At 43.1% G+C, this 111,418-nt stretch overlaps 5 protein-coding genes across 6 annotated transcripts; 2 read left to right on the top strand and 3 right to left on the bottom strand.

Annotated features, from left to right (window-relative positions):
- Positions 1-1,912: 1,912 nt before the first annotated feature.
- On the bottom strand, positions 1,913-4,839 carry LOC106565389 (transmembrane protein 233). Its single transcript, XM_014132448.2, has 3 exons — positions 4,213-4,839; positions 2,554-2,688; positions 1,913-2,291 (listed from the first exon to the last, which is right to left on the bottom strand). Exons 1-3 carry the CDS (start codon positions 4,417-4,419, stop codon positions 2,280-2,282), a joined length of 354 nt encoding a protein of 117 aa, XP_013987923.1. The 5' UTR covers positions 4,420-4,839; the 3' UTR covers positions 1,913-2,279.
- Positions 4,840-7,027: 2,188 nt separating this feature from the next.
- Positions 7,028-31,070, bottom strand: LOC106565386 (RNA-binding protein Musashi homolog 1). The gene is made up of 14 exons (XM_014132445.2): positions 30,928-31,070; positions 30,396-30,436; positions 29,339-29,420; positions 29,101-29,185; positions 20,197-20,238; positions 19,425-19,517; positions 13,526-13,574; positions 12,402-12,484; positions 12,168-12,285; positions 11,657-11,737; positions 10,978-11,034; positions 10,178-10,234; positions 9,901-10,055; positions 7,028-9,567 (listed from the first exon to the last, which is right to left on the bottom strand). Exons 1-14 carry the CDS (start codon positions 30,987-30,989, stop codon positions 9,526-9,528), a joined length of 1,047 nt encoding a protein of 348 aa, XP_013987920.1. The 5' UTR covers positions 30,990-31,070; the 3' UTR covers positions 7,028-9,525.
- A 16,533-nt stretch (positions 31,071-47,603) lies between these two features.
- On the bottom strand, positions 47,604-55,332 carry LOC106565385 (protein unc-119 homolog B). The gene is made up of 5 exons (XM_014132443.2): positions 54,922-55,332; positions 54,537-54,650; positions 54,269-54,368; positions 50,382-50,554; positions 47,604-48,538 (listed from the first exon to the last, which is right to left on the bottom strand). The coding sequence occupies exons 1-5, from the start codon at positions 55,154-55,156 to the stop codon at positions 48,423-48,425; spliced, it is 738 nt and encodes a 245-aa protein (XP_013987918.1). The 5' UTR covers positions 55,157-55,332; the 3' UTR covers positions 47,604-48,422.
- Positions 55,333-65,242: 9,910 nt separating this feature from the next.
- On the top strand, positions 65,243-103,482 carry LOC106565491 (uncharacterized protein KIAA1671). 2 transcript variants are annotated; one of them, XM_045691583.1, is made up of 7 exons: positions 65,243-65,898; positions 98,285-98,400; positions 99,277-99,376; positions 99,478-99,634; positions 100,132-100,265; positions 100,628-100,794; positions 101,045-103,482. In XM_045691583.1, exons 1-7 carry the CDS (start codon positions 65,575-65,577, stop codon positions 101,118-101,120), a joined length of 1,074 nt encoding a protein of 357 aa, XP_045547539.1. In that variant the 5' UTR covers positions 65,243-65,574; the 3' UTR covers positions 101,121-103,482. The 2 variants fall into 2 exon arrangements, with proteins under 2 accessions (XP_045547539.1, XP_045547540.1); XM_045691584.1 differs by lacking the exon at positions 65,243-65,898 and adding an exon at positions 93,690-95,324.
- A 2,457-nt stretch (positions 103,483-105,939) lies between these two features.
- LOC106565490 (beta-crystallin B3) lies at positions 105,940-110,977 on the top strand. Its single transcript, XM_045691585.1, has 6 exons — positions 105,940-106,187; positions 106,716-106,797; positions 107,531-107,649; positions 109,607-109,739; positions 110,248-110,390; positions 110,547-110,977. Exons 1-6 carry the CDS (start codon positions 106,048-106,050, stop codon positions 110,788-110,790), a joined length of 861 nt encoding a protein of 286 aa, XP_045547541.1. The 5' UTR covers positions 105,940-106,047; the 3' UTR covers positions 110,791-110,977.
- The last annotated feature ends 441 nt before the right edge of the window (positions 110,978-111,418 follow it).

Raw genomic sequence — 111,418 nt, 5'->3', positions numbered from 1 at the left:
CACTCGTCCAACAGCCCACGTTATCAATCAACGCACACAGGAATGGGCAGGTGTTTCTTCCTCGTGTGTGTGTGTGTGTGTGTGTGTGTGTGTGTGTGTGTGTGTGTGTGTGTGTGTGTGTGTGTTGTTTAACTATCCTTGTGGGTACCAGAAGTCCTCACAAGGATAGTAAAACAAGGAAAATTCAGACAAGTGGGAACATTTTGCCCGTCCCCACGAGGAAAAACGCTATTGTAGGCTTAGGGGTTAGGTTTAGCTTTGGGGTTAAGGTTAGGCTTAGGGTTAAGGTTAGGCTTAGGGTTAGGATTATATTTAGAAGTTAGGGAAAATAGGATTTTGGATGGGAATCAATTACACTGCTCAAAAAAATAAAGGGAACACTTAAACAACACAATGTAACTCCAAGTCAATCACACTTCTGTGAAATCAAACTGTCCACTTAGGAAGCAACACTGATTGACAATAAATTTCACATGCTGTTGTGCAAATGGAATAGACAACAGGTGGAAATTATAGGCAATTAGCAAGACACCCCCAATAAAGGAGTGGTTCTGCAGTGGTGACCACAGACCACTTCTCAGTTCCTATGCTTCCTGGCTGATGTTTTGGTCACTTTTGAATGCTGGCGGTGCTTTCACTCTAGTGGTAGCATGAGACAGAGTCTACAACCCACACAAGTGGCTCAGGTAGTGCAGATCATCCAGGATGGCACATCAATGCGAGCTGTGGCAAGAAGGTTTGCTGTGTCTGTCAGCGTAGTGTCCAGAGCATGGAGGCGCTACCAGGAGACAGGCCAGTACATCAGGAGACGTGGAGGAGGCCGTAGGAGGGCAACAACCCAGCAGCAGGACCGCTACCTCCGCCTTTGTGCAAAGAGGAGCAGGAGGAGCACTGCCAGAGCCCTGCAAAATGACCTCCAGCAGGCCACAAATTTGCATGTGTCTGCTCAAACGGTCAGAAACAGACTCCATGAGGGTGGTATGAGGGCCCGACGTCCACAGGTGGGGGTTGTGCTTACAGCCCAACACCGTGCAGGACGTTTGGCATTTGCCAGAGAACACCAAGATTGTCAAATTCGCCACTGGCGCCCTGTGCCCTTCACAGATGAAGCAGGTTCACACTGAGCACGTGACAGACGTGACAGAGTCTGGAGACGCTGTGGAGAACGTTCTGCTGCCTGCAACATCCTCCAGCATGACCGGTTTGGCGGTGGGTCAGTCATGGTGTGGGGTGGCATTTCTTTGGGGGGCCGCACAGCCCTCTATGTGCTCGCCAGAGGTAGCCTGACTGCCATTAGGTTCCGAGATGAGATCCTCAGACCCCTTGTGAGACCATATGCTGGTGCGGTTGGCCCTGGGTTCCTCCTAATGCAAGACAATGCTAGACCTCATGTGGCTGGAGTGTGTCAGCAGTTCCTGCAAGAGGAAGGCATTGATGCTATGGACTGGCCCGCCCGTTCCCCAGACCTGAATCCAATTGAGCACATCTGGGACATCATGTCTCGCTCCATCCACCAACGCCACGTTGCACCACAGACTGTCCAGGAGTTGGCGGATGCTTTAGTCCAGGTCTGGGAGGAGATCCCTCAGGAGACCATCCGCCACCTCATCAGGAGCATGCCGAGGCGTTGTAGGGAGGTCATACAGGAACGTGGAGGCCACACACACTACTGAGCCTCATTTTGACTTGTTTTAAGGACATTACATCAAAGTTGGATCAGCCTGTAGTGTGGTTTTCCACTTTAATTTTGAGTGTGACTCCAAATCCAGACCTCCATGGGTTGATAAATTGGATTTCCATTGATTATTTTTGTGTGATTTTGTTGTCAGCACATTCAACTATGTAAAGAAAAAAGTATTTAATAAGATTATTTCATTCATTCAGATCTAGGATGTGTTATTTTAGTGTTCCCTTTATTTTTTTGAGCAGTATATTTGGTCCCCACAAAGATAGCAATACAAAACTGTGTGTGTGTCTGTGTGCGTGCGTGCTGTGGGTATCATGTGATCCAGAGGTCAGTGTTCCATACAGTCTTTCAAAAGCAGAGTCTTGCTTCTTAAGTGCTTCTCCCAGATAGAAGAGTAGGAAGGCTGGGTGTGGAGGACGTGTGACGGAGAGAAAAGATGGACACCACACCTGGGGTGGAGTCCCGTTCTTGAGGATGGAGATCCGGCACCCCAGAACCCTTGTCATAGTCCATTCAGAGGTGTCCATAGTCCATGTCTTTGAGAGCGACATTTACTTTGTTTCGCTTTCTCAAGGCATACTGCGCAACTCTTCTAAAATTTATACTAGAATAGAGAGAAAGATAAACACACAGATGAGACATAGGCATAGAAGTATGCAAATTATATTTATATATGGTTGAATGCCTGTTTGAATGTTTGTCTCTGTTTAATATTTGCATGTACTTTATGTCTGTTCAAATAGTTGTTGTTTTCTTTTAAATACTTTGAGCTTTTGATTGAGCCTGCCTGGAGTGGCAGATGAGCGGTGTTAGCACTTTATGGGATATCCCATTGGTTACATTGTGGGGAAAGGCTGCTGCATTACCGTGGTGAAGTGAACGATGATAAATATGGCGATGATGAGGAGGCCGATGATGATGGAGGCGATGGCCACTTGGAGAGCTTTCTGACCCAGTCGTCGCGAGCCGTCATAGTCTTGCAACTCATAACTTTTCCTGGACTGCATGGGGACAAGAGGGAAAACACTTCACTAAGACAGCGTTCAACTTCACCAGCAGCCATGGACTAAAATGTGTTGCTTTACCATGATCCTTTAAGGAGAAACATGTTCATGCCACATACCTACCTCATACTGAAGTAGACCTGTATTTGGAAAATAATTTGGAGTAAAAGAAACGTGTCATATTTACATGTGATACTCACATGTGAAAGCGGTACGGTACACGTAACACCACACATGGGTTCAAATAGTATCCGTTTTCTTTCTAATATTTTGAGTGTTTGATTGAGCCTGGCTTGAGTGCCAGATGGGTGGGATTTGCACTTTTTACTATTCCATTGATTACATTGCACCAGACAAGCTCAATCACGGGCTGTTTAGAAAAAATACTATATGAACCCAGGTCTGCATGACATTGTGTGATTGTGTGTTCGAGAGTGAGAAAAGAAAGGTGGGAAAGAAAGTAAAGGGAGTCCAAACCCTTTGGATGGGAAAGTGTGTCAGTGACGTGGTGTTTTGAGAGGTGAGAGGAGCGAGCGCGTTAGGAGGGCACATCGAGCACGTCAGAGGGCACTTCGATGAAACCCTTCCCTACCACAGACACATCTGTTCCTCTCATCAGACACATTTGGCCATTTTTTTCTTCCTCAAACACAGACACGTACACAGACAGACAGACCGACAAGCCATGCACATACACGCACGGCCACACGCAGATATTAAAGTAAATACGGGATTACCGGTAGACTCCTTCCCATATTACCAACACCACTTCTCTTTCTTGGTCCCACAAAAACACACACACATCGTGAGAAAGTTGGGGCAGAGATCCTAGTGTGATCAGCCAGGTCTCAACACCATATCTTATGACCTGACATGTAGCTTAAGAACATGTGAGAATTGCAACGGAGAACTGTTGTCCTGGCAAGCATTCAAAGCTGGTGCACCAGATATTTTTTTTACTGCTTGTTGCTAGAATCCCAGAATAGGATTTTTGTCCTTTAGAGAGGCAGCCAAAAGCTAGAGCAGAGCTGCCTTCCGCTCTCCTCCACTTTCCCAATGCTTTTGAATAACCGCTAACGGACACAATCAGTTTCCACTAGCATTGCTATATTTCATAAAATGCTAGCCAGATTATTCTGGACATTGCTAAATAATTAGCTAATGATTTTAAAAAATGGTTTGGAGGAAACAACATCCTAGGGAAGTTGAAAATCAGGTCAACTTCAAAAATGCGTACTGTCCCTTTATTACTACATCAACAGAACGTGATTAGGATTATTAGGATTATTTTATAATTGCAAAAATGGTGAAATACAACTGGCCGTATGTTTACAATGTATTCATCTTGCAACATTTCACTCAGCATTGGCTTTTTCCTTCATGGAAATTGACCTGAGGTACTTTTCACACAATTTTCTATATATTTTTCATTCAGTATTCTATACATTTATATCAGCTTTAAGACATATATTAGTCAGTGAGTAAACCGTTTCCCATATGCCTGTGATGTCCCTTACTCACCAGTACTGAAAAGACCAGAGCTACAATGTTGACTGGGTACGCGGGGCAGAAGCAGGTGAGGATTGTTAGCCACAGGTAACTGTGAAGGGGAGGTGGAGGATGCTGTTCCCCCATAAAACTAAGTCTGTCAAAGTCTGCACTCCCATTTAGGGAACTCTTAACACCCAAATGCCCTCTTATCGGCTCCAGAGCCAGAGGACGGGCCATGGTGTGGGTAACAGACGACAAGAGCGAAAACACAGCCAACGAGAAGAAAAGAGAGACGAGCCACAAAACAACCAATGGAGAAAAAGGGAAAGTTAAAACGGATGGAGATGAAGAAATCTCAGGCCAAAAGAAAACAGAAAGAAAAAATAATGGCCAAATGACAGAAATTCAGCCAATTGTAGGAATGGTACACAGCACAGGAAGAACCCCACTCAGAAGAGGAAAAAAAGGGGCGAAAATCTGACTTGGAAAAAGGAAGGATGGAGTAGCCAGTGAAGAAGTAGAGTTGAGCAAGCTTTCCGGAACTGTCCAGAACTGATTGAGGGGTCTGAAGAAGGGAGGCTGGTGTGGAATGGGGACGTCGAGAACTGTACCCTCGCGTAGAGCTGACCTCATTTTCTTTAGGGTGCGCAACATGACCACCCCGTCTCACACACCCCTCCCCAGGCAAGAGAAAGGAGGGAGACGAGAGAGACCAGGATCTGACCTCATATGCTGTGGCTAACATTAATCTCCCCCCTTCACACACACACACACACACTGGCAGCCAGTCCTGGCCAACACTGAGCAAAGTGTGTGTGTTAGTGGTGGGGGTCACTGTTTACCACTGGGACTTTGAACATTCCCAAATGAGTTTGTTAAGTGTATAACACTGTATTTCCCACGCTCACAAACAACATTTACTCACACTGCAATCAATTCATCAATAAGACAAGGGTGACTAGCCAACCCTACTGCTTCTGTTTGAGCAACACCCTGAGCACACCTGGGTGGTGTTCAGTAGGCATGAAGTGGGACAAAATGTACTGTACCTAGGAAAATAAAGGTGACGTATTAATATGTGCTTTGTCCTGCCGAGGTCAGGAACGGTGCTAGAGTCCTTCCAAAATATGTGTTGATGCTTCCCCTACATTTAAGTGTCCCCCACTATAATAGGGCTTTCCAGAGGCTAGTCCAAATGACATCAGTCACTGGGAGTGACGACACCGTAGCTAAGCACATGATGACATGTCATCGCATCGGGTGGAAGTACCTGTCCTGTGGGATTAAGTTTACATCAAATCTCAAGACATACAAAAAAAACTGAGGTAACACTGTGGCCTAATAATGCATTGTATGACTTGCTATAAGGCATAAGTAGGGCTATTATAAGACAAATAGGCCAAATAGGCCAGTAACCCTCAAAATACATAAAGGGTATAAAAGCTTATACAAACAGATAAATCAAGAATGTTTATAATTTAATGTATTTCTGTTATACCTCAATTTATGGAAGTAGATTCATGCCCCAAAAATATTGTATTTGATTTGGCATGAATCTGCTTCCAAGTCATCTCTCAACCCTCTAGACTAGAGTCTAAACCGGAAGGGGGGGGGGTCTAAGCTAACATGTAGAATTGTTTTAAGAAGGTCATACCATTTAGCTATGAATTTTAAGACCCCTTAAGGTATTAAAAAAATATATAAAAAATTATTGGCTAAAACATTGAATTTGGCATTACTGCTATTAGCCAATAGAAAAACATTGAATAACAGATTCACTACATGAAACAACAGATAGTCCCAAAAAATTGTAAGGAAGTTTGTTCTGAAGTGTCTGTCCTATATCTGAGTTAAGAAGCTTCTTAAGAAAAAAAATAACAATATCTTATGATTTTCTTACGAACTTCTCAAATATCTTTAAAAAACTTCTTAAGATGTTTGTTGCTAGGCAGACGTTTTAGCTATCTTTCTATATTATTATCTATCTAGCTAACAATGGCAATCAAGTTCACATATTTTTTACTAAGATTACAGTTCTAAAACATGTTCTTGGGTTTAAAATAATAAATACTGAAACTTTCAGATGTTTGTGAGTGAATTAAACATGTTCCATTGCTTTCATGAGCTTTTTCTGATTTTTATTTTTTTTAGTTTAAGACAAGGGTTTAGCTGTCTTATAATTAAGAACATTTCAATAACTTTATTTTCAAGAATCTAATTTCTTAACTTTTTGCTTAAGGAGAAACATAAGAAGTAGTGCAATACAATTTCCAATAACCTTTTAGAGGAATAGCAACGTTGCTTATCTTTCTTGTTAAGTCTATAGTTAAGATATCAGTTAAGAATACATTTCTTAAGAAGTTTTTGTGAATCTGTGCCCAGGAAACCATTTTTATTTAATCCTTTAATGTATTTATCCCCTTATTTTAGGCACTAAACTATCTCCATATATATACTTCCATTATTTTTTAAATGGTACCGGGACCTTCAGAAGAGTCTTGTGAGGCTTGTGGGCGTCCTAGAGCAAAACGGAGCATGCCATCATGTTTGAGTGTCTCATCTTTCAATATAGAGGTAGGCCAAACCGTTCGGACGCTACAGACGTTTTTGTGAGAAAACCAATTTTCAGGATGTCTCATGGTCTGACAAACACTGCTCTAGCCCTGCCACCTTTGACCAGAGATGCGGAAGGGCTAAAACGGCAGATGTGGTGGATTGAGACGCAGCCCAGATATCTCTAGCTTAAACAGACTGATTTTAATTGGGATTTTTGTATTATGTTAATTCGATTTCCGCTGGGCCTAAGAAATTGTAGGAGTAAAAAAAAAAAAACAGAACCACAATCTCAGTGGAATGCTTTAAAATAATTTATTAGGAATTTTAAAATGGACATTTCCAGAGGAGAAAAAAAAGAAAGAAAAAAAAGAAATACAATAAGATAAAGCGGGTGGGGAACAGTCCAAATAAAAGTTTAGTTACAGTGTTGGTCAAGACCTTGGAGTTGGAGCTTTAACAACCAAGGCCTTGCCCCTTTTCCGACCCTGAAGAAAGCGTCAACATAAACAAACAAAAAACACCAGCATCTTAAAAATCACTGAATCATTATTGTGCACCGGGAACGATATCGGACAAGAGAAAAATATAATTTCCTTTTTGTTCTGAAAAAAAGTCTTAATGCCATGGAATTATCCATACTCCCATTGCCATTAATAGCAGTATTAATATTCCTAAAATAAAAATTACGTATTGCTTTTTGTAAGTTAAAAAGTTACAGTGTTCGTGTCCAGCAGTAGTTTTGTGTAGTGCCCCAGCCAGTTTGAGAAGGGCAGTGCTAGCCAGTATAAAATGCGAGATTCCTGTTCATGTTTAGTGGAAGACTTTGTGGAACATCAACAAAATTCATTTGATTTTCATTGAAATAGCTCTGTCAAAAGAAAGGGGACAATTCAACTATGTCTCCTCCTCCATTCCAGCTACTGGTCTGTGTATACCTCTTTTCTGCACTGACTGGGACAGAGGCTGCATTCCATTTCAGTTTACCTAGCCCCTAGTCCCTAGATGTGAAAGGACACATAGGATACGTGGTGTCAGACCAAAATGGAACCAGCCAAACATATCAGTACCAAAATGGCAGTCAAAAAATGCATGTCATGTCAACTTTCGAATCTAGCTAATTCCATACGTCAGCTCACTATTGTGCGCGCACACATCACACACAAACAAACACACCTTCACACATAATGACACAATCACCTTCTAAGGTCATCAGAGGACAAATACAACCATGATGTAACCGTTTTTTTAAGAGTCAATTGCTTTGTTAAATATGTCCTTCATTTGTTTCTACGGTCCGTATGACCGTACATATAACAGCAAGAAAGAAACAAGAAACAAAATAAAACATAATGAAGGAAAATAGAGCAAAAATATATATACTTTCCCCCCCAAAACGTTGTATTAAATCCCACCCAATCCCCCTTAACCCCGACCATGCACCCTCACCATAGCCAATTAAAAATCCCCAGGGCCTCACTTCAGTTTTTCCTTATCTGTCAGGGATACATGGATGTCATGTCCATAGAAATAAAATGACTAGAACAGGTACACCCATTCAAGTAACTATATTTCTATGGTTATGTCACGTGGTAAGACCGTGCCTTTAAGGGGTCCAATTCAGCAGAAATCAGTTACTGGCATGTTCACAGTAAGAAACCAAATGAAAGGGAAAAGGACTCAACTGTGTGAGAATTCAAGCATGTTCTCTTTTTGATACCAATTTCTAATGAAAAGGGTCTTATCATTTCGTCTTATTTACAAATATCATCTAGTCTTCAACCCTGCTAATGCATGTTGTTGGCCTAAACACCAAACAAATGCTGAGGGGATAGCCACTTTCAAATAGAACATGACCTGCCACTGTACAACAGGTTTGTTGTAGTAGTTAAGCAGACTTCCAGTTAAATTGGCGCCGAACGATTAATAGTAACCCCGCCTGCCGATCAAAGTTCAACACCCCCTCCCTCCTCCCCTACACCACCCTCCCCTCAAAATCTATATACAATATTTTACAGGAAGAAAATAAAACATTCCTTTCAAAACCAATTACGGAAGAAAAGATCTAACCGATTTATCATCATTATTATCATTGCGTTCAATATTAATAACAATATTACAAATGTTTTGTTTTAAAAACTATCAAAATATACATTTTAGTTTTCTTTTCATGTTTTCTGTGACACGTTTGTTAAAAATGGAAATGACATCATTTCTTTGTTCTTCCTCTGTTTAAAGGGGTTAGGTACCCCTTTTTGACAAGGAGACCCATCCCACACACCAGTTCATCTCTCTCTAATCCTCCCTCCTCCTCCATCTCACCTCAGCAACACATTAAAGGGAGGTCAACGGAACAGACAATACATCAAAACATTGCGATTAAATAAAAAAAATCCTCAAATATAAAGCAAAACAAATCTGACAGAATCTGTGTGTTTGCCTTGAGCGTAACCCACAAATGTTATTTTCTCACTTATTTTTCTGCCACAGCGATATAAAAAAAAAAGAAACAGCATTGGGATCTAATTAAATAAACCTACGTGAAGGTAAAGGGTAGGGGAAACAAGGGATTGAGAAGAGGGAGTGATATTAATACAGGAAAACAGGATACAGAAGTAAAAAAAAAAAAAAAAGATCTTCAGTCAGTGGGTGGAGTCAGGGGGAGCCAGGGGGTGGGGGGTTTGAACTGTGGCCGCCAATCGGATTGTGCCATGGGTAGGCACACAGCAGTTTGATTGGCTTGTCAGCAGAAGGGACCTCCTCCCGTGCCTGGTGATTTTCTAAATCTGCTCAGTGGTAACCGTTGGTGAAGGCAGTAGCGATAAGAGGACCCTGGGATAAAAAAGACACACTGACTATTAGAGACAGAGCAGCTGGTAGATAGTTTGAAATGAAGAAAGGATATGGTTTACAAAATTGCCAACATTTTATTGATTTGTCATTATATAATTTACACTTCCATATTAAAAACTGGTAAGCAAATCCCTGGTTTCCCCTAGCATCAGATACATGCCACATAGCGGGCTCCTTTAGCTGTCTCTTATAGATCCCTCTTCACGATATTCCAACCATGGGTCATATTCATTAGGCACCAAAAGGAAGACAACAGACTAAAGCTGGGAGAGACTACTCAAATTTCCGTTGTGAAACATGATAGTGACGTACCCCGAGACCGTGGCCGAATCCTGAGTTGGGGCCAGGACTGGCTGCGCTGAGATAGCTGCTGAGTGCTGAGTCCTGACTGGCTGCCGCATACAGGTCAGCCATTGGCCCAGGGCTGCTGGTGCCCAGGTAGCCTGCGTTACGTGACTGGGTGGAACCTGAGAGCGAGAAAGATGGAGAGAGACAGAGCGAGAGAGTTGAGAGAGAGAGAGACAGTCAATCAGTCAGTCACATACACATAGACAACTGACAGACAGAATGATGAAGGAGAATGATCTACCTCTCATAGCCGCCGCTGCTGCCGCTGCCATTGGTCCGTAGGCTGACAGTGGAATGGCTAAGGGACAGAGGAGAGAGGGACAATTTCAGATGTCTTCTTTTACTTATACCAGTACGTCACCTTACAAAACAGTGTTTGCCAGTGTGTAAATTAAGTTCGGCAAACATTTCATTGGCAGGTAATTTCTCGTTTTTTTCTTCCCAATTTCAATCTTGACTCATCACTGCAACTCCCAAATGGGCTCGGGAGGTTAAGGTCAAGTCATGCGTCTTCCGAAACATGATCTGCCTAACCATGCATTTTAACACACGCCCGCTTAAGCCAGAAGCCAGCCTGCAGACGTCAGCCTGCAGGCGCCCGGCCTGCCTCAAGGAGTCGCTAAAGCGCGATGAGCCGAGTAAGGCCCTCACAACCAAACCCTCCCCCAACCCGTACGACACTGGGCCAATTGCACGCCACCCTACTGGACTCGGTTGTGATACAGCCCGGGATCAAACCCAGGTCTGTAGTGACACCTCTAGCACTGCGATGCAGTGCCTTAGACCGTTCTGCCACTCGGGAGGCCGGTAGTTTACAGTTTTAAAGATGGTGAAACCGTGCCCAAAATATCCAATCGTAACATTGTTCGGGTCAATTCCATGATTCATCAATTTTATTTTATTTTTTAAATCAAAGTTAGGGTTGAACCCTTCCAGATTGGAAAAAGGAGGGCCATTACACCATTCTGCCACAGGTTGGCGATGTTGCCTAATAAAGGCAGAGATTGTGAGCGACCTGTAGATCTTAGAGGAGTGACTGACCTGTGAGCTCAGATGGGTGGGATGATGTCAGAAGGGTGGTCCTCTCTAAATGGAATTCTAGAACAGAAATGTCAAGAAAGCGCTTTTTTAATACCAACACCATCCACGTGCCAATCGACTCACACACACACATACACACACACACACACACACACACACACACACACACACACACACACACACACACACACATACATACATGAACATGTGCACACACAAGCAAGCAATTTAGAATGGGTATGAGAGACTACAGGGGAGAAGGGTGGTAGGGGGAAAGGAGAGAAAGGAGGAGCAGTGAGGTCAGAGTCGAAGAAAGAGAAAACGGGGAGATAAAAGTGCAGCAGAGATTATTTCTCACGTGAGAGAGGAGGGGAAGTAGAGAAAAGGACTGGGGAGAGGAGCAGGACGTCAAAACCAAAATACAACTCTCTGAACTCTACAAGCAGCCAGACTCTGCCATATGCGTTTATACATGGAGTAAAAAGTGTAGGCATGTCTGTGTGTTTGGCACCTAACGTAAAACTAACGTCAGTATGTATCTGACATGATCACTAGGCCAATGCATTGTTTCTGTTGTCAGACCTAGTCAGTTCTTTGGATAATTAACAGACTCAAGTCGCCTGTACGTCTGTAACTCATACTCTACATAAGTGTGACAGAGAGAGCGATGCTCATATACCAGGGAACTGGTAGGTGTATCCAGGCGTGATGCTAGGGTAGCCACGGCTAGCATACGTAGCTGCTTGGAAGCCTGGGTAGCCTGTGAAGAGAGACAAATAAATACCCATCGGGATACGGCTGAACACGGTTGAAGGAGATGATGCTATTGCATTCATATTAAACCTCATGTAGCATGTAGCAACTAGCACCATAACTCAGTACCATGCTGTTGCCATAACTGACCTGTAGGTGGAGCAAGATACTATGACTTCACTGCGGGCCATAGCCTACTTGAATCCCACTGAAGCACATCCCCCTCTACATCTCCTCCCATCTCTTTAGCCCTGCTCTCCAGTACTGGCCACGAATTCATAAAGCGTCTCTGAGTAGGTCTCCCTGTTATATACTGTAGATCATAGTCATTGTTAAAAAGGCAAAACTGATCCTAGATCAGCACCCTTACTCTGAGAGGCTTTATTATGGTTCCAGAGTGTTTAGAGGCAGCTAAATGACAGTGTTATTGTTCTTACCAAGCATGCCGATCCCCAGCATGAAGGCGTCCATGCCATAGGGCATCACCCTGGCACGACCTCGAGCCGTACCCGTCGGTGACATCACTTCCTTGGGCTGGGCTTTCTTGCACTCCACCTGGAGTGGAATGCAATTGGTTTGAAATATTCTGCACATAGACACACACACTCCTCACTAACAACACTGACACACACATTCGCACATACATATGCACACACTGCCTGCCTACATACCATTTTGTTGTTGATTTCGTGGAAATGGATCTCACACACTTTCTCCACCATGTCTTCATTCTCGAAGGTCACAAAGCCGAAACCTGAGGGACAGAGGAACACAGACTGCTTTACCTTCCACTACGGCCCTTTGTTTCCATTTTCTATTAAACTGAACGCAATCATGACTTCACATGTCCAGTCCTTCCAGGTTAGGGGTCACCAAGGAAGAAAAGGAGATGAGGGAAGGAGGCGAGGAACGAAACAAATGATTGGGACACAGCCCACGTTTAATACTCACTTTGTCCTCTTTCCTATCCTCATATCCTGTACACTTCTTTCCCCCATCCTTCTCTCCCTCAAATCATATTATTAAAAAAAAATAGCTTACATCTATTCAATCCCTTTCAGATGACAGAAGATAAAGGTAGCAGAGACTCCATCAAAGTATTGAGACTCACCTGGTCTCTCCCCCTTTCTCCCCCTACTCCATTACATGTTCCGTCTCCCTTCCCTCCCCCACACCTCAAAAGGCTGTGAGGGGATTTAGCCGGGTTTGCGTGCCCTAACTGTCAATCTGTCGTCGTGGTAAAGGGGGATGGGGTAGAGTATTAGCTAAGGTTTTAGCCTGAGCCCTGATTAAACGAGCTGACCAATTAACCCTTCTCGCCTTCCTTTACTCGTTCCTCCCTGACTGATTCACACTATAGGGCCGACATGAACTGTACTCCGTTGGCTCAGATACTTTGTTTTCACATTGTCCTTTCCAGCATGGTTCCAACAACTACCAGGTCAGCCCAGTACAGCTCCTGCACATTAAAATACTGTGCATCAGCATGAGTGTGTGTTTATCTAAACAATGTGTGAGAGTCTGATAATGTGTGTTAATGTGTGTGTTATTTGTTTCCGCATAACATTACTTACACTACAAATCAATGTGTGCTATGCTGCCATTCCATGCGTGGCTGAACCAAGGATCAGGCTCTTCAAGACCTTCACAATGCAAGAGGTTTACTTTTGCACCAACAAACCAGCTAGTGTGGTCTGCCAACTGATCTGAGAGAAGATTATCACAATGAATTTTGTTTCTGTGAGTGTGTGTGTGTGTGTGTGAGTGTGTGTCGGCTGGTGTTTCGAGGCAATACCTCTGTGTCTGTTGGTGGTTTTGTCGAACATGAGCATGGCGTCATCGACCTATGAGAGAGAGAGAGAGAGATCGAGAGAGGTAGAGAGAGAGACAGAGAGAGATGAGCTTGGACAAACACACACAGGCCATTACACAGCATGGGGCTTCATTGTCCCTCCTTCAGGTCCTGTGCTTTGGAGCAAGAGAGGAGAGGGGGCTAACAGATGGAGAAAGAGGAAGGGAACGAGGGGGGTGACAGGTGACAAAGGAGGAGGAGAGAAAGAAGGGGGTACAGGGGAGAGGAAAAGAGCGTGGGAGAGAAAAGGGGAGAAAGAAGAGGTAGTCGTTCTAACTCTGGAAAGTTAACAGTGTCTCACTCCCCAAGTTCTAGGAGGGAATATTTTCTCTCTCTCTCTCGCACTCTCTATGTAAATATATATATATATATATAACACAGAGAGAGAGTGAGAGTAATATATATATATATACACTGACTGTACAAAACATGAGGAACACCTTCCTAATATTGAGTTGCACCCCCTTTTGCCCTCAGAACAGCCTCAATTTGTCGGGGAATGGACTCTACAAGGTGTCGAAAGTGTTCCATAGAGATGCTGGCCCATGTTGACTCCAATGCTGTATCAAGTTGGCTGGATGTCCTTAGGGTGGTGGACCATTCTTGATACACACGGGAACTGTGAAGTGAAAAAAAAACCAGCAGCGTTGCAGTTCTTGACACAAACCTGGCAGCTACTACCATACCCCGTTCAAAGGCACTTAAATCTTTTGTCTTGCCCATTCACCCTCTGAATGGCACACATACACAATCCATGTCTCAATTGTCTCAAGGCTTAAAAATCAGTCTTTAACCTGTCTCCTCCCCTTAATCTACACTGATTGAAGTGGATTTAACAAGTGACATAAATAAGTGATCGTAGCTTTCACCTGGATTCACCTGGTCAGTCTATGTCATGGAAAGAGCAGGTGTTCCTAATGTTTTGTGCCCTGTATGTTTGGTGGGGGGGGGTAAGCTTTTGTGTCCTGTTCTCTAGCTCTTTGTTCTCCTCTCCACAAAGTTTACTATTCCCATGGAGACCCTGGAAATAATTTCAATTAGGAGAATTTACCCTCCTCTCACTACTCTCACTATGAATAGAACTACAGAGAGAAAGAACTGTGTGAGAAAGAGAGAGAGAGAAAGGGTGAAAGGGGGAATTGAGAGAGAGGGACAAAGTTGAAAAAGGGCTTACTAGAGGGAGAGAAAATGAATTTTGCGTGGCGACGCAGAAAAGAGAGGAGGCGAGAGATAGTTCAGGACAGAATAAGGATGGGAGGGGGATTGGTGCATACGAAAGAGTGGGTCGAGAGTGAAAAGGATAAAAGAGTTTGGGGGAGAGAGAGAGTGAGGGTTGGATGGACAGAAAGACAGACAGAAGGAGAGGCAGGGAGAGAGAGAGAGAGAGAGAGAGAGAACAAAGAGAAGTGGGGGCTTTGTCAACACGCACCCCTTTCATTCTTCCTTTCCCTCCGCTTTTTTTTCTTTTTCTCCCACTCTTCTCCCTGCAGCCCTATTCATGCTGACCCCATCCTCTCATTACTCTCCTTTGCTGGTAAGAAAGTTAGCACAAACTCCTCTAATAGAGGAACTGGGAAACTACTCCATGTTCTGCCAGTGAGAGACATCATCAGTATAACTATTGCTTAAGACACACAGCATGACTGCATTCCTATTTTCATTACCTATCGGTGTAATGAAACTTAACACAGGGTGAAATGTGAGTGGAGGAAAGCTCTGGACTCCAGCTTGATGTTTAACCTTTGAGATCATCTGATGGTGTCATAATGAAAGCAGTACATATAACTAAAGTACTAAAGTACTTAAGAAAAAATACTTGAAAGTACTACTTAAGTCATTTTTGGGGGTATCTGTACTTTACTTTACTATTTCTATTTTCACTGACACCCATAAGTACTTGTTACATTTTGAATGCTTAGCAGGACAGGAAAATGGTCTAATTCATGCACTTATCAAGAGAACATCCCTGGTCTTCCCTACTGCCTCTGATCTGGAGGACTCCCGAAACAGTGAGAGTGTTGGAGTGTGCCCCTGGCTAGCCGTAAATAAAATAAAAACCAGAAAATGGTGTCGTCTGGTTTGCTGATTATAAGGAATTAGAAATTATTTAAACTTTTACTTTTGATACTTAAGTATATTTTAGCAATTACATCTACTTTTGATACTTAATTATATTTAAAACCAAATACTTTTAGACTTTTACTCAAGTAGTATTTTACTGGGTGACTTTCACTTTTACTTGTCATTTTCTATTAAGGTATCCTTACTTTTCCTCAAATATGACAGTTGGGTACTTTTTCCACCACTGGCAATATATTTTGTTTATTTGAATGATCTAAAAAACAAAGTTTACACAAGCTGTGCTAGTGAGTGTGTGTGTCACTGCGTGTGTGCATGGAATATATAAAAGGTCAGGGTTGGAGACCCGTTAGTCCAACAGAGCTATGATCTCGCTATGATCTCTCTCTCTCTCTCGCTCTCTCTCTCACACACACACACAAACACACAGCCCACCCCCCCACTCAGTCTACCCTCTGTCCTTCATTCAGTTTTTATCTCCCCCCCCTCCCACTCTTCACCCTTCCGGTCCTCCAAGCCAATGACACAGCAAAGTCGGGACAGGGAGAGTAAGTGGACAGCTGCAGCACCAAAGACATGTTATCATAAGTGTTGTGTTACATGGTCAAGTAGGCAAGTAGACTCCAGTTAGCATTAGCGCTACTTATTCTAGACGCTAACTATTCGTTAGTATTAGACTGACACATGAAGGTGTGAACACAAAACAGTCACCTTTAGCCGTATTCAGTGAGGGTGGCTAACTGTGATTTATTCTAATTCACTTGCTAGCTAACATCTTGAAGTACGTGAGCTTTATTGTCTTCAGTGCTTAAAAACAAAAACTACCGGGCACAAACGTCAAATCAACGTCTATTCCACGTTGGTTCAACATAATTGAATTGCCACGCTGTGGAAACAACTTTGATTCAACCAGTGTGTGCCCAGTGGGAAGTGTTAGACCTACTGTTACAGAGCCTCCTCGACACAATCAGCAGGGAAACAACCTGTTGTCCACTGTGTCCAGAGAAGTGTAATACAATCTGGCTGAACTATAGCGTCTTGTATTTACCTCAGCACGGCTCACACTCACTGCCCAGCACCTTTACAGGACGTCACATAACAGTCTCATTTCGTAAAAATTGACAGGGAGCTTTTCAGGAACATTCTGAGAACATTTTCAGTCACAGAACTTTCTGGGAATGGTTTCAGAGAGCTGCTGGAAATGTACAGACAGACAACTTTTTCCACACAGAATGTTCTGTATCCGGGAATGTTCTCTTACCGTCAATTTCAAAGAAACTGGACAAACCAATAATATTTTTGCCGCCCTTTGTAAACATCCAGAGAAGAAAACTCTGTTCACTGTTTGCTGCTACGTTGGCTACGAGACAGTAGAAACCGTGACCTATTTGCAATGAACATGTGGGCTTCAATCCCTCAGTTCAAACACCCAAACACAGTCAGTGTCTAATTCACCTCAACCGTCTTCCTCTCTCACCTCTGTTTAACTCTTCCTTCGCTCTCTTTCCCTCCCTCTCTCCACCCATCTCTCCAAACAGGCCGGCAGACAAAGTGTCCAGTGAAGCCCTCTAATCGCCAACTCACATGGCTGACTGGAGCCCAACTTGTTCCTTTCTGTCCTATCCACCCCCCTCTATCTCTCCCTCCCCATCCCTCTTTTCATCCATTTTGGAAGGATGAAGATAGGCCTATAGTTTGTTGACTCTTCGAAGTGAAGCACCACTGCTGTGTTTTTACACTGTACTTTGAGGCAGGGTGTTATCCAATGGCTTCCCAGTACTGTTTGGGAGAGCAGGGCTGGGAAAAGGATAGTGGGAACATCGGGATAGAGTGCAGGGGAGCACAGCGGACCTCTGGCCGGGCACGGCGGGGGCGTAAATCGAGACTTGTCTCTGTGGGATACTGACCTGCTTCCCAGACAAACATGGCCGCCGGTGAGCGGTGGGATCAGCTCGTTTGGGGAACCCGTGTACGGTTACATCCGGTTGGTCAATCACACCAAAGAAAAAAAGGCTATCGTTTTGCACTAGACTGACATTGATGCCCATTTAAGCCCAAATGCTCACAGAATGCTAATCTGATTTTGAAGTGAACAAAACAAAATGGTAAGAAATCGTCAGTTCTCTGTGTGTGTGTGTGTGTGTGTGTGTGTGTGTGTGTGTGTGTGTGTGTGTGTGTGTGTGTGTGTGTGTGTGTGTGTGTGTGTGTGTGTGTGTGTGTGTGTGTGTGTGTGCCGGATGATTTCACGAGACTGCCCATTTCTAAATCAAGTGACAAACTCTCTCCAAGACACTCTGCTGTGGAAATCAAATGCTGGAAGCGCAATGTGGAAATCTGCAATGATATAATTTGGCCCAAGCATCTCCTATGTTGGGGGGTTGATACTTCACAAGATCCAAGCCTCCATCAGAACGCTTTCCTCTAACCCTTTTCCTCTCCTTCTCTTACACCCAACGGTTTCTTCCTCTCTCCGCCCTCAAAGTGACATCATCAAGTCCCATTAAGGGGATGGTGATTCTGTCTTTCTAGAACGTTCTCTGTCCACTGCTGCTCAAGACAGTCAGGAATGTCGGTGAATGTTAGACCTGTGCGACTGCCCGACCAGTATGTGCGTTTGTGTTTATGTGTATAAGCCTCACACACATTATATATTATTATTTTTTGGGACGTAGATTGCTAAATTACCAAGGGACAAAGGCTAAAAGCAGGTCACCAAGGCAACAGGCTGAGAAGGATGCAGTGGATAAGAGTGTGTTTTGGGATGGGGGGGGGACAACGAACTGAGGTTGGTTGTGTGTGTGCAGGGGGGGATCTTGTGGCAAGAGCAGCTGTTGCATTAGATTAGTTCAGAATTACAGACCCCCCTCCTCCTCCTCCTCCTCCCCTTCGCCAAGGTCCTCCCTCCCTAACTACACCTCTCTTCTAGGTCAAACTTCTTCACTCGTTCTCTCCCTAATACCTCTCCCTTGAAGAAGAAAAACCTCCTATTTTCCTTTTCCCATTGATTCCAGACAGTTTGTCAACTTTTTGGGGGGTCAGTTCAGATCTTCATCCCGTTACAATACTTTTTCTTCTGCCATCACATTTCCCCCCCTCCCTTCGCAGTTCTACGAGTTGGTTCTTCTCATTCTCATGCATTCCTCTCCTCTCCTGCAGTTTGAAAACACTTCCCTTCCGAGTACACCTCTCTCTCTCTCTCTCTCTCTCCCCAGGAGGTGCCTCTTCACTCTCTTCACCCCTCTTTCTCCCCCCTTCCCTCTTTCTCTCTTTTAAGCCATCCCTCTGTCATCCCAGCATGCGTTTGCCTTTCACTGCATTTCATTCAAATAGGCTTAACTGGCTTGAAGAAAAATGGAACAGACGAAGCAACTCAAACAACAGCAACGGGAGCAAAATGGAAGACAGAAATGCTAATATCGATTACAACTAACGCTGTTGTGTTCCCTCGCTCTTTCCCTCTTCTCCTTCACCCCTTTCAACTCTTCCCTGAAATTAGCCACGCTTACTGTGTCTCTTACCCAAATGTGGAATGAGAGAAACAGAAAGAGAAAAAAGAGAGAGAGAGAAACAGGGAGACAAATAGGCTGAGAAAACATGAGGGGACATTGAATGAAAAAACACAGAGGGCACTTAGAGAAACTTTGTCTGAAGTTGATCGTGGCAAAATGGAGAACAGCTCCCGATTCGAGATATAGAGTACATGTAATGTCATTTGCAGCAACAGCATGTCAACAAACGTGTCTGAACACAGTGCATCGTTTACCTTTCCAAACTGGTCAAAGTACTGCTTGACGTCTTCGATGGTTGTGTTCACTGAGAGGCCTCCCACAAAGATCTTCTTTGTCCTGGTCACCAACTAACAACACAGAGGAAGAGTACACACTATCATTAACAGCACATTGAAAAGGCTAGATGACTTAAGATAGTACTGTTAAGCAGTACAAATATATATATTATTTTTTATTTAACCTTTATTTAACTAGGCAAGTCAGTTAAGAACAAATTATTATTTACAATGATGGCCTACTTGTAAAGCCCACCCGGCCAAACCCTCCCCTAACCTGGGCCAATTGTGCGGCGTCCTATGGGACTCAAAATCATGGGCAGTTGTAATACAGCCCGGGATCAAACCTGGGTCTGTAGTGACACCTCTAGCACTGCGATGCAGTGCCTTAGACCCCTGCACCACTAGGGAGCTAGGGAGGGGGTTGCCAGACACTCGGAACCACATAGTACAGAAATAAGATAATTTATTTCAATGCAAATACAAAATGTGACTCTGCAGGAAGACTTAATATTAAGACTGTGTGCGTCTGTCTATATGCGTGTATGTGTGTCTTTAGGCTGGCAGAGCCCCCCCCTCCCTTTCTTATGTATAGGGGTCGTATAGAAGTCGGCTGAGTGTGGGGTGGGGGGGATTGCTGCCCTTGTTGCCCTAAATCTGGTGCGGCAGGCGGGCCTCCCGTGATAGGACATGACGGCTGTGACGTCACCTTGGCCTCCAGGGGTAAACCCCATTAAGGATGAGAACTCACCTTGGGTTGGGCTCTACGAGGAAATGCCACCTTGGGATCAATCTGGAGAGAGGGGGGAGAGAGAGAGAGAGAGAGAGAGAGAGTTAGAAACTGGTGGACAAAAACATTTGGAGACCATACTACCACTGACGAGTAATAGTGACTCACAGTTCAAGGCAACGGACCACAAACTTTAAGGATACAAACTTTTCCGGTATTTGAGAGTTATTACATTCCATTTCTATGACAGCCCCCAAACCTGTGATACACTGGAGACATATTACTTTCTCCAATGCAGTGGCAGACTACACACCACTAGCCTGGTCCCAGATCTGTTTGTTCTGTCTTGCCAAGTCCTATGGTCAGGCTATATGAGTTAAAAAGACAGCATAAACAGATCTGGGACCAAGCTAGCATACCGCTGTATAATTGCAACACAACAACACTTTAAATTCATACAGTATATCAATGAATAGACTCATGTGGACACTGATATTCACAGGCGCTGTAATTCTGACTGGAGAAAAAAGCTTCTGTGCACAGCATCGTAAGCCATGGAGGATTTGCATAAAGGCTCAGGTTTCTCACGTGTCTTTCTAGTCAAATCATGGTCCGCGGTCTTGGAGGCTCAGTTGGTATGAGCATGGCTCAAGCAACGCCTGGGTTGTGGGTTTGATTTCTGCTGGGGTTACATAGTGTATACTAAAATCGATGTACTCACTGTACTGTAAGTCGCTTTGGATAAAAGTATCTGCTAAATGACATATATTATTTATTCGATATTATGGTGACAAGCTGAGGAGCAGCAATGGCTGCCGTTTGAGTGAGACGGAAGAGACTCCTCCTCACCCCGCGGTGTTAGACGGAGAGGAGGACTGTCCTCTCCAGCTGGCTTCAGACTTGACGAAGGAAGGTGACTACAGAGAGCGGCACAACAGCTCGATTGTGAAGCACCCAGCACCTTTCAAATTCTGTTCCCGTGTTTACTCCAAACACTGGGACGAAACCATGAACTCAACTGATTATCTCATCCTTGTCATGCAATACATATGTCTATAATGAGACTTATTGGGTCAAACAAGAGCCCGAGCATCCCAATAGTTAAGTGGCATTTTATTTTCAAAATATTCCTGTGTATGCACGCTCATGTCCCCTCTACTGCTCAGAAATCAGTAAAACAAAGATAGAAAAATACAACAAAGAGCCAAGGACCAACACCCCTAAATAGGTATATTTTGAACAAAGTGTTGACTACTACAGTAGAGCGCTATAGGCTACATCATGCAATGCTGTTTAGTATCATCACATTATAAAGTAACGACGGGGTACAGATCTACAGCACTTAGAACAGACGATAGTCCAATGAAGAAGAGCACAGGTATAGATAGTACAGTGAACGTAGGCCTACACTATGGTCTCTATAGAAGACTCAGCATGCTACTCTTTTACTTCAGCCCAAATGGGCGTATTCCACAAACCAGGAGCAATGAGCCAGCTGACGTTCATAAATATTCAGAAACAACTCTGCATGTCCTTGATCGCGAAGAACGACAATGGTACAACTGACTTTTAATAGCTCATATTGAACGTTCTTTCTTCATAATAACTGATGTTAATATCGTTACAATGGAGTGTTTATAAATGTTAGCCGGCTGGATTGTTACATCCTGCTTTGTGACATACAACCCTGATGGGTTTCAGAGAGCAGAGAAGGATCCCATCAAGCCAGAGCCTATTGGTTTAGTTGTCCCATCAAGCCAGAGCCTATTGGTTTAGTTGTTTATGTTTAAGACAAGACCAGACTACATCCGATAGTCACCTCAAACTGCCAAACCCATCCAGACATGTTTAAAACTGAAACAAACAAGCAAAGTGAAGGCATTACAAATCATCATTAGCACATGGTCGCCAACACGTCGCGTCGCAAAGCAGAGAACCAGGGAAAAAAATGGTAATCTTACAACATTCACATTATACTCTCACAGCACTTCTGTTAGGCTACACTTTTGGTTTCCTTCGTTTAAAAAAAAAGTATTTTCATTGTGTGTATGTGCGGTTTTTAAGGAAAAGGGATGGGGGAAGAGATTGAATGAGCAAGAAAGGAAGAATGAGCTAAATAAAGACATAGTGAAGACGTAACTAAATCAAAGAGAGGAGTTTGATTAAGTGAAGGAGAGGGCGAAAAAGAAGCAAAGAGAGAAGGAGCTAGGCCTAGACCGAGGGAGACGGGGAAAGACAGAGTGAGAGAGGAGAGAGAGAGTGGCTATTCATTTTAAAACAAAAACTCCACATGAGAAAGTGGGCCGCCCATTTGTGAGCAGGGAGTCCTGGCCCAGCGGGCAGCCCCTCTGATTTCATTAATTAACAGGACAAAAGGGGACAAAACAGATGGACCCGCCGAGGAACAGGGGCTCGGCCAACTACTCCCCACTCACACACCCTCATCGTGCGGTTAAACACATAAAACACACACACACACACAACATGCACTGCTTTTACACACACAACACATTCACTCAATGAAAATAATGTGGCCAGGAAAACACAAACGCACACAAATAGTTAACGAAAGTGTGCTATTCTATCCTATCCTAATTCAAAACTTTATAAAATACACCTGTTTAGAAGCAACCGTACTAAGAAGTTTGGAAGGTAAGCTAGGCTAGCATGTCACTTTGTGGATGGCAATTTGATTTGGGTCTGGGCCATTGGGGTCAATCTGCACAGCTGAACAATTGCAGAGTAATTAGTTAACGAAGTCCACTAATGAGGCCCCCTACTCGACACAAAGTCTTGGCTAGGACAACCAATGTGTGTGTGCACGTACGTGTGTGCGACTTATCACTTCCTTCAGGAAGGCAGGTACACACTCAGGGATGAGGCTATACTTCGGAATCGCAATCCAGTTTGTTTCCTTCAATCCGATTAGGTGCCTTTGAGATCCATACTAATTACAGATGTAGTTTCTTAATTTGATCACCCCGTTGAAGGGGAACCTTCCTGCTGCAATGCAGGAAATGTAAAACTTGTACTATATTTGAGGTTTAAAAATACTTTTTTTTCTCTTACGAAAAATGTATCAACCTCTACAAAAATGTCCATTAATTAGAATTAACATGACAGGTTTTTTGAATCTGCAGGATTATTTTCCTGCTGTAGCAAACTGGCTCAAATTAAGATCCTACACCTGTACAGACCAGGGTTGGGACTCTCTCTTGCTTTTCCTTTCCATCTTCTCCTCCACCCCCCTCTCATCTCCTCTGCCCGTCAGCACCAGAGAGCTAATCTCCATAGAGCCATGACCTGGGACAGCGCTAACCGCTAATGCTAACCTAGTTCCCAACCCATACGGAGTCCAATCAATATTCAGTCCGTGAACAGACAAACAGTCAAATTCAATGATCAGATTTGAATCGTTGCAAAGTGTGGGTTTTGTTGACGTGCTAAATCTCTATTCTTGCTCTGAGTCTGGTGATGAGTTTTCCGTTGTGAAAAAAAAAAGAATTATTCTCGGTGAGCCATTTAGCATTGCTGCTAACTAACTTTAAACAGGCAAGGCACTGTTAACAAGGCCTGTGGTTTCACTAAACTGGTCTATAATTGCTAACCATCAGTAAACTACCTATTCATGTACAGTACCAGACAAAAGTTTGGACACACCTACTCATTCAAGGGTTTTTCTTTATTTTTACTATTTTCTACATTGTAGAATAATAGTGAAAACATCAGAACTATGAAATAACACATGTGGAATCATGTAGAAACCAATAAATTGTTAAACAAACTTTTTTTGTTTATATTTCAGATTCTTCAAAGTAGCCACCCTTTGCCTTGATGACAGCTTTGCACACTCTTGGCATTCTCTCAACCAGCTTCATGAGGTAATCACCTGGAATGCATTTAAATTAACAGGTGTGCCTTGTTAAAAGTTAATTAGCGGAATTTCTTTCCTGCTTAATGCGTTTAAGCCAATCAATTGTGTTATGACAAGGTAGGGGTGATATACAGAAGAGAGCCCAATTTGGTAAAAGACCAAGTCCATATTATGGCAAGAACAGCTCAAATAAGCAAAGAGAAACAACAGTCCATCATTACTTTAAGACATGAAGGTCAGTCAATATGTAACATTTCAAGAACTTCGAAAGTTTCTTCAATTGCAGTCGCAAAAACCATCAAGCGCTATGATGAAACTGGCTCTCATGAGGACCGCCACAGGAAAGGAAGAACCAGAGTTACCTCTGCTACAGAGGATAAGTTTATTCGAGTTACCAGCCTCAGAAATTGCAGCCCAAATAAATGCTTCATACAGTTCAAGTAACAGACACATCTCAACATCAACTGTTCAGAGGAGACTGCGTGAATCAGGCCTTCATGGTCGAATTGCTGCAAAGAAACCACTACTAAAGGATAACAATAATAAGAAGAGACTTGCTTTGACCAAGAAACACAAACAATTGACATTAGACCGGTGGAAATCTGTCCTTTGGTCTGATGAGTTCAAAATTTTTATTTTTGGTTCCAACCGCCGTGTCTTTGTGAGATGCAGAGTAGAGTAGGTGAACGGATGATCTCCGCATGTGTGGTTCCCACCGTGAAGCATGGAGGAGGAGGTGTGGTGGTGCTTTGCTGGTGACACTGTCTGTGATTTATTCAGAATTCAAGGCACACTAAAGCAACATGGCTACCACAACATTCTGCAGTGATACGCCATTCCATCTGGTTTGCATTTAGTGTGACTATCATTTGTTTTCAATAGGACAATGACCCAACACACCTCCAGGCTGTGTAAGGGCTATTTGACCAAGGAGATTGATGGAGTGCTGCATCAGATGACCTGGCCGCCACAATCACACGACCTCAACCCAATTTAGATGGTTTTGGATGAGTTGGATCACAGAGCGATGGAAAAGCAGTCAACAAGTGCTCAGCATATGTGGGAATTTCTTCAAGACTGTTAGAAAAGCATTCCCTGTGGCTCAATTGGTAGAGCATGGTGTTTGCAATGGTGTTTGCAACGCCAGGGTTGTGGGTTCGATTCCCACAGGGGGCCAGTACGGAAGAAAAAAAAAACGTATGAAATGTATTCATTCACTACTGTAAGTCGCTCTGGATAAGAGCGTCTGCTAAATGACAAAAAAAAAAATGTAAATGTAAAAATTCCAGGTGAAGCTGGTTGAGAGAATTCCAAGAGTATGCAAAGCTGTCACCAAAGCAAAGGGTGGCTACTTTGAGGAATCTAAAAGCAAAATATTTTGATTTTTTAAAACACTTTTTTGGTTACTACATGATTCCATATGTGTTATTTCGTAGTTTTGATGTCTTCACTATTATTCTACAAAATAGTAAAAATAAAGAAAACCCCTTGAATGAGTAGGTGTGTCCAAACTTTTGACTGGTACTTTCTGTATGAAAATAAGTAAATACATGTATGTATAAAGCAATATTACACAGGCCAGTAATCTGCCTCAAGCATAACCAACATTATTATGTATTAATCTAATGCAATGGTTAACTATGTACATGTAATAACATTCATGAGCAGGTTATGACCAGACCTTCAAACAAAATAATAAGTGTAACCAAAGATCTTTCTCACACTCTTCGTGAGGTATATTCAATGCAGCAACACGAACATACCCAATCAGCTGATTGGTAGAATTGGCTATGTTGGGCTAGAACAAAAAATATGATCAATTCTAAATAATTTGTGTATGCTTGGAATGTGACTACGTGGATAGGAAATCCATTCAATCCAAACTCACTTTGTACTAGTGACGCTGATTTGATGTGATAAAGTCTATTAGTAATAGACTAGTTTTGTTTTGCATAGTCAAAATGGAACCAGGGCCGTGTTCATTAGGAACCAAATGGAAGAAAACTGACTGAAACAGGGAGGGACTACCTGGACTATTCCAATAAGAAATACAAATGTTCCATTGCAAAATATTTAAAAACATTTTCCGCCGCGTGCCCTAATGAACACGACCCTGGATTGTTCTAGACCAGACGAAGCACCACATCACACTGCTGCCATATTCACTACATCACACTGCTGCCATGTGGTGAAGGCCTCTGAGGCAGCCAAACAAGTAGAACTCTGTCTTCATGCTCAAACAACATTACCAATCTGCCCCGCTCATAAAAAAAGCATACATTGGTCAATACTGGCATTGTCAATAACAACATGAAAGTTGTCTAGATGTTGGCTTCTGAGATCTCTAACTTGAGATATGGGCGAGTAACTCACATTTTCCCGCAAATCTCCCCTTGGCATCCCTGTATATTTTATTTAATCAAATATGATTTATCCGCAGACATCCTGGCCTTATATATGATTAGACAGTGCTATATTTTCCATCCTCATTACAAACAGTAACACAGACTTTCATAATCATGTAGTTGGTCAAAATAAAGCACCCCTCTTCTGTTTGTCCCTAGCTCTTTGTATTTACTGTGTCAAGCATTTTGTCGCCGCTTTTCAGAGTGCTTACACTTGGCCCAAATTCCTACTGCCAAAACCTCTCATTTACCTTGTCCTTTCTCTCGCTCTCCGTTTCTTTCTCACCCTCCATGGGGTGAGCATGAAATTAATTCCAGAAAGGAATTTCACTCTCCTTCTCATCTCATGCTGGTCAAACAATAGCCATCGACAAGGGAGAGAGAGAGAGAGAGAGAGAGAGAGAAACGGTTTGGAGGGAGACTGTTGGAAAGGTAAAGGTTAATGAAAAAAGGAGAAGAGACGGTACAAGGGGACAGACTGAAAGATGTGAATAGTCTGTGAGAGAGAAGGTGAGAGTCATTGAGAAATGGAAAAAAATGTAAGAGAAAAAAGTGAGAGATAGAAAGGGATTTGGGAACAATGAAATGGAGTACACAGTGCCATAACTTATCAATTGACGTATTATATGTTATGCTTTTCCAATACTTAAAAAAAAAAGCAGCACACTGGACTATTTCAGCACACCAAACATAACGCTGTGAGCTGCAGCAAAATACTGTAATCTATCAAAAAACAATGGTATTTATCAAAAACGATGTCCCTGCCTAGTTGACCATTCAACCCTTAACACGGCCACAAAAATCTTGTTTCAAGATGTCCCATGCTGTGATTCCAGAGGCGTGGCCTCCTCCCACCCACCTACAGCCTAGCATTAGCATCAGACGCCCCGCTCATTCTCAAACATTACACTCTGCATCATCCAGACACATTAACACACTTATTGACCATCACACCTTTACACATGCATGCGTACACACACATCGACATAGTGGAGGCCAGGTCCTCAAAGCTCACCTACCTCATAAGATATTCAAGAATCAGACTTCTGACAATACAAGACCTACTGTAACTAGGATCCACAGATATATTGCCACGACACCCTACTTCTGCTGATTTCAAACCAGCTCTGAAGTGTAAAATACTAAAGGGTTACACAAAAAACACATTGCCACCTTGGTAAAGTGTACAAGAAAATATAAATGGTGCGATCTATTTATAGGATATTTAACTTAATAGTATTTGTCTTGAACAGGTGATACATTTGGAGTAGTGGTTTAGTCGTAGGAATCAACCTCAATGTCTTCACAAACATACTTCTATGTTCTGACAATATGTTCACTGTAAAACTAATTTTACTGTAATTACTCTAGAATCCAGATTGTAGCTATAACATCAGTGCATTTGCTCCTTTCTGAAACATCCTCCTAGGGGTTTTATTAGATCATAAAACGGGAACAACATTTAAGAGACTAATTGTAACTGAAAAACTCAAGTCCAATGCTATATAATGAAGGACCTGTAAAACAACGTACTACAACCACTGCTCTAAGTTATCGCCCTAGTTGCTATTGTCCATGGGTTGACTTTGCATTGTTGGTGGCAGTACATTCTGCATTCATCTTCAAATGCTAGAAGAGAGTTGTTATGGAGACATAAGTCCCACAAGGCTGTGGAGTCACCATAATATCCCCTGTGACTGATTTCACCCAGGGCAACAGACCTGCTTCGTGTAACCAAACTAGCCTTCCATGCTACATCCTCCCCCACTCGCTCTCACCTTTCACTGTCAAATGTTGTCCCTTTAGGGCCAGGCAGTGTGTGTGTATAACAGTACTGTGTGCGCACATATGAGAGTGTGTATTGAGGGGATTGGGGGATGGAGACACACCCACATGGCTGACAAAGCTGTATGCTGTAAGCTTCATCAACGATTATGTTACTCTATGTAGCATCACCAGTATGCTTCAGAGACTACAGTGTTATGCGTTGAATTAGAATGACATTACCATTCAAATCAACATTCTAATTATACGTTTTTCTTTTTTTTCTTCTTAAGTTATTCCATGCCCGGGACTGAACTCAGGGACTAGTTTACACCAATCTTCAGGTTCAACTTTTTTGTTGTTGAATTAACTTCATCTAAACAGTTCTTTACTTTTGATGACCCCCTCAAAACTTAATTTAACAGTTTTACAAGCGCACAACTCCAACTTCTTTAATATGTTTCACAGCCCTAACGTTTTTTCACTCTTCTTTCTTTTTGGTGTGAGAGAGAGCCCAGGCCTCTTCCTCCCCGTCTCGGTCCCCAGGTAATCATGGCGATGAACAGCAAGAAAGAACGCTTTCATGTCACGCACCCTAAACCAGGATTTGGTGGGAGGGGAGGAGAGGGAGGCGGCCATAGACTCTCCTAAACTTTCCTACCAGGCCCAACCTTTTCATACATCACATGGTGTATAACATTATGGCATAACATGGCAGAAGAAAAAAGACTTACCAAGAAAAACTGCATCCATATCAAATATTGACAATGTTATAGATGTATGCCATAACAAAATTATTTAGGACTATTATATATAGCATGTGAACAATTTCCCCATATGCAATAATAGTTCTTGTGCATTTAGGTGCAAGCATAAACTTACTGTTTTAGAATCCAGCTCATGTCTGTTTTGTGCCAAAACTTTATCCACACCAGCCTGGTCTATGTATGTTACAAACCCGAATCCCCTGGGGGGGGGAAAGCACAATGCATTGAATTATAATAACAGTCCGAGACAACAAAACTCAACCTCTGACGGCAAAATCATGTTATTTTTAAAGAAAATAAACCCGTGAGTGCGCGCCTATGATAGAGATGCTGAGGCGCGCACGCCTCCTTACCTCGATCTCTTCGTAACGGGATCTCGCATCACCATACACTCCTTCACCTCGCCGAATTTACAGAAGTATTCATTCAATCCCTCTATAAAAAAAAAATATGGTCAAACACTTTTCCAAAGACGAAATGTCCTTTGAATGTATACTATAACAACTGATTTAGATAAACGAAAACAGACAACGCAAATGAGCAAGACCGCGATGTTGTTGGTCTGCCGCGACGTCATTCATTGAAAACAGGATAAGGTGGTCTTTTGCCTGCTAATGCCTGCAATGCAGTGAATAAAACGATATGACAACAATAACGTCTAAGGTAACTGGCCCCTCTAACAGTACAACTGGCCCCAGCTTGGCCCCCCCAGTTGAAATGGTCTAGAACCGCCACTGAAGGGTAGATTCAACTCTGCCTAGGTTGATAGTCCGTGCCTATAATATGATGAGACGACAATGTTTACTTTACAATTGCGATAACTTAGGGTATACAAATAAGATGAATATAGCCTATAATTTTACATCAACCTATAGGCAACACAGTTAACAAACACTGTGTTTTAGACAAACTGTATTCTTTTGAATGAATGGCGTTATTAACGCTGTAACAAGCATGACACCGCGATATCTCACACAAAAAAACCCGAAAGAATTGCAAAAGCAACGAAGTTCTGCTTCAATCAAATATCAAAATTTAAAAAAGTTGTTACATCGGGTAACAGACCCCCCAAATAACATACTATGATTTCAAAATAAAGCTAAATGATTTTATACTAATTTAGAACGTTAATCGCATATTGTCTAGGATCTCTGTTTGAGCATACAGTCTAAATCATGCGTAGGCCAGGCCTACTGATCCTCGTTGAATGAAAGCTTTGATTTCGGCAGCATATAGGCTAAACTATCAACTGTCTTTTTTTTAACAAACTTCCGGAAGCTTCACATAGTAAACAATGGGATTACTGACTGTATAAATAGAATATAAGCGAGTAATAATAACACTATACGTCTATGTAGGTATTATAATTGCATCCAGGGACTTTGAAAAGTCGCTCGCGGGACAGCTCACCTTGTGTTGTCTGCCAACTGAGACCCCCGATGAACATTTTGCTGAATAGGAGATAGAGGCGAGAGTAAGTGGTGTAGAACAACATATTCCCGTAAAACAGGCATCAGAGATTAAATGCAAACTACAATTAATAGATATATATAGGCCTACAAAATAACATAAATAAAGTAAAAAGAAAATCGGCCATGTTGTGAAGGCACGAGTGGTCAAATTGGGCCGTTATAATTCCTACGAGAAGATACTGAAACCAGCCGGTGCTCTCCAAATGGAAAGGAAAAGTTGTTGCAATCGTAGCCATCTCCTTACTCAAAAGAAAATCGGAGAAATAAACAAGAGATAGATCCTGCGCGGTTGAGCGGCAGTAATACACGGTTGAGCGGACCGCATTGGAGAGGTAGAGCACATCAGAACAAGCATGCTTGTCTTTTGTCTCCGCGCTCGGGTGGGCTCCACACAAACCAAACTCCACGGTTATCTCACATATGGAAGCAAGTAAGGCCGAGACGCAGGTGAGACGGTGTGGGAGCTTTACCAGGGGTCGTGGGGGGAGTTGTCCACGGAGGACAGGCTGATTTGGCTCCCTTCTGTATCCATTCCGTTCCTCTGTTCCCGACTGTGAGGTGAGGAAAGGCAGTGAGAGTTGCAGACTCAGTGGCTGAGGGGGGTGGTTTGTCTAGAGGAGGAGGGGCGAGAGAGCGCCCTGTGCGCGCACGCACGAACACACACGAACACACACACACACACACGCCCCCCCCACACACACACACACACACACGCACACAGAAAAGCAGGCCCCGCCTCTCCCTCGCTTTTCCGGTACTCCCGCCCCTCACTACACCGTCTTCTTGGCGCTCTCTTGTAGCGTTTCCCCGCTTTAGGACAATGATGTGTATAGCGGACGTTTTCTGGAAGTCTATTCAATAGGAATAAATTATTAGTAGACAGCATAGGCCTACTAAAATAAGGTCCCTGTCTTTCCTTATAATTAAGTAATTATAAAGTACATTCAATACCTAATTCGGAGAGTAGGGTGAATAGCCTACAGTGGAACATGGAAGGTATATTCTGATGCTTGGGAGAGAGGATGGAGGGGTATCATGGCAATTCTATGGATGTGATATGGGGAAATTCCTAGGGATTCATGACAACACCTTACAGACAAAGATACATATTTGTTTACACTATTGCGTTTACACTGCTGGCACATATAGTACCAGTCAAAAGTTTGGACACACCTACTCGTTCAAGGGTTTTTCATTATTTTTAGTATTTACTACATTGTAGAATAATAATGAAGACATCAAAACTATGAAATAACACATAACCAAATAAGTAACCAAAAAAGTGACCAAAAAAGTGTTAAACAAATCAAATTATATTTTAGAATTTAGATTCTTCAAAGTAGCCCCCCTTTGCCTTGATGAAAGCTTTGCACACTCTTGGCATTCTCTCAACCAGCTTCATGAGGAATTATTTTCCAAGTGCCTTGAAGGAGTTCCCACATATGCTGAGCACTTGTTGGATGCTTTTCCTTCTCTCTGCAGTCCAAATCATCCCAAACCATCTCAACTGGGTTGAGGTTGGGTGATTGTGGAGGCCAGGTTTTCTGATGCAGCTCTCCGTCACTCTCGTTCTTGGTCAAATAGCTCTTACACAGCCTGAAGGTGTGTTTTTGGTCAGTGTCCTGTTGAAAACAAATTATAGTCCCACTAAGTGCAACCCAGAAGGGATGGCGTATCGCTGCAGAATGCTGTGGTAGCTATGGTGGTTAAGTGTGCCTTGTATTCTAAATAAATCACAGACAGTGTCACCAGCAAAGCACCCCCACACCGTCACGCCTCCTCCTCCATGCTTCACGGTGGGAACCGCACATACGGAGATCATCCATTCACCTATTCTACCTCTCACAAAGACACAGCGGTTGGAACCAAAAATCTCAAATTTGGACTCATCAGACCAAATGACAGCTTTCCACCGGTCTAATGACCATTGCTTGTGTTTCTTGGCAAAAGCAAGCCTCTTCTTATTATTTGTGTCCTTTAGTAGTGGTTTCTTTACAGAAATTCGACCATGAAGGCCTGATTAACGCAGTCTCCTCTGAACAGTTGATGTTGAGATGTGTCTGTTACTTGAACTCTGTGATGAATTTATTTGGGCTGCAATCTAAGGTGCAGTTAACTCTAATAAACTCGTCCTCTGCAGCAGAGGTAACTCTGGGTATTCCTTTCCTGTGGCGGTCCTCATGAGAGCAAGTTTCATCATAGCACTTGATGGTTTAATGGACTGCTCTTGAAGAAACTTTCAAAGTTCTTGAAATTTTCCATATTGACTGACCTTCAAATCAAATCAAATGTTATTCGTCATATGCGCCGAATACAACAGGTGTAGACCTGACAGTGAAATGCTTACTTACGAGCCCCTAACCAACAATGCAGTTAAACATATATACAGTGGGGGGGAAAGGTATTTGATCCCCTGATGATTTTGTACGTTTGCCCACTAATAAAGAAAGGATCAGTCTATTATTTTAATGGTAGGTTTATTTGAACAGTGAGAGACAGAAGAACAACAAAAATATCCAGAAAAATGCATGTCTAAAATGTTATAAATTGATTTGCATTTTAATGAGGGAAATTAGTATTTGACCCCCTCTCAATCAGAAAGATTTCTGGCTCCCAGGTGTCTTTTATACAGGTAACGAGCTGAGATTAGGAGCACACTCTTAAAGGGAGTGCTCCTAACCGCAGCTTGTTACCTGTAAAAAAGACACATGTCCACAGAAGCAATCAATCAATCAGATTCTAAACTCTCCACCATGGCCAAGACCAAAGAGCTCTCCAAGGATGTCAGGGACAAGATTGTAGACCTACACAAGGCTGGAATGGGCTACAAAACCATCGCCAAGCAGCTTGGTGAGAAGGTGACAACATTTGGTGCGATTATTCGCAAATGGAAGAAACACAAAAGAACTGTCAATATCCCTCGGCCTGGGGCTCCATGCAAGATCTCACCTCGTGGGGTTGCAATGATCATGAGAACGGTGAGGAATCAGCCCAGAACTACATGGGAGGATCTTGTCAATGATCTCAAGGCAGCTGGGACCATTGTCACCAAGAAAACAATTGGTAACACACTACGCCGTGAAGGACTGAAATCTTGCAGCGCCCGCAAGGTCCCCCTGCTTAAGAATACATATACATGCCTGTCTGAAGTTTGCCAATGAACATCTGAATGATTCAGAGGACAACTGGTGAAAGTGTTGTGGTTAGATGAGACCAAAATGGAGCTCTTTGGCATCAACTCAACTCGCCGTGTTTGGAGGAGGAGGAATGCTGCCTATGACCCCAAGAACACCATCTCCACCGTCAAACATGGAGGTGGAAACATTGTGCTTTGGGTTTTTTTTCTGCTAAGGGGACAGGACAACTTCACTGCATCATTTGACGGGGCCATGTACTGTCAAATCTTGGGTGAGAACCTCCTTCCCTCAGCCAGGGCATTGAAAATGGGTCGTGGATGGGTATTCCAGCATGACAATGACCCAAAACACACGGCCAAGACAACAAAGGAGTAGCTCAAGAAGAAGCACATTAAGGTCCTGGAGTGGCCTAGCCAGTCTCCAGACCTTAATCCCATAGAAAATCTCTGGAGGGAGCTGAAGGTTCGAGTTGCCAAACGTCAGCCTCGAAACCTTAATGACTTGGAGAAGATCTGCAAAGAGGAGTGGGACAAAATCCCTCCTGAGATGTGTTCAAACCTGGTGGCCAACTATAAGAAACGTCTGACCCTTGTGATTGCCAACAAGGGTTTTGCCACCAAGTACTAAGTCATGTTTTGCAGAGGGGTCAAATCCTTATTTCCCTCATTAAAATGGAAATCATTTTATAACATTTTTGACATGCGTTTTTCAGGATTTTTTTGTTGTTATTCTGTCTCTCACTGTTCATATAAACCTACCATTAAAATTATAGACTGATCATTTCTTTGTAAGTGGGCAAACGTACAAAATCAGCAGGGGATCAAATATTTCCCCCCCCCACTGTATATGAATAAGAATAAGAAATAGAAGTAACAAGTAATTAAAGAGCAGTAGTAAAATAACAATAGCGAGACTATATACAGGGGGGTACCGGTACAGAGTCAATGTGCGGGGGCACCGGTTAGTTGAGGTAATATGTACATGTAGGTAGAGTTATTAAAGTGACTATGTATAGATGATATCAACAGAGAGTAGCAGCAGTGTAAAGGGGGACACTGCAAATAGTCTGGGTAGCCATTTGATTAGGTGTTCAGGAGTGTTATGACTTGGGGGTAGAAGCTGTTTAGAGGCCTTTTAGACCTAGACTTGGCGCGCCGGTACTCTGCGGTAGCAGAGAGAACAGTCTATGACTAGGGTGGCTGTAGTCTTTGACAATTTTTAGGGCCTTCCTCTGACACCGCCTGGTATAGAGGTCCTGGATGGCAGGAAGGTTGGCCCCAGTGATGTACTGGGCCATTCGTACTACCCTCTGTAGTGCCTTGCGGTTGGAGGTCGAGCAGTTGCCATACCAGGCAGTGATGCAACCAGTCAGGATGCTCTCGATGGTGCAGCTGTAGAACCTTTTGAGGATCTGAGGACCCATGCCAAATCTTTCAGTCTCCTGAGGGGGAATAGGTTTTGTCGTGCCCTATTCACGACTGTCATGGTGTGCTTGGACCATGTTAGTTTGTTGTTGGTGGTTTGTTCATGTCTTAAAGTAATGAGATGGATTGTCGTTTCTCTTTGCTTATTTGAGCTGTTCTTGCCATAATATGGACTTGGTCTTTTACCAAATATGACTATCTTCTGTATACCACACCTACCTTGTCATAACACAATTGATTGACTAAAAGGCATTATGAAAAAAAGAAATTCCACAAATTCACTTTTAACAAGGCAGACCTGTAAATTGAAATGCATTCCAGGTAACTACCTCATGAAGTTGGTTGAGATAATACAAAAAGTGTGCAAAACTGTCAAAGGCAAGTGGTGGCTACTTTGAAGAATCTCAAATATAAAATATATTTTTATTTGTTTAACACTTTTTTTGGTTACTACATGATTCCATATGTGTTATTATAAAATGTAGAAAATAAAGAAAAACCCTTGAATGAGTAGGTGTGTCCAAACTTTTAACTGGTGCTGTATACTTTCTTTTCACATCACAGTTCCAGCAACTTATGGATGTCTAACCAGGCCAGCGCAGTACAACTTGGATTGGCTCAACTCAGTACACTCCCCTTAGAACTCTTCCTCCTTGCAGAGACCCATCTAGGTCATGGCACCAATGGTACTGACTGGGTTCGAAACCTTCAACCCGGGACTCTTGCACACCACAAGACTGTGTTACCCTGCTGAGCTAAAGCCTATAGTAGGCATTCACTTTAGGAACCTCTGTGCTTGCGGGGTGCCAGAGGCTGGGATGTAAGCTACACAGTACTCTGCCTCTGCTCATTTTGAACTGTTTGAACTGTACATGCCTGTACTCAGTCGCAGAAGCAGCAGTTTGCTGTGTCTCTCTCTCTCTCTCTCTCTCTCTCTCTCTCTCTCTCTCTCTCTCTCTCACTCTCGCTCTCTCTTGTCAGAATTACAGCGCCTGTAAATATCAGTGTCGACATGAGTCTATTCATTGATATACTGTATGAATTTAAAGTGTTGTTGTGTTGCAATTATACAGCGGTATGCTAGCCTGGTCCCAGATCTGTTTATGCTGTCTTTTTAACTCATATAGCCTGACCATAGGACTTGGCAAGACAGAACAAACAGATCTGGGACCAGGCTAGTGGTGTGTAGTCTGCCACTGCATTGGAGAAAGTAATATGTCTCCAGTGTATCACAGGTTTGGGGGCTGTCATAGAAATGGAATGTAATACCTCTCAAATACCGGAAAAGTTTGTATCCTTAAAGTTTGTGGTCCATTGAACTGTGAGTCACCATTACTCGTGAGTGGTAGTATGGTCTCCAAATGTTTTTGTCCACCAGTTTCTACTCTCACTCACACTCACTCACTCACTCACTCACTCACTCACTCACTCACTCACTCACTCACTCACTCACTCACTCACTCACTCACTCACTCACTCACTCACTCACTCACTCACTCACTCACTCACTCACTCACTCACTCACTCACTCACTCACTCACTCACTCACTCTGCAAATGGCTGGGGGTTTAATTCTCCCAGAATGCATCCCAAAAGGTACCCTATTCCCTATATAGTGTACAATTTTTTACCAGGGCCCGTAGGGCTCTGGTAAAAAGCAGTGCACTGTGCAGGTAATAGCGTGCCATTTGGGATGCTGAACTTGCTTAGTCCTTATATCCTCCAGCCCTAGTCCTGTCCATGCCCCACACTCCATGCCCATGTGACTGCCTTAACCAACTAAGTGGAAGATTACCAGCTTTTCCCCTAAGTAGGCTACCCTCTTGGCTGGGCCAAGATGGTCACCTGAGGGCTTTAAACACATTGGTTGAACTGCTCCTATGGTAGAGTGAGGTGCACAATAAGCATGTACTACCCTACCAGCTATGTTTAATGTATTAACTGAACCTTTAAAAGTTTACTGGTCAGAACTGCAGTTTGTTTACTGCTAGTTACTGAGCAGTAATACTAGGTGCAGTTTACAGATGGCATCTATATCAATTGCAGAACACAAAGGAGGTGGGGTAACTACAAGTATGAAATAAGTTGTGCCACAGTATGTCCAGCTTGTCACTGTGAAATGAATTTGAAAGGTGGACCTTGAGCTGTAGCCTACAATATGTGCATTATGGAGACAAGTCATGGCAAGCTACCTTTTGCCTTTGAAATAGGCAACATCTAATGCATCAAAACACTAAATGGGCGAGAGAGAGGGAGCGAGCGAGAGAGAGAAAAAGGACAGCGAGAAAGAGATGGGGCTCCAACAACTAAACATTCTAGTCCAGACTCTCTCCTTTTCCACACACAAACGTGTGTGTTTACAATACCCTCAATGCGTCGAACTGCACTGAATACACACACACACACAATAATGAGTGGTGGCTGTTTGTGTGCAGCCTCACGAGATGTGCTGTGGGGCGTATGTGTGTCAAATGGTTGCGAGAGGGACTGAGTGGCGGGCCCGGGAGTGGGGGAAGGGGGGCAGACGGGGGGAGTGGTGGACCATGGCGAGACAACAGTATGTAGGACAGAGCCTAGCTAGTGCCCTTCCTATTCTGACTGACTGGAGCCATGGGCCTGCTGAATTTCTGCATGCATGATCAATGGGGCTGAATAAAAAGAGAGAGCAAGATGGAGGGAGAGGGGGAGGGGGAGGAATTTCGTTTTTTGGCCTTGGAGACTTAGAACAGTTGAATCAGCTACTTTAGTGATATGTGTGATTCAGTAATTTGGACATTTCGACGTACTCTGGTTTGTTAACCTCAACAACCCAAAATGGCTTCAGCTTTGATTAAAGAAGCTACGATCTCTCTCTCTCTCTCTCCCTCTCTCTCCCTCTCTCTCCCTCTCTCTCCCTCTCAGGAATAGTTTGTCCAATTTGACTTTTCTTTCTCTTTGTTTCCTTGACCACAACTGACCCAGAGTGGGAAGCCTATTGTTCAACCATGACCTTTGACCCTTTAGGTCCTGGGACCTGCTCAGAGAGAGCCTCAAGGGAGTTTGGGGTTGCTACAGTGGCAACTTTTGGCCATCTGAAAAGATTCACTGGGAGTGGTAGTGGCTAGGCCACAGGTTTTATAAGTTATACGGCTTTGGGTGCATCTTCAATTCAAATGTTACGCAGGCCAGAACAGATTGCAAGATCATTTGATCATATTATAGAGAATTTGGGGGGTATCCCTGACCGGGACTTGAACCTGGGTCCCGGCGACTGTCAAGCCAACACCTTAATCGTTACACCAAGAGGTTTGCATCTCTTGACGAGGTTGCTAGGTGTTGTGTTAACGTCGCGACATTAACCATATTGATGTGGTTGAACTGAGATGTTCCAAACTTCTCAAATCAAATCAAATGTTATTAGTCACGTACACATATTTTGCAGATATTATCACAGGTGTAGCAACATTCTTGTGATCTTCAAATCCACAAAATAAAAAGAAAGGAAAAATATAAATATATACAGTGCATCCGGAAAGTATTCAGACCCCTTCACTTTTTTCCACATTTTGTTACGTTACAGCCTTATTCTAAAATGTATTTTTTTTAAAATCCCTCATCAATCTACACACAATACCCCATAATGACAAAGCAAAAAGTGATTTTTAGATTTTTTTTGCAAATGTATTAAAAAACAAAACAAGGAAATGTTACATTTACTTAAGTATTCAAATCAAATCAAATTGTATTATTATTATTATATTCAGAATGTTTTCTCAGTACTTTGTTGAAGTACCTTAGTCAGCGATTACAGCCTCATGTCTTCTTGGGTATGACGCTACAAACTTGGCACATCTGTATTTGGGAAGTTTCTCCCATTCTTCTCTGCAGATCCTCTCAAGCTCTGTCAGGTTGGATGGGGAGTGTCGCTGCACAGCTATTTTCAGGTCTCTCCAGAGATCGGGTTCAAGTCTGGGCTCTGGTTGGGCCACTTAAGGACATTCAGAGACCTGTCCCGAAGCCACTCTCCTGTGTTGTCTTGCTGTGTTCTTAGAGTTGTTGTCCTGTTGGAAGGTGAACCTTCACCCCAGTCTGATGTTCTGAGCGCTCTGGAACAAGTTTTCATCAATGATCTCTCTATACTTTGCTCCATTCATCTTTTCCCTCAATCCTGACTAGTCTCCCAGTCCCTGCCACAGAAAGGCATCCCCACAGCATGATGCTGCCACCACCATGTTTCACCGTACGGAAGGTATTGGCCAGGTGATGAGCGGTGCCTGATTTCCTTCAGACGTGATGCTTGGCTTTCAGGCCAAAGAGTTCAATCTTGGTTTCATCAGACCAGAGAATCTTGTTTCTCATGGTCTAACAGTCCTTTAGGTACCTTTTGGCAAACTCCTTTCACTGAGTAGTGGCTTCCGTAAAGGCCAGATTGGTGGAGTGCTGCAGACATGGTTGTCCTTCTGGAAGGTTCTCCCATCTCCAAAGAGGAACCCTGGAGCTCTGTCAGAGTGACCATCGGGTTCTTGGTCACCTCCCTGACCAAGGTCCTTCTCCCCCGATTGTTCAGTTAGATCTAAACACAATCATACCACAAAGCGACTTTTGTGCGTCTAGACCCGTCTTTTCAGTTCAATCTTGATATTCTGACAGCAGAAGTTGCATGTAAGTGTCAAGTTTAGACACGACCTCAGTCTCTCGGTCCCAGCTTCGATGCACCTGTTCTGTCTCTGCCTACTAGATGGTAGCGGGGTGAAGAGGCCCTGGCTCGTCGGCTGGCTGAGTTCCTTGATGATCTTCTTGGACTTCCTGTGACACCGGGTGCTGTAGATGTCCTTGAGGGCAAGCAGTGTGCCCCTGGTGATGCGTTGGGCTTACCGCACCACCCTCTGGAGAGCCCTGCGGTTGCGGACGGTGCAATTGCCATAAAAGGTGGTGATACAGCCCGACAGGATGCTCTCAATGGTGCATCTATAGAAGTTTGTGAGGGTCTTAGGGGCCAAGACAAATTTCTTCAGCTTCCTGAGGTTGAAGAGGCATCTCTCCAGGTGTTACAAAGATCTGGGCCCGGTTTCCCGATAGCGATGGAACTTAGGCTTATGATGCATCTTTCCTACAAAGGCCGGAGATGTAATGTTTCCCAAAACACCGCGCAGTGTGAACAGTCACTAAGTGCGTCGTTGGAGCATGTGTTATACATGATAGAATCGAAAGAAAGGGAGTGCTGCTCTCGGATCTTTCCTTAACATTAGAATTATTTCACAATACTGACGACAGATCAGCTTCTCGAGAGATATTACCACATACGGCTGCAAATATTGAGGTGGCTTATTACAGTATAATGTTTACCCAATGAAATGCACTAACTCATGAAAATATATATTTCACATCATGAAATATATTGAGACAAATTACAGACAATAACCTACAAGTAGCAACATAGAACTCAATTGATTGAACATGAAATGTGATTGAAATAGGCCTATAGCCCACGGTTTATATTTTAATGCAGTCATCTCGGTTTTCATTTCATGTTTGTATCTATTGCAAAGACATTGGCAACTTTGTATTTGTAGTCAACTGTCTTCTGAAGTTATCGGCAGTCACAGAGACGGATAAACCATGTAATTCTATGTTTAGCGGGGATTTTCTGTGTATAAAGTGACGCGGGAGGGCAAAAAAGCATTGAACGACGCACTTAGCTGTTCTACGAGTGGTCTGAGGCAAGCATTATTTTACGAGTGATTTCAAGTGCAGCTTGGGAAACAGCTCAGAGATTTATCGATGTTCTTACGAAGGTTCTAACAATGAACTTAGCCTTGAAGATGCTTTTGGGAAACCGGCCCTGATATTCTGTGCAAGCCTTTCTCAGGATTTTGTACCTTTTGCCGTTTAAATAAACAGAAGCAGGGAAATGCACATTTTTTTCTGAGTGAGCGATTTCCCTCCCAAATCACTTGGCTAATTCCACTGTGTTGTACGTTCACCGCACGTCAGGAAGTCTCTGCCTGCTTTGGGTACCTGGGAGGAAGCCAATAGACCAGGGTTACCCAAACTAGGTCCTCGGGTCCCCAAGGGCTGCACGTTTTAGTTTTAGCCCTAGCACTAGCACTACACAGCTGATTCAAATAATAACATAATCATCAAGCTTTGATCACATGAATCAGCTGTGTAGTGTTAGAGCAAAAACCAACATGTGCACCCCAAGGACTGAGGACTGAGTCCCAAGGACTGAGTTTGGGAAATGCTGCAATAGACCAAGAAGACAACAAGAGGAAACAAGCCATTCCCTTTGCTCAGGGTATTTTCACCTGGCAGGTGGCAAGAGGAGGAACTGAAGAGTAGGCTTTAGGAGAAGGAGTGAAGTAAACAAGCACACCTGTGCTGCTAGCGCAAAGAGCTCCACCTCTGTTCTCCTGCTATCACAATCCCTCCATCCACAGGGGAAGGTGTGGCAAGGGAACGAGACAAAGGGAGGAGAGAAAGACAGAGGAAGGGTGAGATTAAGAGGAAGGCTTCAGACAGCTTCAACGGTTGGTAAAGGTTTAATCTCACCAGTACAATATTTATAAACTGGATTGATATGGGGAGGGAAAGAAAGGGGTTGTTCGCACATTATTTTACAACTAGGTGGTTATTTTAGTTGCCCATTCTTTCAAAATAAGAGACTGGGAGTAACACACACAAACACACACTCCCACACAACCACACACACAACAGAGGCTTCCAGTTACAATGCAGCACAGCCCTAACATTTACCTTGAATATATACCACAAAGACAATGGTTATGGGAAACAAGGCACCATTAGGGAAACGTTGTATCCATCATTGTCTTACTTATTGCATTATAGTCACTCCCAACCAACCAACCAACCAACCAATAATGTAATTTCTATACATTGACCAACCTCATTTGCACTATTAGCTGTCCTAGGAGCATGTTGCACTTGAGCAATAGGCTTGCTATCAGCTACATTATCTTTGGAAAAGAAGACAATGTCAATAGAATGTGTTTGCTTGTTGAAAAAGGATTTGACATATCCTTAGTTGTGTGGTTCATGATAACTTTCAGGCCTGGGCACGTATCTACCACTAAGGCACCGGCATCTTCAGGTTAAGCAAACATTATACATCAGACCATTTACCTTTGGTTAACCATTGTACTAGAGCAGGAAATTCCCGTTTTCTTGACATAGTAATAACCATGTGCAATGTTGCTTAGATGTTAGCCCATCATTATGTACTTGACATTACAACAATGTCTTTGGTCATTGGTCACATGGTCAATGCAGTCTCGAAATGAGAATATTGGGAAGTATTGGTCTTGACCAATGAACAAGTGACAGATCAACCACCAAACAATGTTAATAATCGGTCAGATCAGAAACTCCACCCATAGGGACCTTCAGAGGAAAGACTTTGCCCAGTGGCAAAATCCACACTGCTCATCTACAAAGCACCTTTGCCAAAGACACACACACACACACACACACACACACACACACACACACACACACACACACACACACACACACACACACACACACACACACACACACACACACACACACACACACACACACACACACACACACACACGTGAAGTCGGAATAGGGCCCTGTATCTCTTTTAATCCTTTTTCCACTCCCCCCCCCACTTCCATCCACAGGGCCCATCAACGCCATTCCTCCCTTCTATTTATAGGATACGACTGTCCCCTCGTCCGCTTCACTGCAAAAGCAAAGACATGGGGGTGTATCTCAATAATCAACAGTGGCTACCTCTCCTTGTCTCCTCTCCTTTATCTGCACTGATCCCAACCAGAAGGAATAGGGTTGAAAGCAATGGCGGATGCCTATCAGGAACCATAATAAACAAACCCTGCATAGAAGCCCATGGTTATTGATTTATGGAGAAAGGGCAGATTGAGCTATCTGATTCAGAAGCCTACAGTTTGACTGTGTCCTGCTTTGTTGTTTGATTGATTGTGTGTGTGTGTGTGTGTGTGTGTGTGTGTGTGTGTGTGTGTATACAGTATGAGAGCGAGAGAGAGAGAGAGATGGCATTTAGAAGAGAGCAAGAGAGGTAACAAATGCTGTAAATGTTGTGTATTCCAACATGTAGCATGAGCTTGTATATTTACATCTAACCCCTCTTACCTTTCACCATGGTAATGTGGCCCTCAGGCAAAGCCTTTTGTGTGACCTCACCAGTCAGGAAATATCAGATGGCAAAATCAAACAGGAACAGAAATTGTCTGGTAATATCACTGACGATTGCAGAAACTCTTCTGCAGTTTAGGTTTTGGTCACTCATTTGGCAAAATGCAGTAATCATATCTATGACCACATTTCAATATTAACAGGGGCAGTTCAGCTGGAGGGGCCATCTTGTGGACCGAACCGGAAGTGCAACATGAAGTTTAATAACTTATCAAACAGACAGAACGAATGTGTGACAATTCACACACACATACTAAAATGAAAATAAAACCATTCAACAGAAAGTGACATGGGAGAGAGTGAAAGAGAGATGCAGAAGAGAGAGAGCTGACAGAGGGAGGTAAAGAGACTAGGGAGAGCTCCATTGTGGGGATTTTGTGAGGCTCAGATTGTCTTCTCTGGGAAAGTGGAAACTCAACACTCCTCTCCAGAGGTCTGGTTACCAGGTGAGAGAGGAAGAAAGAAAGGAAAAACAGAGCGAGAGAGAGAGGAGGAGGGAGGGAGGAGCAAAGAGGTGTGGAGAGAGGGCTGGGAGATGAGGGAAGAGAACGAATGAGATTTGGACATGAGTTAGTGAAGTGGAAAGAGATACAAAGAAAGAGAGAGGGGAACGGAGAAAGGGGAAGATGTAGAGCCGTACATACAGATAAGAAAATAAAGAGTGAGAAAAAGGGAGGTTTTGTTTAAAGTCCCAGAGGACTAACATAGCTGGGGGTAACTGTTCCACAAAATCACAGAATAGGATACTCTGTTTTGTATTCCAAAATGTGTCACTTTACGAAATCCTCCTGTAACACAATCTGTATTTGCCATCTTATAATAATAATAAGCTACATCTAAATAAAATGTGTACAACCATACAGTTTGAGTTATGATAGAATCTCGCCGGAGGGGATGGCTGCTGTTTTACAGGGCTGCTGATCACCAGCTGTTCCGGACAACTGTGTGATTACGTCTCCGTAGCCGATGTAAGACTTTTAAACAGGTTAACATTCGCAAGGCCGCAGGGCCAGATGGATTACCAGGACGCGTACTCAGAGCATGCGCTGAACCAGCTTCACTGACATTTTCAAGCTCTCCCTGACCCAGTCTGTAATACCTACATGTTTCAAGCAGACCACCATAGTCCCTGTGTCCAACAATGCCAAGGTAACCTGCCTATATGACTACTGCCCAGTAGCAGTCCCATATGTAGGCCATGAAATGCTTTGGACCTAAGGACCTATCATGGTCGAAACACACCAACTGAGTCGTGAAGCGCGCACGACAACGCCTATTCCTCAGGAGGCTGAAAAGATTTGTCATGGAACCTCAAATCCTCAAAAAATTATACAGCTGCACCATCGAGAGCATCCTGATTGGTTGCATCACCGCTTGGTATGGCAATTGCTCGGCATCCGACCGCAAGGTGCTACAGAGCGTAGTGCGTTCAGCCCAGTACATCACTGAAGCCAAGCTTCCTGCCATCCAGGACCTCTATACCAGGCAGTGTCAGAGGAAGGCCCTAAACATTGTCAGACTCAAGCCACCCAAGTCTAGACTGTTATCTGTGCTATTGCAAGCCGTACCGGAGCGCCAAGTCTGGGACAAAAAGGCGCCTTAACAGCTTCTACCCCCGAGCCATAAGACAGCTGAACAGTTAATCAAATGGCTACCCAGACTATTTGCATTGACCCCCTCATTTTTTGCACTAACTCTCTTGCACAGGCTTGATGTACATGCACTGGACTCTAACCACACACTCACACATACTAGACTGACACTCCAACACACACATTCCTTCACAGACGCTGCTGCTACTGTTTATTTTTTACGCATAGTCACTACCTACATGTGCATATTACCTCAACTAAACCGTACCCCTGAATATTGACCGGTACACCTTGTATATAGCCTTTTTATTGTTATTTTATTGTGTTACTATTTTTTCTCTAGTTTATTTAGCAAATGTTTCTTAATGACTTTTTAAAAACTCTGCATTGTTGGTTATGTGCTCGTAAGTAAGCTTTTCATGGTAAGGAATACCTGTTGTATTCAGTGCATGTGGAAAATACAATTTGATTTGATGGTTATCAATGGTTATGTTTCATTCATTTAAATGACATTTCAACAGATTGTGCCTTTAGTAATTGTTCTTGTAGTACAGTATGTTTCCATTCGCCAAAACAGACGTCTCCCTTGTTTCTTTCTTGTCCCATGACTCCCCCTCGTGGCCAACACCAGCCGTTACACTACTCTCTCCCTAGAAAAGGGTGCTTACACAATCTGGTAACACACATCTTACAGGTTGAAGGAATGAATGGCATTGCTGAAGCACTGCTGCACCTCATCAAATACATTTGAAAATGCACATACAGTATATTTGTTTATTTATTTTTGACAACATTTTTATTTCATACAACTACACACTTTATCCTGGACACCAGTAGTTAACAAAATACACAATAATACACCATTTGATTTCTATCTAACAAAGATCAATCACCAATTCCTTTAAATTTCCACATATTTCACACATTTTTATGCCACATGTGCTTTTGGTGTTTCTAGAGGAAACAATCCAAAACACTACAACATTTTACTTTAAAACATGATAAAAGTATTAACCTGACATATTAATACAATCAAGAGTTGAGTAATACACTGTATCCTACATGACTGCATATCTAATTATTGACTGTGAAAAAGATTTTTGATCAGAGCTGTCTTCTCAGTTTATATAAATAAAATAAAGGCTATGGATTTTTTAAGTCCCTTTCAAAACAACCAAAGACACAAAAAATAAAGGACATATTTGTGTACATAAAAATGTAAGTTCTAGTTATTTTACAACCTGTGACTTTCACTGCTTTAGATTTTTTTTCTTGATTTGAATGTAAACGTACGAGTACACATTCTGATCACCTTGTTGTGAAGCAGGGGTTGGAACCAAAATAATTTTCCAATGGTTTCGTTCTGAACAGAATCCACATTTTTTGGGGGTCCGTTCCACTATTCCGACCAGCAAAATAAAGTTTGAACCGGTTCGAACCCCAAAAAAGCACCGGGTTATATAGTTCCTTTCTGATCTTTTATTTCGACATCAAATTACTTCACCAATCAGTGTGGATAGAGCAGCTTGCAATGGGGCGGATAAGCTATTTCATCTTTATAGGAAAGTCGTTAAAAGCAAATTGTCTTTTGTCGTAACAGCATGGTTTAATCATAATGAAAGACAAACACACACACTGTGCTGCCAGTCACTATGGACAAGTGTAGGAGGCCTGGCTTGAAGGGCATCTTGTCATGACATGCATTATCTGAATTAGGCCCACAGAATTATACCTACGCAGGAGGTATAATTATACCTACGGAGGGGAACTTTGAATGACTTTGAACTTCAGAGAGTTGGCTTAATGTTGGACCAGAAATAACATTAGCTAACAAGCTTGTGTGTGCAGAGCAGCACTAGAATTAAAAACACGTCTTATCTTTTGTAATTAATAAATCCAATGTGAAACGGTATAACTATAGTATCCTTAACCAGCATTGAAAAGGTTAATCCATTCTTCTCTAATAAAAAAATCTCTCTCCCTAATTTCTGAATCACGCTTATAACGTCGTAAGTAGGCTACAGTAACATATGCTTCGGTTGGGAAGGGGCAGGTAGCCTAAACATGCACACAAACTGGCAAAGATTTCCAGCTGGCAGGCAGACTCTGGAATACGTTTCTGAGTAACAGAGTGAGGGCTTTGCATAGGCGCTTTGTTGCAATTTTTGTAGGAATGGAAAAAAATGCCCGGAACAAAGAAGAATGTTATTAACCAGTTCCCATGCGTTTCAATTAATGGTTCTATTCCGGAACACTATAGATCACTTTCGTTCCTGGTTCTGATTCTGTTCCTCGAATAATTACAGTTGAAGACGGAAGTTTACAATAACGTTAGCCAAATACATTTGAACTCAGTTTTTCACAATTCCTGACATTTAATCCTAGTACAAATTCCCTGTCTTAGGTCAGTTAGGATACCACTTTATTTTAAGAATGTGAAATGTCAAAATAATAGTATAGAGAATGATTTATTTCAGCTTTTATTTATTTTATCACATTCCCAGGGGGTCAGAAGTTTACATACACTCAATTAGTATTTGGTAGTATTGCCTTTCAATTGTTGAACTTGGGTCAAACGTTTTGGGTAGCTTTCCACAAGCTTCCCACAATAAGTTGGGTGAATTTTGGCTCATTCCTCCTGACAGAGCTGGTGTAACTGAGTCAGGTTTGTAGGCCTCCTTGCTTACACACGCTTTTCAGTTCTGCCCACACATTTTCGATGGGATTGAGGTCAGGGCTTTGTGATGGCCACTCCAATACCTTGACTTTGTTGTCCTTAAGCCATTTTGCCACAACTTTGGAAATACGCTTGGGGTCATTGTCCATTTGGAAGACCCATTTGCGACCAAGCTTTAACTTCCTGACTGATGTCTTGAGATTTTGCTTCAATATATCCACATAATTTTCTTTCCTCATGATGCCATCTATTTTGTGACGTGCATCAGTCCCTCCTGCAGCAAAGCAACCCCACAACATGTGTATTTGACAGTGAGTGTGTGAGTGTGTGGATGTCTTCCCCATTCTCATCTTAATTATATTTCCAGAGTGGAGTGTGGGCCTGAGCACAGCAGGTTACGATAGAGAGAAATAGAAATAGGGAGAGAAAGAGAGAAAGATTGTTTGTCTGCCTGCCTGTGTGTGTGGTCATTGTTGGGTCCTTTACGGGTATGACTCACTCCTAAAAAGCTGAATTTGGTGGGAAACTAGTGCTTCTCATGGTTCAACAAAAGTGGGGAATATGCTTTCCCCTAAAAGCCAAGGAGGGCACAGTACATCAACTGTTCAACTACACACTAAAATCAACCATTTGGTTCGTTGAGACACATCATTGGGGTTCAACCTGCTTCCTTTTGGTGGTACAGAGAAAGCACTATTGGCAGAGTTTTGCCATACTACTGCCAGTAGTCTATGTGGCTCTATGCGGCTCTGTCCTGCTGTTTTTAAACTTTTCCATACTATACAGCTATACCATGACAATAACGGCTTTTTAACTTACAGTAATCAACACTCGGGGGAGAGTCTGTTTGTGTGAGTATAGGCTTGGGCACAGCATGCATGCACGCACACACACACACACACACACACACACACACACACACACACACAAACACACTCAATGCCTGCCCCCGTTATAAGCGTAGTCTGCCTTGTTGTGCATGACCAGTCTGTTGTCGACAAAGTAGAAGCTGTCCGATCTCGTCTCGTAGGGATGTTCCACCATCTGACGAACTGGAAGGGAACATTTATTATTCTGTATTTCACATGTTATTCCAATGTCTGGATAATGTATTCAAAAGGTGATGTGCATTTCCTTCAGTAAATGATTGCATTTCCACATACAGTTGAAGTCGGAAGTTTAAATACACGTTAGCCAAATACATTTAAACTCAGTTATTCACAATTCCTGACATTTAATCCTAGTAAAAATTCCCTGTCTTAGGTCAGTTAGGATCACCACTTTATTTTAAGAATGTGAAATGTCAGAATAATAGTAGAGAGAATTATTTATTTCAGCTGTTATTTCTTTTATCACATTTCAAGTGGGTCAGAAGTTTACATACACTCAATTAGTATTTGTTAGCATTGCCTTTCAATTGTTGAACTTGGGTCAAATGTTTCGGGTAGCCTACCACAAGCTTCCCACAATAAGTTGGGTAAATTTTGGCCCATTCCTCCTGACAGAGCTGGTGTAACTGAGTCAGGTTTGTAGGCCTCCTTGTCGCACACGCTTTTTCCAGTTCTGCCCACACATTTTCTATAGGATTGAGGTCAGAGCTTTGTGATGGCCACTCCAGTATCTTGACTTTGTTGTCCTTAAGCCATTTTAACACAACTTTGGAAGTATGCTTGAGGTCATTGTCCATTTGGAAGACCCATTTGCGACCAAGCTTTAATTTCCTGACTTGAGATGTTGCTTCAATATATCCACATAATTTTCCTCCCTCATGATGCCATTTATTTTGTGAAGTGCACCAGTCCCCCTACAGCAAAGCACCCCCACAACATGATGCTGCCACCCCCGTGCTTCAAGGTTGGGATGGTGTTCTTTGGCTTGCAAGCCTCCCCCTTTTCCTCCAAACATAACGATGGTCATTATGGCCAGTTATATTTTTGTCTCATCAGACCAGAGGACATTTCTCCTAAAAATTACGATCTTTGTCCCCATGTGCAGTTACAAACCGTTTTATGGCTTTTTTATGACGGTTTTGGAGCAGTGGCTTCTTCCTTGCTGAGCGGCCTTTCAGGTTATGTCGATATAGGACTCGTTTGACTGTGGATATAGATACTTTTGTACCTGTTTCCTCCAGCATCTTCACAAGGTCTTTTGCTGTTGTTCTGGGATTTATTTGCACTTTTCGCACCAAAGTACGTTCATCTCTAGGAGACAGAATGCATCTCCTTCCTGAATGGTATGACGGCTGTGTAGTCCCATGGTGTTTATACTTGCGTACTATTGTTTGTACAGATGAGCGTGGTACCTTCAGGCATTTGGTAATTGCTCCCAAAGATGAACCAGACTTGTGGAGGTCTACAATTATTTTTCTGAGGTCTTGGCTGATTTCTTTTGATTTTCCCATGATGCCAAGCAAAGAGGCACTGTGTTTGAAGGTCGGCCTTGAAATACATCCACAGGTACACCTCCAATTGACTCAAATTATGTCAATTAGCCTATCAGAAGCTTCTAAAGTCATGACATAATTTTCTGGAATTTTCCAAGCTGTTTAAAGGCACAGTCAACTTAATGTATGTAAACTTCTGACCCACTGGAATTGTGATATGGTGAATTATAAGTGAAATAATCTGTCTGTAAACAATTGTTGGAAAAATTACTTGTGTCATGCACAAACTAGATGTCCTAACCGACTCTTGTTAACAAGAAATATGTGGAGTGGTTGTAAAACCAAGTTTTAATGACTCCAACCTAAGTGTATGTAAACTTCCGACTTCAACTGTCAATGTAATGTACACATTCTACTTATTTACTTCTACATTATTTCATTATGTAGCACTTTTCAAAAAAACATCAGTAACAAAGTGCTTAATTGACTAATGGTTGGGATGTAAAACTCACCCAAGCTCTCGGACAACTGAGGGAACTCGTAGATGTGTTCGCAGGTATTGCGGCTGTTTGGGATACAGAAGCCGAAGTCAAAGTCAAAGCTCTTCAGGAGGTGATCCCTGAAGTAGTGCCTCTCAATCATCCTGAAGCTGTTCAGAGGCCGGGTGCCAACTGTAAACTCCACTCTGACACACAGACAGAGAGAGAGAGAGACAGACAGACCGACAGAAAGGGGGTAAACATGCAGTAGGTACTGTACGTGAGTAAACGTGTGGATAGAAAAACTATGCTGTCTGTGCTGTGTGTGTGTGTGTGTCTTACAAGAAACATGGTATAGAGGAGATGGACCCACTGGTTGCCCTCTAGGTTACAGAGAGCTGGTAGTCCCATCCAGCAAACTACCAGGTGTGAAACAGGGAAGGGACTCAGGGGTTATGCTAATTTGGTTTAGAGCAGACCTAACTCACTCTATGAAATTAATCAACTGAGGAACATTTTATATTTGGCTAGAAATTCGAAAGTAAGTTATCTCAACAGAGAAAAATGTTCTCCTGTGTGCTACCTATATCGCCCCACTAGAATAACCATACTTTAATGAAGACAGCTTCTCCATCCTGGAGGGGGTAAATCAATAATTTCCAGGCCCAGGGACATATACTAGTCTGTGGCGACCTAAATGCCAGAACTGGACAAGAACCTGACACCCTCAGCACACAGAAAGACAAACACATACCTGGAGGTGACAGCAAATTCAAACAGAAAACTGAAGAAAATTAACAAAAATTACAAATGGTTTGATGAAGAATGCAAAAACCTAAGAATGAAATAGAGAAACCTATCCAACCAAAAACATAGGGTGGGTTGCACCAACATGGATTAACTCTTAAACTGGGTTAAATCAAGGTTTATCTATTAATCATGTGGTACCAAATTCTAAACCTAGTTTTAAATTAAATCCTTCCTCTAATCTTAAATTTAGTTTTCACTTTAAACCTAGATTAATTTTAAGCATGATTAAAATGTAATGACAATATATATACATGACAATATATATAAACTTAGATTGGAGATTAATTCTAAACTGCCACTTGAGGTTGTTTAACTGATAAAATGGCAGACCAAAACAAGTTCCTCCGAGAATAATTAGAGACAGGTTGAATCCTGTTGAGTTTTATGATAATTAACTAATTATTAGCAGGCTATTTACATGCCCATTTTGTACAACAATTGAATGGGGGCTTATGATATGTCCAGCCTTGGTACGAATGATGATGTTATGCAACATGCTGTAACGGGCCTGATAACGGTAACATTGTAGTGAAGTAGCATTAACATTAGTTTTAACGTGCATTATAGGCATTGATATTTCAAGTTGTCCGTCGTTATCATAGGGGTTATGGAGAGAGGCAAACTGCTGGGGAATCATCTCGCATATCTTCTGGGTGATAGGATCAATTCCCTTGGACGGAGGCCCCCCTCCGGCTCCGGTCTGAAATAGCCCCCGACTCTCCTCTGCCGCATCCTTTTTGGCTTTCGCTTTTACCTTTTTTTCCAGCACGCTTTCATCCGACTTGGGTCCCTCTTCTCTTTAATCCGTGTCGATCCATTACATTTGTCACATAAAATGGCCCAGGTGTCTTCCTTGTTTTTGACAGTCGTGTTGTCTGACTTTTTATCCTCCAGTACGTTACTAAATTCCTCCATCAGCTCCGGCAATATATATATATATATATTTTTAATTTTAAGTTCTTTGACGTGCCATGATCAGGTGGCTAGCGGACAAATAATTAATGGCTAAATAACGTTAAGTAATGACAATAATGAATAATATTGTATGCTAGCTAGCTTGTTTTATAAACTTGCTAGCTACAGTAGCTAACAAACTAGTTTTCTTTTCTAGTACTGGCAAATAACGGATTTTATTTCAAATCAGCCAACCCATGAGAACCTTTCACGATGGAGTTGCAGTAGTTCTAACGTTGTTATTATTTTATCAAGGAACAGCAACTTTGTGGCCTCATTTGTCAAGTAGGCTAGCTACTTCGTTTCAACTCACGAAATACCCCATATATTGGTGTAACATGTCACTAATCATAGTTTAATTCCGGTAATCATAGATTTACTGATCCAGATTTAAAATGAAGTGGTGCAACACATCTCTGATTAATTATAAACCTAGATTTACAATACATAGATTTGCTCTAATCCTAGGTTAATTTAAACCATGTTGGTGCAACCCACCCATAGAGACCCAGAAAACCTGAGCCTACGCCTTCACTATGGTGAATCACTAAAACAATACAGAAATACACCACGGAAAAAGAAGGAACAGCAGTAATTGAAGAATCCATAGACTCTAACCACTTCTGGGAAAATTGGAAAACACTAAACAAACAACATGAAGAGTAATCTATCCCAAATTGAGATGTATGGGTAAACCACTTCTCTATAACAAAGAACAAACAGCAAAAACATATACATGATCAAATACAAATCTTAGAATCAACTATTAAAAGACTACCAGAACCCACTGGATTCTCTAATTACATTAAATTAACTACAGGACAAAATACAAACCCTCCAACCCAAAAAGGCCTGTGGTGTTGATAGTATCCTCAATGAAATTATAAAATATACAGACCACAAATTTCAATTGGCTATACTTAAACTCTTTAACATCATCCTTAGCTCTGGCATCTTTCCCAATATTTGGAACCAAGGACTGATCACCCCAATCCACGAAAGTGGAGACAAATTTGACCCCAACAGTGGGATATGCGTCAACAGCCACCTTGGGAAAATCCTCTGCATTTTCATTAACAGCAGACTGGTACATTTCCTCAGTGAAAACAATGTATTGAGCAAATGTCAAATTGGCTTTTTACTAAATTACTGTACGACAGACTACATATTCACCCTGCACACCCTAATTGACAAACAAACAAACCAAAACAAAGACAAAGTCTTCTGATGCTTTGTTGATTTCAAAAAATACATTTTTTTTTTTTTTTTAAGCCCGGACATAACGAGAATGCTATTTGGCCCTAAAGAGAGAGTACACAGTGGCAGAATACCTGACCATTGTGAATGATCCAAACTTAAGGAAAGCTTTGACTCTGTACAGACTCAGTGAGCAAAGCCTTGCTATTGAGAAAGGCCACCGTAGGCAGACCTGGCTCTCAAGAGAAGACAGGCTATGTGCACACTGCCCACAAAATTAGGTGAAAACTGAGCTGCACTTCCTAACCTCCTGCCAAATGTATGACCATATTAGAGACACATATTTCCATCAGATTACACAGACCCACAAAGAATGTGAAAACAAACTCAATTTTGATAAACTCCCATATTTATTTATTTGACCTTTATTTAACTAGGCAAGTAAGTTAAGAACAAATTCTTATTTACAATGACGGCCTACCGGGGAACAGTGAGTTAACTGCCTAGTTCAGGGGCAGAACGACAGATTTTACCTTGTCAGCTTGGGAATTTGACCCAGCAACCTTTCGGTTACTGGCCCAACGCTCTAATCACTAGGCTACCTGCCACCCCATTTGAGTGAAATACAAGTGTGCCATCACAGCAGCAAGATTTGTGACCTGTTGCCACAAGAAAAGGGCAAAAGTGAAGAACAAACAGTATTGTAAATACAACCCATATTTATATTTATTTATCTTCCCTTTTGTACCTTAACTATTTGCACATAATATGACATTTGAAATGTCTTTATTCTTTTGGAACTTTTGTGAGTGTAATGTTTACTGCACTTATTTTTTTTTTTCTTCTCACTTTTGTTTATTATCTACTTCACTTGCTTTGACACAATGTTAACATACGTTTCCCATGCCAATAAAGCCCTTAAATTGAAACTGAATTGAAAGAGAGAGAGAGTAACGCACGTGGCTCCCACTGTCCTCAGTTGTAGGAATGCTGCTGTGAACTGGTAGCGTACGAAACGTCCGGCACTCATGTCTCCCTCTCCATTCTCCTCGTCTTCCTCTGAGGTCAACAGACACAACACACACCAGTTGTTTTTACACCAATGGCACGGTGATGATTTCCAGTACATACAACAAACACAAACACATGATCATATTAGTCAGACATACTACAGTGGTAATACACAGACACACACACACACAAACTGAGAGAGAATATGGACTGTACCCGTATGAGGTGGTTTGGCGATTTCAAACAACACAGTCCCTGTCTCCAGGTCTCTGATTTTAAAGCGAATGAAATCTATGTTGAAGATGTTGTCCTCTGGTTTACACAGGTACCCTGGGATGGACATACAGATTATGGGTGTTCAGTGGCTGTTTTACAAGATCTAGAGTGCAATAAAATGATCTATCTTCTGATCTATCCATCTATCATAGCGACTAGGCAGGTAAATAGACAGACATTCGTGTACCAGTTTTACTCAACGCCACACTCAATGCTCAACGCCACACTCAATTACTCAATGCCACACTCAATTACTCAATGCCACACTCAATTACTCAATGCCACTGTATATAAATGCATCGTTCAGAAAATAGATGTAGCCTACCCCGTGTAGCAACCCGCAATCCTAGGACCTCTTCAGGGGTGATGTGGCCAACTTGTGTCCGCAGATCGTCTTCTGTGACGGGCCTACTATCAACCTGGCTTCGCCGAGACTTGAGTCTCTTCAGAACCCCTCCATTTGTTTTGCGCTCCCGCGCAGGAGCCGCGGAACTGTGCCCGGCGCTCGAGACATTCTCAGCAGCAACAGGCGGGTCGATGCGGGCTTTAGCTCCGCTCATAATTCCCAGCTATGATGGCAACCTTGTCTATCTGTCTCTGTCTCTCTCTACCTTAAAGCAATAAGATGGCGTCGTAGTTGTCGACTGACGAACCTCCGCTTCTCGTTGATGGGTCAAGCACTTGTTTTTTTAGGCACATGCTGTACAGTTGTCATGACAACTGTTCAGAGCGCAAGTGCAGGTGAAAGGGGGACTTTCAAAGGAATAACACTAGGTGGCAGGATGTTTACCACACCTGGCATAGGTTACACATGCGTGCTTAAACGCGCACTCCGATTTTTATGCGCAAAGGTCTTTTGGAGAGATTGCGCCAAAATGTATTTACGCATGTGGTGGGCAAAGGCACTCAACCAAGGCGACTACAGGTGTTGTTTTTAACCACCACTGATTCACAGTCCCTCAATATTTTAAAGTTACAATCAGTATGATGTATTGCTGTACCAGCATTGATTCAGGCAGATCGAGCCTCAAAGCGAATGTATGCTTTATCTGCCTATGTGGTCAGAGGCTCCGTATGGAGGGGTATGGGGTGTGTGACGCAATTGCGGAGCCTCCAGAGGCATGCAGAGGACAAAATCAGAACTCATCACCCATGTGCCTCCCAAATTTTGTAACAATGCAGAGGGATCCTTATAGCGCAGTATAGCTCCGCATTGACATGATTGGTTGACGGTAGGTGGGGACAGGAGGTCCAGTATAAGCACAAACCCACTTCCTTGACAACTTCAATCACAACAGGTTTGTTCAACAGCGCTGCGCTGCTCCTGGAGGCGCACAAATTCTGATGCCATATGTCCACCAAATTCTTATAGTTTTGCTGTATGTTGTTTTTGCCAGATGTCTAGTCCACATTTTCCGTACTTGACACAAGGCTGCAGAAAGGTTTGCAGCATGGAGAAGGTAATGCTCGCTGTCTCTGGGTTCCCTGCAGTGTTTGACCAACGCGCTGATTGCTACCTGGACCTACGTGCTAAAAATGTTGCATGGAGACATTGCCTATACGATTGGATTACCTGGTCAGTTGAATTAGCTGGAAAGTGGAAGCTAGGTGCTGGCAATGTCTTAGCTAAGCTATCTAGCAAAGTGGTTCACTTCATAGTTAGATAGCTAGCTAACTGGCTTGACTGTTTATGAACTTATGTTTGTACCACCGCAATATAAAGCAATGCACGACTTGAAAATATTGAACGTATGCGGTACACAGAACGCACCGCAGTCTAGTGTGGCATTCCCAACGCAGCGCTGCGGACTGCTCCATTGAAAATGATTGACTTCTGTCGGAAGACAGAGTTCATCTGGTGGACATAAGGCTTGAAAGCCCTGACTTCTGCAAAGGCCATATCACCGTAAATGCTGCACGGCCAATGCAAATGCCAGATGGACCATGCAGCTTGCCTTTTCTGATTTTTAGGATGCTGTACTGTTTACATTAGCCAAAAATCGAAGGTTTTAGGCTATTAGCCTACTTGGCTAAGTTTTTTTTGCCTAGGCATAGGCCTACCAATTAGAGTTTCAAAACCGCAGCTACTAGCCTTCTTAATAGCAAATTGTGGTCAGAGGCAGAGGAAGTATACCAAAATCACCATCAACCCAGAGGGATTTGAGCGTCTTGAATTGTGAAATGAACCCTTTCCCTAAGTAGACTCAGAGGACTAATTTCCTGAGCCATTTCAGAAACTTTAGTGCCAAGGAATGTGTTTCTGCTCATATGGGAGTACTAATGCCCAGTTCACTGATAATATATATATATATATATATATATATATATACATACATACACACAGTACCAGTCAAAAGTTTGGACATACCTACACATTCAAGGGTTTTCTTTATTTTTACTATTTTCAACATAATAGTAATAATAGTGAAGACATCAAAACTATGAAATAACACATATGGAATCATGTAGTGACCAAAAAAGTGTTAAACAAATAAAAATATATTTTAGATTCTTCAAAGTAGCCACCCTTTGCCTTGATGACAGTTTGCACACTCTTGGCATTCTCTCAACCAGCTTCACCTGGAATGCTTTTTTGAAGGAGTTCCCACATATGCTGAGTACTTGTTGGCTGCTTTTCCTTCACTCTGGGGTTCAACTCATCCCAAACCATCTCAATTGGGTTGAGGTCGGGTGATTGTGGAGGTCAGGTCATCTGAGGCAGCACTCCATCACTCTCCTTGTTAAAATAGCCCTTACACAGCCTGGAGGTGTGTTGGGTCATTGTCCTGTTGAAAAACAAATTATAGTCCCACTAAGCGCAAACCAGATGGGATGGCATATCACTGCAGAATGCTGTGGTAGCCATGCTGGTTAAGTGTGCCTTGAATTCTAAATAAATAACTGACAGTGTCACCAGCAAAGCACTCCCACACCATCCACCTCTTCCTCCATGCTTCACGGTGGAAACCACACATGCAGAGATCATTCGTTCACCTACTCTCCGTCTCACAAAGACATGGCAGTTAGAACCAAAAATCTCAAATTTGGACTCATCAGACCAAAGGACAGATTTCCACTCGTCTAATGTCCATTGCTTGTGTTTCTTGGCCCAAGCAAGTCTCTTCTTATTATTGGTGTCCTTTAGTAGTGGTTTCTTTGCAGAAATTCAACCATTAAGGCCTGATTCACACAATCTGCTCTGAGCAGTTGATGCTGAGATGTGTCTGTTACTTGAACTCTGTGAAGCATTTATTTGGCCTGCAATTTCTGAGGCTGATAACTCTAATGAACTCATCCTCTGCAGCAGAGGTAACTTTGGGTCTTCCTTTCCTGTGGCGGTCGTCATGAGAGCCAGTTTCATCATAGCGCTTGATGGCATTTGCGACTGCACTTGAAGAAACGTTCAAAGTTCTTGACATTTTCAGGATTGACTGACCTTCATGTCTTAAAGTAATGATGGACTGTCGTTTCTCTTTGCTTATTTGAGCTGTTCTTGCCATAATATGGACTTGGTCTTTTACCAAATAGGACTACCTTCTGTATACCACCCCTCCATGTCACAACACAACTGATTGGCTGAAACACATTAAGAAGGAAAGCAATTCCACAAACTAACTTTTAACAAGGCACACCTGTTAATTGAAATGCATTTCATATGACTACCCCATGAAGCTGGTTGAGAGAATGCCAACACTTTTTTGGTTACTACATGATTCCATATGTGTTATTTCATAGTTTTGATGTCTTCACTATTATTCTACAATGTAGAACATAGTAAAAATAAAGAAAAACCCTTGAATGAGTAGGTGTTCTGAAACTTTTGACCGGTAGTGTATGTATGTATAAAGGAGAGCTAGAGAGAATGGCGGAAACGGATACCGAGTTAGCTAAAACGAGATTGAGAAGGAAGGTGCTGAGAATACTGGATAGACTAGAGTTGCTAAAAGATGAATAAAGACTGCTAAAATCACATTTAAAACGCTGTCTAGTAATCCTACTGCTCATGGCCCAACTACTTCACAGTTTGTATTAGGAGTGGGGTTTGAGGATAAGAAGATGTACTTGGGAGATTTGTTTGATGTTGCCAAGATGGTGAAGAAAGTGTTGGGTACTGTGGAATCTGTGAGGGTGACCAGAAGTGTAATTTTGTAGAATTGTTCTGTGTTGGGAGAAAAGGAGAGCACGTTCGCCTCACTAGAATCAAGGAGACAGATTTTCGTAGCAGTGCACCAATCAAGGGCGTGATTCTGGAGTCTCTGAGAAGACCAAGATACAAATTCCTGGAGTATTTGGGGGCATGACGATTGAGGTGTATGTTCAATGGAAAGATGATATAGACTACGTCTGTGTTGGTATTTTTGGATGAGTCATCTCCACACATGTCAAGATGGGATATGTGAGTTAGCCTGGGAGGGCATTTGTCCCCAGGTTACTGCAGTGTTCCAACTGAAAAGCATTTGGACATGTGTAAAATGTTTGCAAAGATAATGACTTGAGTGATTATTTTGCTCCGGAAGATGATGGTGTTGAATGTCGTAATTGTGGTGGGAAACATGCACATGAGTTCCCTGAATGTCCTGTAAGGGTGAAGGAGGCTGAGATTGCTAAGATAAGAGCTGTTCAGTGTGTCTCCTATGCCGCGACTGCAAGAAAAGGTAAAGAATGTTCTAGTGGTTCTGTTGGAGTCACCGCAGTCCAGTGCAGGGGCTGCTGTTCGCAAGGTGCAGGATCCAGATACCCTTGTCGTGAAGAAAGTAGATTTGTTTTGGCATTTATTGCTATGGTGATAAACTGCCCTGCAGGAGTGGATAAGCACTCAATATCAATATCATCGTATCTGCAGATGAACGCTTCTTGGGAATGCAGGATGTAATGGGTGAGGAGCTGCATGGTGTACTGTGGTTCCGTCATCTCAGGTCAACCAGATCTGAGTAGGGCTCTGAGTGTATTTAGGGCAAAGTAAAAAAAAAAAAACCAGATGTTTTAGTGGATTAAATGTTTTAGTTGATTTCCCTTTTTGGATTTCTCATTTTTTTTATTTCCCGCATCCAGTAGTGGGTGGCGATACTGTAACGTGCGTCGTATAGAGGGGACCAAGGCGCGGCGTGTTGAGTGCTCATGATTATTCTTTAATGAAAAAACTTAAACAAAGAAAACAAAACGACAGCAAACAGTTCCGTCAGGCAACAGACAACAAAACGGAAAACAACTACCCACAAAACACAATAGAAAACCCCCCAACTTAAATATGATCTCCAATTAGAGACAACACGAACCAGCTGCCTCTAATTGGAGATCATTCCAAAACTCCAACATAGAAATAGAAAAACAAGAACTAAACATACAAACAGAAAACATAGAATGCCCACCCATATCACATCCTGACCTAACTAAACAGAGAAAAAACAGCTCTCTTAGGTCAGAGCGTGACAGATACACTGTTTCCAGTGAAGTCTGCCCTAAAACATCACTGAAGAAGAAGACGAAACACACACAGTTTGGCACAGTTGGTGTGCACGAGGCTTGACTGTCCGGACTGCCGCTCTAGGGACTGTCGAGGACCATCGTTCGCTGTGGCACAATAGTGTTCTTGTGTGGGATCTGTGTTGAATGACTTTGGAGAGAGACAAATTTGTCAAACAGTCTCTGTTCCACACATGCTGTAATCTGGAGATCCTGAAGTTTAAAGTCTATTCATATAAAACATCTGACTTGTCAGTTGGTCACAGCTATAAGTAACAGCAGCGTTGTCATTAAGCGGGGTAGAATGGTCCTTTTGGTTGAAATGTTTTCAAAGTGAAAGACTTATAGTCATTATCAAAACAGGTAGATTCTAAGTATATGATCCTAAAACGCTTTTCCTTTGTCACTATAGGCTAGGGATATGCAACAAGGAAAAGGGCTATTTCACTACCAGGAGTCCACATAGCAGGAAGTCATTCCAGGACTTTTATAATATGATTGTTATTATAGCGCCTTTATGGTTTTGATATGCCTCTATTTATCCGCTCTCTACCTGCTGTGAAGGAGAGATTAGACTACGTGAGTTCAACCACAGTGAGGTCATTGTGTGCTGCATTTATTGGTCACATATTAACACCAACTGAAGGTTACAGAGTCGAACAAGGGGTTTGTTTCGTTGGTTTTTCTTACAGCCAACCGTTAATTTCCAAAAGGTTTAGCACGTTGCTAAACTTTGTCATATGTTCTGTATAAAATAACACGTCTTCAACATCAGTCTGCAAAGGATAGACTCGGGCAGGTAAAGTGTGTTTTTTTGTATTTTCTTTTGTGGACTGACTGCAAACACATAATACACTATGTATTATACTAGGGGACGCTGAGTTGCAGGTGTTTTTGGAATTGCAAATACAGCAAGTATAAACAACATTTGACACAGGCATATTTTGGGATCTATTACACGGGGTGGAAGAGACCACTAGAACATTAGAGGCTGCTGCCTATATACATAGACTTCACTGGCCTCTTTAATAAATGGGACACTAGTAACTTTAATAATGTTTACATATTTTGGATTACTCATCTCATGTATGTACTGTATTCTATACTATTCTACTGTATCTTAGTCGATGCCGCTCTGACATTGCTCGTCCATATATTTATATATTCTTAATTCCATTCCTTTACTTAGATTTGTGTGTATTGGGTACATGTTGTGAAACTGTTAGATGTTACTGCACTGTCGGAGCTAGAAACACAAGCATTTCGCTACACCCGCGATAACATCTGCTAAACACGTGTATGTGACCAACACAATTTGATTTGATTTGATCATAGATAATGGCAATATCAGAATTGGCTGCTAGGTATTTGTCAGAAAGTGGTGACAGTCACCATTTGTTTGCAACAACAAGTGATTATGTTGCAAACATTTACCAATAGATCGTATCTAACTATGTGACATGCCTCCCAGTCAGACCTTGGGGCTCCTCACATGATTTTAAAGTGCTTCCTATATGGAGCAGTGGTATGTGGTTGGACTGGTTTATACTACACTCTGACAGCTGACAGGAAAAACCAGACAGGATGTACAACATGCAACTGGGACACATTTGTGTTTTGTTCCATTCAAATTTAGATGACATCACTCACAAATCAACCAAACAACCTGGCTTGACTCACTAGTGTCAATCTAAGTATGGTTAGAAATAAGAACAGCTTCCTGTAAACAACTCAAACAACTTTATAGTATAGAGATTTTGCGCAATCAGCTATCGTAGTATCAATCAGAGATAAAAAAAGCTATTTGGATTTGAGATTAAGGGCTCTATTAAATCCGTATCATGGAAGTTCAGCATTACGGCGTGATTTAAATTTAAAGGCAAAGTTCTTGAGTTAGCGAAGACTGCATTCACTGTAAACGCTGCATATGTCAGCTCAATCGGAAATCAATCTGTAATTCTTTAGTTCACAGATTGAATAGAGCCCTAGATCATGAATATCAGGCCAAGGAACAGTATCTCACTGGGCAAAGATGTCAGTTCAACGTCTAGTTTTGATTTACATTTGGTTGAGTTGTCAACTAATGTGAATTCAACGTGAAATCAACAAAAAATGACCATGACATTGTATTTAGGCTAAAAGTTGGGTGAGAAAAAAATACTAAATTCCCTTACATTGATAACTTTTAGCAAATACAATCAGTTTTCAACATTGATTCAATGTCATTACATTGATTTTTATGTTGTTGAAATGACGTGGAAACAACGTTGATTCAGCCTGTTTTTGCCCAATGGGATGTCACTGTTTATTTGAGCATAAGCAACAGCACTTTTTGTAGACAATCCCCGTATTTTAAGGGATGATAAGTATAGGATGTATCATCTTTAAGTGAATATAGTGCTAAAGGTTTGCATTTGGTGGCAAATCCCTCGCAGAAATAAGTGAGTTGTTCTACATAATGTAGAATTGGATGTCAAACAAAATGCAAACAACAGTCAGTCCGTTGACATTTATTTGACTGACATAACAATAATACTGTACAGTTGCGGTGTAAGAGGTAGCTTGTAGTATGTCTCACTTTGTTTAGTTTTAGAGGTAGGTATTTTTCCTCTGTAAAAATCTAATCCAACCAGCCTCTTCTAGCTTGGCCTTAGAGAGCCAAACCGACTGGCTTTTAACCCAGAGTATCACCAGAATATGTGAAAGTGATACGTTATGGTGAAAGTATTTGTCAGAGAGCAGAGTGACAGCTAAATGTGAAGTAAAGGAAATGATTTGTTTTCTACCTGGCTTCATGTAGCACCAGTAGCCTAAAATAGCCTTTCTTCTTCTCGCCTCTCTGTTCACTTCTTCCTCTCCCTCCCCTTCTGTCCCTTCTCCTCCCCTGCTTACCTCTCCCTTTTTCCCCGCCATTCACATTTTCCAGCCATTCTCCACTCCTCCCTTCGGTTTTTCTCTTCTCAAGAACGAAGTGAGGGCATGGCAGCTCGTATGGACATGGCCTCTGGTGAGGTGGGCCAAGCAAGAGGGGCTGGCGTCAAGCCTGCGCCCGGCCCCAAACCTCGCCTGCCTCCCAAACCCTTCTCACTGCAGAGGAACACCACCCTACGCTCCATCCTAGCCCCAAAGACACTCACAAGGACTCCACAGCCGTCTCAGACCCCACCCACTACACCCACTACCTCCAGCAAACCGGAGCCTAATCAGCCTATTAGTGGCCCTGTGTCTGACTCAAGCGGAGCTGTGAAACGCGATACAGTGAGCACCATGACACCTGAACCGACCAATGCTCTCAAAGCTCCTTCAACCATAACACCCCACACTGACTCAACCCACACCACTGAACAAAACCAAGCTGCTCTTTCCACATCCAGCTCCCTTACTGCCCCAACATCTGAGCCACCGGCTAGTACCATATCTGACCCCACTGGAACCTCGGAGGCAAATCAAGTCAGTGAATCTGAACTGGATGAACATGGCGACTCTGATTCAGGCCACTCCGCTACTGGAACTGAGGCTATACCATTACCATCGGTCACCTCGGCTCCCCTTCAACCCCAGTCTGAAGACACTGTGAGCGAGCCCACCTCTGCAATCGTCAGATGTCACGCTGGGGAGGATCAGGCAGCCCGCTGGGGAGGATGCAGGAAGCGGCTGTCCATGGAGCTCACCTCCAGGTTTGAGTCGGCCGGCCTCTCGCGCCCCTCACAGCCACCAGCCAAAGACAACAACCAGAAGCAGAAACCGGCGACCAAGAGAGAGACTGCAGTCCTCAAAGTGTCTGTCCTCAGGACCAAGGAGGAAGAGAAGATAACAGATTCACCAGAGACACCATCTGACCCAGAGTGCAGACTCAAGCACTCAGCACCGCTGAAGGAAGAGAGGGTTGGAGAAGGGGTAAAGGAGGCAGGAGAAGAGAAAGTGTGCAGCATACAACGGAGGATCAGTTTGCTGCTGGACTCCTCCTCGAGGCCAGAGCCTCTGACCAAGAGGGAGGAAGTACCTGGTCCAATTAAACAAGCAGACGGTTCTGGGGGTGTGAAACAGCGAATTAAAGACTGGGCATTAGACACACCTCCTGTTCAGGCATCCAATCAGAGGGTGGATGTTGCCCCTCAACCAATCCCTGGCAGAGTTCACCCTGCGTTGGGTGTCACTGGGGGGTCATTGGCGACGAGCGAAAGCGTTCAGCTAGCTCCCCGAGAGGACAAGGCTTCCACCCTATGTCGCTCAGGATGTTCTGGGATAAAGGTTAGTAGTGAGGAGATAGAAGATGAGGAAGAGGAGGGAGAAGAGGAGGGAGAGGAGAAGGGGGCCCAGGTGCCACTCTACAAACCAGTAGGAAGACTTCTTCGGATGGAAGATGGAGGGAAAAAACAAGAGCTAGTGATTGATCAAATAGAGAAAGATATGGAGACCAAGGTGCAACAGGAGGAAAAACTTAAACAGCTGGTGCTAGAAGAGAGACAAGCAGAGAAGGAGAGGGAGAAAGAGAGGCAACGAGACGTTGAGTTAGAGATAGAAAAACAAAAAAAAGTGCAGAAAGAAGAGGAAAGGGAGAGACAGAATGAGGAAGAATGGGAGAGGGAGAGACAAAAAGTTGTGGAGAGGGAAAGGGAGAGACAGAGCGAGGAAGAAGAGAGAAAGATGAAAGAAGAGGGGAGAGAAACACAAAGTGAAATAGAGAGGGAATGGGATAGACAGAGACAGATGGAGGAGGAAGAGAGGGAGAGAAAGAGGAAGGAAGAGGATAGGGAGAGAGAAAGACAAAGAGAGGAGGAGCGGGATAGGGAGAGACAGAGAGAGGAAGAAGAGAGGGAGAACATGAGGAAAGAAGTAGAGAAGGAGAGAGAAAGACAGATAGAACTTGAGAGGGAAAAAGAGATACTGAGAAAGGAGGAAGAGAGGGAGAGGAGGGAAGAAGAGGAGAGGGAGACAGAAAGACAGATAGAAGTGAAGAGGGAAAGGGAGAGAAAGAGGAAGGAAGAGGATAGGGAGAGAGAAAGACAAAGAGGGGAGGAGTGGGATAGGGAGAGACAGAGAGAGGAAGAAGAGAGGGAGAACATGAGGAAAGAAGTAGAGAAGGAGAGAGAAAGACAGATAGAACTTGAGAGGGAAAAGGAGATACTGAAAAAGGAGGAAGAGGAGGAGAGGAGGAAAGAAGAGAGGGAGACAGAGAGACAGATAGAAGTGAAGAGGGAAAGGGAGAGACAGAGAGAGGAAGAAGAGAGGGAGATGTTTAGAGTGGAAGAGGAGAGATTGAGAGAGGAGGACAGGGAGAAAGTCATAGAAGAGGAGAGGGAAAGGGAAAGAAAGAGAGAGGTGGAAAAGATGAAGGAAGATGAGAGACAGAGAGAAAAAGAGCAGGCAAGAGAAAGACAAAGAGCGGAAGAGAGGGAGAAAGAACAAGCGGAGTCCCCAGTCCAATTGATCACTCTTGAACCTGACCAATCTTCCAAGCCAGAGCTTCCTTCTCGTTCCCCTACCATCCCCATCAAAGAACCCATACTGAAAGATGAGGAGCAGCCTCACATCAAGGTGGTCTACAGCTTTTCTAACAAAGAGGAGAAACCTCTTCTCGAGGTGGTCAATGATAATTTCTCCATCAAGCTCGGGAGGTGGGGGTCTCAGGCCAGGCTCCTCGCCGACTGTGCCCAGGATGAGACATCTTACCCCTGGGAGGTTACTGGACCTCCAGAGAACCATTGTTAACACCCAGGAAGCACTCAACGTCAAATCTCACCCAGCCGAGGGGAATATAGAGTGGGTAGTCCCCACCCCAGAGAATAGGATGGAGAAGGTGGATGAAGAAGAGGAAGCAAATGTGGACACAGAGGAGGTAAGCAAAGGGAAGGTGGGAGGGAGAGAACTTGAAAATTATCTCCACAAAAAATGTTATTTCATGGCCCTTTTCCTTTGCAACACTAGTATGGGCAGACTTACCATGGGCTTAAAACCTGGTGTTATACTAGGGAAATTGTGTTTCCATAGCTAGGGCTGACACCATGGACAAGCAGAAACCACAAGCTCTGAATATTCAAACAGTTGCTTCTGAGGATTAAGCTCGTTTATGGGGGTAATATAGCCTCAAGCCATGGAGATACAGTGGCAAGAAAAAGTATGTGAACCCTTTGGAAATACCTAGATTTCTGCATAAATTGTTTATAAAATTTCATCTGATCTTCATCTAGGTCATGACAATAGACAAGCACAGTCTGCGTAAACTAATAACACACAAACAATTATACGTTTTCATGTCTTTATTGTTCACACCGTTTAAACACGGTTCACACCGAAAAAGTATGTGAATCCTTGGATTTAATAACTGGTTGACCCTCCTTTGGCAGCAATAACCTCAACCAATTGTTTTCTGTAGTTGCGTATGAGATCTGCACAACCATCAGGAGGAATTTTGGGCCATTCCTCTTTACAAAACTGTTTAGGATCAGCAATATTATTGGGATGTCTGGTGCGAACTGATCTCAAGGTCATGCCACAGCATCTCAATCGGGTTGAGGTCAGGACTTTGATTGGGCCATTCAGAAAGGCATATTTTCTTCTATTAAGCCCTTCTGTTGTTGATTTACTTCTGTGTTTTGGGTTGTTGTCCTGTTACATCACCCAACTTCTGTCGAGCTTCAATTAGGCGGACAGATAGCCTAACATTCTCCTACAAAATGTCTTGATAAACTTGGGAATTCATTTTTCCGTCGATGATAGCAAGCTGTCCAGGCCCTGAGGCAGCAAAGCAGCCCCAAACCATGATGCTCCCTCCACCATAATTTACAGTTGGGATGAGGTTTTTATGTTGGTGTGCTGTGCCTTTTTTTGTCCACACATAGTGTTGTGTGTTCCTTCCAAACAACTGAACTGTAGTTTCATCTGTCCACAGAATATTTTGCCAGTAGCGATGTGGAATATCCAGGTGCACTTTTGCAAACTTCAGACGTGCAGCTTTGTTTTTTTTGGACAGCAGTGGCTTCTTCTGTGGTGTCCTCCCATGAACACCACTCTTGTTTAGTGTTTTACGTATCGTAGACTCGTCACTAGAGATGTTAACATGTTCCAGAGATTTCTGTAAGTCTTTAGCTGACACTCTAGGATTCTTCTTAACCTCGTTGAGCATTCTGCATCGTGCTCTTGCAGTCATCTTGGCAAGACGGCCACTCCTAGGAAGAGTAGCAACAGTGCTGAACTTTTTCCATTTATAAACAATTTTTATCGTGGACAGATGAACATCAAGGCTTTTAGAGATACTTTTGTAAGCCTTTCCAGCTTCATGCAAGTCAACAATTCTTAATCTTTGGTCTTCTGAGATCTCTTTTGTTCGAGGCATGGTTCACATCAGGCAATGCTTCTTGTGAATAGCAAACTCAAATTTTGTGAGGTTTTTTTTATAGGGCAAGGCAGCTCTAACCAACATCTCCATTCTCGTCTTATTGATTGGACTCCAGTTTAGCTGACTCCTGACTCCAATTAGCTTTTGGAGAAGTCATTAGCCTAGGGGTTCTTTTTCCAACCTACACTGAATGTTTAAACTATATATTCAATATAGACAAGAAAAAAACTATGTGTGTTATTAGTTTAAGCACACTATGTTTGTTTATTGTTGTGACTTAGATGAAGATCAGATCAAATCTGATGACCAATTTATGCAGAAATCCAGGTAATTCCAAAGGGTTCACATATTTTTTCTTGCCTCTGTATATTGTTTTATTTAATTATGCCATACAAGCTATTATGAGATCTCAAGGCAGCCCACATAAAAAACACTAGTCTAAATACTGTAGTACTAGATTTATATACTATAGGGTTCACTGCAGTATTTTTGTGGACATGACTATAGTTTACTATAGCATTCACTGTTGTGTTTTTGCTGACTTTACTGTAGTGTTCACTGTAGTGGTTTTGCAGACTTCACTAGTTTTTTGCAGACATGACTGTAGTATACTGTTTTTGCAGACTTGACTAGTATACACTAGTGTTTGTGGTCATGACTAGTATACTGTAGTGTTTCTACAGACATGACTGTAGTAAACTATAGTATTCACGAGTGTTTTTGCAGACTTTATTGTAGTATTCACTATAGTGTTTCAGTATTTAATGTTTCCGTTTCTGGGTACATGACTGTGGTATTCTGCAGACATGACTTTAGTACATTGTAGTAACACTCGCCATCTAGCGTTAGCTAAAATGGCAGAACTACCGGACTACGCCAGTTACGGTTTAATGAGGGGAACGCCTCAACTAGAACATAAGACACAGGTTCGTGACAGGACACCTGTTGAGTTGGGTCAACAGCTCTGAGCAATGCACCATACAACACCTTAGCAACAATATATTATTTATTACAATTGTAACATCTAAACATTAGACAGGTTCTAGGCCCATTAAAGAGAAACAGTGCAGAGGCAGATAAAGAACAAACAAAGTTTGAAGCTTAGAGGATTAGGTTTGCTTGTTCGACACAGAAATAATACATTAAGAGTACACCAAAATGACTTAAATCTGTTACTTCCACTAGATAGCTTGCTGAAACATAACAGTGCTTTCACAGAGATTCAGCTGACCAAGTTCACAAGATGACCAAAAACAGTGACAAACACTAATTCGGATGGTAGAAAAGAAACGGCATTTACATAAATATTTTAGAGATACAAACGACCTCAAAGACAGTCGCCTTATTGCAGGGCACTGCCAATAAACTGCTTGGACCACAAACCAGCAAACCATCTGAAATGAAAGTATATTATTGCAGTTGCTTTACATAATGAACCTCTTGAATATTGTCACAGGTGAATAAACTCACTGATGGTCAAACTCAACACATACCATTCAGAACAATCAACCACACAAACATTTCTTCAAGACAGTATGGTCATAAAATGGTTTCGCACAGAAAAACCAGCAACATTGCACAGCCTATACAAACAAAGAACTTTCCAGGAACAATGCACTCACCTGAACATGACCAATGGGTGCTTTTATACATTTCCTGCATGTCTCCCTAATAAGCGTGCCTAGAGAAACACTGACCAAAACTTTAGTTCCTAGCCTGTCACAATATTCTTCAGTTACAAGATCATAACGGATTGAGGTGTAGGTGAGGGTTATGGTGATGCCCCTCTACTGTGGGATTCCAGTTAAAGAGCAGGCGGAGGCAGAGATGCAGTCCAGTTTAAGAGTCTATAGATTCAGGTAATGGAGACGATACATGGTAGGGAATGATTGAAAGTTGTTAACATGACTCTTGACTTGAGACTTGGTTGACTTTGTATGGAGCATGGTTGATCTAAAAGGAGACAAAGGTGCAAACAATAACGAGCAATAATAGCAATGAAAATACAATTAATCAATGAATCAATTACAATATGCAAATAAATTGGTAACGTTATGCATGAATGGCCAGAAAGGGGGTGCAATAGCATGAGGCATAGTAGGCCGAAGCTATTGCAGGCTGATTTATTAATGGCTACATAGCATAGCATTGCAAGCAAACAGACAATATAAAGCTAACAAAAGTAGCAAGCATAGCCATTAAGCAAGCCTAGTTAAATTAACAAAAGGCAATGCACAAAAACAGCAACAATTATTCATGTCTCCATTAACACAAGTAGCAGGAAGAACTGATCAATAGACTCAAAATGGCTGTTTGACTGACCCGTTAGCATTTCGCAGCCATTAGCGGCCAATGTCAACTATACAAAACTAACAATGGTACGGGAGTCCTCTTCTTATCCTCTACTATAAGATAAAGGATTGTACTCACATTTCAATGATGCATACTAGTTGTTCGTCGTGCTCAACTACCCAGCCCTGTCTGGGTGAAGGACACGGATTGAAAGGAGGCACCCTCAAACCTGACCGTATAAATACCTTGCCACAGAGTTATATAGAGGGCACACCTGCCACGAATGTCCTCCATCCTCGCTAGGGTTGAACATTTTCCCGGTATTTTACAAATGTTTTTATACCGAGAATTGTCATTCGGAAGTGTCATTCAAAAGCATTATAAAGTTTAGGCCTAAATCTGGATTAGATTACAGCTTTGATTGAAAATTCAAGCCTGATGCTACCTGAGCCTGATGAGCCACATTATGGACCCTAAATTAAAGACATTTTATGAGCCCATGTTCAAAAAAGCCGAAATGATTGTGCCTTTATCAAATACATACAGCGCATTCGAAAAGTATTCAGACCCATTGACTTTTTCCACATTTTGTTATTCTAAAATGGATTAAATAGTTTTTTCCCCTCATCAATTTACACAAAATACCCCATAATGACAAAGCAAAAACAGATTTTTGACATTTTTGCAAATGTATTTAAAATGGAAATATTATATTTATACATAAGTATTCAGACCCTTTGCTCAGTACTTTGTTGAAGCACCATTGGCAGCGATTACAGCCTTGTGTCTTCTTGGGTATGACGCTACAAGCTTGGCACACCTGTATTTGGGGCGTTTCTCCCGTTCTTCGCTGCATATCCTCTCAAGCTCTGTCAGGTTGGATGGGGAGCGTCTCTCCAGAGATGTTCGATCAGGTTGCAGTCCGGGCTTTGGCTGGGGCATTCAAGGACATTCAGAGACTTGTCTTGAAGCCACTCCAGCATTGTCTTGGCTGTGTGCTTAGGGTCATTGTCCTGTTAGAAGTTGAACCTTCACCCCAGTCTGAGGTCTGAGCGATCTGGACCATGTGTTTATCAAGGATCTCTCTGTACTTTGCTCCGTTCATCTTTCTCTTGATCCTGACTAGTCTCCCAGTCCCTGCTGCTGAAAAACATCCCCACAGCATGATGCTGCCACCACCATGCTTTCCCGTACGCATGGTGCCAGGTTTCCTCCAGACATGATGCTTGGCATTCATGCCAAAGAGTTCAACCTTGGTTTCGTCGGACCAGAGAATCTTGTTACTTATGGTCTGAGAGGCTTTAGGTGCCCTTTGGCAAACTCCAAGCGGGCTGTCATGTGCCTTTTACTGAGGAGTGGCTTCCGTCTGGCCACTCTAGCATAAAAGCCTGATTGTTGGAGTGCTGCAGAGATGGTTGTCCTTCTGGAAGGCTCTCCCATCTCCACAGAGGAAATCTGGAGCTCTGTCAGATTGACCATTTGGTTCTTGGTCACCTCCCTGACCAAGGCCCTTCTCCCCTGAGTGCTCAGTTTGGCTGGGCGGCCAGCTCTAGGAAGAGTCTTGGTGGTTCCAAACTTTTTCCATTTAAGAATGATGGAGGCCACTGTGATCTTGGGGACCTTCAATGCTGCAGACATTGTTTGGTACCCTTCCCCAGATCTGTGCCTCAAAACAATCCTGTCTCGGAGCTCTACGGACAAATTCCTTCGTCCTCAATGCTTGGGACCTTATATAGACAGGTATGTGCCTTTCCAAATCATGTCCAATAAATTGAATTTACCACAGGTGGACTCCAATCAAGTTGTAGAAACATCTCACGGATGATCAATGGGAACAGGATACACCTCAGCTCAGTTTTGAGTCTCATAGCAAAAGGTCTGAATACTTATGTAAATAAGATATCTGTTTTTATATTTAATAAATGTGCAAACATTTCTAAAAACCTGTTTTCGCTTTGTTATTATGAGTTATTGTGTGTAGATCGATGATAACATTGTTTTATTTAATCCATTGTAGAATAAGACCGTAATGTAACAAAATGTGGAAAACGTCAAGGGGAATACTTTCCGAATGCACTGTATGTTGCTCTAAGAGTTTGGCAAGGTTGGTAGAATGTTATCCAGAATGATTCACAGCTGTAATGGCTGCCGAAGGTGTTTCTACCAAGTATTAACTCTGGGGTATGAACAATGCTTAATTTGAGCCGGATCCATACCTCTCTCAGCATGTTTTTACAAAAAGATAGATTTAGAGATAGATAAACTTTGATTTTTCTGCAAGGACATATACAGGATACTACCCTCCACAACATAACCACTCCAAATCAAAACTCCAAACCTACAACCTGATTTTTTTTTTAATTACCTGGTAGGATTCCTACTACCAAATATTTTTATTTCCAAGGACTATACAGCAAATGCTCTGGCAAACCAACGACCAGCAAAAGAGGCACAACAGAAACCTGAAACCACCATTCAACCTGGAACTGAGTTTAGTCTGTTTTGTCTGAAGCTACTTTTTAAGCCAAGAAGAAAAATAAATTACAATGATATGTTACTTTATAAGGACTGAATACTCAGTTAAGGCTACCAAGCTTGCTAGCATAGAACAGATCCGGCTGCAACTTCATTTAGCACTGAGATGTGAAGTGAGAGGTGTCAAAGCTGTTGAGCCCAACAATGGCAATAGAGTTTCACAGCCTCCCCCACCCAAATGCAGAGGCTTTTGAAGCCCCCTCCCTCTGTGCAGAGGTCATTACAATACAGGAGCCCCTGGATTCATCTCTATTTTGAACTGATATGCAGCCAAGATACTTTAATTGTAAATTAACTCAATAATAAACAATATTGTTACTTGATCAGGAAGCGGCGCAAGTCCTAATCCAGGCACTTGTCATCTCCCGTCTGGATAACTGCAACTCCCTGTTGGCGGGGCTCCCTGCCTGTGCCATTAAACCCCTACAACTCATCCAGAACGCCACAGCCCGTCTGGTGTTCAACCTTCCCAAGTTCTCTCACGTCACCCCGCTCCTCCGTACACTCCACTGGCTTCCAGTTGAAGCTCGCATCTGCTACAAGACCATGGTGCTTGCCTACGGAGCTGTGAGGGGAACGGCACCTCTGTACCTTCAGGCTCTGATCAGGCCCTACACCCAAACAAGGGCACTGCGTTCATCCACCTCTGGCCTGCTGGCCCCCCTACCTCTGCGGAAGCACAGTTCCCGCTCAGCCCAGTCAAAACTGTTCGCTGCCCTGGCACCCCAATGGTGGAACAAGCTCCCTCACGACGCCAGGACAGCGGAGTCAATCACCACCTTCCGTAGACACCTGAAACCCCACCTCTTTAAGTAATACCTGGGATAGGATATAGTAATCCTTCTACCCCCCCCAAAAAAAAGATATAGATGTACTATTGTAAAGTGGTTGTTCCACTGGATATCATAAGGTGAATGCACCAATTTGTAAGTCGCTCTGGATAAGAGCGTCTGCTAAATGATGTAAATGATCACATCAGAAGATATCCTCCTCGCAATCTCCAAAATACAACAGCTACAGGACAACTTTGTTTGGATGTCGTAAAGTACCATTCGCCGAAACTGAAGAGATAGAGCTAGCTTACGACCTGCTTTTCCACATGGAAAAAAAATGGTGGACAGAGACTTGCTAGCTATGTTAGCTAGCTAGCTGGGATTTTCTACAAGGAATCTGCCTCCCAAAAACAGCTTCTCCCAAGCGGGTGTGACACCTACTCCCGTTGCCTAATGCACTGCTGCTTGGATTCCACTTGGCGATCTGTTCACCATCTGCCCTGGCCTGTCTCCCCCTGTCTAGTACAGGTACCCCGGCACAGTCCCCCCTCGCCTCCAGCACACACACACACACACACACACACACACACACACACACACACACACACACACACACACACACACACACACACACACACACACACACACACACACACACACACCTCAGACTTTGGACTGATTGGAATTTTAGGTAGGGTAATTAACTTGTGAAGCTTATTATGTGAGCTTACTCAGAAACACTTTAATTAACTAGTATAAGACTACTATTTATTTATTGTATCTCATACTTTTCAAGCCTACTGGACTCATAGAGAGCTTCTCTCTCAAGTTACCTTGTTGAGGCGAGTGACTCTTTGAACTTACAATGGCTAGTCCCAAGTCGTTATATATTTTTCTTGTGCTTTATGCTATTTGCCTCGTGTGCTTTGTTGACTATGAGCTTGCTTGTTTACCCAACCGTGGCACAGACTATGTTTATTCCCACGCTCGGGACTCTGACTCTCTATTGGTTACACAGACTCTTGGCCTCCCATCCTATTCTAACCACCTCTTGCCGGCTTTGTATTCATGTTACCTGATGAAATTGCTGTACAATATGATCTTGTTGCCATCTGATGCACATTCAAATGTCATTAAAAAGAATAACTGCAGAGCTCTCCCTGTCCTCTGCCGTGCCCTAATTGTATTACTGATGATGATATCTGAAAATGAATATGTACACCCTGGCCCATCTACTGTTGCTAGCCCCAATTCGGACTTGTGTTCTGATATTTGCTTCACTGATTTCTGCTCTCATAAAAGCCTGGGTTTTCTGCACTTTAACACTAGAAGCTTATTACCTAAAATATATCAATTGAAAGTGTGGGTTCACAGCTCCAATCCAGATGTGTTGGTCATTACTGAGACATGGTTAAGAAAGAGTGTTTTGAACACTGATGTTAACCTTTCTGGTTACAACCTTTTTCAGGAAGACAGATCTTCCAAAGGTGGTGGAGTCGCAATCTTTACCAAGGAACACATTCAGTGCTTGGTTGTCTCCACCAAGTCTGTCCCCAAACAATTTGATTTGCTTGTTTTAACTTCTTAGGGCTAGGCCCCTTTTTTCTCCACTTCCTGTCTGAATGACGTGCCCAAAGTAAACTGCCTGTAGCTCAGGCCCTGAATCCAGGATATGCATATAATTGGTACCATTGGAAAGAAAATACTTTGAAGTTTGTAGAAATTGTAAAATAATGTAGGAGAATATAACACAATAGATATGGTAGTAAAAATCCAAAGAAAAACCAACCGGAAATCATTTTTTTGAGAAACCATTATTTTAGAAAGATTGAAAATTAGATTCCCTGCATGCAATTCCTATGGCTTCCACAGGGTGTCAGCAGTCTATGTTCAAGGTTTCAGGCTTGTTACTTCAATTACAAATAAGAAATATCAGTTTAAGTAGAAAGACAGTCTTTGAAATTCGTGTTTGCGCGCGCTATGAAGACATTACGCACCTGCTAAAATCGGTTTCCTATTGAACATTCTTCTTTCCGTAAGTAATATTATAGTTTGATTACATTTTAGGGTATCTGAGGAGTAAATAGAAATGTATTTTGATCTGTTGAAACAAAGTTTAGGGGTAGATTTTTGGATTCCTTTCTCTGCAAGTTGAATGAGTGGATTACTCAAATCGATGACGCCAATTAAACAGACTTTTTGGGTTATAACGAAGGATTTTATCTAACAAAACAACACTACATGTTATAGGTGGGACCCTTTGGCTGACAAATCAGAGGAAGATTTTCAAAAAGTAAGTGAATATTTAATCGTTATTTGTGAATGTATGAAACCTGTGCCGGTGGAAAAATATTTTGATGTGGGGTGCCATCCTCAAACAATCGCATGGCATGTTTTCGCTGTAAATCGGACAGTGCAGTTAGATTAACAAGAATTTAAGCTTTCAGCCGATGTAAGACACTTATATGTACATAAATGTTTAAAATCCATATTATTTATGATTATTTATTTGAATTGTGCGCCCTCCTGTTTCACAGGAAGTTAGCCCTAAGAAGTGCATTAAACTTTCAAATAGCTCTTTGTTGACTGTTGCTTTGTGTTATCGTCCACCATCAGCACCGGCCTGTACCCTACCTGCCCTATGCTCTCTCCTGGCCCCTTACACTAAGTCTGACTTTGTCCTGCTAGGGGACCTAAACTGGGACATGCTTAAACCAGTCCTAAAGCAATGGGACTCCCTAAATCTTTCTCAGATTATTACCAATCCCACAAGGTATGACTCCAAACAGTCATAAAAGGCTACTGTCTTTGATGTTATCCTCACAAATAATCCTGATAGGTATCAGTCTGATGTTTTCTGTAATGACTTTAGTGATCACTGTTTTACAGCCTGTGTTCGAAATGGCTGCTCAGTGAAACGACACGTCCTGATTTGTCACAGATGCTTGCTAAAAAACGTTCATGAGCAAGCCTTCCTTCATGACCTGGCCTCTGTAAATCAGCTTGATCCCCTCTGTTGAAAACGCTTGGACCTTCTGTTTTGATGTGTTTAGTGATATTGTTAACAAACGCCACCATAAAGAAAATGAGAATTAAAAAAAGGTTCAGCCCATGGGTTGGCCGTGATCTGGCAGAGTTACTCCACCTCAAGAATTCCATTTGGCTAAAGGCTCGGCACATGCATACTCAGGCTGACAGGCTCTCGTTCAGGCAAATGAGAAATAAGTGCACTCAGGCTATTCGGCAGGCCAAAGTTAGTTACTTTAAGGAGCAGTTCTCTCTCTTTGGGTCTAACCCCAATAAGTTCTGGAAACGGTTAAAGACCTGGAGAATAAAGCCTCCTCCTCACAGCTGCCCATTTCCCTTAATGTTGATGATGTGGTTGTTACTGACAAGGAGCACATGGCTGAGCTCTTTACGGTTGCAGCCCCTATCAAATCAAATCAAATGTATTTATATAGCCCTTCTTACATCAGCTGATATCTCAAAGTGCTGTACAGAAACCCAGCCTAAAACCCCAAACAGCAAGCAATGCAGGTGTAGAAGCATGGTGGCTAGGAAAAACTCCATAGAAAGGCCAAACCCAAGGAAGAAACCTAGAGATGAACCAGGCTATGAGGGGTGGCCAGTCCTCTTCTGGCTGTGCCGGGTGGAGATTATAACAGAACATGGCCAAGATGTTCAAATGTTCATAAATGACCAGCATGGTCAAATAATAATAATCACAGTAGTTGTCGAGGGTGCAACAGGTCAGCACCTCAGGAGTAAATGTCAGTTGGCTTTTCATAGCCGAACATTGAGAGTATCTCTACCGCTCCTGCTGTGTCTAGAAAGTTGAAAACAGCAGGTTTGGGACAGGTAGCGCGTCCGGTGAACAGGTCAGGGTTCCATAGCCGCAGGCAGAACAGTTGAAACTGGAGCAGCAGCACGGCCAGGTGGATTGGGGACAGCAAGGAGTCATCATGCCAGGTAGTCCTGAGGCATGGTCCTAGGGCTCAGGTCCTCCGAGAGAGAGAGAGAGAGAGAGAGAGAGAGAAAGAAAGAAAGAATTAGAGAGAGTATACTTAACTTCACACAGGACACCGGATAAGACAGGATAAATACTCTAGATATAAGAGACTAACCCTAGCCCATTGACACATAAACACATACTGCAGCATAAATATTGGAGGCTGAGACAGGAGGGGTCAGGAGACACTGTGGCCCCATCCGATGATACCCCCGGACAGGGCCAAACAGGCAGGATATAACCCCACCCACTTTGCCAAAGCACAGCCCCCACACCACTAGAGGGATATCTTCAACCACCAACTTACCATCCTGAGACAAGGCCGAGTATAGCCCACAAAGATCTCCGCCACGGCACAACCCAAGGAGGGGCGCCAACCCAGACAGGAAGACCACGTCAGTGACTCAACCCACTCAAGTGACGCACCCCTCCTAGGGACGGCATGGAAGAGCACCAGTAGGCCAGTGATTCAGCCCCTGTAATAGGGTTAGAGGCAGAGAATCCCAGTGGAGAGAGGGGAACCGACCAGGCAGAGACAGCAAGGGCGGTTCGTTGCTCCAGTGCCTTTCCGTTCACCTTCACACTCCTGGGCCAGACTACACTCAATCATAGGACCTACTGAAGAGATGATTCTTCAATAAAGACTTAAAGGTTTAGACCGAGTTTGCGTCTCTCACATGGTTAGGCAGACCATTCCATAAAGATTAAGCTCTATAGGCGAAAGCCCTGCCTCCAACTGTTTGCTTTGAAATTCTAGGGACAATTAGGAGGCCTGCGTCTTGTGACCGTAGCGTACGTGTAGGTATGTACAGCAGGTCCAAATCGGAAAGATAGGTATGCCCATGTAATGCTTTGTAGGTTAGCAGTAAAACTTTGAAATCAGCCCTTGCCTTAACAGGAAGCCAGTGTAGGGAGGCTAGCACTGGAGTAATATGATCAAATTTTGGGGTTCTAGTCAGGATTCTAGCAGCCATATTTAGCACTAACTGAAGTTTATTTAGTGCTTTATCCGGGTAGCCGGAAAGTAGAGCATTGCAGTTGTCTAACCTAGAAGTGACAAAAGCATGGATACATTTTTCTGCATCATTTTTGTACAGAACATTTCTTATTTTTGCAATGTTACGTAGATGGAAAAAAGCTGTCCTTGAAACAGTCTGGATATGTTTGTCAAAAGAGAGATCAGGGTCCAGAGTAACGCCGAGGTCCTTCACAGTTTTATTTGAGACGACTGTACAACCAACAAGATTAATTGTCAGATTCAACAGAAGATCTCTTTGTTTCTTGGGACCTAGAACAAGCATCTTTGTTTTGTCCGAGTTTAAAAGTAGAAAGTTTGCAACCATCCACTTCCTTATGTCTGAAACACAGGCTTCCAGCGAGGGCAATTTTGGGGCTTCACTATGTTTCATCGAAATGTTCAGCTGTGTGTCATCCGCATAGCAGTGAAAGTTAACATTATGTTTTCGAATGACATCCCCCAAGAGGTAAATATATAGTGAAAACAATAGTGTTCCTAAAACGGAACCTTGAGGAACACCGAAATTTACAGTTGATTTGTCAGAGGAAAAACCATCCAGAGACAAACTGATATCTTTCCGACAGATAAGATCAAAAACCAGGCCGGAACTTGTCCGTGTAGACCAATTTGGGTTTCCAATCTCTCCAAAAGAATGTGGTGATCGATGGTATCAAAAGCAGCACTAAGGTCTAGGAGCACGAGGGCAGATGCAGAGCCTCAGTCTGACGTCATTAAAAGGTAATTTACCACCTTCACAAGTGCAGTCTCAGTGCTATGATGGGGTCTAAAACCAGACTGAAGCATTTTGTATACATTGTTTGTCTTCAGGAAGGCAGTGAGTTTTCTACAATTTTTGAGAGGAATGGGAGATTAGATATAGGCCGATAGTTTTTTATATTTTCTGGGCCAAGGTTTGGCTTTTTCAAGAGAGTGTCACAGATTAAGTCGTGTAGAGAAGCGGACCAAGGCGCAGCGGAAGTGTGGACACTCATTCTTTTAATTGGTAAATGAAAAAAAAGCATCCACAGGGAAAACAAAACAATGAACGGTACTCACGATTTACAACAGTTTTGCAGGCTATCTAAAACGCAGTGCAAAAACAATTCCCCACAACCCCAAAGACAAACACACACACCTATATAGGACTTCCAATCAAAGGCAACTATACACACCTGCCTTCAATTGGAAGTCCCAATCATCAACCCAACATTTAACAAGCACAAACCCCCTGCCACATCCTGACCAAGACTAAGAAAAACGCCCTCTGCTGGTCAGGACGTGACAGTACCCCCCCCTCAAGGTGCAGACTCCGGGATGCACCTTAAAAAAGAAAAACACAAGAAAATCCCCAATACCCCAACAAAACCAACAAACAATAACCCCTAAACCATAAGGGAGGGAGGGAAGGGAGGGTGGCTGCCGTCACCGACGGCACTGTGCTACACCCTCCCTCCCCAACCCACATATCCTGGAGGTGGCTCAGGTGCAGGACGTGGACCTCGTTCCCCCTTTGGCGTTGCCCACTTTGGTGGCGCCGCTAGCTGCGCTGGGCAGACGTGCCACGCGGGCTGACCCTGGCAGACGGACCAATCGGGCTGGGCCGGAGGACAGGAGGGCCACTCGGGCTGGGCCGGAGGACAGGAGGGCCACTCGGGCTGGGCCGGAGGACAGGAGGGCCACTCGGGCTGGGCCGGAGGACAGGAGGGCCCCTCGGGCTGGGCCGGAGGACAGGAGGGCCCCTCGGGCTGGGCCAGAGGACAGGAGGGCCCCTCGGGCTGATCCTGACTGACGGGCCACTCTGGCAGCTCCTGACAGGCAGGGCACTCTGGCAGCCCCGAACAGGCGGGCCACTCTGGCTGATCTGGGCAGTTGGGCCACTCTGGCAGCTCCTGACAGGCAGGGCACTCTGGCAGCCCCGAACAGGCGGGCCACTCTGGCTGCTCCTGACAGGCAGGGCACTCTGGCAGCCCTGAACAGGCGGGCCACTCTGGCAGCTCCGGGCAGTCTGGCCACTCTGGCAGCGCCGGGCAGTCTGGCAGCTCCGGGCAGTCTGGCCACTCTGGCAGCTCCGGGCAGTCTGGCCACTCTGGCAGCTCCGGGCAGTCTGGCCACTCTGGCAGCTCCGGGCAGTCTGGCCACTCTGGCAGCTCCGGGCAGTCTGGCCACTCTGGCAGCTCCGGGCAGTCTGGCCACTCTGGCGGCTTCTGACTAGCGGGCGGCTCTGGCGGCTCCTGACTAGTGGGCGGCTCTGGTGACGTATGACTGGCGGGCAGCTCTGGTGACGTATGACTGGCGGGCAGCTCTGGTGACTGTTGACTGGCGGGCAGCTCTGGTGACTGTTGACTGGCGGGCAGCTCTGGTGACTGTTGACTGGCGTGCAGCTCTGGTGACTGTTGACTGGCGGGCAGCTCTGGTGACTGTTGACTGGCGGGCAGCTCTGGTGACTGTTGACTGACGGGCAGCTCTGGTAACTGTTGACTGGCACTCCAGTCTTGCCCCGTCAACCAGCCCTTGTGCCCCCCCCTAAAAAAATCTTGGGGGTGCCTCTCAGTCTCCCTTACCCGTCGTGTCTCCCAGTCCTCGCCAGCCTTCTTCCGCTGCTTGGTCCTGATTTGGCGGGGAATTCTGTCACAAAATCCTTCGTTGTGTTGCAGGGAAGACCAAAATGCAGCGGAGTTGTGGATACTCATATTTTAATTAACAAAAAAAGAGTAAAGCATCCACAGGAAACAATAAACGTGACAGCAGCAACAGTTTGCAGGCTAAAAAACGCAGTGCAAAAACAATTCCCCACAACCCCAAAGACAAACACACACACCTATATAGGACTTCCAATCAAAGGCAACTATACACACCTGCCTTCAATTGGAAGTCCCAATCATCAACCCAACATTTAACAAGCACAAACCCCCTGCCACATCCTGACCAAGACTAAGCAAAACGCCCTCTGCTGGTCAGGACGTGACAGAGAGGCTTTATTACTGCCACTTTTAGTGAGTTTGGTACACATCCGGTGGATAGAGAGACGTTTATTATGTTCAAAATAGGAGGGCCAAGCACAGGAAGCTGTCACAGTTGTCTTCGTCTTCAGAAGAAATAGAGAAGTCCTCATCTGACAAAGTAGACCAATACGCAGCGGAGGTCGCGTTCATCTTTGAATTTAATTAATCAATAATGTGAACACTATACAAAACAAGAAACAACGACAGTGCAACAGTTTTGCAGGCTATACAAACGCAGTGCAAAAACAACTACCCACAAACACAAAGACAAACACACCCTATTATATAGGACTCCCAATCAAAGGCAACTCAACACACCTGCCCGAGGGGCCGGAGGACAGGCGGGCCCCTCGGGCTGGGCCGGAGGACAGGCGGGCCACTCGGGCTGGGCCGGAGGACAGGCAGGCCACTCGGGCTGGGCCGGAGGACAGGCCGGCCACTCGGGCTGGGCCGGAGGACAGGCCGGCCACTCGGGCTGGGCCGGAGGACAGGCGGGCCACTCGGGCTGGGCCGGAGGACAGGCGGGCCACTTTGGCAGACCCGGGCAGTCGGGCCACTCTGGCAGACCCGGGCAGTCGGGCCACTCTGGCAGACCCGGGCAGTCGGGCCACTCTGGCAGACCCGGGCAGTCGGGCCACTCTGGCAGACCCGGGCAGTCGGGCCACTCTGGCAGATCCGGGCAGTCGGGCCACTCTGGCAGACGCACTAGATGCCTGATGCCTGGGGCTGGTATTGGATGTGCCAGTCTGGGCACATGCATCTTCGGGCTAGTGCGGGGAGCCGGAACAGGCTGAACAGGACTAGGCTGACTACTGGGAAGCTTGGTCTGGGTTGCTGGTATTGGTCGTGCCAGACTGGAGGTACTCACTTCCGGGAAAGCACGAGAGGCAGGAACCGGAAAGACTGGGCCATGGAGGCGCGCAGGTGGCCGTGATCGCACCGCCTGCACAACCCGTCCTGGCTGGATGGAACTAGTAGCCCTGCACGAGCGGGGTGCTGGTGCAGGGCGGACTGGGCTGTGCGTGCGTGAGGCGAGATAGTGCGCACCTCAGCAAAACACGGCGCTCTCACCTCCCTACGCATCTCCACATACTCACGGGTAGCTGGCTTATGGCTCTTCCTAGACCTAGCCAAACTACCCGTGTGCCCCCCCCTAAAAAAATCTTGGGGGTGCCTCTCCGGCTTCCTCGCCAGCACGTTCATGGCTTCAAAACGCCACCTCTCAGCCTTCGCTTCCTCGATCTCCTCCCGTGGGCGACGGTATTCCCCAGCCTGATGCCAAGGTCCAGCCCCGTCCAAAATCTCCTCCCAAGTCCATCTCTCCCCATAGTCCATATACTTAGCGTGCCGCTCCTCTCTCCGCTGCTTGGTCTTGGTTTGGTGGGTAGTTCTGTCACAGTTGTCTTCGTCTTCAGAAGAAATAGAGAAGTCCTCATCTGACAAAGTAGACCAATACGCAGCGGAGGTCGCGTTCATCTTTGAATTTAATTAATCAATAACATGAACACTATACAAAACAAGAAACAACGACAGTGCAACAGTTTTGCAGGCTATACAAACGCAGTGCAAAAACAACTACCCACAAACACAAAGACAAACACACCCTATTATATAGGACTCCCAATCAAAGGCAACTCAACACACCTGCCTTCAATTGGGAGTCCCATCCCAATTAACTATACATAGAAAACGAACCTAGAACCTATACCCACAACTAACTAACTAAACATAGAAATACATAAACACAGAGCAGTGCCCAAAACCCCCGGAATACATAAATAAAACGACCTACTACCTACACCACCACCCCAAACCATATAAAACAAATACCCTCTGCCACATCCTGACCAAACTCCAACAACAAATAACCATTAACTGGTCAGGACGTGACAGAAGCAGCTCTTTCAGTAGTTTAGTTGGAATAGGGTCCAGTATGCAGCTTGAAGGTTTAGAGGCCATGATTATTTTAATCATTGTGTCAAGAGATATAGTACTAAAACACTTGAGTGTCTCCCTTGATCCTAGGTCCTATCATTGCCAAGCCTATTGCTGACCTTTTTAACCTGTTGCTCCTCTCTGGGGAGGTTCCCATTGCTTGGAAGGCAGCCACAGTGTGTCCTTTATTTAAAGGGGGAGACCAAGCTGATCCTAACTGTTATAGGCCAATTTCTATTTAGCCCTCAAAAGTGTTGGATAAATGTGTCCATAATCAACTGACTGGCTTTCTTAAAACGTGTCAATAATCAACTGAATGGCTTTCTTCATGTCTATAGTATTCTCTCTGGTATGCAATCTGGTTTCCGCTCAGGTTATGGATGTGTCACTGCAACCTTAAATGATGTCACCATTGCCCTTGATTCTAAGCAATGTTGTGCTGCTATTTTTATTGACTTGGCCAAAGCTTTTTATACGGTAGACCATTCCATTCTTGTGGGCCAGCTAAGGAGTATTGGTGTCTCTGAGGGGTCTTTGGCATGGTTTGCTAACTGCCTCTCTCAAAGAGTGCAGTGTATAAAGTCAGAACATCTGCTGTCTCAGTCACTGCCTGTCACCAAGGGAGTACCCGAAGGCTTGATCCTAGGCCCCATGCTCTTCTCAATTTACATCAACAATATAGCTCAGGCAGTGGGAAGCTCTCTACAGTCTTATACTCAGCTGGCCCCTCCCCGGATTTTGTGTTAAACGTTCTACAACGAAGCTTTCTTAGTGTCCATCAAGCTTTCTCTGCCCTTAACCTTGTTCTGAAAACCTCCAAAACAAAGGTCATGTGGTTGGGTAAGAAAAATGCCCCTCTCCCCACCGGTGTGATTACTACCTCTGAGGGTTTAGAGCTTGAGGTAGTCACCTCATACAAGTACTTGGGAATATGGCTAGACGGTACACTGTCCTTAAATCAGAACATATCAAAGTTTCAGTCCAAGGTTAAATATCGACTTGATTTCCTCTATTGTAATCGCTCCTCTTTCGCCCCAGCTGCCAAACGAACCCTGATTCAAATCACCATCCTACCCATGCTAGATTACGGAGCCGTAATTTATAGATTGGCAGGTAAGGGTGCTCCCGAGCGACTAGATGTTCTTTACTATTCGGCCATCAGATTTGCCTCCAATGCTCCTTATAGGACACATCACTGCACTCTATACTCCTCTGTAAACTGGTCATCTCTGTATACCCGTCGCAAGACCCACTGGTTGATGGTTATTTATAAAACCCTCTTAGGCCTCACTCCCCATTATCTGACATACCTACTGCAGCCCTCATCCTCCACATACAACACCCGTTCTGCCAGTCACATTCTGTTAAAGGTCCCTAAAGCACACACATCCCTGGGTTGCTCCTCTTTTCAGTTCGCTGCAGCTAGTGTCGTGGAATTATTGTAATCAAAAGGAGAGACTTTTAACTTTCTTCAAAACAATAAAATTATATTATTTAATTACTGCAGTAATGGAGCTTGTCAACGACCCTCTCGTAGGTGATTAGTTGTGAGCCCAACGAGTGGATTTGAGCCACAGCATGTTATACCAAAGTCCATCCTCCTAGATGTTCATGACAATCAACAGATGTATGGAATGGGTCACAAGGTTAGGATTCGTATGAAAGATACTAATAATTCACAGCAAACAGTATCTGCTGTAAAGACTGTTCTCATTGTGTAGAGACCATGGTCTGGCCCTTGGTACCCCAGTACAGAAACATTAACTCATGCTATGAAATGCCGTCTTGTTAGGCTTATCACCCAAAGACATCATAAATCTCCCAGAGGCCCACTTTCAGTTCACACAGACACAATGGAGTTATAAGAACCCTCTATTCTGTTGCATACACTCAAGGTACTAATCGATATCATAACCGCCATCGATAAAAGACAGTACTGTGCAGCCGTCTTCATCGACCTGGCCAAGGCTTTCGACTCTGTCAATCACTGTATTCTTATTGGCAGACTCAATAGACTTGGTTTCTCAAATGACTGCCTCGCCTGGTTCACCAACTACTTCGCAGATAGAGTTCAGTGCGTAAAACCGGAGGGCCTATTGTCCAGACCTCTGGCAGTCTCTATTGGGGTACCACAGGGTTCAATTCTCGGGCCGACTCTTTTCTCTCTATATATCAATGATGTCGCTCTTGCTGTGGGTGATTCCCTGATCCACCTCTATGCAGACGACACCATTCTGTATACATCTGGCCCTTCTTTGGACACTGTGTTAACTAACCTCCAAACGAGCTTCAATACCATACAACACTCCTTCCGTGGCCTCCAAATGCTCTTAAACGCTAGCAAAACCAAATGCATGCTTTTTAACCGTTCGCTGCCCGCACCCGCCCGCGCGACTTGCATCACTACTCTGGACGGTTCTGACCTAGAATACGTGGACAACTACAAATACCTAGGTGACTGGCTAGACTGTAAACTCTCCTTCCAGACTCATATCAAACATCTCCAACTCAAAATCAAATCTAGAATCGGCTTTCTATTTCGCAACAAAGCCTCCTTCACTCACGCCGCCAAACTTACCCTAGTAAAACTGACTATCCTACCGATCCTCGACTTCGGCAATGTCATCTACAAAATAGCTTCCAATACTCTACTCAGCAAATTGGATGCAGTCTATCACAGTGCCATATGTTTTGTTACCAAAGCACCTTCCTTATACCACCCACCACTGCGACCTGTATGCTCTAGTCGGCTGGCCCTCGCTACATATTCGTCGCCAGACCCACTGGCTCCAGGTCATCTACAAGTCTATGCTAGGTAAAGCTCCGCCTTATCTCAGCTCACTGGTCACGATAACAACACCCATCCGTAGCACGCGCTCCAGCAGGTATATCTCACTGGTCATCCCCAAAGCCAACACCTCCTTTGGCCGCCTTTCCTTCCAGTTCTCTGCTGCCAGTGACTGGAACGAATTGCAAAAATCACTGAAGCTGGAGACTTACATTTCCCTCACTAACTTTAAACATCAGCTATCTGAGCAGCTAACCGATCGCTGCAGCTGTACATAGTCCATCTGTAAATAGCCCACACAATCTACCTACCTCATCCCCATATTGTTTTTATTTACTTTGCTGCTCTTTTGCACACCAGTATCACTACTTACACACCATCATCTGCTCATCATCATCTGCTCATCTATCACTCCAGTGTTAATCTGTTAAATTGTAATTACTTTGCTACTATGGCCTATTTATTGCCATACCTCCTCATGCCATTTGCACACACTGTATATAGACTTTCTTTTTTTTCTATTGTGTTATTGACTGTACGCTTGTTTATTCCATGTAACTCTGTGTTGTTGTTTCTGTCGCACTGCTTTGCTTTATCATGGCCAGGTCGCAGTTGTAAATGAGAACTTGTTCTCAACTAGCTAACCTGGTTAAATAAAGGTGAAAAAAAAATAAAACATTTGATGCAATTACAGTATTATAACACAATCTTACATTTTTCTCCCACACTAGCGACTTGAACGAGCTGCACAAAACACTCAAACTGGACAGTTTTATCTATTCATTCAAAGACTCCATCATGTACACTCTTATTGAGAGTTGGGGCTGCTTCGCATGATGTATTGTTGTCTCTACCTTCTTTCCTTTGTGCCGTTGTCTGTGCCCAATAATGTTTGTACCATGTTTTGTGCTGCTACCATGTTGTGCTGCTGCCATGTTGTGCTGCTGCCATGTTGTGTTGCTACCATGTTGTTGTCATGTTGTTTTGCTACCATGCTGTGTTGTCATGTATTGCTGCCATGCCTTGTTGTTGTCTTGGGTCTCTCTTTATATAGTGTTGTGGTGTCTCTTTTGTCATGATGTGTGTTTTTTCCCATATTTTTATTTTTAATCCCAACCCCTGTCCCCGCAGGATGCCTTTTGCCTTTTGGTAGGCATCATTGTAAATAAGAATTTGTTCTTAACTGACTTGTCTAGTTAAATAAAGGGTGGGGTAAAAAGACTAATAATTGTCACATTTTGCTATGTAAAAATTATAATGAATGCGATCGAATTTAATTCGTGTTGGCTCTTCATTAATTCTCGTTTCCCCTCCAGATTAGAGAAGACTCTAATCTGTCAACTGTAGGCTACCAAAATATTTGATTAAACTTCCAAATATTGAGAGAGAAAGAGAGAGAGGCTTTTTTCACGACCGCATATGCCATCACCAGCGACTGGGAACTCTGTAAAAAACGAGGTCGAATCATGACGTCAGTGATCTTCAGGTCGGAAAGTCGGAGCTCTAGAAAGAGGCCAGACTTCCCCACTTGGAATTCCAAATTGGATGACCGTTCAAAATGAATTTTCCCAGTTGGAGCTCGTTTGTTCCCGATTTCCCAGTTGTCTTGAACACGCTGATGTCGAAGTCGGAGATTTCAAAGCCCCGATTTCCCAGTTGTTTTGAAGGTGGCATTTAAAAAAATTATGCCAAAGTCTCCAGTCATGTAAAATGATGTAGAATTGCATGAAATGTGTTTATAAAAGGCCAAACATTTCCTGGACCCTAGGCCACAATTTTTTCCCCCCCATTTGTGCAACTTCTGTAAGTGGCTCTACTCTCTGTCCTATGCCACTACGGAAATTTGATGATATTATTATAATGGTGATTTTTCTTCTCATGCGTTCTGGTACCTCAGAACTCCTCAGGTCACCCCCCTCTCGCGCTCACTTTTTGTTCCAGCACCTCCCGATTTACAAATTACGCACTGGTATGAAGACATACACAATCAAACCAAATCATATTTTCTTGGTCACATACACATATTTAGCCGATAGGTGTAGCGCAATGCTTGTGTTCCTAGTTCCAACAGTGCAGTTGGAGTCAGTGTATCCTGATATAGTATTTCTTAGTCATTTAGAACATTTTCTACACATTCTTTTTCACTTTGAAAATGTGGACTATGTTGTGTAGATTGATAGGGGAAAAAAATCGAATTTAATCCCTTTTCTAAGGCAGCAAACAGTAAATGTGAAGACCGTGCAACGGGTGTGTAGACATTCACTAGCGACTGTACATAGGAAAAAGGAAAGGAAATTGAGAGTTACAGGAAGGACATACCGACCTAAGAGTGAGAGATAAAGGAGGAAGAGAGAAGAGATTGTGTTCAGAGACAGAGTGATAAACTGGTGAAGGAAGAAGAGAGGAGTAATGTGTCTGTCATACCTGAGGCTTCTATGGGTGAGTGATCTTTTTTTCTCATAGAAGAACAAACAGCTACATTGAAAGCGGTCACACTTTCCGTCAGTGTAAAATAGAACTAGAGAATTCAGGGCAGAGAACATGGTTAAATATGAATGTAATCTCTATTGATCCACACGCACCACACAAAGAATGTAGCTTTAATGTTGAATATCAGTCTGGTTCTACCCGCTAGGAAGAGTCACTGCTAAAAAAGTTAAGACATTCCACGCACATTGGTAGGATTGAGAAGTATCAACTAGCCACATGATCTAGTTAGTATTTTGATTATGCAAACACCAAACATTTTGAATTTGAATTAAGGGTTTGAGTGACAGATGTATATGAAAGCAATTCTAGAGCTATGCATTGTTTTGAACAAACATATGGAGACTGCTCCTGTTGCTTTGTATTGACATCACCACCGCATTTATGTGTAGCAAATGCTGTTCTACTTCAAGGTGGTATTTTTAGTAGGCTGACTAATGCAGAACTATTATTTTCAATGAGTCATGTTCTAAGTATTTCCCCTTCATCAGTGATTCACACTTTGTTTGCTTTTTTTTCTGCCTTACTTCCTCGTTCTTTCCTGTGTTTACATGAAAGTGCAGAGAGAATTTTTGTGTGCAAAACAGGTTTGTCATTCATAGAGTTTGATCGTGGGCTCTGCTTTGCATTTTTGCCATAATGGTTTCTGTGACAGGGGAAGGTAATGCTATATAGGGCATTCTCCATTTTAAAGCCCTCAATGGCGCTGCCTATGCTGAAACAGGCTTTGTGTCATGTGAGAAGTCTATCCAAGTCTATGTTATCCTTATATTTATCTCACTTCCATAATTCCCTTTTCTTTGAATGAGTGGGTAACCATTTAGTCCACTAAGTGGTGCTAAATAACCAAACTACATTTACTGGAATAAAAACTGAAGTTACCTTTCAGTGAGTCCAGTCATATTTACTGCACGCCATGGCAATCCCTCACACATTTCACTGGTTTCATGCAGATTTGAAAAGCTCACGATGAACATTGTCAAAAGAGGTTCGTTACTAGTTACAGCAAATCCCTTATCAATGCTGAATCATTATTGGCTGTAATTAAAATAGATAAAACAAAATGAAAAATGCTTCAGTGAAGATAAAATAATATGTTCTATTTAATATGATCTTTATAACTTTAGGGGTGTAGGTGAGTCAGGTTTCACCAGTAAGAGCTAGAGTAGAGTAGAGTAGAGCATGAGTAGAGTAGAGCTAGAGCAATACTAGAGTAGAGTAGAGCTAGAGTAGAGCTAGAGCAATACTAGAGTAGAGCTAGAGTAGATTAAAGCTAGAGTAGAGCTAGAGTAGAGTAGGCTTGAGCTAGAGTAGAGTAGAGCTAGAGTAGATTAAAGCTAGTGTAGAGCTAGAGTAGAGCAAGAGAGAGCTAGAGTAGAGCAGAGCTAGAGTAGAGCTAGAGTAGAGCTAGAGTAGAGTAGAGCTAGAGCAATACTAGAGTAGAGCTAGAGTAGATTAAAGCTAGAGTAGAGCTAGAGTAGAGTAGGCTTGAGCTAGAGTAGAGTAGAGCTAGAGCAATACTAGAGTAGAGCTAGAGTAGAGCTAGAGTAGAGTAGGCTAGAGCTAGAGTAGAGCTAGAGCTAGAGTAGTTTAAAGCTAGAGTAGAGCTAGAGCTAGAGTAGATTAAAGCTAGTGTAGAGCTAGAGTAGAGCAAGAGAGAGCTAGAGTAGAGCTAGAGTAGATTAAAGCTAGTGTAGAGCTAGAGTAGAGCTAGAGCAGAGTAGAGTAGAGCAGAGTAGGCTAGAGTAGAGTAGAGTAGAGCTAGAGCAATACTAGAGTAGAGCTAGAGTAGAGCTAGAGTAGAGTAGGCTAGACCTAGAGTAGAGCTAGAGTAGAGCTAGAGCTAGAGTAGTTTAAAGCTAGAGTAGAGCTAGAGTAGATTAAAGCTAGTGTAGAGCTAGAGTAGAGCAAGAGAGAGCTAGAGTAGAGCTAGAGTAGATTAAAGCTAGTGTAGAGCTAGAGTAGAGCTAGAGCAGAGTAGAGTAGAGCAGAGTAGGCTAGAGTAGAGTAGAGCTAGAGCAATACTAGAGTAGAGCTAGAGTAGAGTAGAGCTAGAGCAATACTAGAGTAGAGCTAGAGTAGATTAAAGCTAGAGTAGAGCTAGAGTAGAGCTAGAGCTAGAGTAGAGCTAGAGTAGATTAAAGCTAGTGTAGAGCTAGAGTAGAGCAAGAGTAGAGCTAGAGTAGAGCAGAGTAGAGCTAGCGTAGAGCAGAGTAGGCTAGAGCTACAGTTGAGTAGGCTAGAACTGCAGTTGAATAGGCAAGAACTACAGTAGAGTAGGCTAGAACTACAGTAGAGTATGCTAGAGCTACAGTAGAGCTAGACCTAGAAAAGAGTAGAAGTAGAGTAGACTAGAGCTAGAGTAAGCTAGAGCTAGAGTAGACTAGAGCTAGAGTAGAGTAAGCTAGAGCTATAGTAGAGTGAAGTAGAGTAAGCTAGAGCTAGACTAGAGTAAGCTAGAGTAGAGTAGAGTAGAGTAGAGTAGAGTGAGGTAGAGTAAGCTAGAGCCAGACTAGAGCTAGTGTAAGCTAGAGCTAGAGTAAGCTAGAGCTAGAGTAGACTAGAGCTAAAGTAGGGGAAGCTAGAGCTATAGTAGAGTAAAGTAGAGTAAGCTAGAGCTAGACTAGAGTAAGCTAGAGTAGAGTAAGCTAGAGCTAGACTAGAGCTAGTGTAAGCTAGAGTAGACTAGAGTGAGCTAGAGTAGAGTAAGCTAGAGCTACACTAGAGCTAGAGTAGAGTAAGCTAGAGTTAGACAAGAGCTAGAGTAGAGTAGAGTAAGCTAGAGTATAGTAGAGTAAGCTAGACATAGACTAGCAAGAGTAGAGCTAGAGTAGAGCAGAGTAGAGCTAGAGTAGAGCAGAGTAGGCTAGAGCTACAGTTGAGTAGGCTAGAACTGCAGTTGAATAGGCTAGAACTACAGTAGAGTAGGCTAGAACTACAGTAGAGTATGCTAGAGCTCAGTAGAGCTAGACCTAGAAAAGAGTAGAAGTAGAGTAGACTAGAGCTAGAGTAAGCTAGAGCTAGAGTAGACTAGAGCTAGAGTAGAGTAAGCTAGAGCTATAGTAGAGTGAAGTAGAGTAAGCTAGAGCTAGACTAGAGTAAGCTAGAGTAGAGTAGAGTGAGGTAGAGTAAGCTAGAGCCAGACTAGAGCTAGTGTAAGCTAGAGCTAGAGTAAGCTAGAGCTAGAGTAGACTAGAGCTAAAGTAGGGGAAGCTAGAGCTATAGTAGAGTAAAGTAGAGTAAGCTAGAGCTAGAGTAGAGTAAGCTAGAGTAGAGTAAGCTAGAGCTAGACTAGAGCTAGTGTAAGCTAGAGCTAGAGTAGACTAGAGTGAGCTAGAGTAGAGTAAGCTAGAGCTACACTAGAGCTAGAGTAGAGTAAGCTAGAGTTAGACAAGAGCTAGAGTAGAGTAGAGTAAGCTAGAGTATAGTAGAGTAAGCTAGACATAGACTAGCAAGAGTAGAGCTAGAGTAGAGCAGAGTAGAGCTAGAGTAGAGCAGAGTAGGCTAGAGCTACAGTTGAGTAGGCTAGAACTGCAGTTGAATAGGCTAGAACTACAGTAGAGTAGGCTAGAACTACAGTAGAGTATGCTAGAGCTACAGTAGAGCTAGACCTAGAAAAGAGTAGAAGTAGAGTAGACTAGAGCTAGAGTAAGCTAGAGCTAGAGTAGACTACAGCTAGAGTAGAGTAAGCTAGAGCTATAGTAGAGTGAAGTAGAGTAAGCTAGAGCTAGACTAGAGTAAGCTAGAGTAGAGTAGAGTGAGGTAGAGTAAGCTAGAGCCAGACTAGAGCTAGTGTAAGCTAGAGCTAGAGTAGACTAGAGCTAGAGTAAGCTAGAGCTAGAGTAGACTAGAGCTAAAGTAGAGTAAGCTAGAGCTATAGTAGAGTAAAGTAGAGTAAGCTAGAGTAGAGTAAGCTAGAGCTAGACTAGAGCTAGTGTAAGCTAGAGCTAGAGTAGACTAGAGTGAGCTAGAGTAGAGTAAGCTAGAGCTAGAGTAGAGTAAGCTAGAGTTAGACAAGAGCTAGAGTAGAGTAGAGTAAGCTAGAGTATAGTAGAGTAAGCTAGACATAGACTAGAGCTAGAGCTAAAGTACAGTAGAGTAAGTTCGATCTAGAGCTAGACTAGAGCTAGAGCTAAAGTTGAGTAAGTTAGAGCTAGAGTAATGTAGAGTAAGCTAGAGCTAAAGTAGAGTAGAGTAAGCTAGAGCTAGAGCTAAAGTAGAGTAAGCTAGAGCTAGAGCTACAGAAGAGTAAGCTAGAGCTAGACCAGAGCTAGGGCTAAACTAGAGTAAGCTAGAGTTAGAGATAAACTAGAGCTAAAGTAGAGTAGAGTAAGCTAGAGCTAGAGGAAGTCTGTTACTGGTCTCCCACATGAAAAAAATACTATAGCATGCATACAGTACTATAGTATTAACTGTAGTGTTTTGCGGACTTTACTGTTCTGTTTACAGTTAACTATATTATAAATACTGTAGTAATGGAACTGTAGTATATACACTATAATAATTAACGTAGTGTTTTTGCAGATTGTGGTATACTGTAATATTTACCGTAGTGTTTTTGTGGACTGTACTATACTGTAGTATTTACTGTAGTGTTTTGCAGATATTACTTTCCATGGATACAATATATGGTCTATACTTGGCATGTAGGTTTCTCACTTATGGGTGGGACAAATTGTGATATAGGGGAGGGGAATGAGCAGGGTATATGCAAATTAAATACTGTAGTATTTACTATAGTTAAAAAAGTGTAGTGTTACTGTGGACTGTAGTGTTTTTGTGGAAAATACTGCTTTTTTGCAGATAATACTGTAGTATTACCTATAGTATTCTATGTATACTACAACACAGTATTTTATGTGTACTACACATGATCGAGGGATACTACAGTGTGTAGTATAGTATTCTACAGTATAATACAGTTCACTATAGAATTCTAGAGTAAGTATTGTAGTATTCTATAGTAAACTGTAGTAGTTTTTCATGTGGGCTGAGAGAGCATAGTGTCAAAGGGTCTTGAGTGTTTGCTATCCAAACCCCAGGCTGAGCAGCCAACCATGAGAGGTCCATTCAGACTGACTGATTCACTGATTGATGGATTGACTGTCGGACTGACTGACAGATAGATGGGCAGTATGTAGTAGTGGAAGGCATGCCAGCATAACTTAATAATAGATTATAATCCTCCCCCCGCCCTCCCATCTATCAACACTGTTCAACAACCCCACTTCTCTCAAGACAGCAATTCATAAATACCATACATGGTACTTCAAGCTAGCTCTTGCTCCCTGTCTCTCTCCCTCCGTCCCTTGTCACCCCACCCCTTGCTGAGAGAGTGCCGCCTTCACTCTTGCTCTCTCTATCTCTCCCTCCCTCTCACACACACACACACACACACACACACATATATATACACACACACACACACACACACAGCAAGAGAGGGAGGGCTCATGGACTGACAAAGTTCCCCCTTCTCTCCTTTTCCTCTTCCCCCTTTCTCTTTCTCACACAAACACTGTTTCCCTTTCCTCTCTCTCTCTCCCTCCTTCTACCTCACATACTCTCTCCACATAACTCTCTTTCTCTCTCCCTGTTTCTCTCTCTCTGTTGTCTCTCTCCCTACTTCTACCTCACATACTCTCTCCACATAACTCTCTCTCTCTCTCTCTCTCTCGCTCCCTCTCTCTCTCTCTCTCCCTCTCCTAGCCTGAAAAAGGTAGGCTTTTCATTGCGGCACCTGCCCTTACCTACAGCACAGAGAGAGGGCGAGAGGGAGGCGAGAGCAGAGCAGCACCTTGGCCCAGCCTCACCTTCCTGTGGGATTTTCCACCTTACTTCTTAACACAGAGCCCAGCTTTGTTTGTTGTTCTCTGGGAACGTTGGGAACATTCACTCAGCTCTGTGGAGATCAAAGCAGAGAACGAAGCTCATCTCACCTGGCTGTGCATGGATGGATACCCGAAGCGGTCAAGATTCCCATCTGATTTTCCCATTTGATCCCATTTTCCAAAAAGAAGTTTGAGGAAGGGTCAAAGAGAACCTGGGACTTCAGGGGGTTTTAACTGCAGGAGAGATGGACAGGTTTGGTGTGTGTGTGTGTGAACGAGGGAATGTGCCAGAGCAAGAGAGAGAGAAAGAGACTTAATAGACAAAGAACATAAGTGAGAGCTAAAGTAGTTCTACGTAGTCCATTTTTAAGGCTGGCTGGGCATTGAACGAAAACAATACATACAGGAGTCATAGATTTATAACTTAGTACGTTTTCACTTTCAGGCTGTTTCTTAGTGTTTGTCAGTCTAGTTGTCACTGTGTGTGCTCAGATCCATTGTAGTTAGCCCTGTGGTGTCATTGGAGGGTTCTGTTGTATTCTGAGCACACGGTTGGCCAGTTCAAATGATTGACAGGGCTAAAGAAGAAGAGTTGTTTCAGGAAGCGGGAGTGGGGCTTATACAGGAGGACATGGAGAGATAAGATGGATCCTGCCCTAGCAGCACACTTTGGACCTAAGTCAGACTTTGATGAACTCAACCTGTACTGGTTCCTGTGGACTTTCCGTGAGGAGGACAATTTCTACCACCGCCATCTTTGAACTTTGGCACCAGGAAGTAAAACACTGACAGGGGAGAGGGTTATCTCGACATCAACACCTCAAAACTTAATCCACATTTGTTTAAAGTATTGACGCTTGGTTACCACATTTCACTGGTTTCCATGGTGACCCCGTCAGCACGGTGACCTGTCAGCATATTCACGGTGGTAGCCAACAGCCATGCAGTACCTGGGTGGTAAACTGTCCTCCGCCCAGGTCCATGTCTCTGGCTGGGTGGGCAGCGTGCGTCGTTCCCTACAGGGGGCACTGAACTTAGTCTGGGGAGATGAGGAGGAGGTGGTGGTGGTAAAAGAAGAAGAGGAGGAGAAGGAAGAGGAGGATGAGGGAGAAGGTGGGGGAGGGGGCAGGAGGTTCGACAGGGCTGTGTTGCCTCTGCGTAGCTTTGCCTCCCGGAGCCGGCAATCCCTGAGGTTGTTCTCTGTCCGGAGTCGCCAGCGGATGACGCTGCGTAGACGGGCTGCAGACACCAGCGCTGTAAGAGAACCTGTCTGAACAATGTCATTATCTGCACTTTGACCAAAACCTTTTTAGAATGAACATGGACATAAAAGTGATACTTAGCCGAACAGCTTCTTTCCCTCCATAGTCCGTAGGGCCACTAATTACGCTTCTTTCTCCACCTCTATCCCTCCAACACCTTTCTACCTATTGTTGCTTATTCCAATCCTTCTTCTCAACCCCTCAGAGGCTTGTGTAGGCCTATGGCATATGCCAGTGTGTGTGTGTGTGCTGTTTATCAGTATGCACACGGTTAGCATTTCCCTCTGTCAGTGGTGTGAACGTGGGGACACAAGGCCTGAGGGATAGAGATAAGGCCCATGGAAACACTGCCGTGTGTGTTTGTTCCCTGCTATGAATTTACTCATAATGTGTCTGCTCATGCTAACCTCACTTTTAGCCAGTGATAGGGAAGCTTCTCTGAAAATATAGTTTACCAAGCTACTAATTGCTTCACACTGGAAAAAGTTAAGCTACACTAAAGCTACCCTTAAGAAAAATATAGTTTACTTAACTAAAGTTACTTTGAAAAGTAGTTCACTGCATCCAAACTACTTTGTGATTATCACATCTAAATCTGAAATGTCATAGACTACAAATTGCAAGAACAGTTTGCTCTGGACTCAAATGTTAACAGAATGTGTAATTTAGCCTATTAAACACAAGAACTGTTTCAAGTGAGAATAAGGCCGGTCTGATGCCAAAAAAGAAAGTAAATGCTTTCCTACTTCACCCATATTTTATTTTCTTTGTGGAAAAAAGGTAGTGTGTATTTCCAGTAGTTAGCTACACTGCTACATGGCAACAAAGTAATTAACTACTGAAAACACTACCTAGATTTTAATTTAGTTTAACTATCACCAAGCTACAGCAAAATGTAGTGAAATTACTATACTGAACAAAAACATAAACGTAACAATTTCAACGATTTTACTGAGTTAAAGTGGCTGGTCTCAGACGATCTTGGAATAGGAGAAATGCTCACTAACAGGGATATAAACAAATGTAGAGAAATACGCTTTTTGTGCTTCTTGTTTTGGAACATTTCTGAGATCTTTTATTTCAGCTCATGAAACACTTTACACCCTGCATTTATATTTTTGTCCAGTATAGTTGACCTACATATAGTTCTCTATTCCCCAGCACTGCTTTAAGCCACACCCCTTAGCGAGGTGTGTCTGTGCCAGTGGGATTTATTGCTGCATGTTTTAGAGGACATGCTAGCTAACATTATGTTGTATTTCAGTCTGGATGGCTATAAGCCCCCCAATACTATACTGTAAAGGTGTTCAAATGAGGTGTGACTGCAGAGCACTACCAGGAATTCTGCTCTGTCTTGACTTGTAACCCTCGCCCCACCCCCACCTATTATACTCGTGCTGTTTTGATCCCCGCAAAAATAGTTTGGCTGTGTCATAACATCTCTCCCCAAGATGTGAACATTATTCCCAGTGGTGCCACCCATACGATAACATCTGCATATACTACTTTAAGTCGCTTTGAATAGGAGCGTCTGCTAAATGTATTATATTTTTATTATAGAATGACTCCTTGTTTTGAAGGAGAATGACTCCTTATTTTTGAATGACTTACTGCAATCGATATACACTAGTTATGATATTATCGCTGTACACGTGGATGACTTGCCCTTAATGTGGCTTTAAAAAAAAATCAAATTTCATAACACGTTGCTAGGTCTACTCACTATAGCATATTGTACGAAGTTGTCCTATGTTCCTAATTTGGTTACATATTACTGCCCACCTTATACACTGTAAGCTTTCTATGTACACAGGTGGAGATTTGTGAACCTGCTAGGCTAGCTGCCTTCTGGACTGCTATACAGCTGTCGGTGCAACACTGGCAATTTAACTCAGCTACTGTACATACCAGACAGGGTTGTGAAGACAAAGTCAAAAGTAGTGCACTACATAGGGAATAGGGTGTCATTTGAGACAGGGCCGAAGTAGACCCAGTCCTCCTGTCTGTCACTGTGCTTACTCTATGAGGACATAGCCTGCTGTACTGTAGGCAAATCTCCTGATAGAGGTTTATTCATCTCCACAGTGACAAGGCCAGCCAGGCCAGACGCATTGTGCAAATGAAGTCAGACAGAGAAAATAGCTCCCTCTCTCTCTCTGTGTGTGTGTGTGTAGCCCGACTCACTCAATCAATCAGCAATTAAGGCAGTAAAGGAGTTATGAAGAAAGATGTTTACCAAATCAAAAGCTGTTCCTCTCCCACTGTATTTACACCGGGTTGGTTTCAGTGGAGGCTGGTGGGAGGAGCTATAGGAGGACAGGAATGGAATAAAATAAATGGAATGGAATTAATGGAACGGTATCAAACAGATCAAACATATGGAAACCCCTGTTGGACTCCGTTCCATTAATTCCATTCCAGCCATTACAATGAGCCTGTCCTCCTATAGCTCCTCCCACCAGTCTCAACTGGTTGGTTTTGTTGCTGGGTAACATAAAAACCACAGTAGATTGGCACGTGCACCTTGACAAACACTAGAGTGAGGTGAGGTCAAAGAATGTGTGTGACTGTCAGTGTGTCTGTTAATGTGTACATGCCTGTGTGTGTGTGTGTGTGTGTGTGTGTGTGTGTGTGTGTGTGTGTGTGTGTGTGTGTGTGGTGAGGGTGGTGTTTATTGAGGACTGTGTACCCTCTGTGACCAGCTCATTAAAATATGAATGCTTGGCTGGTTGTTTGACCTCTTTCTTTCTGTGTTGTGATGAACGCTCTTGGATTCACGTGCTCTCTTCAACATCATTCTCCTAGTCGCCCCACACGTTTAGGGGAATGCTCCTTACATTAACATTATATAGGCCCTCTAGGCTGAGCTGAGTATCGGTATCTGTTTTGCTCCCTGCATAGTGTCCCTCTTCATGAAACTTACCTAAACTTTTGATAACTCTCTCTTTCATCAGGAGCAGTTAAAGTGCTGTGTGAGGACGGGAGAGGGACATGACACAGAGGCTCTGATTGGTGGAGAGCCAGACAAGCAGTATGGGGGATGTGACACTAGACTGTCTGAGGATGACAGGTGGGTACAATAGAACCACTGTACAATAGCCCTATACTACTGATAACTACACTACGGGTGCATGTCAATATTCTTAAGGATCCCACACACCAGTAAGATTGTCAAATGTTTGCTTGCCGAGAGCACTCAGCACCTCTGAACAGAGTGTCGGCGGTCAATCTCTTTTGTGTTCACACCGCAAAGACTTTGAAGCCATCAGCCTTGTTAAAATACTCCAAACCAGAAGGTGGCAGTAGTGTTGCATTCTTAAGCTTAGTTTGGCAATGCTAGTCCCTGTGTATTTTGCTTTTTAGGTATCCAATGTTAGCTAACTAGCTAGCTGCACTAATGTTGCTATTGTTGTAGAAAGCCCTTGTTGATACTAGCCAGATGGCCACAGCTAGATATCTAGCTAGCAAGAGAGCAAAAAAACTATTTCATTTACTCTCCATAATCCCAAACTGCCAGTGTCAGCCCATAGCAATTTTTTCCCCTAGCTAGCTAATGTTAAATAAACCGTTAGCATGTCATTTGCTAGATAGAGTAACATATTTTTAGCTTTTTGTTGTCACTCCTGTCGAGTCCCCCACATGGAGATTTGTGCACTCTGATCGGCTCAAAGTCAAGCTGTCGGCCACTGAGGAGCATTGCGATTCTATAAGTAGGTAGCCTACCAGGTCGGTATGCAGAAGGTAGTTAATTTGTTCTACCAAGAGAAAGTGAAGGTAGTATACTTCTTCTGACATCTGCTGGTTGATAAAACATATTGCAGGGGGGGACACATGGATTGTGTGAACCCACATTGGAGCAGTACCAGATTAAGTGGACAAAGGTTTTCCGTGTTTATGCCCACATTTTAATTGTTGTGATCTGTTTTTTTATTCCCCACATCCTAAGTCTGCAGATGGCAGTGGAACAGATCTCCCCTGTCACACCAGATGAGCCTAACAGTACATCTCCACTAGAAGAAACAGAGCAGCCATTAGCCTTTCCTGATGTAAGTCTCTTGTCAAGGCCTATCTGTTACTTTCACTATGCATGTAGGCATTTGTAGGCTACAGTATTTTACTTTGCTTGTCCCTGCGTGTGTACACACAGATTTGTCCTCCTCTATTGGACACCAGTGCACAGCGTGCAAGGGCAAAGCTGAGGAAGAGTCGGAGGACCCGCCCCCCTCGAGCTGTCCATCAGAACTCTACCAAAGCAACGCTTGAAGAAAACCACGTTCACGACTGGAGGTTCTGTGACTCCTCAGGTTAGTAGACAATTCCATTTGTCTACTACCTACCCCCATTTTTTTCTATTTTGTATTTAACCTTTATTTAACTAGGCAAGTCAGTTAAGAACAAATTCTTATTTACAATGACGGCCTACACCGGCCAAACCCAGATGACGCTGGGCCAATTGTGCGCCGCCCAATCACGGCCGGTTGTGATACAGCCTGGATTCAAACCAGGGTGTCTGTAGTGACGCCTCTAGCACTGAGATGCAGTGCCTTAGACCGCTGCGCCACTCGGGAGCCCAATGCAGCTAAACCTGTAGAGATCATGTGCATTTGTTCTAGACAAAAGGTTGATAGCTACACCTTGCCCTCTAATAGGCTAGGTGGAATTTGCGGCATATATTTGTTACACCAATCTCATTCTTTCAGATACACAAGTGGCTAGGAGGTAGAGGTTAAGGGTCATTGCAACCATCCCTCATTAAAAGTAATTCACACAAGACCAAACATCTGTTGTACCCCTTTTTCAGATAAGGTGGACTCTCTAACAAGGGGAGATTGTGAGTCTGATGAGGAGCAGCCCAGAGGGAGGGAGGTATGTTCACCACCTTCCCAGCCCCAGAGAATACCCCTCTTTTCTGGAATGGACCCGTCCGCCCTCAAGGTACAGTATGTAGATGCTCTCAATCCACCGATGCTCTATGTTACACCCTGAATGGGGATTGACTGAGGATAAATGTGCGTCCCAAATGGCACCCTATTTCCTATTTAGGGTTCATAGGACCATAGGGTTCCGGTCAAAAGTACTGTACTATATAGGGAATAGGGTGCCCTTTGGGACGTAATCTTAGATGCAATCAAACCTGCACTGCTGGACATACTGCATGACAAAGTTCCTAAACCATAAAAAGTGCATATTGGGTGATAAGTGATTGTTTACTGCAGGATTTTTTCTTAGTAAGGAGTTCCCTGCACTATCAAAAACGTTTAGAACATGACTCGTTCTTACCTTCACTGCCTCTCCAGGCCCAGTTAAAGAAGCGAACAGGGGGAGGAGTTAAAGGAGCAGATACAGACAGTCAGACAGACAGTCTTGCTCTGTCCCCCTCTCAGCTCTCCCGCTCTCCCGGATGCCCCTCCTTCCTCCCCGGGGCGTCACAGATGCTACCCCCTGTAGGGAACAAAGATGGAGGGTAAGTTTAGTCCCAACATGCTGCTCTTATCTTACTAGCTTAAAACCACATTTTCAGCATTGTGAATTATTTTAGTAGTTTTAAAATGTTATTCAACATGAATCAACAAAATGTGATGAATGAGATAACAACTAGCAATGCAGATGACTGAAATAGTTAGCTGGGTAAATTAGTTAGCTGTTAGTACAAAATGTGCAACAATAGCTGGCTACAAGGCAAACCTTTTGATCTATGTTTGTGTGACCCTCAGGGGGGACTCGTCTCCTTCATGGCTGCAAGAACTCAAGTCTAAGAAGCGCTTGAGTCAATACAACAGTGAGGACTAGCTGAGTGGATGGACCTCATTTTTACACCAGCTATTACAATCAAAATACATATCTGATCACATTCCCCTTCCATACACACCTTAAAGTGTTAGTTAACTCCAAAGAAAGCCTATAGCTTGTTAAAAGTTTGCAGTCTGACGACGTCAAACACACTTTGATTTGAGTGAACTATCACTTTAAAATATGCCCTGTATCTGTTTCATGTAAATTAGCTTTTATTCCTGTTTACCTCTAGGAGATACCACCCAGATAGCACATTCGGTTCCTTGGAACTTGTAGGAACGTACGTTTTTGGTTTCCCATTGGTTCTGGGAACGAAGCCATAAGTATCTTGACCGGTAAAACGAAAAGTTCTGAGAAAGGAAGTGAAAACGCGGTCTGTTCTGGAAACTTACATTTTTAGGTTGTAGAGAGATTCTGAGAAGCTTTCCTGGGAGGTTTTATTAACGTTCTGAGAACGTAAATTATAGGTTATTTGAAGGTTGTGTGAAAAGTGTTTCAATATGACTTTTAATAACACTGATAGCTTAGTTTGAACTCCAAGAACATATAGGATACATGGAAATGCATTTTTTTTTAATTGTGCCAGAGTCTAACCTATGATCTTATGTTTTTTATCCATGGAATTAGTCAACCGTGCCACCAGGATGGAGCTAGCATGCCATGTTTGTTTTTTACTCAAACAAAGCTGATCATTTTAATCTATTCAAATAGACCCCATTTCAAAGGAAACAAGCACTAATTAAGATCCGGTATGGCCAATTAGTGGGCGCAGTGAACACATTTAACAAGATAGAGGATAGAGAGAGTTTTGTTAATGCTGAGAACAGAATTTATATGTTTTTTAAATAACATTCTTTAGAATGTTCTCTGAATGTTACTAAAGTTTTTGTATTTTTTATGGAAAATGTTCTTAACGTTCTCTGAACAATTTGAGAACATGAATTTAACTAGAACCTGTAGGAAACGTTTTGCTGAAGTACCAAAATTACCACAGAAAAATGTTGTTTCTTAATGTTCTCTGAACTATTGGAGAACATTCTCAATGTCAAACCAGTTGGTGAACGTTCTTAGAATGTTACCAAATTTGTAATGAAATATAACCATGTTTGAACTTTTAGGAAACGTTCTGTTAAAGTAATGAAATTCCAAGAAAACAATGTTTTCTTGTGAAGTTTCTTAAATGTGCTGAGAATGTTCCAAAGTCAAGCAACTATCCTGTACCATTCCCAAAAAGTTGTGGGAAGGATGCATGCAAAATAACCATAGGACAAACACGCTTTCACCAAGCTCTAAGAAACATATGGTTCTCAGAACATTATGTGCTAGCTGGGCATTGATTTGGAGATCATCCAACTGATGCTGCTGTTGTTGCTGACAAACACCCCTGTGACAAACACAGCTGTGAGCTGGACTCCCTCCAATCATGTGCCTTTCCAGAAACTTTTTATTGACAAACTATGCAAGACAATGGAGAAGCATTGGATACTTTCCTGCCCTGCGTTGTGACCATCTCTTTGACTTTTCTATTTTCTACACACACACACACACACACACACACACACACACACACACACACACACACACACACACACACACACACACACAGAGAGAGAGAATATTTGCAATATTTGGACAAGATCCGCTCATCCCAGGCCACTATATGTTCTAGAATGTATCTTTCCATCCATCCAAACTTGCATGTCAGATTCTGTGGGGGAGCTTGACGTAATTACCATACGTGTTAAGGTCATGCACACAAATATCCACAATGCCACAATGTTCACATACATACTTGAATTGTACATCTTTTGGCACCTAGCCAATGGAGCTTTCCTTCTTTCTCAATTGATCTCTTGTTTTGAACTAACCTGTCGGTTTCTTTTCTCTGTTATGTTATGCACTCACTCGCTGCTCTGATGAGCTGCTCTCGATAAAAGTATCTGGTAGATACATCGATATTATCTCTACTCTGTCCAAACAAGAAAATGAGAGGTATAGCTCTGTCTGCACACTTGTTGTGGTTTGATTAGAGACAATGTTTCAACCCCTGTGTACAATAGGTCTTTCATCTGATCTCAGCCAATAACAAACCAATACATATGTGCATACTCTGCCTGCCATGATACCCAAATCCTGCAAAAGTGCCATAAAGCACTTTAAGAGTGATCCGTTTACAGTAACAATGACAGGTGCACTAGAAAATCATTGTATACAATGCCATTCCCCGTCCATAGGTGCAGACTCACATTGACAAAATGATGTCTATCAAGTAATAAGTACTAATTTTACACATTCAGATTCAAGTATATTTGGGCAAGGTCCTATTGTAATTGCATTAGTAATAAACATGCTGATCTGATTTGTCTGTATGTATTGCTGTCAGCCACAGATAAGATCTTGTTTCTTCTGAGTGTTGATCAGCTGATATTGTTCATTGCTGCCAGATCAATTAAGGAGTGTTTTCTATCAGTATTTTTTGAAAGGGTGCAAATCTCTAACATTTTCACTTTCATATTATCTTCATAACGTTCACTGGATTAATAGAAAACACAAACAATGCACACACTCAGAAATGCAAATACTGTAGGCCTATATACAGTAAGAAACGTATTTTGAATGGCACCATAGAATGTTTTTGACACCTATACCTACTTGTCTACATTGACTGTGTGAAAAGTGGGTAACACCCCTTGACACCCAATTTCATAACACGTTATATGGCCATAACCATGTCATAACAGCTGACATAACTTGTCATAACTTGTCACTATATATATATATATCGCAACAGGTGTAAATATATATTTACACATTTATTCAAACAACGTTTTTGCATGCCAAGAGGTTTCCTTTCGTTTGAAAGTTTGTTTCTTAAATCCTTTGTTGTTGTTCTAATGAATTCTTTACATTCATGTTTTTTTCATCATATTTTAAATAACTTGTAGAAAATAAACTTTATGACACTGTCTTGAAGAACTGTGACCATCTTGTGTCACTTTACATGGACTAAGAAAATACACTTTATGACACTGTGAAGAAGCATTATGACCATCATAATCATATAAGCCAGATAGGCCTATCACGTACATGCCCTTATATCAGTCATTAGTCAAAAAGAGGGTGTCTTGTCCTGCTCCTGAAATCTGCTCCTGCATTCATCTCAGTCATCAGCAACAGAGCATTGGGGTAGGTGCATGTCTGACATCAATGTGTGCACAATTATAATGATAATTTAATATGGCCAATACATTTTTTATATATATACAGTACCAGTCAAAGGTTTGAACTCTGTGAAGCATTTATTTTGCCTGAAATTTCTGAGGCTGATAACTCATAGCGCTTAATGGTCTTTGCGACAGAAGTTGAAGAAACGTTAAAAGTTCTTGAAATTTTCCGTACTGACTGACCATCATGTTTTAAAGTAATGATGGACTGTCATTTCTCTTTTCTTTTTTGAGCTGTTCTTGCCATAATATGGACTAGGTCTTTTACCAAATAGGGCAATCTTCTGTATTCCAACCCTACCTTGTCACAACACAACTGATTTGCTCAAACGCATTAAGAAGGAAAGAAATTCCACAAATTAACTTTTAACAAGGCACACTTGTTAATTGAAATGCATTCCAGGTGACTAACTCATGAAGCTGGTTGAGAGAATGCCAAGAGTTTGCAATGCTACATGATTCCGTATATGTTATTTCATAGTTTTGATGTCTTCACTATTATTCTACAATGTAGAAAATAGTAAAAAAAATTAAGAAAAACCCTTGCATGAGTAGGTGTGTCCAAACATTTGACTGGTACTGTATAACATAAACAGACTGTTGGCACGCAGACTAATGAAATGTTTTGCCTTGTGTGGTAGGTTTTGTGGGTTTTGACACCCTTATAAAATAACTACCGAGGTAGGTTTTGTGGGTTTTTACACTCTTATGTAGGTGTCATAACCAGCCATAAAATAATGCAATATATGTCACAACTATGTGTCATGACAGTGTTATGGCCCTATTATAACAGGTTATGACAAGTTATGTCAGCTGTTATGCCATATTATGACATGGTTATGATCGTGTCATAACGTGTCATGACGCTGGGTGTCAAGCGAAGTGCTACCAGAAAGTGTGTGATAGGAGCATGTTGGTTCCATGCACCAGGTGTCAATAGACAGTATGACTACTGTATAGTAGGGAAGGCCTTCTCCAGATTCCCCCTGGAAAGTGCGCTTGCGAAAATGTCCAGTGCGTCAAGGGAGGCTTGTAAGAAGATTTTCAGGTTGTTTGCATGGCAAAGACAGATGTTTGACTGGGATCCTACTGATATAGTACTGACACCTGGTGCTTAGGACAGTGTCACACATATTAGGTCAACTGTGTCACACTTAGATTAGAGAAAGAGGTGAATAGTGGGATGCAAGGAGAGAAAAAGGGTAAGAGGAAAGAAACTTAAAGGATGAAGAAAGGACTGAAAGTAAAAGAGGACTGATGAAAATGAAGTAATAAAATGCATGAGGGAAGAGTGAAGGTAGGAGAAGGTGAAGGAGAGTAAATAGAAAGCAACAACAGAAAGCAGAAAATGTGGGTGAGATGGCAGGGCAGTGGACAGGCGGACGGATGGAAAGCTGAACAGACAGATGGGCAGTTGGGTGTGGCCAGTAGTGCTGAGTGGAGTTGATCTCGCTCAATCCTCTTGGCTCGCTGTCTGTGTCTGCCCACCATCGGGCCACTGGCAGGCTGGCAGCGTGAGCGTGGTCGGCCCGGGTGGCAGAGGGTGCCAATATGCCCCAACCGAGGGCACGCAGCCCTATTGAGAGGCAATGTGATGGACACAATGCGAGCGACAGACTTGCTGCATCAACAGCATCACCCGCCCCTGTTTTTTTGCTGCTGTGTGCCATTTATAAACCATAAATACCCCCCGGCTCCTAATGCCTGCTCGCCAGGCCTTCACACTCACACACCCCCATACAGAGACAGAAAGAGGAAGAGAAAAAGAAAAATTGAAAGAACAAGGAAAAACGGAGAGAGTGTGGCTCGTACGTGGTGCAGCGAAGCACAAGACATCCAGGTAAAAGACAGACAGATCCCTCTCTTTCCTTGGTGCTCTGACTGTCTGTCTTGTGCTGCAACGCTTGCTGTTTTCAATTATCCCCATTTATCGCTCTCCGTAACCATGTATGCACTGTTATTTTACCTGGAACTGAATATGCATCAATGTGTCAAATGCAAAAGTCCATTTGTGGAATCAGAATATGTAAGATTTTTTTTTAGGGGGGGGGGCCTTGCTCACTACTGAGATTACATTTTGGCCCACTGAGATTAAGGTTTGGGCACCCCTGCTCTCAAGGGTGTAGCTCAAGTCTGGATCGTCATTGGCCAGACCTGAAAGGAGGGAGGGTGCTACACTGCCATTGTGCTGATTGACTGTGTTTTGAGAATGTTTTGGAATGTAGAGGGTCAAACAATAATGTAATGGGTAAAAAACAACATTTCGGGCAAACAATGCCTTCTTCTTCTCCACCATGAAGTTACTATTCCGTTAGTCAGCACCTCTGAAACATTTTTGGGGGTTTGTCAACTTTTCTCTGGAATGCAGAGGGAAAATGTCGGAGCAGCAGGGTGCACCGGAGCAGCTAGCAGCTGGAAAGAGCCAAGGAGGAGCAGGAGCCACCTACAAGGTGGGTGTAGGGTGAAGTTGCTTCTAGACGCTGATCTTGGGTCAATTTTGCATTTTCCCCACTAGGACTGGGGAGGGAAAGCTGATCTTAGTTCTGTACCTACAATCCTTTGGTGGTGAAAAAGCGTATTCTTAGAATCTTTTAGTGATACAAGGGTTCCACGTAGAACCTTGTATTAGTAAAAGGGCATCCTCATGGAACCAAAAATAGTTACATTCAGAGGGTTCTTCTATGGGGACAATTGAAGAGCCCTTTAGGGTTCTAGGAGCACCTTCTTTTTAGTGATGAAAGGGTTCCACGTAGAACATTGTATTAGTAAAAGGTTCCACAGGGAGGCAAAAATAGTTATATTCAGAGGGTTCTCCTATGGGGACAATTGAACAATTCTTTATGGTTCCAGGAAGCACCTTCTTTCTTTTGTAGGGAAAAATTAACCCTAGAGCTACAAGGTGCCCGACATCCGTTGGACCTTATTTTAATCTTATTATATCTTAGCCTAAGATTCACTTGGTCTGACTTTTTATGAAATGTCACTGATACTACCAGTATGTATTTACAATGACATAAGCAAAATAACGCACAATAACACGGCAGTATAGTACAACACATTGTTATATTACAACTGTGCAATCTTCATGCAGTTTCTGCTAATGTTAATGTTGTTGTTAAGCCTATTTTATACTAATGTACTTACTTACCACTGACCCATGCCTCTTTCTGGCTTATCTTGTAGGTGGTGGTGTTTGAGTTTGAGAACTTCTGTGGGAAGAAAGTGGAGCTGTCTGCAGAGTGTAAGAATGTGATCGAAAAGGGATGTGAGAAGGTGGGATCTATCATCGTGGAATCAGGACCGTAAGTGTCACCAATATTGATTTTCTACATTTTCAATCATGCCTCATTTTTTTTTTTTTGTAATTTAGCAGATGCTCTTATCCAGAGCGACTTACAGTAGTGAATGCATACATTTCATGAATTTTTTTGTACTGGCCCCCCGTGGGAATCAAACCCACAACCCTGGCGTTGCACACACCATGCTGGCGCTGCAAACACCATGCTCTACCAACTGAGCCACAGGAAACCTCATTCTTGCCCACTTCCTGTTTACCTGTCTCTCCAATACTCTCCAACACTGCCGTTATTAAAACGTTACAACATTTATGAATCCAACTTCAGTCTCTAGACAATGAAATTCCATTCTTATTCAACTGTGTATACATTTTGATCACAGTTCTTATCAATTACCTTTCATGCAGTGGAGACCAAGGTTGGTTGTCTCATGGGTTGGTTTTCACAGTGCTAGTTACTCACAACCTAAATGGTGCTGTGTAATCATTTTAAAGTTAAAATCTGTGAACTATTTGAAAGAACTCATCCACCTGGTCAATTCATGTCAGCATGATAAAACATTGAGGATAGAAGAATTTGTGTTTTTCATAGGTGAAAGTACAAATATATATTAGTATGTTCTTTGTAAGTGTTTATTATGGAAGTATCCATGAACAATTATGTTTGTTGAAAAGAGGAAAGGGAACGCTATATTTCAAACCAATTTCTGAGTTCCTAGGCCAAGCCATGTGGTAACTAACATATTCATTAGCATTGGGGGGTGGTTGGGGTTGGTTGTCACATGGAACTTGGGGTTGGTTGTCACTATCAACGTTGCCACTGCCGGTATACAATACATCCCAAGCTCTTTTGTGCTATAAAGAGCTCTCTTTGTTGCCTCTCTCTCACACACACATGTTTTCTGTCACACACCTACACAGACACACATGCGTGTGCAAACACGCATACACATACAAATGTACTCAAAATGTCATATCCCACTGGACACAAACTGGTTAAATCAACATTGTTTCAGTGTAATTTGTCAAGGTATTGTGACGTGGAATCTGCGTGGAAAATATATTGGATTTGAAAAAAGTAATGTTTTGAGGTTAAAATTTTAACCACAGGATTATGTCATCATGGTAACCAATTTCAACATCGACAAACCTTGCATAAAATATGTTGAATTTGTACCTTTGGAACAACGTCAGATCTTCAATGTAATATCCACTAAAATCAAAAAGCAATAGGCTGGGCAGCACCTCCTACTGGAGAGTGTATCTATCTACAACTACCCTGTGGTTTTCCATCCAGGCCCTGCTTATCTTTGAGATTTGTCACTGTCTGTTACCAATGTGCTATTGTGAGAATTTGGATGTGCTTTTAGATGGTTAAAAGCATAGTGGTAACACATTGGGAATTCAACAAACTTTCAACTGTCTTTTTGAGTGGGTGAAAAAAAGTTGTAGTCACATTGATCAACGTATCAACCAAATATCAATTCTCCAAGTTGAAATGACGTGGTCTGCCCAGTGGGATATCATTCTCAAGGCATAAAATGCTGAATTTTGTTAGGAATATCATTCTATCAAAGAAAGGCTTCGCTACTTCTAAGACTTTTGGCTATATTGCTTCATTCCCTGTTACAAAAGGAATAAGTTACTAGCGAACATTGTGACAACCAACCCCATACTGTGACAACCAACCCCGTGATGGGGCTGGTTGTCACAAGTGGACAGAGTGTGTTTGAAGCCTTATAACTCCATGTTGAAATAAGATAATGATTAAAAAAGGTCCCAGTTTCAACCCAAGACCTTGGTCTTTCTCCTAATATTGAAAAGAGTCTTGTAAGACATACTGCTGCTGAGAAAAACACAAAAGAGTAAACAGTGTGACAACCAACCCTGGTCTCTCCTACTATCTCACAACTACTGTTTATGTACAAGAAATTGATCAATCGTAATTACCTTTGTGTTCTCAGCTGGGTGGCATTTGAGCGCCAGGCATTCGGCGGGGAGCAGTTTGTGCTGGAGAAGGGCGAGTATCCTCGTTGGAGCACCTGGACCAACAGCCAGACTAATAACTACCTGCTGTCCCTCAGGCCACTCAAAGTGGTCAGTATATCCCTGTAACTATAATTAGAATCAACATCACCTTGAACTGGGTATATTTACACGTTCCAGGAATCTGACATGGTGCAATGGTGCTGACAACCCCTTACAATAAACAGAATACACAGACGGAATGTAGCCAAAATTATTTACACATAATCTATGTACAGTATATAAGGATGTAGCCTACTGACCATAGCAACCCACAGTGGACAGGCATCCAACAGTCATGTCAATGAGATAAGACTAACCTGTCAAGCTAAAGGGCAAATCCCTTTTGTTTCCTAAGTTAACAGAATTCCACATAAGAAACCTATTTGTACCAAATGATTTGTGCTCCCAAGCCACCAAAAGTATTTATTTGATCATTATTTAGTTATTTTAAACTGCACTTTTTCTAAGTAGGGTTACCAGCCCTGGAGTAGTAGCTACCTTCCTTAAAAGTAAACACCAAGTAAACAGCAGACATGAAAACATAGTGTAACCACCACCCATTCCTGTTCCTGCCCAGGACAGTGCGGATCACAAACTCCACCTGTTCGAGAACCCAGGCTTCGCCGGGAGGAAGATGGAGATTATGGACGACGACGTCCCCAGCCTGTGGGTCCATGGCTTTCAGGACCGCGTGGCCAGCATCAAGGCTACGAATGGAGCGTAAGACACCTTTACACATCATTGAGATCAGGCATACAGTATCTGTCTACAGCTAGGTTACTGCAAGGTTATCTTTCATGCAAGTATGGCTCTGAAGTTCAACCGATTCTGTTCCATAAATGTCATTATAGCTGCATGTCCCCTTGTCCTCCCTAGGTGGGTGGGCTACATGTTCCCAGGCTACAGGGGCCGCCAGTACATCTTTGAGCATGGAGACTACAAGCACTGGAATGACTGGGGAGCATCGACACCTCAGATCCAGTCCGTCCGACGCGTGCGTGACATGCAGTGGCACAAGAGAGGCTGCTTCATTGCCCCCACCCCCACTCCTGCCCCCGCCCCTGCCCCCGCCCCCACACCCCCACCACCTGCCCCCCCTACCGCCGCTGGCACCAGCTGAAAGAGAGTGGCTGTGGCCCCAGGCCCCCTAAGAAGCCAAATCCGGGCCTCCCATCCATCCAGGGCTCCACCGAGCATCACCTCCTTGTCACAGAGGGCCAGCAAGAAACGACGAACTCGGAAATGAAGTGACCATCACTGACTTACCTATGTGTCTGGGGTGGAAATAATAAAGGCTTTGAACCCGATTTGGTTTGACCCAACTGGATGTTTTTGTCAGGCCCTCTTACGGAGTTGCTATGAAAACTTCTCTGAGGTTGTTAGAATAATATTATTTAGTGTGCCAACATCATACAATAGCAGAAATAATATTTGGTTAATGGTGCTGGTTTACATCTCCTTCTTTAGAATGGTTGTAGGGTAAAACACTGACCAGTAGATGGCGACATGAAACCAGAAGACATCAACTTGCATGGGAAGTTGAGTTGAGTGTCTAGGAGACGTCCAAGACTAAGTAAAACATTCAAATTTATTATCACCATAAAAATTATGCACTTTCACCCAACAAAGTTAATGTAGACTACGGGACATTCCATTGAAATGTTGCATGCACTCACACAGAAATACACACACACACACAGATCCGGTCAACAGGTACAGTACACCTTGTAGTTTTCTGTCAATTGAGA

Source organism: Salmo salar, chromosome ssa12 (genome assembly GCF_905237065.1).
Source record: "Salmo salar chromosome ssa12, Ssal_v3.1, whole genome shotgun sequence".
In the NCBI taxonomy this organism is placed as follows: domain Eukaryota; kingdom Metazoa; phylum Chordata; class Actinopteri; order Salmoniformes; family Salmonidae; genus Salmo; species Salmo salar.
Note: the sequence above shows the minus strand (reverse complement) of the source record. Positions and strands in the feature narration are given on the sequence as shown.

Excerpts from the sequence above, each read along its gene's own strand:
- LOC106565389 (XM_014132448.2), bottom strand. The coding sequence starts at position 4,419 with ATGGCCCGTCCTCTGGCTCTGGAGCCGATAAGAGGGCATTTGGGTGTT. Across the intron at positions 2,689-4,212 it reads CTCTGGTCTTTTCAGTACTG|TCCAGGAAAAGTTATGAGTT; the intron begins GTGAGTAAGGGA and ends GTCCCCATGCAG.
- LOC106565386 (XM_014132445.2), bottom strand. The coding sequence starts at position 30,989 with ATGGATACAGAAGGGAGCCAAATCAGCCTGTCCTCCGTGGACAACTCC. Across the intron at positions 13,575-19,424 it reads ACTTTGACCAGTTTGGAAAG|GTCGATGACGCCATGCTCAT; the intron begins GTAAACGATGCA and ends TCTCTCTCATAG. Across the intron at positions 11,035-11,656 it reads ATACACCTACCAGTTCCCTG|AATTCCATTTAGAGAGGACC; the intron begins GTATATGAGCAT and ends TTTCTGTTCTAG.
- LOC106565385 (XM_014132443.2), bottom strand. The coding sequence starts at position 55,156 with ATGAGCGGAGCTAAAGCCCGCATCGACCCGCCTGTTGCTGCTGAGAAT. Across the intron at positions 54,369-54,536 it reads CGCCAAACCACCTCATACGG|AGGAAGACGAGGAGAATGGA; the intron begins GTACAGTCCATA and ends TGTTGACCTCAG. Across the intron at positions 50,555-54,268 it reads CTGAGGACAGTGGGAGCCAC|AGTGGAGTTTACAGTTGGCA; the intron begins GTGCGTTACTCT and ends TCTGTGTGTCAG.
- LOC106565491 (XM_045691583.1), top strand. The coding sequence starts at position 65,575 with ATGAGGAGCAGCCTCACATCAAGGTGGTCTACAGCTTTTCTAACAAAG. Across the intron at positions 100,266-100,627 it reads TGGACCCGTCCGCCCTCAAG|GCCCAGTTAAAGAAGCGAAC; the intron begins GTACAGTATGTA and ends CTGCCTCTCCAG. Across the intron at positions 100,795-101,044 it reads GTAGGGAACAAAGATGGAGG|GGGGGACTCGTCTCCTTCAT; the intron begins GTAAGTTTAGTC and ends TGTGACCCTCAG.
- LOC106565490 (XM_045691585.1), top strand. The coding sequence starts at position 106,048 with ATGCCTGCTCGCCAGGCCTTCACACTCACACACCCCCATACAGAGACA. Across the intron at positions 106,188-106,715 it reads GCGAAGCACAAGACATCCAG|AGGGAAAATGTCGGAGCAGC; the intron begins GTAAAAGACAGA and ends TCTGGAATGCAG. Across the intron at positions 110,391-110,546 it reads ATCAAGGCTACGAATGGAGC|GTGGGTGGGCTACATGTTCC; the intron begins GTAAGACACCTT and ends TGTCCTCCCTAG.